We start from the raw sequence: 143,885 nt of genomic DNA, 5'->3' as shown, positions 1-143,885 counted from the left end.
TTCTATCACTGTATCCTAATGTTTCCATATATACCTGTAGCACTGATACTTCTATCACTGTAATCTATAGTTTCCATATATACCTGTAGCACTGACACTTCTATCACTGTATCCTAATGTTTCTATATATACCTGTAGCACTGACACTTCTATCACTGTGATCTATTGTTTCCATATATACCTGTAGCACTGATACTTCTATCACTGTAATCTAATGTTTCCATATATACCTGTAGCACTGATACTTCTATCACTGTATCCTATTGTTTCCATATATACCTGTAGCACTGATACTTCTATCACTGTAATCTATTGTTTCTATATATACCTGTAGCACTGATACTTCTATCACTGTAATCTAATGTTTCCATATATACCTGTAGCACTGATACTTCTATCACTGTATTCTAATGTTTCCATATATACCTGTAGCACTGATACTTCTATCACTGTATCCTATTGTTTCCATATATACCTGTAGCACTGACACTTCTATCACTGTATCCTATTGTTTCCATATATACCTGTAGCACTGATACTTCTATCACTGTAATCTAATGTTTCCATATATACCTGTAGCACTGATACTTCTATCACTGTATCCTATTGTTTCCATATATACCTGTAGCACTGACACTTCTATCACTGTATCCTATTGTTTCCATATATACCTGTAGCACTGATACTTCTATCACTGTATCCTATTGTTTCCATATATACCTGTAGCACTGATACTTCTATCACTGTATCCTATTGTTTCCATATATACCTGTAGCACTGATACTTCTATCACTGTAATCTAATGTTTCCATATATACCTGTAGCACTGATACTTCTATCACTGTATCCTATTGTTTCCATATATACCTGTAGCACTGATACTTCTATCACTGTGATCTATTGTTTCCATATATACCTGTAGCACTGATACTTCTATCACTGTTAATCTATTGTTTCTATATATACCTGTAGCACTGATACTTCTATCACTGTAATCTAATGTTTCCATATATACCTGTAGCACTGATACTTCTATCACTGTATCCTATTGTTTCCATATATACCTGTAGCACTGATACTTCTATCACTGTATCCTATTGTTTCCATATATACCTGTAGCACTGACACTTCTATCACTGTATCCTATTGTTTCCATATATACCTGTAGCACTGATACTTCTATCACTGTAATCTAATGTTTCCATATATACCTGTAGCACTGATACTTCTATCACTGTATCCTATTGTTTCCATATATACCTGTAGCACTGACACTTCTATCACTGTATCCTATTGTTTCCATATATACCTGTAGCACTGATACTTCTATCACTGTATCCTATTGTTTCCATATATACCTGTAGCACTGATACTTCTATCACTGTATCCTATTGTTTCCATATATACCTGTAGCACTGATACTTCTATCACTGTAATCTAATGTTTCCATATATACCTGTAGCACTGATACTTCTATCACTGTATCCTATTGTTTCCATATATACCTGTAGCACTGATACTTCTATCACTGTGATCTATTGTTTCCATATATACCTGTAGCACTGATACTTCTATCACTGTAATCTATTGTTTCCATATATACCTGTAGCACTGATACTTCTATCACTGTAATCTATTGTTTCCATATATACCTGTAGCACTGATACTTCTATCACTGTAATCTATTGTTTCCATATATACCTGTAGCACTGATACTTCTATCACTGTAATCTATTGTTTCCATATATACCTGTAGCACTGATACTTCTATCACTGTAATCTATTGTTTCCATATATACCTGTAGCACTGATACTTCTATCACTGTAATCTATTGTTTCCATATATACCTGTAGCACTGATACTTCTATCACTGTAATCTAATGTTTCCATATATACCTGTAGCACTGATACTTCTATCACTGTATTCTAATGTTTCCATATATACCTGTAGCACTGATACTTCTATCACTGTATCCTATTGTTTCCATATATACCTGTAGCACTGACACTTCTATCACTGTATCCTATTGTTTCCATATATACCTGTAGCACTGATACTTCTATCACTGTAATCTAATGTTTCCATATATACCTGTAGCACTGATACTTCTATCACTGTATCCTATTGTTTCCATATATACCTGTAGCACTGATACTTCTATTACTGTGATCTATTGTTTCCATATATACCTGTAGCACTGATACTTCTATCACTGTGATCTAATGTTTCCATATATACCTGTAGCACTGATACTTCTATCACTGTAATCTAATGTTTCCATATATACCTGTAGCACTGATACTTCTATCACTGTAATCTAATGTTTCCATATATACCTGTAGCACTGATACTTCTATCACTGTAATCTATTGTTTCCATATATACCTGTAGCACTGATACTTCTATCACTGTATCCTATTGTTTCCATATATACCTGTAGCACTGATACTTCTATCACTGTAATCTAATGTTTCCATATATACCTGTAGCACTGATACTTCTATCACTGTATCCTATTGTTTCCATATATACCTGTAGCACTGATACTTCTATCACTGTATTCTAATGTTTCCATATATACCTGTAGCACTGATACTTCTATCACTGTAATCTATAGTTTCCATATATACCTGTAGCACTGATACTTCTATCACTGTGATCTATTGTTTCCATATATACCTGTAGCACTGATACTTCTATCACTGTAATCTATTGTTTCTATATATACCTGTAGCACTGATACTTCTATCACTGTAATCTATTGTTTCCATATATACCTGTAGCACTGATACTTCTATCACTGTGATCTATTGTTTCCATATATACCTGTAGCACTGATACTTCTATCACTGTGATCTATTGTTTCCATATATACCTGTAGCACTGATACTTCTATCACTGTAATCTATTGTTTCTATATATACCTGTAGCACTGATACTTCTATCACTGTAATCTATTGTTTCCATATATACCTGTAGCACTGATACTTCTATCACTGTGATCTATTGTTTCCATATATACCTGTAGCACTGATACTTCTATCACTGTGATCTATTGTTTCCATATATACCTGTAGCACTGATACTTCTATCACTGTAATCTAATGTTTCCATATATACCTGTAGCACTGATACTTCTATCACTGTGATCTAATGTTTCCATATATACCTGTAGCACTGATACTTCTATCACTGTAATCTAATGTTTCCATATATACCTGTAGCACTGACACTTCTATCACTGTATCCTATTGTTTCCATATATACCTGTAGCACTGATACTTCTATCACTGTAATCTATTGTTTCCATATATACCTGTAGCACTGATACTTCTATCACTGTATCTATTGTTTCCATATATACCTGTAGCACTGATACTTCTATCACTGTAATCTATTGTTTCCATATATACCTGTAGCACTGACACTTCTATCACTGTAATCTATTGTTTCCATATATACCTGTAGCACTGATACTTCTATCACTGTAATCTAATGTTTCCATATATACCTGTAGCACTGATACTTCTATCACTGTGATCTATTGTTTCCATATATACCTGTAGCACTGATACTTCTATCACTGTAATCTATTGTTTCCATATATACCTGTAGCACTGATACTACTATCACTGTGATCTATTGTTTCCATATATACCTGTAGCACTGATACTTCTATCACTGTAATCTATTGTTTCCATATATACCTGTAGCACTGATACTTCTATCACTGTAATCTATTGTTTCCATATATACCTGTAGCACTGATACTTCTATCACTGTAATCTAATGTTTCCATATATACCTGTAGCACTGATACTTCTATCACTGTAATCTATTGTTTCCATATATACCTGTAGCACTGACACTTCTATCACTGTGATCTATTGTTTCCATATATACCTGTAGCACTGATACTTCTATCACTGTGATCTATTGTTTCCATATATACCTGTAGCACTGATACTTCTATCACTGTAATCTATTGTTTCCATATATACCTGTAGCACTGATACTTCTATCACTGTAATCTATTGTTTCCATATATACCTGTAGCACTGATACTTCTATCACTGTAATCTATTGTTTCCATATATACCTGTAGCACTGACACTTCTATCACTGTGATCTATTGTTTCCATATATACCTGTAGCACTGATACTTCTATCACTGTGATCTATTGTTTCCATATATACCTGTAGCACTGATACTTCTATCACTGTAATCTAATGTTTCCATATATACCTGTAGCACTGATACTTCTATCACTGTGATCTATTGTTTCCATATATACCTGTAGCACTGATACTTCTATCACTGTAATCTATTGTTTCCATATATACCTGTAGCACTGACACTTCTATCACTGTGATCTATTGTTTCCATATATACCTGTAGCACTGATACTTCTATCACTGTGATCTATTGTTTCCATATATACCTGTAGCACTGATACTTCTATCACTGTATCTAATGTTTCCATATATACCTGTAGCACTGATACTTCTATCACTGTGATCTATTGTTTCCATATATACCTGTAGCACTGACACTTCTATCACTGTAATCTATTGTTTCCATATATACCTGTAGCACTGATACTTCTATCACTGTGATCTATTGTTTCCATATATACCTGTAGCACTGATACTTCTATCACTGTGATCTATTGTTTCCATATATACCTGTAGCACTGATACTTCTATCACTGTAATCTATTGTTTCCATATATACCTGTAGCACTGATACTTCTATCACTGTATTCTATTGTTTCCATATATACCTGTAGCACTGATACTTCTATCACTGTGATCTATTGTTTCCATATATACCTGTAGCACTGATACTTCTATCACTGTAATCTATTGTTTCTATATATACCTGTAGCACTGATACTTCTATCACTGTAATCTATTGTTTCCATATATACCTGTAGCACTGATACTTCTATCACTGTGATCTATTGTTTCCATATATACCTGTAGCACTGATACTTCTATCACTGTGATCTATTGTTTCCATATATACCTGTAGCACTGATACTTCTATCACTGTAATCTAATGTTTCCATATATACCTGTAGCACTGATACTTCTATCACTGTGATCTAATGTTTCCATATATACTGTAGCACTGATACTTCTATCACTGTAATCTAATGTTTCCATATATACCTGTAGCACTGACACTTCTATCACTGTATCCTATTGTTTCCATATATACCTGTAGCACTGATACTTCTATCACTGTAATCTATTGTTTCCATATATACCTGTAGCACTGATACTTCTATCACTGTAATCTATTGTTTCCATATATACCTGTAGCACTGATACTTCTATCACTGTAATCTATTGTTTCCATATATACCTGTAGCACTGACACTTCTATCACTGTAATCTATTGTTTCCATATATACCTGTAGCACTGATACTTCTATCACTGTAATCTAATGTTTCCATATATACCTGTAGCACTGATACTTCTATCACTGTGATCTATTGTTTCCATATATACCTGTAGCACTGATACTTCTATCACTGTAATCTATTGTTTCCATATATACCTGTAGCACTGATACTTCTATCACTGTGATCTATTGTTTCCATATATACCTGTAGCACTGATACTTCTATCACTGTAATCTATTGTTTCCATATATACCTGTAGCACTGATACTTCTATCACTGTAATCTATTGTTTCCATATATACCTGTAGCACTGATACTTCTATCACTGTAATCTAATGTTTCCATATATACCTGTAGCACTGATACTTCTATCACTGTAATCTATTGTTTCCATATATACCTGTAGCACTGACACTTCTATCACTGTGATCTATTGTTTCCATATATACCTGTAGCACTGATACTTCTATCACTGTGATCTATTGTTTCCATATATACCTGTAGCACTGATACTTCTATCACTGTAATCTATTGTTTCCATATATACCTGTAGCACTGATACTTCTATCACTGTAATCTATTGTTTCCATATATACCTGTAGCACTGATACTTCTATCACTGTAATCTATTGTTTCCATATATACCTGTAGCACTGACACTTCTATCACTGTGATCTATTGTTTCCATATATACCTGTAGCACTGATACTTCTATCACTGTGATCTATTGTTTCCATATATACCTGTAGCACTGATACTTCTATCACTGTAATCTAATGTTTCCATATATACCTGTAGCACTGATACTTCTATCACTGTGATCTATTGTTTCCATATATACCTGTAGCACTGATACTTCTATCACTGTAATCTATTGTTTCCATATATACCTGTAGCACTGACACTTCTATCACTGTGATCTATTGTTTCCATATATACCTGTAGCACTGATACTTCTATCACTGTGATCTATTGTTTCCATATATACCTGTAGCACTGATACTTCTATCACTGTAATCTAATGTTTCCATATATACCTGTAGCACTGATACTTCTATCACTGTGATCTATTGTTTCCATATATACCTGTAGCACTGACACTTCTATCACTGTAATCTATTGTTTCCATATATACCTGTAGCACTGATACTTCTATCACTGTGATCTATTGTTTCCATATATACCTGTAGCACTGATACTTCTATCACTGTGATCTATTGTTTCCATATATACCTGTAGCACTGATACTTCTATCACTGTAATCTATTGTTTCCATATATACCTGTAGCACTGATACTTCTATCACTGTATTCTATTGTTTCCATATATACCTGTAGCACTGATACTTCTATCACTGTGATCTATTGTTTCCATATATACCTGTAGCACTGATACTTCTATCACTGTATTCTATTGTTTCCATATATACCTGTAGCACTGATACTTCTATCACTCTAATCTATTGTTTCCATATATACCTGTAGCACTGATACTTCTATCACTGTATTCTATTGTTTCCATATATACCTGTAGCACTGACACTTCTATCACTGTAATCTATTGTTTCCATATATACCTGTAGCACTGATACTTCTATCACTGTAATCTATTGTTTCCATATATACCTGTAGCACTGATACTTCTATCACTGTAATCTAATGTTTCCATATATACCTGTAGCACTGATACTTCTATCACTGTGATCTATTGTTTCCATATATACCTGTAGCACTGATACTTCTATCACTGTAATCTATTGTTTCCATATATACCTGTAGCACTGATACTTCTATCACTGTATCCTATTGTTTCCATATATACCTGTAGCACTGATACTTCTATCACTGTGATCTATTGTTTCCATATATACCTGTAGCACTGATACTTCTATCACTGTATCCTATTGTTTCCATATATACCTGTAGCACTGATACTTCTATCCCTGTATTCTAATGTTTCCATATATACCTGTAGCACTGATACTTCTATCACTGTGATCTATTGTTTCCATATATACCTGTAGCACTGATACTTCTATCACTGTATCCTATTGTTTCCATATATACCTGTAGCACTGATACTTCTATCACTGTGATCTATTGTTTCCATATATACCTGTAGCACTGATACTTCTATCACTGTGATCTATTGTTTCCATATATACCTGTAGCACTGACACTTCTATCACTGTGATCTATTGTTTCCATATATACCTGTAGCACTGATACTTCTATCACTGTGATCTATTGTTTCCATATATACCTGTAGCACTGACACTTCTATCACTGTGATCTATTGTTTCCATATATACCTGTAGCACTGACACTTCTATCACTGTGATCTATTGTTTCCATATATACCTGTAGCACTGACACTTCTATCACTGTGATCTATTGTTTCCATATATACCTGTAGCACTGATACTTCTATCACTGTGATCTATTGTTTCCATATATACCTGTAGCACTGATACTTCTATCACTGTAATCTAATGTTTCCATATATACCTGTAGCACTGATACTTCTATCACTGTGATCTATTGTTTCCATATATACCTGTAGCACTGACACTTCTATCACTGTGATCTATTGTTTCCATATATACCTGTAGCACTGATACTTCTATCACTGTACTAATGTTTCCATATATACCTGTAGCACTGATACTTCTATCACTGTAATCTAATGTTTCCATATATACCTGTAGCACTGACACTTCTATCACTGTGATCTATTGTTTCCATATATACCTGTAGCACTGATACTTCTATCACTGTAATCTATTGTTTCCATATATACCTGTAGCACTGATACTTCTATCACTGTGATCTATTGTTTCCATATATACCTGTAGCACTGATACTTCTATCACTGTAATCTATTGTTTCCATATATACCTGTAGCACTGATACTTCTATCACTGTGATCTATTGTTTCCATATATACCTGTAGCACTGACACTTCTATCACTGTAATCTATTGTTTCCATATATACCTGTAGCACTGATACTTCTATCACTGTGATCTATTGTTTCCATATATACCTGTAGCACTGATACTTCTATCACTGTGATCTATTGTTTCCATATATACCTGTAGCACTGATACTTCTATCACTGTAATCTATAGTTTCCATATATTCCTGTAGCACTGACACTTCTATCACTGTATCCTATTGTTACAGTATCAGCCATAGAGCACAGGTAGCCGAAGAGTAAGGGGTTAAATGCTCACTGGGAACATCCATGTTTATAACATAGAATTGGTAGCCTTTAAAATTTGAAAAAACTTCATGTTATTAAAACCTTCATAAATTGCAATACACAATTTGTAGTTTAGTACATTTGGTGTAAGTGTGTGAAGGGCGACGTAGGTAGAACTATTAGGCCCTTAAAACAGCGCATGTGGAACATGTTAGGTTCAGTAAAAGGAAGGGTTTGAAACACCCGGTTTCCACGTACTTTGCAGAATGTGCACAGGTGTCATTCATTTCACATTCACGGCGACTGAACACGCGGGGGCTCCGAGACGGGGGGGGGGGGGGGGATAGACTGAACACACTGGGGCTCCGAGATGGGGGGGGGGGACAGACTGAACACGCTGGGGCTCCGAGACGGGGGGGGGGGGGACAGACTGAACACGCTGGGGCTCCGAGACGGGGGGGGGGGGGGACAGACTGAACACGCTGGGGCTCCGATTTTTGATTTTTGGAATCATTTTTGAGGGATATGAACTCAGTGTAGTAGCCATCACCTGCAGTTATATTGTTTATAACGGTCACCATTCCTCCATAAATGTGAATCATATTTTTCCCAATTTAATTTTATTATTTTCTTAATATAATAATATATGTTAGAATTAAAATATATATTTTACATATATTGTGTTTGTTAATGTTGAAGATATTTATAATTTATTTTTGATTAGGGTGGTTAAATTCTATGTTTATTTATGGTGTTTTTCTGTTTTTCTGTTTTTACTATATTGGGAGGATTGAGATTCAGCAATATTGTGGTTTTAATCTTTTCAATTCACTTTAAATAAGTGGTTTTTAATTATTTACGGTTTATTAGTGACAGTGCTAGTATACAGGCATACCCCGCTTTAAGTACACTCACTTTAAGTACACTCACTTTAAGTACACTCACTTTAAGTACACTCGCGAGTAAGGACATATCGCCCAATAGGCAAACGGCAGCTCGCGCATGCGCCTGTCAGCACGTTCTGAACAGCAATACCGGCTCCCTACCTGTACCGAAGCTGTGCGCAAGCGGGGAGACTATAGAGCCTGTTACACATGTGTTATTTACATCAGTTATGCACGTATATATGAGGATTGCAGTACAGTACATGCATCGATAAGTGGGAAAAGGTAGTGCTTCACTTTAAGTATTTTCGCTTTACATACATGCTCCGGTCCCATTGCGTACGTTAATGCGGGGTATGCCTGTATATATGCGTACGTTAATGCGGGGTATGCCTGTATATATGCGTACGTTAATGCGGGGTATGCCTGTATATGCTTTGTATTTACATTGCTGTTTTGCGATCCTTTTTCACATTTCTGATACGTGTATATGTTATCTCTTGCGCAGGTCACTTATTCTGTATGTGTGAGTTCCTGACTTCTCCATGTAGTTTCGTTCTATTTATCATTCTAGCGACTTCTGGGTGAACTCTTCCCAGTGGTTTTCATTGCGAGAATGGCTATGAGGCCTAGCATTGATGTGTTAGCCTGTACATCACCAGAGACACAAGTCTTGGCCTCCCTTGGCGGCATATTCCTTAAGATGTAGCTGAGTATGGGGCGTTGTTACGGAGTGGCCGTGTAAAGGGGCGTGATGACTCTCATTGGAGGAGAGCGCCGATATGTCATGGATGAAGCTAGGAACTGTGGGTATTTAGGTTAGTCGATCGGTTTGCAGATTATACTCTTTGATAAAGCGTGGGTGACCACGCGAAACGCGTAAGAGGACTTTTTTGCTGCTTCTATATGTGCCAATAAATTTTTGTACTTAGTTTTTACTGCAATCTTTGGTCATAGTTCTTTCCAAGGCAGCTGCACCGCCACCTACGATTTCCTGTATAGGGCACAGGTATGTGTGTATCAGCCATAGAGCACAGGTATGTGTGTATCAGCCATAGGGCACAGGTATGTGTGTATCAGCCATAGAGCACAGGTATGTGTGTATCAGCCATAGGGCACAGGTATGTGTGTATCAGCCATAGGGCACAGGTATGTGTGTATCAGCCATAGAGCACAGGTATGTGTGTATCAGCCATAGAGCACAGGTATGTGTGTATCAGCCATAGAGCACAGGCATGTGTGTATCAGCCATAGAGCACAGGTATGTGTGTATCAGCCATAGGGCACAGGTATGTGTGTATCAGCCATAGGGCACAGGCATGTGTGTATCAGCCATAGGGCACAGGTATGTGTGTATCAGCCATAGGGCACAGGTATGTGTGTATCAGCCATAGGGCACAGGTATGTGTGTATCAGCCATAGGGCACAGGTATGTGTGTATCAGCCATAGGGCACAGGCATGTGTGTATCAGCCATAGAGCACAGGTATGTGTGTATCAGCCATAGGGCACAGGTATGTGTGTATCAGCCATAGGGCACAGGTATGTGTGTATCCGCCATAGAGCACAGGCATGTGTGTATCAGCCATAGGGCACAGGTATGTGTGTATCAGCCATAGGGCACAGGCATGTGTGTATCAGCCAGAGAGCACAGGTATGTGTGTATCAGCCATAGGGCACAGGTATGTGTGTATCAGCCATAGGGCACAGGTATGTGTGTATCAGCCATAGGGCACAGGTATGTGTGTATCAGCCATAGGGCACAGGTATGTGTGTATCAGCCATAGGGCACAGGCATGTGTGTATCAGCCATAGAGCACAGGTATGTGTGTATCAGCCATAGGGCACAGGTATGTGTGTATCAGCCATAGGGCACAGGTATGTGTGTATCCGCCATAGAGCACAGGCATGTGTGTATCAGCCATAGGGCACAGGTATGTGTGTATCAGCCATAGGGCACAGGCATGTGTGTATCAGCCAGAGAGCACAGGTATGTGTGTATCAGCCATAGGGCACAGGTATGTGTGTATCAGCCATAGGGCACAGGTATGTGTGTATCCGCCATAGAGCACAGGCATGTGTGTATCAGCCATAGGGCACAGGTATGTGTGTATCAGCCATAGGGCACAGGCATGTGTGTATCAGCCATAGAGCACAGGTATGTGTGTATCAGCCATAGGGCACAGGTATGTGTGTATCAGCCATAGGGCACAGGTATGTGTGTATCCGCCATAGAGCACAGGCATGTGTGTATCAGCCATAGGGCACAGGCATGTGTGTATCAGCCATAGGGCACAGGCATGTGTGTATCAGCCATAGAGCACAGGTATGTGTGTATCAGCCATAGGGCACAGGTATGTGTGTATCAGCCATAGGGCACAGGTATGTGTGTATCAGCCATAGAGCACAGGTATGTGTGTATCAGCCATAGGGCACAGGTATGTGTGTATCAGCCATAGGGCACAGGTATGTATGTATCAGTCATAGAGCACAGGTATGTGTGTATCAGCCATGGAGCACAGGTATGTATGTATCAGCCATAGAGCACAGGTATGTATGAATCAGCCATACAGCAGAGGTATGTATGTATGTACCAACCATAGAGCACAGGTATGTGTGTATCAACCATAGGGCACAGTTATGTGTGTATCAGCCATAGGGCACAGGTATGTGTGTATCAGCCATAGGGCACAGGTATGTGTGTATCCGCCATAGGGCACAGGTATGTGTGTATCAGCCATAGAGCACAGGTATGTGTGTATCCGCCATAGAGCACAGGTATGTGTGTATCCGCCATAGGGCACAGGTATGTGTGTATCAGCCATAGGGCACAGGTATGTGTGTATTAGCCATATGGCACAGGTATGTGTGTATCAGCCATAGGGCACAGGCATGTGTGTATCAGCCATAGGGCACAGGCATGTGTGTATCAGCCATAGGGCACAGGTATGTGTGTATCAGCCATAGAGCACAGGTATGTGTGTATCAGCCATAGGGCACAGGTATGTGTGTATCAGCCATATGGCACAGGTATGTGTGTATCAGCCATAGGGCACAGGCATGTGTGTATCAGCCATAGGGCACAGGCATGTGTGTATCAGCCATAGGGCACAGGTATGTGTGTATCAGCCATAGAGCACAGGTATGTGTGTATCAGCCATAGGGCACAGGTATGTGTGTATCAGCCATAGGGCACAGGTATGTGTGTATCAGCCATAGGGCACAGGTATGTGTGTATCAGCCATAGGGCACAGGTATGTGTGTATCAGCCATAGGGCACAGGCATGTGTGTATCAGCCATAGGGCACAGGTATGTGTGTATCAGCCATAGGGCACAGGTATGTGTGTATCAGCCATAGAGCACAGGTATGTGTGTATCAGCCATAGAGCACAGGCATGTGTGTATCAGCCATAGGGCACAGGCATGTGTGTATCAGCCATAGGGCACAGGTATGTGTGTATCAGCCATATGGCACAGGTATGTGTGTATCAGCCATAGGGCACAGGCATGTGTGTAACAGCCATAGGGCACAGGTATGTGTGTATCAGCCATAGGGCACAGGTATGTGTGTATCAGCCATAGGGCACAGGTATGTGTGTATCAGCCATAGAGCACAGGTATGTGTGTATCAGCCATAGAGCACAGGTATGTATGTATCAGCCATAGGGCACAGGTATGTGTGTATCAGCCATAGGGCACAGGTATGTGTGTATCAGCCATAGAGCACAGGTATGTATGTATCAGCCATAGGGCACAGGCATGTGTGTATCAGCCATAGAGCACAGGTATGTGTGTATCAGCCATAGGGCACAGGTATGTGTGTATCAGCCACAGGGCACAGGTATGTGTGTATCAGCCATAGGGCACAGGTATGTGTGTATCAGCCACAGAGCACAGGTATGTATGTATCAGCCACAGAGCACAGGTATGTGTGTATCAGCCATAGAGCACAGGTATGTGTGTATCAGCCATAGAGCACAGGCATGTGTGTATCAGCCATAAGGCACAGGTATGTGTGTATCAGCCATAGGGCACAGGCATGTGTGTATCAGCCATAGGGCACAGGTATGTATGTATCAGCCATAGGGCACAGGCATGTGTGTATCAGCCATAGGGCACAGGTATGTGTGTATCAGCCATAGGGCACAGGTATGTGTGTATCCGCCATAGGGCACAGGTATGTGTGTATCAGCCATAGAGCACAGGTATGTATGTATCAGCCACAGAGCACAGGTATGTATGTATCAGCCATAGGGCACAGGTATGTATGTATCAGCCATAGAGCACAGGTATGTATGTATCAGCCATAGAGCACAGGTATGTATGTATCAGCCATAGGGCACAGATATGTGTGTATCAGCCATAGAGCACAGGTATGTGTGTATCAGCCATAGGGCACAGGTATGTGTGTATCAGCCATAGAGCACAGGTATGTGTGTATCAGCCATAGGGCACAGGTATGTGTGTATCAGCCATAGAGCACAGGTACACAATGTATTTAGACAGGGGAGCAGTCAGTTGATGACTGATCAGGTGTCTTAGCAGCCCGCGATTCAGATAGCTTTACAGGCAGCCAGTGAAAACCGGTCCTGTTATGGTACCCCTGCGTGACTGGACAGAGAGACCGTCTGCTCGTGACTGACTCAGTCTCTCTGATCACGTCCCCACTCAGAATCGACACCATACAGAGCCGCAGTGAAGGTACGTCCCCCCCAAAAAAAGGCGCCCAGTAAAGTGAAAGTAAAAACAATATTTACTGTCTATAATGCCCAAGGTCCACGCAGTGGGCGTTCGCCGACACACAGATCAGCTGTTTGATGCAGAGCTAAAAAACGATAAGTGTGCCTACATACGCAGAGGGGCAGTGAGCATGAAGGCAATGCTGTCACTCCCTGATGACATCTGTACGTCAATTCCGACGTACGTTTCGCTTTATCACGGCTGTCATGCTCACTTCCTGCTCACTTCCTGCTCACTTCCTGCTCACTTCCTGCTCACTACATGCTCACTTCCTGCTCACTGCCCCTCTGCGTATGTAGGCGCACTTAGCGTTTTTTTAGCTCTGCATCAAACAGCTGATCTGTGTATCGGCGAACGCCCACTGCGTGGACTTGAAAAACAAACATTATATAAAAAGATCACAACATTATTCTAGTAATGATTTTACATGTCCCCTCATCATATCTACATTTAATAGACAATCACAGTCCATTGGTGACATCTTCCTTACACATTGGAAGATACTCACATCGGATAAGGATATTGCCCCAATTACACAGGGAGGCCCTAGGTTTGTATATAGAAAGCCAAAACCTTGGCATCCCATCTTTCACCAGGTTTATTTAATTCAATCCCTCGGGATTCCCAAGTGAGGGGTATTCCCAAGTGAGGGGTATTCCAAAGGCTTTTGTAATTGTGGAAGGTGCTCCATATGTAAATATGCTGAAACTAGTACAACTATTTCCATTAATAATAATAATAAACATTGTCGTATTGGTAGCTTCATTAACTGCTATACCAGCTACGTTATTTACCACTTACAAAGTCATATATTGGCCATACTGTTAGATCGCTTAGGCTTAGGATACAGGAACACGTGAGATGAATTAGAAAGAAGGATTTAGCACACCCAGTATCACGTTATTTCTCTCTGTGCCCAGTCGGGAGTATTGCCAATCTCACATTCCATGGACAGAACATGTGCCAGCTCACCGCAGGGCGGGCGGCAGACAGAATACATTAAACATGAGAGAGATGTATTGGATTTATACCATGAACACGTTACAGCCCACGGGTATAAACATCGAATGGGAGCTTAAACACTTTTTGACCAATTAAACTGTTCATGATATATATATTGTGACAAACAGCTTACTCCGGGGCTCCGCTGCTTGTCCGGGACGGTTAGAACACGGTCTTTTGGGGTAGGTTAAATGAGGAGGCGTCACGTACTGTTCCTTTAAACAGGCTGTGCCTGGTTTATTCAGTCCCAGGCACTGAGACTGCCACAGTGCATACAACAAAACACATCAAAACAAAAGCTGCTCACCTGAGCGATAACTTAACTTAGATTTCCCTAACTCAGGGTGGAAGTGGCTTTTCCACTTTCCAACAACAAAACAAGGTACTTTTGCAGAGTTAGCCAAATGAATAGAACAATTGAACCTGTGTGGGGAAGGGGCTTCTCCCCACTTTGTTCAGCAGCCTTCCAGGCTCTGGAGAAGAGACAAGAGCAAACAGGAAATCAGTCTTACATACCTGATTTCTAATTAGCATGACAGGTGACAGAAATCCCTCAGTTCCAGCGCTTGCCCAAAACTGTGGGATGGAGTGCATGTATTATAAGGCTGCACTCCCAGGCCAGACAGGATAGAAACTGTTCAGTATCCTGGGAGCCCTATATATGGAATTTATTACCATCCCCTGGTTTCTGTCACATATCCTCCCCCCCAGCTCAGACCCTGAGGGATGAGCGACCATGGATATTAGGGAGTGCATCCTTGACAACCCGTCAGCATTGCCATGTTTGTGCCCTGACCTGTGTTCCACAGAAAATTTAAAGGGTTGTAGGCTTAGGAACCACCTGGTCACTCTAGCATTCTTTTCCCTGTTTTGACACATCCAGGTAAGGGGTGCATGATCTGTGACCAACCGGAATTTTCTCCCCAACAGGTAGTATTTGAGCGTCTCTACAGCCCACTTTATTGCGAGACACTCTTTCTCTACTATGGAGTAATTTTTCTCCTGGGGATTTAGTTTCCTACTTAAATAAAGGATGGGGTGTTCCTCACCTTGAGACTCCTGGGAGAGTACCGCCCCCAGCCCTACCTCAGATGCGTCGGTTTGGACTACGAACTCTTTGGAGAAGTCAGGTGTGACCAACACTGGTTGGGCACAGAGAGCCTCTTTCAGGCTTCTAAAGGCCTGTTCGGTTTCGGGGGACCACTTTACCATAAGTGGTCCTCTTGCTTTTGTGAGGTCGGTTAGTGGGGTTGCCTTAGTCGCAAAATTGGGAATAAACCTTCTATAGTACCCAATTAACCCCAAAAAGGTCCTTACTTGTTTTTTTGTAACTGGCCTTGGCCAACCTTGTATCGCCTCCACTTTGAGTGTTTGGGGTTTGAGTAAACCTCTGCCAATAGAATACCCCAGATACTTGGCCTCCTCCAGACCAATGGTGCATTTAGCGGGGTTAGCAGTTAGTCCAGCAGACCGAACTGCGTCGAGCACAGCTTGGACCTTTGGAAGGTGGGATTGCCAATCTTCACTATGGATTACCACATCATCCAGGTAGGCAGCAGCATACCGAGCATGTGGTTTTAAAATTTTATCCATCATTCTTTGGAATGTGGCGGGAGCTCCATGTAAGCCAAAAGGCAGCACCCTATACTGAAAGAGGCCGTCTGGGGTTGAGAAGGCTGTCTTTTCTTTTGCCCTTTCTGTGAGGGGAACCTGCCAGTACCCTTTTGTTAGGTCTAGGGTTGTGAGATATCGGGCTTTACCCAGTCTCTCTACAAGTTCATCTACCCTGGGCATAGGGTAAGTATCAAATTTTGACACCGCGTTTAGTTTCCGGTAGTCATTACAAAACCTTGTTGTACCATCTGGCTTTGGGACTAAGACTATAGGGCTGTTCCACCCACTTTGGGATTCCTCAATTACGCCTAGTTTTAGCATTTTTTTAACCTCTAAACTTATAGCCTCTCTTTTGGCCTCTGGGATTCGGTACGGTTTAAGGTTAACTCGGACCCCCGGTTCAGAGACTAGGTCATGTTCAATTACGCTAGTTCTACCTGGCTGTGTAGAGAAGATTTCTTTGTTTCTGCTCACTAAATTCTGAACCTCTTGTTTCTGATGAACGGACAGGGTTTCAGCTATGCTAACCTCTGGGTCAGTTTCTTGACTCTCTGACGGACCTGGGGTTACTAGGGTTGACAAGACTTCTCTATCTTTCCAGGGCTTGAGTAGGTTTATATGGTAAATTTGCTCAGGTTTCCTCCTACCTGGCTGTCTTACCTTATAATTTACTTCTCCCACTCTTTCCAAGACCTCATATGGCCCATGCCATTTAGCAAGGAATTTACTTTCCACGGTGGGAACCAGAACTAGTACCCTATCACCTGGAAAAAAAATTCTGACCCTAGCACCCTTATTATACGTATTCCTCTGTGCTTCTTGAGCTTTCTCCATGTGTTCCCTCACTATGGGTAGGACTGCAGCAATGCGGTCCTGCATCTGGGCAACATGCTCTATTACACTTCTGTAAGGGGTAACCTCGTGTTCCCAAGTCTCTTTGGCTATATCCAGTAAGCCCCTTGGGTGTCGGCCATACAATAGTTCAAACGGGGAGAAGCCTGTGGATGATTGGGGAACTTCCCTAATGGCAAATAACAGGTACGGTAACAAACAATCCCAGTTTTTCCCATCTTTATCGACCGCCCGCCGTAACATGCTCTTTAAGGTTTTATTGAACCTTTCCACTAAACCATCTGTTTGTGGATGATAGACTGAGGTTCTGAGGTGCTTGATTTTTAGGAGTTTACATAACTCTTTTGTTACTTGGGACATAAACGGTGTTCCCTGGTCAGATAGAATCTCTTTAGGAATTCCAACCCGGGAAAACAGAACTACTAACTCTTTTGCTATGTTTTTGGCAGAGGTGCTACGTAGGGGAACTGCCTCCGGATATCGGGTGGCATAATCTAATATTACCAATATATGCTGATGTCCCCTAGCAGACTTTATTAGGGGTCCTACTAGATCCATAGCAATCCGGTCAAATGGTACCTCTATTATGGGAAGGGGTACCAATGGGCTGCGGTACGCCTTGAACGGGGCGGTGATCTGACATGCTGGGCATGAGGAACAATAATTCGTAATTTCTGCCAGAACCCCAGGCCAATAGAAGCTTCGGAGAACCTTTTCTTTTGTCTTTTCCACCCCTAGGTGTCCCCCCAATGGATGACTATGTGCGAGGTGTAACACTACATTACGGAATGTCCGTGGTACCAACAATTGTTTAGTTGTAACTGATTTTCTTTTATCAACCCGATATACTAGGTCGTTCTCTACCTCGAAGTAGGGGTAAGCAAGCGACCTATCTGGTTGGCCAAGAGTACTATTCAGGTCCCGTATATTTCCCCTTGCTACCTCTAATGTGGGGTCCTCCCACTGGGCCTTCTTAAAACTCCCAGGACTGACCTCTAGGTCAGCGAGGGTCTTATCCGGTTCTGGGGTGGTAAGTGTCTGATCAACATCCTGATTTGGGGTATTCCCTACCAAAGTAGTGATGGGGAAGGGAATTTTACAGCACTCCTCCTTTTCCCCCTTCTTATTTGGGCCCTCGTCAACCTCCATTTCTGAAAACGGGAAAGGATTTATTTCTTCTAATACTTCGTTATGGTCCGCTATTGAACTCTGGGCGCTATTCTGAGCGGGGGACCACATTTTTAGAAAATGGGGAAAGTCGGTCCCTATTAACACATCATGTGCCAGTTTGGGTACAATACCCACCTTGAAATCTAAAGAACCAAACTCTGTTTCAAAAAAAACATCAACAGTGGAATATTCATGATTATCCCCATGTATACAACAAATTGCCATTCTTTGTGAACTGTTTCCCTGTTTCTTCTTAATGGGCAAGAGGTATTCGGACACTAGTGTGACCATGCTCCCAGAGTCCAGAAGTGCCCGAACCCTCCTACCATTAACCTTTACAGATGCCCACAGATGGTTATTCAAGGGGTCCTCTGGGCTAGGGCGCATACATTGGGACAACAGCGAATAAGGTTCCACGCTGTTGCATTGCATGGGCTCATCATTTAGTGGGCAGATTTTTGCTGTGTGGCCCCTCTCATGACAATTTACACATTTAGGTACATAGTCTGTGTCCCACTTAGAGCCTTTTCCCGGCTCCCCATGTTGGCTATTGCCCTTAGTGTGCGAACCACTGTTGCTGGTGCTGCGTGAAGGTGGTCGCCGCTCTTCAGCTCCCCTTAACCCCGGTACCCTTTTACCGTCTCTGGAAGAGTCCTGGAACCTCGGGTAGTGGGGTTGCTCCACGACTGTGGGTTGCGGGTGCTCTCCTGCTGCATTGTACCTTTCTACGAGGGTCACAAGCTCATCCGCATTGTGGGGGTCACTCCGACTGACCCAATGGCGTAAGGCAGAGGGAAGTTTCCTCAAGAACTGGTCCATGACCAACCGTTCCACGATGTGGCTTGCTGAGTTGATCTCGGGTTGTAGCCACTTCCGGGCGAGGTGGATGAGGTCATACATCTGGCTTCGGGTGGCTTTATCCATCGTGAAGGACCATGCGTGAAACCTTTGGGCGCGAACAGCCGTGGTTACGCCGAGGCGGGCGAGGATCTCGAACTTCAATTTTGCATAGACGTTAGCTTCGGCTGGCTCTAGATCAAAGTAAGCCTTCTGGGGTTCGCCGCTTAGGAAGGGTGCGATTAGACCAGCCCACTCAGCTTCTGGCCATCCCTCTCTCTGTGCCGTGCGTTCAAACGTGAGAAGATAGGCTTCCACATCATCCGAGGGTCCCATCTTCTGAAGGTAGTGGCTTGCCCTGGTCATTTTCGGAACTGGGGCTGCCGCTGCCAGTGGAAGGTTACTGATAGTCCCCCTCAGGATCTCGAGTTCCTGCTGTAAGCCCTGAGCGAACCGCTGTTGCTCCTCTCTCAGCAAGCGGTTTGTCTCTTGCTGGTTTGCATTCGCCTGTTGCAGGGCTTCATTCGCGTCTTTCTGGACAGCGACATTACGTACCAGCGCACTCACCACGTCTTCCATCTTGTTTGGAGAGAGAGAAAAAAAACTTTTTTTTTTTTTTTTTTTTTTTTTTAAAGTTCTTTAACCCCCAGACCTTTTAGTGTTCTGCCCGCATTCTCCACCATATGTGACAAACAGCTTACTCCGGGGCTCCGCTGCTTGTCCGGGACGGTTAGAACACGGTCTTTTGGGGTAGGTTAAATGAGGAGGCGTCACGTACTGTTCCTTTAAACAGGCTGTGCCTGGTTTATTCAGTCCCAGGCACTGAGACTGCCACAGTGCATACAACAGAAACACATCAAAACAAAAGCTGCTCACCTGAGCGATAACTTAACTTAGATTTCCCTAACTCAGGGTGGAAGTGGCTTTTCCACTTTCCAACAACAAAACAAGGTACTTTTGCAGAGTTAGCCAAATGAATAGAACAATTGAACCTGTGTGGGGAAGGGGCTTCTCCCCACTGTGTTCAGCAGCCTTCCAGGCTCTGGAGAAGAGACAAGAGCAAACAGGAAATCAGTCTTACATACCTGATTTCTAATTAGCATGACAGGTGACAGAAATCCCTCAGTTCCAGCGCTTGCCCAAAACTGTGGGATGGAGTGCATGTATTATAAGGCTGCACTCCCAGGCCAGACAGGATAGAAACTGTTCAGTATCCTGGGAGCCCTATATATGGAATTTATTACCATCCCCTGGTTTCTGTCACAATATATATATATATATATATATATATATATATATATATATATATATATATATCATGAACAGTTTAATTGGTCAAAAAGTGTATAGTATATATATATATATATATATATATATATATATATATATATATATATATATATATATATATATATATATATATATATATATATATATATATATATATATATATATATATATATATATATATATATATATATATTATATATATGTATATATATAGTATATATATGTATATATATATAATACTGAGTTAAGTTATGGTGAGTAAAAAAAGTGACAAAAACTATTTGCATATATATATATATGAAAGAGAAAAAGAGAAAAAAAACAGGCGCACACCTAGTGCTATTAAAGTAAAACAATCAGTTTATGGAACATTAAAAAACAGACAAATGCCCACTCACAAGTCAAACGGTAAAATAAAGCAGTTATGAGATTGGCTCTCATATGCCAGTAGTAGCGTCCGGATCAGCAATGGAGTCCTGTCCTACACACACGTGGCGCAGTCTCCTTCACCGGAAGTGACGTCCTCCCGGTCGTGTGCCCCGCAAAAGGAAATCCCTCCGGGAACCAAAGCCTTCGCCTGCTTACTTCTGGCTGCTGCACCACCAGGAATAGTGAAGATACGTCCGCTCTTCCTGTCTGGCTCGTAACAACTGTATTCAGTGGGAAAGTGCCTCCTCCGTCTTAGCCACGCCCTACGCGTTTCGTCATCAAGGATGACTTCATCAGGGGTACTCCCTCATACCATTATTATTATGGTTAATATATATATTCTTTAATATTATTGTTATATCTTTTGATTCATTCATCTGTCCGTTGGTGTTTACATTTTACTATTATGTACTCATTATTATATGATAGACTTTGTATTTTTATGAATTTTGGAACATAATGTGTGTTCTTCTTTGCTTTGCCACAGAGGTACTGTTTTTTTCTTATTGAGGGATATGGTTATTTCTTTAATTAACCATCTCCAGTGTTTTAACAATATTCCTTTTTTCCCTTTTTTTATTATATATGATCTTCTCACATTACTGTTTTGTGTTTCTTTGTAGCCGTTAGTGCTATCTGTTAGGTGGTGCCCGGGCTATCTGTTAGGTGGTGCCTGGGCTATCTCTGTTAGGTGGTGCTCGGGCTATCTCTGTTAGATGGTGCCTGGGCTATCTCTGTTAGGTGGTGCCTGGGCTATCTCTGTTAGGTGGTGCCCGGGCTATCTCTGTTAGGTGGTGCCCGGGCTATCTCTGTTAGGTGGTGCCTGGGCTATCTCTGTTAGGTGGTGCCCGGGCTATCTCTGTTAGGTGGTGCCCGGGCTATCTCTGTTAGGTGGTGCCCGGGCTATCTCTGTTAGGTGGTGCCTGGGCTATCTCTGTTAGGTGGTGCCTGGGCTATCTCTGTTAGGTGGTGCCTGGGCTATCTCTGTTAGGCGGTGCCCGGGCTATCTCTGTTAGGTGGTGCCCGGGCTATCTCTGTTAGGTGGTGCCTAGGCTATCTCTGTTAGGTGGTGCCCGGGCTATCTCTGTTAGGTGGTGCCTGGGCTATCTCTGTTAGGTGGTGCCTGGGCTATCTCTGTTAGGCGGTGCCCGGGCTATCTCTGTTAGGTGGTGTCTGGGCTTTCTGTTAGGTGGTGCCTGGGCTATCTATGTTAGGTGGTGCCTGGGCTATCTCTGTTAGGTGGTGCTCGGGCTATCTCTGTTGGGTGGTGCCTGGGCTATCTCTGTTAGGCGGTGCCTGGGCTATCTCTGTTAGGTGGTGCCTGGGCTATCTCTGTTAGGTGGTGCCTGGGCTATCTCTGTTAGGTGGTGCCTGGGCTATCTCTGTTAGGCGGTGCCTGGGCTATCTCTGTTAGGTGGTGCCCAGGCTATCTCTGTTAGGTGGTGCCTGGGCTATCTCTGTTAGGTGGTGCCTAGGCTATCTCTGTTAGGCGGTGCCTGGGCTATCTCTGTTAGGTGGTGCCTGGGCTATCTCTGTTAGGTGGTGCCTGGGCTATCTCTGTTAGGTGGTGCCTGGGCTATCTCTGTTAGGTGGTGCTCGGGCTATCTCTGTTAGGTGGTGCCTGGGCTATCTCTGTTAGGTGGTTCCTGGGCTATCTCTGTTAGGTGGTGCCTGGGCTATCTCTGTTAGGCGGTGCCTGGGCTATCTCTGTTAGGTGGTGCCTGGGCTATCTCTGTTAGGTGGTGCCTGGGCTATCTCTGTTAGGTGGTGCCTGGGCTATCTCTGTTAGGTGGTGCCTGGGCTATCTCTGTTAGGTGGTGCCTGGGCTATCTCTGTTAGGTGGTGCCTGGGCTATCTCTGTTAGGCGGTGCCCGGGCTATCTCTGTTAGGTGGTGCCTGGGCTATCTCTGTTAGGTGGTGCCTGGGCTATCTCTGTTAGGTGGTGCCTGGGCTATCTCTGTTAGGTGGTGCCCGGGCTATCTCTGTTATGCGGTGCCTAGGTTATCTCTGTTAGGTGGTGCCTGGGCTATCTCTGTTAGGTGGTGCCTGGGCTATCTCTGTTAGGTGGTGCCTGGGCTATCTCTGTTAGGTGGTGCCTGGGCTATCTCTGTTAGGTGGTGCCCGGGCTATCTCTGTTAGGTGGTGCCTGGGCTATCTCTGTTAGGTGGTGCCCGGGCTATCTCTGTTAGGTGGTGCCTAGGATATCTCTGTTAGGTGGTGCTCGGGCTATCTCTGTTAGGTGGTGCCTGGGCTATCTCTGTTAGGTGGTGCCTGGGCTATCTCTGTTAGGTGGTGCCTGGGCTATCTCTGTTAGGTGGTGCCTGGGCTATCTCTGTTAGGTGGTGCCTGGGCTATCTCTGTTAGGTGGTGCCCGGGCTATCTCTGTTAGGTGGTGCCTGGGCTATCTCTGTTAGGTGATGCCTGGGCTATCTCTGTTAGGTGGTGCCTGGGCTATCTCTGTTAGGTGGTGCCTGGGCTATCTCTGTTAGGTGGTGCCCGGGCTATCTCTGTTAGGTGGTGCCTGGGCTATCTCTGTTAGGTGATGCCTGGGCTATCTCTGTTAGGTGGTGCCTGGGCTATCTCTGTTAGGTGGTGCCTGGGCTATCTCTGTTAGGTGGTGCCTGGGCTATCTCTGTTAGGTGGTGCCTGGGCTATCTCTGTTAGGTGGTGCCTGGGCTATCTCTGTTAGGTGGTGCCTGGGCTATCTCTGTTAGGTGGTGCCCGGGCTATCTCTGTTAGGTGGTGCCTGGGCTATCTCTGTTAGGTGGTGCCCGGGCTATCTCTGTTAGGTGGTGCCTAGGATATCTCTGTTAGGTGGTGCTCGGGCTATCTCTGTTAGGTGGTGCCTGGGCTATCTCTGTTAGGTGGTGCCTGGGCTATCTCTGTTAGGTGGTGCCTGGGCTATCTCTGTTAGGTGGTGCCTGGGCTATCTCTGTTAGGTGGTGCCTGGGCTATCTCTGTTAGGTGGTGCCTGGGCTATCTCTGTTAGGTGGTGCCTGGGCTATCTCTGTTAGGTGGTGCCCGGGCTATCTCTGTTAGGTGGTGCCTGGGCTATCTCTGTTAGGTGATGCCTGGGCTATCTCTGTTAGGTGGTGCCTGGGCTTTCTGTTAGGTGGTGCCTGGGCTATCTCTGTTAGGTGGTGCCTGGGCTATCTCTGTTAGGTGGTGCCCGGGCTATCTCTGTTAGGTGGTGCCTGGGCTATCTCTGTTAGGTGGTGCCTGGGCTATCTCTGTTAGGTGGTGCCTGGGCTATCTCTGTTAGGTGGTGCCTGGGCTATCTATGTTAGGAGGTGCCTGGGCTATCTCTGTTAGGTGGTGCCTGGGCTATCTCTGTTAGGTGGTGCCTGGGCTATCTCTGTTAGGTGGTGCCTGGGCTATCTCTGTTAGGTGGTGCCTGGGCTATCTCTGTTAGGTGGTGCCTGGGCTTTCTGTTAGGTGGTGCCTGGGCTATCTCTGTTAGGTGGTGCCTGGGCTATCTCTGTTAGGTGGTGCCTGGGCTATCTCTGTTAGGTGGTGCTCGGGCTATCTCTGTTAGGTGGTGCTCGGGCTATCTCTGTTAGGTGGTGCCCGGGCTATCTCTGTTAGGTGGTGCCCGGGCTATCTCTGTTAGGTGGTGCCTGGGCTATCTCTGTTAGGTGGTGCCCGGGCTATCTCTGTTAGGTGGTGCCCGGGCTATCTCTGTTAGGTGGTGCCCGGGCTATCTCTGTTAGGTGGTGCCTGGGCTATCTCTGTTAGGTGGTGCCTAGGCTATCTCTGTTAGGTGGTGCCCGGGCTATCTCTGTTAGGTGGTGCCTGGGCTATCTCTGTTAGGTGGTGCCTGGGCTATCTCTGTTAGGTGGTGCCCGGGCTATCTCTGTTAGGTGCTGCCCGGGCTATCTCTGTTAGGTGGTGCCTGGGCTATCTCTGTTAGGTGGTGCCCGGGCTATCTCTGTTAGGTGGTGCCTGGGCTATCTCTGTTAGGTGGTGCCTGGGCTTTCTGTTAGGTGGTGCCTGGGCTATCTCTGTTAGGTGGTGCCTGGGCTATCTCTGTTAGGTGGTGCTCGGGCTATCTCTGTTAGGTGGTGCTCGGGCTATCTCTGTTAGGTGGTGCCTAGGCTTTCTGTTAGGTGGTGCCTGGGCTATCTCTGTTAGGTGGTGCCTGGGCTATCTCTGTTAGGTGGTGCCCGGGCTATCTCTGTTAGGTGGTGCCTGGGCTATCTCTGTTAGGTGGTGCCTGGGCTATCTCTGTTAGGTGGTGCCCAGGCTATCTCTGTTAGGTGGTGCTATCTCTGTTAGGTGGTGCCTGGGCTTTCTGTTAGGTGGTGCTCGGGCTATCTCTGTTAGATGGTGCCTGGGCTATCTCTGTTAGGTGGTGCCTAGGCTATCTGTTAGGTGGTGCTCGGGCTATCTCTGTTAGGTGGTGCCTGGGCTATCCCTGTTAGGTGGTGCCTGGACTATCTCTGTTAGGTGGTGCCTGGGCTATCTCTGTTAGGTGGTGCCTAGGCTTTCTGTTAGGTGGTGCCTGGGCTTTCTGTTAGGTGGTGCCTGGGCTATCTCTGTTAGGTGGTGCCTGGGCTATCTCTGTTAGGTGGTGCCCGGGCTATCTCTGTTAGGTGGTGCCTGGGCTATCTGTTAGGTGGTGCTCGGGCTATCTCTGTTAGGTGGTGCCTGGGCTATCTCTGTTAGGTGGTGCCTGGGCTATCTCTGTTAGGTGGTGCCTGGGCTATCTGTTAGGTGGTGCTCGGGCTATCTCTGTTAGGTGGTGCCTGGGCTATCTCTGTTAGGTGGTGCCTGGGCTATCTCTGTTAGGTGGTGCCTGGGCTATCTCTGTTAGGTGGTGCCTGGGATATCTCTGTTAGGTGGTGCCTGGGATATCTCTGTTAGGTGGTGCCTGGTCTATCTGTTAGGTGGTGCTCGGGCTAACTCTGTAAGGTGGTGCCTGGGCTATCTCTGTTAGGTGGTGCCTAGGCTTTCTGTTAGGTGGTGCCTGGGCTATCTCTGTTAGGTGGTGCCTGGGCTATCTCTGTTAGGTGGTGCCCGGGCTATCTCTGTTAGGTGGTGCCTGGGCTATCTCTGTTAGGTGGTGCCTGGGCTATCTCTGTTAGGTGGTGCCCAGGCTATCTCTGTTAGGTGGTGCTATCTCTGTTAGGTGGTGCCTGGGCTTTCTGTTAGGTGGTGCTCGGGCTATCTCTGTTAGATGGTGCCTGGGCTATCTCTGTTAGGTGGTGCCTAGGCTTTCTGTTAGGTGGTGCCTGGGCTATCTCTGTTAGGTGGTGCCTGGGCTATCTCTGTTAGGTGGTGCCTAGGCTATCTCTGTTAGGTGGTGCCTGGGCTATCTCTGTTAGGTGGTGCCTAGGCTTTCTGTTAGGTGGTGCCCGGGATATCTCTGTTAGGTGGTGCCCGGGCTATCTCTGTTAGGTGGTGCCTGGGATATCTCTGTTAGGTGGTGCCTGGGCTATCTGTTAGGTGGTGCCTGGGCTATCTCTGTTAGGTGGTGCTCGGGCTATCTCTGTTAGGTGGTGCCTGGGCTATCTCTGTTAGGTGGTGCCTGGGCTATCTCTGTTAGGTGGTGCCTGGGCTATCTCTGTTAGGTGGTGCCTGGGCTATCTCTGTTAGGTGGTGCCTAGGCTATCTCTGTTAGGTGGTGCCCGGGCTATCTCTGTTAGGTGGTGCCTGGGCTATCTCTGTTAGGTGGTGCCTGGGCTATCTCTGTTAGGTGGTGCCTGGGCTATCTCTGTTAGGTGGTGCCTGGGCTATCTCTGTTAGGTGGTTCCTGGGCTATCTCTGTTAGGTGGTGCCTGGGCTATCTCTGTTAGGTGGTGCCTGGGCTATCTCTGTTAGGTGGTGCCTGGGCTATCTCTGTTAGGTGGTGCCTGGGATATCTCTGTTAGGTGGTGCCTGGGCTATCTCTGTTAGGTGGTGCCTGGGCTATCTCTGTTAGGTGGTGCCTGGGCTATCTCTGTTAGGTGGTGCCTGGGCTATCTCTGTTAGGTGGTGCCTGGGCTATCTCTGTTAGGTGGTGCCTGGGCTATCTCTGTTAGGTGGTGCTCGGGCTATCTCTGTTAGGTGGTGCTCGGGCTATCTCTGTTAGGTGGTGTCTGGGCTATCTCTGTTAGGTGGTGCCTGGGCTATCTCTGTTAGGTGGTGCCTGGGCTATCTCTGTTAGGTGGTGCTCGGGCTATCTCTGTTAGGTGGTGCCTGGGCTATCTCTGTTAGGTGGTGCCTGGGCTATCTCTGTTAGGTGGTGCCTGGGCTATCTCTGTTAGGTGGTGCCTGGGCTATCTCTGTTAGGTGGTGCCTGGGATATCTCTGTTAGGTGGTGCCTGGGCTATCTCTGTTAGGTGGTGCCTGGGCTATCTCTGTTAGGTGGTGCCTGGGCTATCTCTGTTAGGTGGTGCCTGGGCTATCTCTGTTAGGTGGTGCCTGGGCTATCTCTGTTAGGTGGTGTCTAGGCTATCTCTGTTAGGTGGTGCCTAGGCTATCTCTGTTAGGTGGTGCCTGGGCTATCTCTGTTAGGTGGTGCCTGGGCTTTCTGTTAGGTGGTGCCTGGGCTATCTCTGTTAGGTGGTGCTCGGGCTATCTCTGTTAGGTGGTGCCTGGGCTATCTCTGTTAGGTGGTGCCTGGGCTATCTCTGTTAGGTGGTGCCTGGGCTATCTCTGTTAGGTGGTGCCTGGGCTATCTCTGTTAGGTGGTGCATGGGCTATCTCTGTTAGGTGGTGCCTGGGCTATCTCTGTTAGGTGGTGCTCGGGCTATCTCTGTTAGGTGGTGCCTGGGCTATCTCTGTTAGGTGGTGCTCGGGCTATCTCTGTTAGGTGGTGCCTGGGCTATCTCTGTTAGGTGGTGCCTGGGCTATCTCTGTTAGGTGGTGCTCGGGCTATCTCTGTTAGGTGGTGCCTGGGCTATCTCTGTTAGGTGGTGCCTGGGCTATCTCTGTTAGGTGGTGCTCGGGCTATCTCTGTTAGGTGGTGCCTGGGCTATCTCTGTTAGGTGGTGCCTGGGCTATCTGTTAGGTGGTGCCCGGGCTATCTCTGTTAGGTGGTGCCCGGGCTTTCTCTGTTAGGTGGTGCCCGGGCTTTCTCTGTTAGGTGGTGCCTGGGCTATCTCTGTTAGGTGGTGCTCGGGCTATCTCTGTTAGGTGGTGCTCGGGCTATCTCTGTTAGGTGGTGCCTGGGCTATCTCTGTTAGGTGGTGCCTGGGCTATCTCTGTTAGGTGGTGCCTGGGCTATCTCTGTTAGGTGGTGCTCGGGCTATCTCTGTTAGGTGGTGCTCGGGCTATCTCTGTTAGGTGGTGCTCGGGCTATCTCTGTTAGGTGGTGCCTGGGCTATCTCTGTTAGGTGGTGCCTGGGCTATCTCTGTTAGGTGGTGCCTGGGCTATCTCTGTTAGGCGGTGCCTGGGCTATCTCTGTTAGGTGGTGCCTGGGCTATCTCTGTTAGGTGGTGCTCGGGCTATCTCTGTTAGGTGGTGCTCGGGCTATCTCTGTTAGGTGGTGCCTGGGCTATCTCTGTTAGGTGGTGCCTGGGCTATCTCTGTTAGGTGGTGCCTGGGCTATCTCTGTTAGGCGGTGCCTGGGCTATCTCTGTTAGGTGGTGCCTGGGCTATCTCTGTTAGGTGGTGCTCGGGCTATCTCTGTTAGGTGGTGCCTGGGCTATCTCTGTTAGGTGGTGCCTGGGCTATCTCTGTTAGGTGGTGCCTGGGCTATCTCTGTTAGGTGGTGCCTGGGCTATCTGTTAGGTGGTGCCCAGGCTATCTCTGTTAGGTGGTGTCTGGGCTATCTCTGTTAGGTGGTGCCTGGGCTATCTCTGTTAGGTGGTGCCTGGGCTATCTCTGTTAGGTGGTGCTCGGGCTATCTCTGTTAGGTGGTGCCTGGGCTATCTCTGTTAGGTGGTGCCTGGGATATCTCTGTTAGGTGGTGCCTGGGCTATCTCTGTTAGGCGGTTCCTGGGCTATCTCTGTTAGGTGGTGCCCGGGCTATCTCTGTTAGGTGGTGCCTGGGCTATCTCTGTTAGGCGGTTCCTGGGATATCTCTGTTAGGTGGTGCCTGGGCTATCTCTGTTAGGTGGTGCCTGGGCTATCTCTGTTAGGTGGTGCCTGGGCTATCTCTGTTAGGTGGTGCCTGGGCTATCTCTGTTAGGTGGTGCCTGGGCTATCTCTGTTAGGTGGTGCCTGGGCTATCTCTGTTAGGTGGTGCCCGGGCTATCTCTGTTAGGTGGTGCCTAGGCTATCTCTGTTAGGCGGTGCCTGGGATATCTCTGTTAGGTGGTGCCCGGGCTATCTCTGTTAGGTGGTGCCCGGGCTATCTCTGTTAGGTGGTGCCTGGGCTATCTCTGTTAGGTGGTGCCTGGGCTATCTCTGTTAGGCGGTTCCTGGGCTATCTCTGTTAGGTGGTGCCTAGGCTTTCTGTTAGGTGGTGCCTGGGCTTTCTGTTAGGTGGTGCCTGGGCTATCTCTGTTAGGTGGTGCCTGGGCTATCTCTGTTAGGTGGTGCCTGGGCTATCTCTGTTAGGTGGTGCCTAGGCTATCTCTGTTAGGTGGTGCCTGGGCTATCTCTGTTAGGTGGTGCCTGGGCTTTCTGTTAGGTGGTGCTCGGGCTATCTCTGTTAGGTGGTGCCTGGGCTATCTCTGTTAGGTGGTGCCTGAGCTATCTCTGTTAGGTGGTGCCCGGGCTATCTCTGTTAGGTGGTGCCTAGGCTATCTCTGTTAGGTGGTGCCTGGGCTATCTCTGTTAGGTGGTGCCCGGGCTATCTCTGTTAGGTGGTGCCTGGGCTATCTCTGTTAGGTGGTGCCCGGGCTATCTCTGTTAGGTGGTGCCTGGGCTATCTCTGTTAGGTGGTGCCTGGGCTATCTCTGTTAGGAGGTGCCTGGGCTATCTCTGTTAGGCGGTGCCTGGGCTATCTCTGTTAGGCGGTGCCTGGGATATCTCTGTTAGGTGGTGCTCGGGCTATCTCTGTTAGGTGGTGCCTGTGTTATCTCTGTTAGGTGGTGCCTGGGCTATCTCTGTTAGGTGGTGCCTGTGCTATCTCTGTTAGGTGGTGCCTGGGCTATCTCTGTTAGGTGGTGCCTGGGATATCTCTGTTAGGTGGTGCCTGGGCTATCTCTGTTAGGTGGTGCCTGGGCTATCTCTGTTAGGTGGTGCCTGGGCTATCTCTGTTAGGTGGTGCCTGAGCTATCTCTGTTAGGTGGTGCCTGGGCTATCTCTGTTAGGTGGTGCCTGAGCTATCTCTGTTAGGTGGTGCCTGGGCTATCTCTGTTAGGTGGTGCCTGGGCTATCTCTGTTAGGTGGTGCTCGGGCTATCTCTGTTAGGTGGTGCCTAGGCTATCTCTGTTAGGTGGTGCCTGGGCTATCTCTGTTAGGTGGTGCCTGGGCTTTCTGTTAGGTGGTGCTCGGGCTATCTCTGTTAGGTGGTGCCTGGGATATCTCTGTTAGGTGGTGCCTGGGATATCTCTGTTAGGTGGTGCCTGAGCTATCTCTGTTAGGTGGTGCCCGGGCTATCTCTGTTAGGTGGTGCCTGGGCTATCTCTGTTAGGTGGTGCTCGGGCTATCTCTGTTAGGTGGTGCCTGGGCTATCTCTGTTAGGTGGTGCCTGGGCTATCTCTGTTAGGTGGTGCCTGGGCTATCTCTGTTAGGTGGTGCCTGGGCTATCTCTGTTAGGCGGTGCCTGGGCTATCTCTGTTAGGTGGTGCCTGGGCTATCTCTGTTAGGTGGTGCCCGGGCTATCTCTGTTAGGCGGTGCCTGGGCTATCTCTGTTAGGTGGTGCCTGGGCTATCTCTGTTAGGTGGTGCCTGGGCTATCTCTGTTAGGTGGTGCCTGAGCTATCTCTGTTAGGTGGTGCCTGGGCTATCTCTGTTAGGTGGTGCTCGGGCTATCTCTGTTAGGTGGTGCCTGGGCTATCTCTGTTAGGTGGTGCCTGGGCTATCTCTGTTAGGCGGTGCCTGGGCTATCTCTGTTAGGTGGTGCCCGGGCTATCTCTGTTAGGTGGTGCCTGGGATATCTCTGTTAGGTGGTGCCCGGGCTATCTCTGTTAGGTGGTGCCTGGGCTATCTCTGTTAGGTGGTGCTCGGGCTATCTCTGTTAGGTGGTGCCTGGGCTATCTCTGTTAGGTGGTGCCTGGGCTATCTCTGTTAGGTGGTGCCCGGGCTATCTCTGTTAGGTGGTGCCTGGGATATCTCTGTTAGGTGGTGCCCGGGCTATCTCTGTTAGGTGGTGCCTGGGCTATCTCTGTTAGGTGGTGCCCGGGCTATCTCTGTTAGGTGGTGCCTGGGCTATCTCTGTTAGGTGGTGCCTGGGCTATCTCTGTTAGGTGGTGCCTGAGCTATCTCTGTTAGGTGGTGCCTAGGCTATCTCTGTTAGGTGGTGCCCGGGCTATCTCTGTTAGGTGGTGCCTAGGCTATCTCTGTTAGGTGGTGCCCGGGCTATCTCTGTTAGGTGGTGCCTAGGCTATCTCTGTTAGGTGGTGCCTGGGCTATCTCTGTTAGGTGGTGCCTGGGCTATCTCTGTTAGGTGGTGCCTGGGCTATCTCTGTTAGGTGGTGCCTGGGCTATCTCTGTTAGGTGGTGCCTGGGCTATCTCTGTTAGGTGGTGCCTGGGCTATCTCTGTTAGGTGGTGCCCGGGCTATCTCTGTTAGGTGGTGCCTGTGTTATCTCTGTTAGGTGGTGCCTGGGCTATCTCTGTTAGGTGGTGCCTGGGCTATCTCTGTTAGGTGGTGCCTGGGCTATCTCTGTTAGGTGGTGCCTGGGCTATCTCTGTTAGGTGGTGCCTGGGCTATCTCTGTTAGATGGTGCCTGGGCTATCTCTGTTAGGTGGTGCCTGGGCTATCTCTGTTAGGTGGTGCCTAGGCTTTCTGTTAGGTGGTGCCTGGGCTATCTCTGTTAGGTGGTGCCTGGGCTATCTCTGTTAGGTGGTGCCTAGGCTATCTCTGTTAGGTGGTGCCCGGGCTATCTCTGTTAGGTGGTGCCTGGGCTATCTCTGTTAGGTGGTGCCTGGGCTATCTCTGTTAGGTGGTGCCTGGGCTATCTCTGTTAGGTGGTGCCTAGGCTATCTCTGTTAGGTGGTGCCTGTGCTATCTCTGTTAGGTGGTGCCTGGGATATCTCTGTTAGGTGGTGCCTGGGCTATCTCTGTTAGGTGGTGCCTGGGCTATCTCTGTTAGGTGGTGCCTGGGCTATCTCTGTTAGGTGGTGCCCGGGCTATCTCTGTTAGGTGGTGCCTGGGCTATCTCTGTTAGGTGGTGCCTGGGCTATCTCTGTTAGGTGGTGCCCGGGCTATCTCTGTTAGGTGGTGCCCGGGCTATCTCTGTTAGGTGGTGCCCGGGCCTTCTCTGTTAGGTGGTGCCCGGGCTATCTCTGTTAGGTGGTGCCCGGGCTATCTCTGTTAGGTGGTGCCCGGGCTATCTCTGTTAGGTGGTGCCCGGGCTATCTCTGTTAGGTGGTGCTCGGGCTATCTCTGTTAGGTGGTGCCTGGGCTATCTCTGTTAGGTGGTGCCTGGGCTATCTCTGTTAGGTAGTGCCTGGGCTATCTCTGTTAGGTGGTGCCTAGGCTATCTCTGTTAGGTGGTGCCTGGGCTATCTCTGTTAGGTGGTGCCTGGGCTATCTCTGTTAGGTGGTGCCTGGGCTATCTCTGTTAGGTGGTGCCCGGGCTATCTCTGTTAGGTGGTGCCCGGGCTATCTCTGTTAGGTGGTGCCTGGGCTATCTCTGTTAGGTGGTGCCCGGGCTATCTCTGTTAGGTGGTGCCCGGGCTATCTCTGTTAGGTGGTGCCTGGGCTATCTCTGTTAGGTGATGCCTGGGCTATCTCTGTTAGGTGGTGCCTGGGCTTTCTGTTAGGTGGTGCCCGGGCTATCTCTGTTAGGTGGTGCCCGGGCTATCTCTGTTAGGTGGTGCCTGTGCTATCTCTGTTAGGTGGTGCCTGGGCTATCTCTGTTAGGTGGTGCCTGGGCTATCTCTGTTAGGTGGTGCCTGGGCTATCTCTGTTAGGTGGTGCCTGGGCTATCTCTGTTAGGTGGTGCCTAGGCTATCTCTGTTAGGTGGTGCCTGGGCTATCTCTGTTAGGTGGTGCCTGGGCTATCTCTGTTAGGCGGTGCCTGGGCTATCTCTGTTAGGTGGTGCCTGGGCTATCTCTGTTAGGTGGTGCCTGGGCTATCTCTGTTAGGTGGTGCCTGGGCTATCTCTGTTAGGTGGTGCCTGGGCTATCTCTGTTAGGTGGTGCCCGGGCTATCTCTGTTAGATGATGCCTGGGCTATCTCTGTTAGGTGGTGCCTGGGCTATCTCTGTTAGGTGGTGCCTAGGCTTTCTGTTAGGTGGTGCCTGGGCTATCTCTGTTAGGTGGTGCCTGGGCTATCTCTGTTAGGTGGTGCCTAGGCTATCTCTGTTAGGTGGTGCCTGGGCTATCTCTGTTAGGTGGTGCCTAGGCTTTCTGTTAGGTGGTGCCCGGGATATCTCTGTTAGGTGGTGCCCGGGCTATATCTGTTAGGTGGTGCCTGGGCTATCTGTTAGGTGGTGCCTGGGCTATCTGTTAGGTGGTGCTCGGGCTATCTCTGTTAGGTGGTGCCTGGGCTATCTCTGTTAGGTGGTGCCTGGGCTATCTCTGTTAGGTGGTGCCTGGGCTATCTCTGTTAGGTGGTGCCTAGGCTATCTCTGTTAGGTGGTGCCCGGGCTATCTCTGTTAGGTGGTGCCTGGGCTATCTCTGTTAGGTGGTGCTCGGGCTATCTCTGTTAGGTGGTGCTCGGGCTATCTCTGTTAGGTGGTGTCTGGGCTATCTCTGTTAGGTGGTGCCTGGGCTATCTCTGTTAGGTGGTGCCTGGGCTATCTCTGTTAGGTGGTGCTCGGGCTATCTCTGTTAGGTGGTGCCTGGGCTATCTCTGTTAGGTGGTGCCTGGGCTATCTCTGTTAGGTGGTGCCTAGGCTATCTCTGTTAGGTGGTGCCTGGGCTATCTCTGTTAGGTGGTGCCTGGGATATCTCTGTTAGGTGGTGCCTGGGCTATCTGTTAGGTGGTGCCTGGGCTATCTCTGTTAGGTGGTGCCTGGGCTATCTCTGTTAGGTGGTGCCTGGGCTATCTCTGTTAGGTGGTGCTCGGGCTATCTCTGTTAGGTGGTGCCTGGGCTATCTCTGTTAGGTGGTGCCTGGGCTATCTCTGTTAGGTGGTGCCCGGGCTATCTGTTAGGTGGTGCCCGGGCTATCTGTTAGGTGGTGCCTGGGCTATCTGTTAGGTGGTGCTCGGGCTAACTCTGTAAGGTGGTGCCTGGGCTATCTCTGTTAGGTGGTGCCTAGGCTTTCTGTTAGGTGGTGCCTGGGCTATCTCTGTTAGGTGGTGCCTAGGCTTTCTGTTAGGTGGTGCCTGGGCTATCTCTGTTAGGTGGTGCCTGGGCTATCTCTGTTAGGTGGTGCCTAGGCTATCTCTGTTAGGTGGTGCCTGGGCTATCTCTGTTAGGTGGTGCCTAGGCTTTCTGTTAGGTGGTGCCTGGGCTATCTCTGTTAGGTGGTGCCTGGGCTATCTCTGTTAGGTGGTGCCTGGGCTATCTCTGTTAGGTGGTGCCTAGGCTTTCTGTTAGGTGGTGCCCGGGATATCTCTGTTAGGTGGTGCCCGGGCTATCTCTGTTAGGTGGTGCCTGGGCTATCTGTTAGGTGGTGCCTGGGCTATCTGTTAGGTGGTGCTCGGGCTATCTCTGTTAGGTGGTGCCTGGGCTATCTCTGTTAGGTGGTGCCTGGGCTATCTCTGTTAGGTGGTGCCTGGGCTATCTCTGTTAGGTGGTGCCTGGGCTATCTCTGTTAGGTGGTGCCTAGGCAATCTCTGTTAGGTGGTGCCCGGGCTATCTCTGTTAGGTGGTGCCTGGGCTATCTCTGTTAGGTGGTGCTCGGGCTATCTCTGTTAGGTGGTGCTCGGGCTATCTCTGTTAGGTGGTGTCTGGGCTATCTCTGTTAGGTGGTGCCTGGGCTATCTCTGTTAGGTGGTGCCTGGGCTATCTCTGTTAGGTGGTGCTCGGGCTATCTCTGTTAGGTGGTGCCCGGGCTATCTCTGTTAGGTGGTGCCTAGGCTATCTCTGTTAGGTGGTGCCTGGGCTATCTCTGTTAGGTGGTGCCTGGGATATCTCTGTTAGGTGGTTCCTGGGCTATCTCTGTTAGGTGGTGTCTAGGCTATCTCTGTTAGGTGGTGCCTGGGCTATCTCTGTTAGGAGGTGCCTGGGCTATCTCTGTTAGGTGGTGCCTGGGCTATCTCTGTTAGGTGGTGCCTGGGCTATCTCTGTTAGGTGGTGCCTGTGCTATCTCTGTTAGGTGGTGCCTGGGATATCTCTGTTAGGTGGTGCCTGGGATATCTCTGTTAGGTGGTGCCTAGGCTATCTCTGTTAGGTGGTGCCTGGGCTATCTCTGTTAGGTGGTGCCTGGGCTATCTCTGTTAGGTGGTGCCTGGGCTATCTCTGTTAGGTGGTGCCTGGGCTATCTCTGTTAGGTGGTGCCTGGGCTATCTCTGTTAGGTGGTGCCCGGGCTATCTCTGTTAGGTGGTGCCTGGGCTATCTCTGTTAGGTGGTGCCTGGGCTATCTCTGTTAGGTGGTGCCTGGGCTATCTCTGTTAGGTGGTGCCTGGGCTATCTCTGTTAGGTGGTGCTCGGGCTATCTCTGTTAGGTGGTGCCTGGGCTATCTCTGTTAGGTGGTGCCTGGGCTATCTCTGTTAGGTGGTGCTCGGGCTATCTCTGTTAGGTGGTGCCTGGGCTATCTCTGTTAGGTGGTGCCTGGGCTATCTCTGTTAGGTGGTGCCTGGGCTATCTCTGTTAGGTGGTGCCTGGGATATCTCTGTTAGGTGGTGCCTGGGCTATCTCTGTTAGGCGGTGCCTGGGCTATCTCTGTTAGGTTGTGCCTGGGCTATCTCTGTTAGGTGGTGCTCGGGCTATCTCTGTTAGGTGGTGCCTGGGCTATCTCTGTTAGGTGGTGCCTGGGCTATCTCTGTTAGGTGGTGCTCGGGCTATCTCTGTTAGGTGGTGCCTGGGCTATCTCTGTTAGGTGGTGCCTGGGCTATCTCTGTTAGGTGGTGCCCAGGCTATCTCTGTTAGGTGGTGCCTGGGCTATCTGTTAGGTGGTGCTCGGGCTATCTCTGTTAGGTGGTGCCTGGGCTATCTCTGTTAGGTGGTGCCTAGGCTATCTGTTAGGTGGTGCTCGGGCTATCTCTGTTAGGTGGTACCTGGGCTATCCCTGTTAGGTGGTGCCTGGACTATCTCTGTTAGGTGGTGCCTGGGCTATCTCTGTTAGGTGGTGCCCGGGCTATCTCTGTTAGGTGGTGCCTGGGCTATCTCTGTTAGGTGGTGCCTGGGCTATCTCTGTTAGGTGGTGCCTAGGCTATCTCTGTTAGGTGGTGCCCGGGCTATCTCTGTTAGGTGGTGCCTGGGCTATCTCTGTTAGGTGGTGCCTGGGCTATCTCTGTTAGGTGGTGCCTGGGCTATCTGTTAGGTGGTGCTCGGGCTATCTCTGTTAGGTGGTGCCTGGGCTATCTCTGTTAGGTGGTGCCTGGGCTATCTCTGTTAGGTGGTGCCTGGGCTATCTGTTAGGTGGTGCCTGGGCTATCTGTTAGGTGGTGCTCGGGCTAACTCTGTAAGGTGGTGCCTGGGCTATCTCTGTTAGGTGGTGCCTGGGCTATCTCTGTTAGGTGGTGCCTGGGCTATCTCTGTTAGGTGGTGCCTAGGCTTTCTGTTAGGTGGTGCCCGGGCTATCTCTGTTAGGTGGTGCCTGGGCTATCTCTGTTAGGTGGTGCCTAGGCTTTCTGTTAGGTGGTGCCTGGGCTATCTCTGTTAGGTGGTGCTTGGGCTATCTCTGTTAGGTGGTGCCTAGGCTATCTATGTTAGGTGGTGCCTGGGCTATCTCTGTTAGGTGGTGCCTAGGCTTTCTGTTAGGTGGTGCCCGGGATATCTCTGTTAGGTGGTGCCCGGGCTATCTCTGTTAGGTGGTGCCTGGGCTATCTGTTAGGTGGTGCCTGGGCTATCTGTTAGGTGGTGCTCGGGCTATCTCTGTTAGGTGGTGCCTGGGCTATCTCTGTTAGGTGGTGCCTGGGCTATCTCTGTTAGGTGGTGCCTGGGCTATCTCTGTTAGGAGGTGCCTGGGCTATCTCTGTTAGGTGGTGCCTGGGCTATCTCTGTTAGGTGGTGCCTGGGCTATCTGTTAGGTGGTGCCTGGGCTATCTCTGTTAGGTGGTGCCTGGGCTATCTGTTAGGTGGTGCCTGGGCTATCTGTTAGGTGGTGCTCGGGCTATCTCTGTTAGGTGGTGCCTGGGCTATCTCTGTTAGGTGGTGCCTGGGCTATCTCTGTTAGGTGGTGCCTGGGCTATCTCTGTTAGGTGGTGCCTAGGCAATCTCTGTTAGGTGGTGCCCGGGCTATCTCTGTTAGGTGGTGCCTGGGCTATCTCTGTTAGGTGGTGCTCGGGCTATCTCTGTTAGGTGGTGCTCGGGCTATCTCTGTTAGGTGGTGTCTGGGCTATCTCTGTTAGGTGGTGCCTGGGCTATCTCTGTTAGGTGGTGCCTGGGCTATCTCTGTTAGGTGGTGCCTGGGCTATCTCTGTTAGGTGGTGCTCGGGCTATCTCTGTTAGGTGGTGCCTGGGCTATCTCTGTTAGGTGGTGCCTGGGCTATCTCTGTTAGGTGGTGCCTAGGCTATCTCTGTTAGGTGGTGCCTGGGCTATCTCTGTTAGGTGGTGCCTGGGATATCTCTGTTAGGTGGTTCCTGGGCTATCTCTGTTAGGTGGTGTCTAGGCTATCTCTGTTAGGTGGTGCCCGGGCTATCTCTGTTAGGTGGTGCCTAGGCTATCTCTGTTAGGAGGTGCCTGGGCTATCTCTGTTAGGTGGTGCCTGGGCTATCTCTGTTAGGTGGTGCCTGGGCTATCTCTGTTAGGTGGTGCCCGGGCTATCTCTGTTAGGTGGTGCCTGGGCTATCTCTGTTAGGTGGTGCCTGGGCTATCTCTGTTAGGTGGTGCCTGGGCTATCTCTGTTAGGTGGTGCCTGGGCTATCTCTGTTAGGTGGTGCCTGGGCTATCTCTGTTAGGTGGTGCCTGTGCTATCTCTGTTAGGTGGTGCCTGGGATATCTCTGTTAGGTGGTGCCTGGGATATCTCTGTTAGGTGGTGCCTGGGATATCTCTGTTAGGTGGTGCCTGGGCTATCTCTGTTAGGTGGTTCCTGGGCTATCTCTGTTAGGTGGTGCCTGGGCTATCTCTGTTAGGTGGTGCCTGGGCTATCTCTGTTAGGTGGTGCCTGGGCTATCTCTGTTAGGTGGTGCCTGGGATATCTCTGTTAGGTGGTGCCTAGGCTATCTCTGTTAGGTGGTGCCTGGGCTATCTCTGTTAGGTGGTGCCTGGGCTATCTCTGTTAGGTGGTGCCTGGGCTATCTCTGTTAGGTGGTGCCTGGGCTATCTCTGTTAGGTGGTGCCTAGGCTATCTCTGTTAGGTGGTGCCTGTGCTATCTCTGTTAGGTGGTGCCTGGGCTATCTCTGTTAGGTGGTGCCTGGGCTATCTCTGTTAGGTGGTGCCTGGGCTATCTCTGTTAGGTGGTGCTCGGGCTATCTCTGTTAGGTGGTGCCTGGGCTATCTCTGTTAGGTGGTGCCTGGGCTATCTCTGTTAGGTGGTGCCTGGGCTATCTCTGTTAGGTGGTGCCCGGGCTATCTCTGTTAGGTGGTGCCCGGGCTATCTCTGTTAGGTGGTGCCTGGGCTATCTCTGTTAGGTGGTGCCTGGGCTATCTCTGTTAGGTGGTGCCTGGGCTATCTCTGTTAGGTGGTGCCTGGGCTATCTGTTAGGTGGTGCCCGGGCTATCTCTGTTAGGTGGTGCCCGGGCTTTCTCTGTTAGGTGGTGCCCGGGCTTTCTCTGTTAGGTGGTGCCTGGGCTATCTCTGTTAGGTGGTGCTCGGGCTATCTCTGTTAGGTGGTGCCTGGGCTATCTCTGTTAGGTGGTGCCTGGGCTATCTCTGTTAGGTGGTGCCTGGGCTATCTCTGTTAGGTGGTGCCCGGGCTATCTCTGTTAGGTGGTGCCTGGGCTATCTCTGTTAGGTGGTGCCTGGGCTATCTCTGTTAGGTGGTGCCTGGGCTATCTCTGTTAGGTGGTGCCCGGGCTATCTCTGTTAGGTGGTGCCTGGGCTATCTCTGTTAGGTGGTGCCTGGGCTATCTGTTAGGTGGTGCCTGAGCTATCTCTGTTAGGTGGTGCCCGGGCTATCTCTGTTAGGTGGTGCCTGGGCTATCTCTGTTAGGTGGTGCCTGGGCTATCTCTGTTAGGTGGTGCCTGGGCTATCTCTGTTAGGTGGTGCCTGGGCTATCTCTGTTAGGTGGTGCCCGGGCTATCTCTGTTAGGTGGTGCCTGGGCTATCTCTGTTAGGTGGTGCCTGGGCTATCTCTGTTAGGTGGTGCCTGGGCTATCTCTGTTAGGCGGTGCCTGGGCTATCTCTGTTAGGTGGTGCCTGGGCTATCTCTGTTAGGTGGTGCCTGGGCTATCTATGTTAGGTGGTGCCTGGGCTATCTCTGTTAGGTGGTGCCTGGGCTATCTCTGTTAGGCGGTGCCTGGGCTATCTCTGTTAGGTGGTGCCTGGGCTATCTCTGTTAGGTGGTGCTCGGGCTATCTCTGTTAGGTGGTGCCTGGGCTATCTCTGTTAGGTGGTGCCTGGGCTATCTCTGTTAGGTGGTGCTCGGGCTATCTCTGTTAGGTGGTGCCTGGGCTATCTCTGTTAGGTGGTGCCTGGGCTATCTCTTTTAGGTGGTGCCTGAGCTATCTCTGTTAGGTGGTGCCTAGGCTATCTCTGTTAGGTGGTGCCTGGGCTATCTCTGTTAGGTGGTGCCTGGGCTATCTCTGTTAGGCGGTGCCTGGGCTATCTCTGTTAGGTGGTGCCTGGGCTATCTCTGTTAGGTGGTGCCTGGGCTATCTATGTTAGGTGGTGCTCGGGCTATCTCTGTTAGGTGGTGCCTGGGCTATCTCTGTTATGCGGTGCCTGGGCTATCTCTGTTAGGTGGTGCCCGGGCTATCTCTGTTAGGTGGTGCCTGGGCTATCTCTGTTAGGTGGTGCCTGGGCTATCTCTGTTAGGTGGTGCCTGGGCTATCTCTGTTATGCGGTGCCTGGGCTATCTCTGTTAGGTGGTGCCCGGGCTATCTCTGTTAGGAGGTGCCTGGGCTATCTCTGTTAGGCGGTGCCCGGGCTATCTCTGTTAGGTGGTGCCTGGGCTATCTCTGTTAGGTGGTGCCCGGGCTATCTCTGTTAGGTGGTGCCTGGGCTATCTCTGTTAGGTGGTGCCTGGGCTATCTGTTAGGTGGTGCCTGAGCTATCTCTGTTAGGTGGTGCCCGGGCTATCTCTGTTAGGTGGTGCCTGGGCTATCTCTGTTAGGTGGTGCCTGGGCTATCTCTGTTAGGTGGTGCCTGGGCTATCTCTGTTAGGTGGTGCCTGGGCTATCTCTGTTAGGTGGTGCCCGGGCTATCTCTGTTAGGTGGTGCCTGGGCTATCTCTGTTAGGTGGTGCCTGGGCTATCTCTGTTAGGTGGTGCCTGGGCTATCTCTGTTAGGTGGTGCCTGGGCTATCTCTGTTAGGTGGTGCCTGGGCTATCTGTTAGGTGGTGCCCGGGCTATCTCTGTTAGGTGGTGCCCGGGCTATCTCTGTTAGGTGGTGCCTGGGCTATCTCTGTTAGGTGGTGCCTGGGCTATCTCTGTTAGGCGGTGCCTGTGCTATCTCTGTTAGGTGGTGCCTGGGCTATCTCTGTTAGGTGGTGCCTGGGCTATCTCTGTTAGGTGGTGCCTGGGCTATCTCTGTTAGGCGGTGCCTGGGCTATCTCTGTTAGGTGGTGCCTGGGCTATCTCTGTTAGGTGGTGCCTGGGCTATCTATGTTAGGTGGTGCCTGGGCTATCTCTGTTAGGTGGTGCCTGGGCTATCTCTGTTAGGCGGTGCCTGGGCTATCTCTGTTAGGTGGTGCCTGGGCTATCTCTGTTAGGTGGTGCCTGGGCTATCTCTGTTAGGTGGTGCCTGGGCTATCTCTGTTAGGTGGTGCCTGGGCTATCTCTGTTAGGTGGTGCCTGGGCTATCTCTGTTAGGTGGTGCTCGGGCTATCTCTGTTAGGTGGTGCCTGGGCTATCTCTGTTAGGTGGTGCCTGGGCTATCTCTTTTAGGTGGTGCCTGAGCTATCTCTGTTAGGTGGTGCCTAGGCTATCTCTGTTAGGTGGTGCCTGGGCTATCTCTGTTAGGTGGTGCCTGGGCTATCTCTGTTAGGCGGTGCCTGGGCTATCTCTGTTAGGTGGTGCCTGGGCTATCTCTGTTAGGTGGTGCCTGGGCTATCTATGTTAGGTGGTGCTCGGGCTATCTCTGTTAGGTGGTGCCTGGGCTATCTCTGTTATGCGGTGCCTGGGCTATCTCTGTTAGGTGGTGCCTGGGCTATCTCTGTTATGCGGTGCCTGGGCTATCTCTGTTAGGTGCTGCCCGGGCTATCTCTGTTAGGTGGTGCCTGGGCTATCTCTGTTATGCGGTGCCTGGGCTATCTCTGTTAGGTGGTGCCTGGGCTATCTATGTTAGGTGGTGCCTGGGCTATCTCTGTTAGGCGGTGCCTGGGCTATCTCTGTTAGGTGGTGCCTGGGCTATCTCTGTTAGGTGGTGCCTGGGCTATCTCTGTTAGGTGGTGCCTGGGCTATCTCTGTTAGGTGGTGCCTGGGCTATCTCTGTTAGGTGGTGCCTGGGCTATCTCTGTTAGGTGGTGCCTGGGCTATCTCTTTTAGGTGGTGCCTGAGCTATCTCTGTTAGTTGGTGCCTAGGCTATCTCTGTTAGGTGGTGCCTGGGCTATCTCTGTTAGGTGGTGCCTGGGCTATCTCTGTTAGGTGGTGCCTAGGCTATCTCTGTTAGGTGGTGCCCGGGCTATCTCTGTTAGGTGGTGCCCGGGCTATCTCTGTTAGGTGGTGCCTGGGATATCTCTGTTAGGTGGTGCCTGGGCTATCTCTGTTAGGTGGTGCCCGGGCTATCTCTGTTAGGTGGTGCCTGGGCTATCTCTGTTAGGTGGTGCCTGGGCTATCTCTGTTAGGTGGTGCCTGGGCTATCTCTGTTAGGTGGTGCCTGGGCTATCTCTGTTAGGTGGTGCCCGGGCTATCTCTGTTAGGTGGTGCCTGGGCTATCTCTGTTAGGTGGTGCCCGGGCTATCTCTGTTAGGTGGTGCCTAGGCTATCTCTGTTAGGTGGTGCCCGGGCTATCTCTGTTAGGTGGTGCCCGGGCTATCTCTGTTAGGTGGTGCCTGTGTTATCTCTGTTAGGTGGTGCCTGGGCTATCTCTGTTAGGTGGTGCCTGGGCTATCTCTGTTAGGTGGTGCCTGGGCTATCTCTGTTAGGTGGTGCCTGGGCTATCTCTGTTAGGTGGTGCCTAGGCTATCTCTGTTAGGTGGTGCCTGTGTTATCTCTGTTAGGTGGTGCCTGGGCTATCTCTGTTAGGTGGTGCCTGGGCTATCTGTTAGGTGGTGCCTGGGCTATCTCTGTTAGGTGGTGCCTGGGCTATCTCTGTTAGGTGGTGCCTGGGCTATCTCTGTTAGGTGGTGCTCGGGCTATCTCTGTTAGGTGGTGCCTGAGCTATCTCTGTTAGGTGGTGCCTGGGCTAGGTGGTGCCTGGGCTATCTCTGTTAGGTGGTGCCTGGGCTATCTCTGTTAGGTGGTGCCTGGGCTATCTCTGTTAGGTGGTGCCTGGGCTATCTCTGTTAGGTGGTGCCTGGGCTATCTCTGTTAGGTGGTGCCTGGGATATCTCTGTTAGGTGGTGCCTGGGCTATCTCTGTTAGGAGGTGCCTGGGCTATCTCTGTTAGGTGGTGCCTGGGCTATCTCTGTTAGGTGGTGCCTGGGCTATCTCTGTTAGGTGGTGCCTGGGCTATCTCTGTTAGGCGGTGCCTGGGCTATCTCTGTTAGGCGGTGCCTGGGATATCTCTGTTAGGAGGTGCCTGGGCTATCTCTGTTAGGCGGTGCCTGGGATATCTCTGTTAGGCGGTGCCTGGGCTATCTCTGTTAGGTGGTGCTCGGGCTATCTCTGTTAGGTGGTGCCTAGGCTATCTCTGTTAGGTGGTGCCTGGGCTATCTCTGTTAGGTGGTGCCCGGGCTATCTCTGTTAGGTGGTGCCCGGGCTATCTCTGTTAGGTGGTGCCCGGGCTATCTCTGTTAGGTGGTGCCTGGGCTATCTCTGTTAGGTGGTGCTCGGGCTATCTCTGTTAGGTGGTGCCTGGGCTATCTCTGTTAGATGGTGCCTGGGCTATCTCTGTTAGGTGGTGCCTGGGCTATCTCTGTTAGGTGGTGCCTGGGCTATCTCTGTTAGGCGGTGCCTGGGCTATCTCTGTTGGGTGGTGCCTGAGCTATCTCTGTTAGGTGGTGCCTGGGCTATCTCTGTTAGGTGGTGCCTGGGCTATCTCTGTTAGGTGGTGCCTGGGCTATCTCTGTTAGGTGGTGCCCAGGCTATCTCTGTTAGGTGGTGCCCGGGCTATCTCTGTTAGGTGGTGCCTGGGCTATCTCTGTTAGGTGGTGCCTGGGCTATCTCTGTTAGGTGGTGCCTGGGCTATCTCTGTTAGGTGGTGCCTGGGCTATCTCTGTTAGGTGGTGCCTGGGCTATCTCTGTTAGGTGGTGCCTAGGCTATCTCTGTTAGGTGGTGCCTGGGCTATCTCTGTTAGGTGGTGCCTGGGCTATCTCTGTTAGGTGGTGCTCGGGCTATCTCTGTTAGGTGGTGCCTGGGCTATCTCTGTTAGATGGTGCCTGGGCTATCTCTGTTAGGTGGTGCCTGGGCTATCTCTGTTAGGTGGTGCCTGGGCTATCTCTGTTAGGCGGTGCCTGGGCTATCTCTGTTGGGTGGTGCCTGAGCTATCTCTGTTAGGTGGTGCCTGGGCTATCTCTGTTAGGCGGTGCCTGGGCTATCTCTGTTAGGTGGTGCCCGGGCTATCTCTGTTAGGTGGTGCCTGGGCTATCTCTGTTAGGTGGTGCCTGGGCTATCTCTGTTAGGTGGTGCCTAGGCTATCTCTGTTATGTGGTGCCTGGGCTATCTCTGTTAGGTGGTGCCTGGGCTATCTCTGTTAGGTGGTGCCTGGGCTATCTCTGTTAGGTGGTGCCTGGGCTATCTCTGTTAGGCGGTGCCCAGGCTATCTCTGTTAGGTGGTGCCTGGGCTATCTCTGTTAGGTGGTGCCTGAGCTATCTCTGTTAGGTGGTGCCTAGGCTATCTCTGTTAGGTGGTGCCTGGGCTATCTCTGTTAGGTGGTGCCTAGGCTATCTCTGTTACGTGGTGCCTGGGCTATCTCTGTTAGGTGGTTCCTGGGCTATCTCTGTTAGGTGGTGCCTGGGCTATCTCTGTTAGGTGGTGCCCGGGCTATCTCTGTTAGGTGGTGCCCGGGCTATCTCTGTTAGGTGGTGCCCGGGCTATCTCTGTTAGGTGGTGCCTGGGCTATCTCTGTTAGGTGGTGCCTAGGCTATCTCTGTTAGGTGGTGCCCGGGCTATCTCTGTTAGGTGGTGCCTAGGCTATCTCTGTTAGGTGGTGCCCGGGCTATCTCTGTTAGGTGGTGCCTGTGTTATCTCTGTTAGGTGGTGCCTGGGCTATCTCTGTTAGGTGGTGCCTGGGCTATCTCTGTTAGGTGGTGCCTGGGCTATCTCTGTTAGGTGGTGCCTGGGCTATCTCTGTTAGGCGGTGCCCGGGCTATCTCTGTTAGGTGGTGCCCGGGCTATCTGTTAGGCGGTGCCCGGGCTATCTCTGTTAGGTGGTGCCCGGGCTATCTGTTAGGTGGTGCCCGGGCTATCTCTGTTAGGTGGTGCCTGGGCTATCTCTGTTAGGTGGTGCCTGGGCTATCTCTGTTAGGCGGTGCCTGGGCTATCTGTTAGGTGGTGCCTGGGCTATCTCTGTTAGGTGGTGCCTGGGCTATCTCTGTTAGGTGGTGCTCGGGCTATCTCTGTTAGGTGGTGCCTGGGCTTTCTGTTAGGTGGTGCCTGGGCTTTCTGTTAGGCGGTGCCTGGGCTATCTCTGTTAGGCGGTGCCTGTGCTATCTCTGTTAGGTGGTGCCCGGGCTATCTCTGTTAGGTGGTGCCTGGGCTATCTCTGTTAGGTGGTGCCCGGGCTATCTCTGTTAGGTGGTGCCCGGGCTATCTCTGTTAGGTGGTGCCTGAGCTATCTCTGTTAGGTGGTGCCCGGGCTATCTCTGTTAGGTGGTGCCTGGGATATCTCTGTTAGGTGGTGCCCGGGCTATCTCTGTTAGGTGGTGCCTGGGATATCTCTGTTAGGTGGTGCCCGGGCTATCTCTGTTATGTGGTGCCTGGGCTATCTCTGTTAGGTGGTGCCTGGGCTATCTCTGTTAGGTGGTGCCTGGGCTATCTCTGTTAGGTGGTGCCTGGGCTTTCTGTTAGGTGGTGCCTGGGCTTTCTGTTAGGTGGTGCCTGGGCTTTCTGTTAGGTGGTGCCTGGGCTATCTCTGTTAGGTGGTGCCTGGGCTATCTCTGTTAGGTGGTGCCCGGGCTATCTCTGTTAGGTGGTGCCCGGGCTATCTCTGTTAGGTGGTGCCTGGGCTATCTCTGTTAGGTGGTGCCTGGGCTATCTCTGTTAGGTGGTGCCTGGGCTATCTCTGTTAGGTGGTGCCTGGGCTATCTCTGTTAGGTGGTGCCTAGGCTATCTCTGTTAGGTGGTGCCTGGGCTTTCTGTTAGGTGGTGCCTGGGCTATCTCTGTTAGGTGGTGCCTGGGCTTTCTGTTAGGTGGTGCCTGGGCTTTCTGTTAGGTGGTGCCTGGGCTATCTCTGTTAGGTGGTGCCTAGGCTTTCTGTTAGGCGGTGCCTGGGCTATCTCTGTTAGGTGGTGCCCGGGCTATTTCTGTTAGGTGGTGCCCAGGCTATCTCTGTTAGGTGGTGCCTGGGCTATCTCTGTTAGGTGGTGCCTGGGCTATCTCTGTTAGGTGGTGCCTAGGCTTTCTGTTAGGTGGTGCCTGGGCTATCTCTGTTAGGTGGTGCCTGGGCTATCTCTGTTAGGTGGTGCCCAGGCTATCTCTGTTAGGTGGTGCCTGGGCTTTCTGTTAGGTGGTGCCTGGGCTATCTCTGTTAGGTGGTGCCCAGGCTATCTCTGTTAGGTGGTGCCTGGGCTATCTCTGTTAGGTGGTGCCTGGGCTATTTCTGTTAGGTGGTGCCTAGGCTTTCTGTTAGGTGGTGCCTGGGCTTTCTGTTAGGTGGTGCCTAGGCTTTCTATTAGGTGGTGCCTGGGCTATCTCTGTTAGGTGGTGCCCGGGCTATCTCTGTTAGGTGGTGCCTGGGCTATCTCTGTTAGGTGGTGCCTGGGCTATCTCTGTTGGGTGGTGCCTGGGCTATCTCTGTTAGGTGGTGCCCGGGCTATCTCTGTTAGGTGGTGCCTGGGCTATCTCTGTTAGGTGGTGCCTGGGCTATCTCTGTTAGGTGGTGCCCGGGCTATCTCTGTTAGGTGATGCCTGAGCTATCTCTGTTAGGTGGTGCCTGGGCTATCTCTGTTAGGTGGTGCCTGGGATATCTCTGTTAGGTGGTGCCCGGGCTATCTCTGTTAGGTGGTGCCTGGGCTATCTCTGTTAGGTGGTGCCTGGGCTATCTCTGTTGGGTGGTGCCTGGGCTATCTCTGTTAGGTGGTGCCCGGGCTATCTCTGTTAGGTGGTGCCTGGGCTATCTCTGTTAGGTGGTGCCTGGGCTATCTCTGTTAGGTGGTGCCTGGGCTATCTCTGTTAGGTGGTGCCCGGGCTATCTCTGTTAGGTGGTGCCCGGGCTATCTCTGTTAGGAGGTGCCCGGGCTATCTCTGTTAGGTGGTGCCTGGGCTATCTCTGTTAGGTGGTGCCTGGGCTATCTCTGTTAGGTGGTGCCTGGGCTATCTCTGTTAGGTGGTGCCCGGGCTATCTCTGTTAGGTGGTGCCTGGGCTATCTCTGTTAGATGGTGCCTGGGCTATCTCTGTTAGGTTGTGCCTGGGCTATCTCTGTTAGGTGGTGCCTGGGCTATCTCTGTTAGGTGGTGCCTGGGCTATCTCTGTTAGGTGGTGCTCGGGCTATCTCTGTTAGGTGGTGCCTGGGCTATCTCTGTTAGGCGGTGCCTGGGCTATCTCTGTTAGGTGGTGCCTGGGCTATCTCTGTTAGGTGGTGCCTGGGCTATCTCTGTTAGGTGGTGCTCGGGCTATCTCTGTTAGATGGTGCCTGGGCTATCTCTGTTAGGTGGTGCCTGGGCTATCTCTGTTAGGTGGTGCCTGGGCTATCTCTGTTAGGTGGTGCCTGGGCTATCTCTGTTAGGTGGTGCCTGGGCTATCTCTGTTAGGTGGTGCTCGGGCTATCTCTGTTAGGTGGTGCCTAGGCTATCTCTGTTAGGTGGTGCCTAGGCTATCTATATGAGAGATATAACTATTGCTTTTCTCTCTTTTTCAAGCCTGATTATACAACAGATGGTCCGTGGTGACGCACTAACTGTGTAACCAATCAGATGGCAGGCACCCCCACATAGGAATCACTTTGTGCTTATACAAGTTACTCTTTGACAAAGTCCTAGTTACGGGCGAAACGCGTCAGTGTCTTTGTGGCATTTTTTGTATATGTTTAGTGTCCATTAAAAGCTACTTTGTGTAATTTACTGATTGCGCTCTATCCTTACCCATACGGGTGGCTGGGAGCCGCCATGTCTGCTGTTTTTTACATGGATACCCATAGGAGACATCGTACACATACTGCAGATCCATGCCATTTCTCGTCTATTCAATCTATTCAGTCTGTCCCCCCCACGAATGGGGACAGGGATGTGTTCGATACCTGAATATTGATAATGCTAAAATGCTAAATTGATAATGCTCTCTCTGTGCAGGGAGATGCAGCTTCTCTCTGTGCAGGGAGATGCAGCTCTCTCTGTGCAGGGAGATGCAGCTTCTCTCTGTGCAGGGAGATGCAGCTCTCTCTGTGCAGGGAGATGCAGCTCTCTCTGTGCAGGGAGATGCAGCTCTCTCTGTGCAGGGAGATGCAGCTCTCTCTGTGCAGGGAGATGCAGCTCTCTCTGTGCAGGGAGATGCAGCTCGCTCTGTGCAGGGAGATGCAGCTCTCTCTCTGTGCCGGGAGATGCAGCTTCTCTCTGTGCAGGGAGATGCGGTTCTCTCTGTGCAGGGAGATGCAGCTCGCTCTGTGCAGGGAGATGCAGCTCTCTCTCTGTGCAGGGAGATGCAGCTCGCTCTGTGCAGGGAGATACAGCTCGCTCTGTGCAGGGAGAGGTGGCTCGCTCTGTGCAGGGAGATGCAGCTCGCTCTGTGCAGGGAGATGCAGCTCGCTCTGTGCAGGGAGATGCTGCTCTCTCTCTGTGCAGGGAGATGCAGCTCTCTCTGTGCAGGGAGATGCAGCTCTCTCTGTGCAGGGAGATGCAGCTCTCTCTCTGTGCAGGGAGATGCAGCTCTCTCTCTGTGCAGGGAGATGCAGCTCTCTCTCTGTGCAGGGAGAGGTGGCTCGCTCTGTGCAGGGAGATGCAGCTCTCTTTGTGCAGGGAGATGCAGCTCTCTCTCTGTGCAGGGAGATGCGGTTCTCTCTGTGCAGGGAGATGCAGCTCTCTCTCTGTGCAGGGAGATACAGCTCGCTCTGTGCAGGGAGTGGTGGCTCGCTCTGTGCAGGGAGATGCAGCTCGCTCTGTGCAGGGAGATGCAGCTCTCTCTCTGTGCAGGGAGATGCAGCTCTCTCTCTGTGCAGGGAGATGCAGTTCTCTCTCTGTGCAGGGAGATGCAGCTCTCTCTCTGTGCAGGGAGATGCAGCTCTCTCTGTGCAGGGAGATGCAGCTCTCTCTCTGTGCAGGGAGATGTTGCTCTCTCTCTGTGCAGGGAGATGCAGCTCTCTCTCTGTGCAGGGAGATGCAGCTCTCTCTCTGTGCAGGGAGATGCAGCTCTCTGTGCAGGGAGATGCAGCTCTCTCTCTGTGCAGGGAGATGCAGCTCTCTCTCTGTGCAGGGAGATGCAGCTCTCGCTCTGTGCAGGGAGATGCGGCTCGCTCTGTGCAGGGAGATGCAGCTTCTCTCTGTGCAGGGAGATGCAGCTTCTCTCTGTGCAGGGAGATGCAGCTTCTCTCTGTGCAGGGAGATGCGGTTCTCTCTGTGCAGGGAGATGCAGCTCTCTCTGTGCAGGGAGATGCAGCTTCTCTCTGTGCAGGGAGATACAGCTCTCTCTCTGTGCAGGGAGATGCAGCTCTCTCTCTGTGCAGGGAGATGCAGCTCTCTCTCTGTGCAGGGAGATGCCGTTCTCTCTCTGTGCAGGGAGATGCAGCTCTCTCTGTGCAGGGAGATGCAGCTTCTCTCTGTGCAGGGAGATACAGCTCTCTCTCTGTGCAGGGAGATGCAGCTCTCTCTCTGTGCAGGGAGATGCAGCTCTCTCTCTCTGTGCAGGGAGATGCAGCTCTCTCTCTGTGCAGGGAGATGCAGCTCTCTGTGCAGGGAGATGCAGCTCTCTCTCTGTGCAGGGATATGCAGCTCTCTCTCTGTGCAGGGAGATGCAGCTCTCGCTCTGTGCAGGGAGATGCGGCTCGCTCTGTGCAGGGAGATGCAGCTTCTCTCTGTGCAGGGAGATGCAGCTTCTCTCTGTGCAGGGAGATGCAGCTTCTCTCTGTGCAGGGAGATGCGGTTCTCTCTGTGCAGGGAGATGCAGCTCTCTCTGTGCAGGGAGATGCAGCTTCTCTCTGTGCAGGGAGATACAGCTCTCTCTCTGTGCAGGGAGATGCAGCTCTCTCTCTGTGCAGGGAGATGCAGCTCTGTCTCTGTGCAGGGAGATGCCGTTCTCTCTCTGTGCAGGGAGATGCAGCTTCTCTCTGTGCAGGGAGATGCAGCTCTCTCTCTCTCTCTGTGCAGGGAGATGCAGCTCTCTCTGTGCAGGGAGATGCAGCTCGCTCTGTGCAGGGAGATGCAGCTCTCTCTGTGCCGGGAGATGCAGCTCTCTCTGTGCAGGGAGATGCAGCTCTCTCTCTGTGCAGGGAGATGCAGCTCTCTCTCTGTGCAGGGAGATGCAGCTCGCTCTGTGCAGGGAGATGCAGCTCTCTCTCTGTGCAGGGAGATGCAGCTCTCTCTGTGCAGGGAGATGCAGCTCGCTCTCTGTGCAGGGAGATGCAGCTCTCTCTCTGTGCAGGGAGATGCAGCTCTCTCTCTGTGCAGGGAGATGCAGCTCTCTCTCTGTGCAGGGAGATGCAGCTCTCTCTCTGTGCAGGGAGATGCAGCTCTCTCTCTGTGCAGGGAGATGCAGCTCTCTCTGTGCAGGGAGATGCTGCTCTCTCTCTCTGTGCAGGGAGATGCAGCTTCTCTCTGTGCAGGGAGATGCAGCTCTCTCTCTGTGCAGGGAGATGCAGCTCTCTCTCTCTGTGCAGGGAGATGCAGCTCTCTCTCTCTGTGCAGGGAGATGCAGCTCTCTCTGTGCAGGGAGATGCAGCTCTCTCTCTCTGTGCAGGGAGATGCAGCTCTCTCTCTGTGCAGGGAGATGCAGCTCTCTCTGTGCAGGGAGATGCAGCTCTCTCTCTCTGTGCAGGGAGATGCAGCTCTCTCTCTGTGCAGGGAGATACAGCTCGCTCTGTGCAGGGAGATGCAGCTCGCTCTGTGCAGGGAGAGGTGGCTCGCTCTGTGCAGGGAGATGCAGCTCGCTCTGTGCAGGGAGATGCAGTTCTCTCTCTGTGCAGGGAGATGCAGCTTCTCTCTGTGCAGGGAGATGCGGTTCTCTCTGTGCAGGGAGATGCAGCTCTCTGTGTGCAGGGAGATGCAGCTTCTCTCTGTGCAGGGAGATGCCGTTCTCTCTCTGTGCAGGGAGATACAGCTCGCTCTGTGCAGGGAGATACAGCTCGCTCTGTGCAGGGAGATGCAGCTCTCTCTCTCTCTCTGTGCAGGGAGATGCAGCTCTCTCTCTGTGCAGGGAGATGCAGCTCTCTCTCTGTGCAGGGAGATGCAGCTCTCTCTCTCTCTGTGCAGGGAGATGCAGCTCTCTCTCTCTGAGCAGGGAGATGCAGCTCGCTCTGTGCAGGGAGATGCAGCTCGCTCTGTGCAGGGAGATGCAGCTCGCTCTGTGCAGGGAGATGCAGCTCTCTCTCTGTGCAGGGAGATGCAGCTCGCTCTGTGCAGGGAGATGCAGCTCTCTCTCTCTCTGTGCAGGGAGATGCAGCTCGCTCTCTGTGCAGGGAGATGCAGCTCTCTCTCTCTGTGCAGGGAGATGCAGCTCTCTCTGTGCAGGGAGATGCAGCTCTCTCTCTGTGCAGGGAGAGGCGGCTCGCTCTGTGCAGGGAGATGCAGCTCGCTCTGTGCAGGGAGATGCAGCTTCTCTCTGTGCAGGGAGATGCAGCTCTCTCTCTGTGCAGGGAGATGCTGCTCTCTCTCTCTGTGTGCAGGGAGATGCAGCTCTCTCTCTCTGTGCAGGGAGATGCAGCTCGCTCTGTGCAGGGAGATGCAGCTCGCTCTCTGTGCAGGGAGATGCAGCTCGCTCTGTGCAGGAAGATGCAGCTCGCTCTCTGTGCAGGGAGATGCAGTTCTCTTTGTGCAGGGAGATGCGGCTCTCTCTCTGTGCAGGGAGATGCATCTCTTGCTCTCTCTCTGTGCAGGGAGATGCAGGTCTCTCTCTGTGCAGGGAGATGCAGCTCTCTCTCTGTGCAGGGAGATGCAGGTCTCTCTCTGTGCAGGGAGATGCATCTCTCGCTCTCTCTCTGTGCAGGGAGATGCAGGTCTCTCTCTGTGCAGGGAGATGCAGCTCTCTCTCTGTGCAGGGAGATGCATCTCTCGCTCTCTCTCTGTGCAGGGAGATGCAGGTCTCTCTCTGTGCAGGGAGATGCAGCTCTCTCTCTGTGCAGGGAGATGCAGGTCTCTCTCTGTGCAGGGAGATGCTGCTCTCTCTGTGCAGGGAGATGCAGCTCTCTCTCTCTCTCTGTGCAGGGAGATGCAGCTCTCTCTCTGTGCAGGGAGATGCAGCTCTCTCTCTGTGCAGGGAGATGCAGCTCTGTCTCTGTGCAGGGAGATGCCGTTCTCTCTCTGTGCAGGGAGATGCAGCTTCTCTCTGTGCAGGGAGATGCAGCTCTCTCTCTCTCTCTGTGCAGGGAGATGCAGCTCTCTCTGTGCAGGGAGATGCAGCTCGCTCTGTGCAGGGAGATGCAGCTCTCTCTGTGCCGGGAGATGCAGCTCTCTCTGTGCAGGGAGATGCAGCTCTCTCTCTGTGCAGGGAGATGCAGCTCTCTCTCTGTGCAGGGAGATGCAGCTCGCTCTGTGCAGGGAGATGCAGCTCTCTCTCTGTGCAGGGAGATGCAGCTCTCTCTGTGCAGGGAGATGCAGCTCGCTCTCTGTGCAGGGAGATGCAGCTCTCTCTCTGTGCAGGGAGATGCAGCTCTCTCTCTGTGCAGGGAGATGCAGCTCTCTCTCTGTGCAGGGAGATGCAGCTCTCTCTCTGTGCAGGGAGATGCAGCTCTCTCTCTGTGCAGGGAGATGCAGCTCTCTCTGTGCAGGGAGATGCTGCTCTCTCTCTCTGTGCAGGGAGATGCAGCTTCTCTCTGTGCAGGGAGATGCAGCTCTCTCTCTGTGCAGGGAGATGCAGCTCTCTCTCTCTGTGCAGGGAGATGCAGCTCTCTCTCTCTGTGCAGGGAGATGCAGCTCTCTCTGTGCAGGGAGATGCAGCTCTCTCTCTCTGTGCAGGGAGATGCAGCTCTCTCTCTGTGCAGGGAGATGCAGCTCTCTCTGTGCAGGGAGATGCAGCTCTCTCTCTCTGTGCAGGGAGATGCAGCTCTCTCTCTGTGCAGGGAGATACAGCTCGCTCTGTGCAGGGAGATGCAGCTCGCTCTGTGCAGGGAGAGGTGGCTCGCTCTGTGCAGGGAGATGCAGCTCGCTCTGTGCAGGGAGATGCAGTTCTCTCTCTGTGCAGGGAGATGCAGCTTCTCTCTGTGCAGGGAGATGCGGTTCTCTCTGTGCAGGGAGATGCAGCTCTCTGTGTGCAGGGAGATGCAGCTTCTCTCTGTGCAGGGAGATGCCGTTCTCTCTCTGTGCAGGGAGATACAGCTCGCTCTGTGCAGGGAGATACAGCTCGCTCTGTGCAGGGAGATGCAGCTCTCTCTCTCTCTCTGTGCAGGGAGATGCAGCTCTCTCTCTGTGCAGGGAGATGCAGCTCTCTCTCTGTGCAGGGAGATGCAGCTCTCTCTCTCTCTGTGCAGGGAGATGCAGCTCTCTCTCTCTGAGCAGGGAGATGCAGCTCGCTCTGTGCAGGGAGATGCAGCTCGCTCTGTGCAGGGAGATGCAGCTCGCTCTGTGCAGGGAGATGCAGCTCTCTCTCTGTGCAGGGAGATGCAGCTCGCTCTGTGCAGGGAGATGCAGCTCTCTCTCTCTCTGTGCAGGGAGATGCAGCTCGCTCTCTGTGCAGGGAGATGCAGCTCTCTCTCTCTGTGCAGGGAGATGCAGCTCTCTCTGTGCAGGGAGATGCAGCTCTCTCTCTGTGCAGGGAGAGGCGGCTCGCTCTGTGCAGGGAGATGCAGCTCGCTCTGTGCAGGGAGATGCAGCTTCTCTCTGTGCAGGGAGATGCAGCTCTCTCTCTGTGCAGGGAGATGCTGCTCTCTCTCTCTGTGTGCAGGGAGATGCAGCTCTCTCTCTCTGTGCAGGGAGATGCAGCTCGCTCTGTGCAGGGAGATGCAGCTCGCTCTCTGTGCAGGGAGATGCAGCTCGCTCTGTGCAGGAAGATGCAGCTCGCTCTCTGTGCAGGGAGATGCAGTTCTCTTTGTGCAGGGAGATGCGGCTCTCTCTCTGTGCAGGGAGATGCATCTCTTGCTCTCTCTCTGTGCAGGGAGATGCAGGTCTCTCTCTGTGCAGGGAGATGCAGCTCTCTCTCTGTGCAGGGAGATGCAGGTCTCTCTCTGTGCAGGGAGATGCATCTCTCGCTCTCTCTCTGTGCAGGGAGATGCAGGTCTCTCTCTGTGCAGGGAGATGCAGCTCTCTCTCTGTGCAGGGAGATGCATCTCTCGCTCTCTCTCTGTGCAGGGAGATGCAGGTCTCTCTCTGTGCAGGGAGATGCAGCTCTCTCTCTGTGCAGGGAGATGCAGGTCTCTCTCTGTGCAGGGAGATGCTGCTCTCTCTGTGCAGGGAGATGCAGCTCGCTCTGTGCAGGGAGATGCTGCTCTCTCTCTCTCTGTGCAGGGAGATGCAGCTCTCTGTGCAGGGAGATGCAGCTCTCTCTCTCTCTCTGTGCAGGGAGATGCCGTTCTCGCTCTGTGCAGGGAGATGCAGCTCTCTCTGTGTGCAGGGAGATGCAGCTCGCTCTGTGCAGGGAGATACAGCTCGCTCTGTGCAGGGAGATGCAGCTCTCTCTGTGCAGGGAGATGCAGCTCTCTCTCTCTCTGTGCAGGGAGATGCAGCTCTCTCTCTGTGCAGGGAGATGCAGCTCTCTCTCTGTGCAGGGAGATGCAGCTCTCTCTGTGCAGGGAGATGCAGCTCTCTCTCTCTGTGCAGGGAGATGCAGCTCGCTCTCTGTGCAGGGAGATGCAGCTCGCTCTCTGTGCAGGGAGATGCAGCTCGCTCTGTGCAGGGAGATGCAGCTCGCTCTGTGCAGGGAGATGCAGCTCGCTCTCTGTGCAGGGAGATGCAGCTCGCTCTGTGCAGGGAGATGCAGCTCGCTCTGTGCAGGGAGATGCAGCTCGCTCTGTGCAGGGAGATGCAGCTCTCTCTCTGTGCAGGGAGATGCAGCTCGCTTTGTGCAGGGAGATGCAGCTCGCTCTGTGCAGGGAGATGCTGCTCTCTCTGTGCAGGGAGATGCAGCTCTCTCTCTGTGCAGGGAGATGCAGTTCGCTCTGTGCAGGGAGATGCAGCTCGCTCTGTGCAGGGAGATGCTGCTCTCTCTGTGCAGGGAGATGCAGCTCTCTCTCTGTGCAGGGAGATGCAGCTCGCTCTGTGCAGGGAGATGCAGCTCGCTCTGTGCAGGGAGATGCAGCTCGCTCTGTGCAGGGAGATGCAGCTCGCTCTGTGCAGGGAGATGCAGCTCTCTCTGTGCAGGGAGATGCTGCTCTCTCTCTGTGCAGGGAGATGTAGCTCTCTCTGTGCAGGGAGATGCAGCTCTCTCTCTGTGCAGGGAGATGCAGCTCGCTCTGTGCAGGGAGATGCAGCTCGCTCTGTGCAGGGAGATGCAGCTCTCTCTCTGTGCCGGGAGATGCAGCTCTCTCTGTGCAGGGAGATACAGCTCTCTCTGTGCAGGGAGATGCAGCTCTCTCTGTGCAGGGAGATGCAGCTCTCTCTCTCTCTGTGCAGGGAGATGCAGCTCTCTCTCTCTCTGTGCAGGGAGATGCATCTCTCTCTCTCTCTCTCTCTGTGCAGGGAGATGCCGTTCTCGCTCTGTGCAGGGAGATGCAGCTCTCTCTCTGTGCAGGGAGATGCAGCTCTCTCTCTGTGCAGGGAGATGCTGCTCTCTCTCTGTGCAGGGAGATGCTGCTCTCTCTCTGTGCAGGGAGATGCAGCTCTCTCTGTGCAGGGAGATGCAGCTCGCTCTGTGCAGGGAGATGCAGTTCTCTCTCTGTGCAGGGAGATGTAGCTCTCTCTGTGCAGGGAGATGCAGCTCTCTCTGTGCAGGGAGATGCAGCTCTCTCTCTCTGTGCAGGGAGATGCAGCTCGCTCTGTGCAGGGAGATGCAGCTCGCTCTGTGCAGGGAGATGCGGCTCTCTCTCTGTGCAGGGAGATGCAGCTCGCTCTGTGCAGGGAGATGCAGCTTCTCTCTCTGTGCAGGGAGATGCAGCTTCTCTCTCTGTGCAGGGAGATGCAGCTCTCTCTCTGTGCAGGGAGATGCAGCTCTCTCTCTGTGCAGGGAGATGCAACTCTCTCTCTCTGTGCAGGGAGATGCAGCTCGCTCTGTGCAGGGAGATGCAGCTCGCTCTGTGCAGGGAGATGCAGCTCGCTCTGTGCAGGGAGCTGTAGCTCTCTCTGTGCAGGGAGATGCAGCTCTCTCTGTGCAGGGAGATGTAGCTCTCTCTGTGCAGGGAGATGCAGCTCTCTCTCTGTGCAGGGAGATGCAGCTCTCTCTGTGCAGGGAGATGCAGCTCGCTCTGTGCAGGGAGATGCAGCTCGCTCTGTGCAGGGAGATGTAGCTCTCTCTGTGCAGGGAGATGCAGCTCGCTCTGTGCAGGGAGATGCAGCTCGCTCTGTGCAGGGAGATGCAGCTCGCTCTGTGCAGGGAGATGTAGCTCTCTCTGTGCAGGGAGATGCAGCTCTCTCTGTGCAGGGAGATGTAGCTCTCTCTGTGCAGGGAGATGCAGCTCTCTCTCTGTGCAGGGAGATGCAGCTCTCTCTGTGCAGGGAGATGCAGCTCTCTCTGTGCAGGGAGATGCAGCTCGCTCTGTGCAGGGAGATGCAGCTCGCTCTGTGCAGGGAGATGCAGCTCGCTCTGTGCAGGGAGATGCAGCTCGCTCTGTGCAGGGAGATGCAGCTCTCTCTGTGCAGGGAGATGCTGCTCTCTCTCTGTGCAGGGAGATGCAGCTCTCTCTCTCTGTGCAGGGAGATGCAGCTTCTCTCTGTGCAGGGAGATGCAACTCTCTCTCTCTGTGCAGGGAGATGCAGCTCTCTCTCTCTGTGCAGGGAGATGCAGCTCTCTCTCTGTGCAGGGAGATGCAGCTCGCTCTGTGCAGGGAGATGCAGCTCGCTCTGTACAGGAAGATGCAGCTCTCTCTGTGCAGGGAGATGCAGCTCGCTCTGTGCAGGGAGATGCAGCTCTCTCTGTGCAGGGAGATGCTGCTCTCTCTCTGTGCAGGGAGATGCAGCTCTCTCTCTCTCTGTGCAGGGAGATGCAGCTTCTCTCTGTGCAGGGAGATGCAACTCTCTCTCTCTGTGCAGGGAGATGCAGCTCTCTCTCTCTGTGCAGGGAGATGCAGCTCTCTCTCTGTGCAGGGAGATGCAGCTCGCTCTGTGCAGGGAGATGCAGCTCGCTCTGTACAGGAAGATGCAGCTCTCTCTGTGCAGGGAGATGCAGCTCTCTCTGTGCAGGGAGATGCAGCTCTCTCTCTCTCTCTGTGCAGGGAGATGCAGCTCTCTCTCTGTGCAGGGAGATGTAGCTCTCTCTCTGTGCAGGGAGATGTAGCTCTCTCTCTGTGCAGGGAGATGCAGCTCTCTCTCTGTGCAGGGAGATGTAGCTCTCTCTGTGCAGGGAGATGCAGATCTCTCTGTGCAGGGAGATGCAGCTCTCTCTCTGTGCAGGGAGATGCAGCTCGCTCTGTGCAGGGAGATGCAGCTTTCTCTCTGTGCAGGGAGATGCTGCTCTCTCTCTGTGCAGGGAGATGCTGCTCTCTCTCTGTGCAGGGAGATACAGCTCGCTCTGTGCAGGGAGATACAGCTCGCTCTGTGCAGGGAGATGCAGCTCTCTCTCTCTCTCTGTGCAGGGAGATGCAGCTCTCTCTCTGTGCAGGGAGATGCAGCTCTCTCTCTCTGTGCAGGGAGATGCAGCTCTCTCTCTGTGCAGGGAGATGCAGCTCTCTCTCTGTGCAGGGAGATGTAGCTCTCTCTGTGCAGGGAGATGCAGATCTCTCTGTGCAGGGAGATGCAGCTCTCTCTCTGTGCAGGGAGATGCAGCTCGCTCTGTGCAGGGAGATGCAGCTTTCTCTCTGTGCAGGGAGATGCTGCTCTCTCTCTGTGCAGGGAGATGCTGCTCTCTCTCTGTGCAGGGAGATACAGCTCGCTCTGTGCAGGGAGATACAGCTCGCTCTGTGCAGGGAGATGCAGCTCTCTCTCTCTCTCTGTGCAGGGAGATGCAGCTCTCTCTCTGTGCAGGGAGATGCAGCTCTCTCTCTCTGTGCAGGGAGATGCAGCTCTCTCTCTGTGCAGGGAGATGCAGCTCTCTCTCTGTGCAGGGAGATGCAGCTCTCTCTCTCTGTGCAGGGAGATGCAGCTCTCTCTGTGCAGGGAGATGCAGCTCTCTCTCTGTGCAGGGAGATGCGGCTCTCTCTCTCTGTGCAGGGAGATGCTGCTCGCTCTGTGCAGGGAGATGCAGCTCTCTCTCTCTGTGCAGGGAGATGCAGCTCGCTCTGTGCAGGGAGATGCAGCTCTCTCTCTGTGCAGTGAGATGCAGCTCGCTCTGTGCAGGGAGATGCAGCTCGCTCTGTGCAGGGAGATGCAGCTCGCTCTGTGCAGGGAGATGCAGCTCGCTCTGTGCAGGGAGATGCAGCTCTCTCTGTGCCGGGAGATGCAGCTCACTCTGTGCAGGGAGATGCAGCTCGCTCTGTGCAGGGAGATGCAGCTCGCTCTGTGCAGGGAGATGCAGCTCTCTCTGTGCAGGTAGATGCAGCTCGCTCTCTGTGCAGGGAGATGCAGCTCTCTCTCTCTGTGCAGGGAGATGCAGCTCTCTCTCTCTCTCTCTCTGTGCAGGGAGATGCAGCTCTCTCTCTCTGTGCAGGGAGATGCCGTTCTCTCTCTGTGCAGGGAGATGCAGCTCTCTCTGTGCAGGGAGATGCAGCTCTCTCTCTGTGCAGGGAGATGCAGCTCTCTCTCTCTCTGTGCAGGGAGATGCAGCTCTCTCTGTGCAGGGAGATGCAGCTCTCTCTGTGTGCAGGGAGATGCAGCTCTCTCTCTGTGCAGGGAGATGCTGCTCTCTCTCTGTGCAGGGAGATGCAGCTCTCTCTGTGCAGGGAGATGCAGCTCGCTCTGTGCAGGGAGATGCAGCTCGCTCTGTGCAGGGAGATGCAGCTCGCTCTGTGCAGGGAGATGCAGCTCGCTCTGTGCAGGGAGATGCTGCTCTCTCTCTGTGCAGGGAGATGCAGCTCGCTCTGTGCAGGGAGATGTAGCTCTCTCTGTGCAGGGAGATGCAGCTCTCTCTCTCTGTGCAGGGAGATGTAGCTCTCTCTGTGCAGGGAGATGCAGCTCTCTCTGTGCAGGGAGATGCAGCTCTCTCTGTGCAGGGAGATGCAGCTCTCTCTCTCTGTGCAGGGAGATGTAGCTCTCTCTGTGCAGGGAGATGCAGCTCTCTCTCTCTGTGCAGGGAGATGCAGCTCGCTCTGTGCAGGGAGATGCAGCTCTCTCTGTGCAGGGAGATGCAGCTCTCTCTCTGTGCAGGGAGATGCAGCTCTCTCTGTGCAGGGAGATGCAGCTCGCTCTGTGCAGGGAGATGCTGCTCTCTCTCTGTGCAGGGAGATGCAGCTCGCTCTGTGCAGGGAGATGCAGCACTCTCTGTGCAGGGAGATGCGGCTCTCTCTCTGTGCAGGGAGATGCGGCTCTCTCTCTGTGCAGGGAGATGCAGCTCTCTCTCTGTGCAGGGAGATGCAGCTCGCTCTGTGCAGGGAGATGCAGCTCTCTCTGTGCAGGGAGATGCAGCTCTCTCTGTGCAGGGAGATGCGGCTCTCTCTCTGTGCAGGGAGATGCAGCTCTCTCTCTGTGCAGGGAGATGCAGCTCTCTCTCTGTGCAGGGAGATGCAGCTCTCTCTCTGTGCAGGGAGATGCAGCTCTCTCTCTGTGCAGGGAGATGCAGCTCGCTCTGTGCAGGGAGATGCAGCTCGCTCTGTGCAGGGAGATGCAGCTCTCTCTGTGCAGGGAGATGCAGCTCTCTCTGTGCAGGGAGATGCGGCTCTCTCTCTGTGCAGGGAGATGCAGCTCTCTCTCTGTGCAGGGAGATGCAGCTCTCTCTCTGTGCAGGGAGATGCAGCTCTCTCTCTGTGCAGGGAGATGCAGCTCTCTCTCTGTGCAGGGAGATGCAGCTCTCTCTCTGTGCAGGGAGATGCAGCTCTCTCTCTGTGCAGGGAGATGCAGCTCGCTCTGTGCAGGGAGATGCAGCTCTCTCTGTGCAGGGAGATGCAGCTCTCTCTGTGCAGGGAGATGCAGCTCTCTCTCTGTGCAGGGAGATGCTGCTCTCTCTCTGTGCAGGGAGATGCTGCTCTCTCTCTGTGCAGGGAGATGTAGCTCTCTCTGTGCAGGGAGATGCAGCTCTCTCTGTGCAGGGAGATGCAGCTCGCTTTGTGCAGGGAGGTGCAGCTCTCTCTGTCTGTGCAGGGAGATGCTGCTCTCTCTCTGTGCAGGGAGATGCAGCTCGCTCTGTGCAGGGAGATGCAGCTCTCTCTGTGCAGGGAGATGCAGCTCTCTCTCTGTGCAGGGAGATGCAGCTCTCTCTGTGCAGGGAGATGCTGCTCTCTCTCTGTGCAGGGAGATGCTGCTCTCTCTCTGTGCAACGAGATGCAGTTCTCTCTCTGTGCAGGGAGATGCGGCTCTCTCTCTGTGCAGGGAGATGCGGCTCTCTCTCTGTGCAGGGAGATGCAGCTCTCTCTCTGTGCAGGGAGATGCAGCTCGCTCTGTGCAGGGAGATGCAGCTCTCTCTGTGCAGGGAGATGCAGCTCTCTCTGTGCAGGGAGATGCGGCTCTCTCTCTGTGCAGGGAGATGCAGCTCTCTCTCTGTGCAGGGAGATGCAGCTCTCTCTCTGTGCAGGGAGATGCAGCTCTCTCTCTGTGCAGGGAGATGCAGCTCTCTCTCTGTGCAGGGAGATGCAGCTCGCTCTGTGCAGGGAGATGCAGCTCGCTCTGTGCAGGGAGATGCAGCTCTCTCTGTGCAGGGAGATGCAGCTCTCTCTGTGCAGGGAGATGCGGCTCTCTCTCTGTGCAGGGAGATGCAGCTCTCTCTCTGTGCAGGGAGATGCAGCTCTCTCTCTGTGCAGGGAGATGCAGCTCTCTCTCTGTGCAGGGAGATGCAGCTCTCTCTCTGTGCAGGGAGATGCAGCTCTCTCTCTGTGCAGGGAGATGCAGCTCTCTCTCTGTGCAGGGAGATGCAGCTCGCTCTGTGCAGGGAGATGCAGCTCTCTCTGTGCAGGGAGATGCAGCTCTCTCTGTGCAGGGAGATGCAGCTCTCTCTCTGTGCAGGGAGATGCTGCTCTCTCTCTGTGCAGGGAGATGCTGCTCTCTCTCTGTGCAGGGAGATGTAGCTCTCTCTGTGCAGGGAGATGCAGCTCTCTCTGTGCAGGGAGATGCAGCTCGCTTTGTGCAGGGAGGTGCAGCTCTCTCTGTCTGTGCAGGGAGATGCTGCTCTCTCTCTGTGCAGGGAGATGCAGCTCGCTCTGTGCAGGGAGATGCAGCTCTCTCTGTGCAGGGAGATGCAGCTCTCTCTCTGTGCAGGGAGATGCAGCTCTCTCTGTGCAGGGAGATGCTGCTCTCTCTCTGTGCAGGGAGATGCTGCTCTCTCTCTGTGCAACGAGATGCAGTTCTCTCTCTGTGCAGGGAGATGCGGCTCTCTCTCTGTGCAGGGAGATGCGGCTCTCTCTCTGTGCAGGGAGATGCAGCTCTCTCTCTGTGCAGGGAGATGCAGGTCTCTCTCTGTGCAGGGAGATGCAGCTTCTCTCTCTGTGCAGGGAGATGCAGCTTCTCTCTCTGTGCAGGGAGATGCGGCTCTCTCTCTGTGCAGGGAGATGCGGCTCTCTCTCTCTGTGCAGGGAGATGCAGCTCTCTCTCTCTCTCTGTGCAGGGAGATGCAGCTCTCTCTCTCTCTCTGTGCAGGGAGATGCAGCTCTCTCTGTGCAGGGAGATGCGGCTCTCTCTCTGTGCAGGGAGATGCAGCTCTCTCTCTGTGCAGGGAGATGCAGCTCTCTCTCTGTGCAGGGAGATGCAGCTCTCTCTCTGTGCAGGGAGATGCAGCTCTCTCTCTGTGCAGGGAGATGCAGCTCTCTCTCTGTGCAGGGAGATGCAGCTCTCTCTCTCTGTGCAGGGAGATGCAGCTCGCTCTGTGCAGGGAGATGCAGCTCTCTCTGTGCAGGGAGATGCAGCGCTCTCTGTGCAGGGAGATGCAGCTCTCTCTCTGTGCAGGGAGATGCTGCTCTCTCTCTGTGCAGGGAGATGCTGCTCTCTCTCTGTTCAGGGAGATGTAACTCTGTCTGTGCAGGGAGATGCAGCTCTCTCTGTGCAGGGAGATGCAGCTCGCTCTGTGCAGGGAGGTGCAGCTCTCTCTGTCTGTGCAGGGAGATGCTGCTCTCTCTCTGTGCAGGGAGATGCAGCTCGCTCTGTGCAGGGAGATGCAGCTCTCTCTGTGCAGGGAGATGCAGCTCTCTCTCTGTGCAGGGAGATGCAGCTCTCTCTGTGCAGGGAGATGCTGCTCTCTCTCTGTGCAGGGAGATGCTGCTCTCTCTCTGTGCAGCGAGATGCAGTTCTCTCTCTGTGCAGGGAGATGCGGCTCTCTCTCTGTGCAGGGAGATGCGGCTCTCTCTCTGTGCAGGGAGATGCAGCTCTCTCTCTGTGCAGGGAGATGCAGGTCTCTCTCTGTGCAGGGAGATGCAGCTTCTCTCTCTGTGCAGGGAGATGCAGCTTCTCTCTCTGTGCAGGGAGATGCGGCTCTCTCTCTGTGCAGGGAGATGCGGCTCTCTCTCTCTGTGCAGGGAGATGCAGCTCTCTCTCTCTCTCTGTGCAGGGAGATGCGGCTCTCTGTCTCTGTGCAGGGAGATGCGGCTCTCTGTCTGTGCAGGGAGATGCAGGTCTCTCTGTGCAGGGAGATGCAGTTCAGGTGGGGTGGGGTCAGACCGTGAGAGGTGGGGTCAGACTCACTCTGTCACTCTGTCAGTCACTTTGTCACTCTGTCAGTCACTCTGTCACTCTGTCAGTCACTCTGTCACTCTGTCAGTCACTCTGTCACTCTGTCAGTCACTCTGTCACTCTGTCAGTCACTCTGTCAGTCACTCTGTCACTCTGTCACTCTGTCAGTCACTCTGTCACTCTGTCAGTCACTCTGTCACTCTGTCAGTCACTCTGTCAGTCACTCTGTCACTCTGTCAGTCACTCTGTCAGTCACTCTGTCACTCTGTCAGGTTTTTAAAAGCCAGAACACTAAAATGCGTTTTTCTGCTCTCGCCGCGCTCGCAGCTTAGTGCGGGAAGGCTGGAATTCATCCCGCGGGTTCACATCGGGATTCCGATGTATGTGACGCGTGGTGTTCGAATAACGGCCGCTGCATCAGTAACTCACGAGGTGGGGTCAGACCGTGAGGTGGGGTCAGACTGTGAGGTGGGGTCAGACCGTGAGGTGGGGTCAGACCGCGAGGTGGGGTCAGACCGTGAGGTGGGGTCAGACCGTGAGAGGTGGGGTCAGACCGTGAGGTGGGGTCAGACCGTGAGAGGTGGGGTCAGACCGCGAGGTGGGGTCAGACAGCGAGGTGGGGTCAGACCGCGAGGTGGGGTCAGACCGCGAGAGGTGGGGTCAGACCGTGAGAGGTGGGGTCAGACCGCGAGGTGGGGTCAGAACGCGAGGTGGGGTCAAACCGCGTGGTGGGGTCAGACCGCGAGAGGTAAGGTCAGACCGCGAGAGGTGGGGTCAGACCGCGAGGTGGGGTCAGACTGTGAGGTGGGGTCAGACCGCGAGAGGTGGGGTCAGACCGCGAGGTGGGGTCAGACCGCGAGGTGGGGTCAGACCGTGAGAGGTGGGGTCAGACCGTGAGAGGTGGGGTCAGACCGCGAGGTGGGGTCAGACCGCGAGGTGGGGTCAGACCGCGAGGTGGGGTCAGACCGCGAGGTGGGGTCAGACCGCGAGGTGGGGTCAGACCGCGAGGTGGGGTCAGACCGCGAGGTGGGGTCAGACCGCGAGGTTGGGTCAGACCGCGAGGTGGGGTCAGACCGCGAGGTGGGGTCAGACCGCGAGGTGGGGTCAGACCGCGAGGTGGGGTCAGACCGCGAGGTGGGGTCAGACCGCGAGGTGGGGTCAGACCGCGAGGTGGGGTCAGACCGCGAGGTGGGGTCAGACCGCGAGGTGGGGTCAGACCGTGAGGTGGGGTCAGACCGCGAGGTGGGGTCAGACCGCGAGGTGGGGTCAGACCGTTCGATATGGCAGTGATTTTATCGAAGCTGCTAGAATGAGCCGCAGAGACGTGTTCCTGTTTCTGGCCGGCGTGTAAAGGGTTCTGTTTAACACGTAGTAATGTTGGGGAAGTATCCCAGATTGCGGGCACTTAGTGTTCTCATTTAGACATTTTCGTCTGCGCTGAAAACTTAGCTTCTGCAAAACGGCGCCCTAGTTCCAGTTCTGCTCTGGGGTTTGGGTAAGAACCAGAACATGACTCTGGGAACGCACACAGACGCACGAATACTTTGTCTGACATATCCACAAGTTCCTCTAATAGATATTTTTTTACAGAAAATTGATCGTCGGCAGTTTCTTTTCCTCCTTTCTGTAATCTGTAATCCCAGGGATTTTATCCTGGAGAAAGTGAGATCAAAAATGCAAATGAATGGGAATGATACAACTGGCGTCAATAATCAAACCAGATCAATACTACAAACTCGTGAGGTGACCTGCACATTAACTAAGGTGATGAGGCATCCCGACTATCACCAGCTAATGTCCCGCGTCCTGACTATCACCTGCTAATGTCCCACGTCCTGACTATCACCTGCTAATGTCCCGCGTCCCGACAATCACCTGCTAATGTCCCGCGTACTGACTATCACCTGCTAATGTCCCGTGTCCCGACTATCACCTGCTAATGTCCCGCTTCTCGACTATCACCTGCTAATGTTCCGCGTCCCGACTATCACCTGCTAATGTCCCGCGTCCCGACTATCACCTGCTAATGTCCCGTGTCCCGACTATCACCTGCTAATGTCCCGTGTCCCGACTATCACCTGCTAATGTCCCGCGTTCCGACTATCACCAGCTAATGTCCCGGGTCCCGACTATCACCTGCTAATGTCCCGTGTCCTGACTATCACCTGCTAATGTCCCGCGTCCTGACTATCACCTGCTAATGTCCCGCGTCCTGACTATCACCTGCTAATGTTCCGCGTCCTGACTATCACCTGCTAATGTCCCGCGTCCCGACTATCACCAGCTAATGTCCCGCGTCCTGACTATCACCTGCTAATGTTCCGCGTCCTGACTATCACCTGCTAATGTCCCGCGTCCTGACTATCACCTGCTAATGTCCTGCTTCCCGACTATCACCTGCTAATGTCCCGCGTCCTGACTATCACCTGCTAATATCCCGCGTTCCGACTATCACCAGCTAATGTCCCGTGTCCCGACTATCACCTGCTAATGTCCCGCGTTCCGACTATCACCTGCTAATGTCCCGGGTCCTGACTATCACCTGCTAATGTCCCGCGTCCTGACTATCACCTGCTAATGTCCCGCGTCCTGACTATCACCTGCTAATGTCCCGCGTCCCGACTGGTTTGGCCAGGTATGCTAAGTGCGTCAAGTGTGAAGTTAGCGCATGGCCCTTAGCCTGCCGTGACGCCCTTTGCCCGGCTGCAGGAACTATTGGCAACCTTACTATAGGTGGGAGTTTGCTTTCCACAACTAAGATTGGTTGCCCATTGCCCAGATAGGCTTGTGAGGGTATTATAAGCCCATGCAGGCCGTCGGGTGAGTGTTCTTCATATTACATCTGAAAGGATAGCGGGCGGTACAAAAGACGTTTTTCATCGTAACCAAGGATTTGTACCCTGCTCAGGATTTCGTAAGATCTAAGGACTGGCTAACAAATTCTGCAAGGGCAGAATGAAATGATTTCATTTGGCGGAGATACAGGGACCGCAAGCTGCGCCCCTAGCCAAAAGACTGTTTCGCATCTCCCGCTTGTGTATCAACTCTGCTCCTGGGAATTGATACCCGGAGAACTTATTTCGTGGACTTTCATTCTGAAAGTATTTAATTTCGTTTTGCCCTGCTCCCGTAAGTCTTTATTCATGATATTTTTGTAATTCAAGCTGTGTGTGTTCTCATGTAAATAAATCACAATTTATTTTATCTCATGTTTTGCTCAAAGGATCCGGGTATTTTTGTGTTAAAAGCATTGGTCTCCCGTGACATGCGGATCGTTGCAGGTACTTTTGCTAAGGTCGGGATTGGAGAGGTGCGGATCATCGTGGGTAATCCGGGGTCAGGAGCGGAGAGATACGGATCGTCGTTGGGAAGCCGGGTCAGGAGCGGAGAAGTGCGGAATCCAAAGAACAAGCGAGGCAACACAGGACAAGACAGGCAAGGCTCAGACAGGGGGCAGGACTGTAGTGAACACAGCGCACATACACAAGGTTATGCTCAGCCAATGTGCCAGAGGGCAGGATGAGCAGCAAGAACAGACCAATGAGGAGGAAGCATACTCCCTAATATGCATGGCTGTGGTTGGCCGATGGAGACAGTACAGGTGAATCCCTTAAACACAGGAGCAAGGAAGCTTCTGCACGTGCGCAGCGATGACGTCACAGCGCGAGCGAAGCCTGGAGGCGGGACCAGCGGAAACAGCATTAAGTGCTGAGTGCGGTCCGCGCGCGCCCCTAGAAAGAACACTGGCATTCGCTGGTCCGCGAGATGCGCTGCAGGAGGCAGCAGAGGCAGGACGCCCGATCGCAGGTCTGAGTAAGCTAGGAGCGCATCGGAAGGAGCGCAGATGACGGGTCCTAACAATACCCCCCCTTCAGGAGAAACCTCCGGGCGACTCCAGGAAGGCTTGTCAGGGTATCTCTGATGGAAGAGATGGAGGAGTCTGGGTGCATGGAGACGTTGATGAGGAATCCAAGATCTTTCTTCGGGTCCGAAGCCTTTCCAGTGCACCAGGTACTGGGTTGATCCTCTGGAGGACCTGGAATCCAGGATGGATTGTACCTCGTACTCCTCCTTGGCCTTGTACGAGGCAAGGAGGAGGCAAAGACAAGTCGGAAGAATGAGAGTTCAGAGTAACCAGCTTCAGGAGGGAGACGTGAAATAGGGAAGGTATTCTCATAGACGGTGGGAGGTGTAGCTGGCAAGCGACCGGGTTAATTTTCTTCGTAATAGCGAATGGTCCAATAAATCTAGATGCCAGTTTCAGCGTAGAGACCTTGAGTTTGATGTTTTTAGATGACAACCACACCTTGTCTCCTGGTTTAAACTCTTGGATCCTTCTTTGGTGATGATCCGCCGGCACCTTTTGTCTGTTAGTTGCCGTCTTGAGGTTTTCCTGAATCCTTCTCCACAGCTTTCGAAGACCATTAACTGTGTCGTCTGCTGCTGGTACCCCGGAAGGGGACGTGGAGATGGGTAGAAGTAATGGGTGAAATCCATAATTAACGAAGAAGGGTGACTCTGTGGTGGATTCGTTGTGCCAATTATTATGAGCGAACTCGGCCCAGGGAAGGAACTCTGACCAGTTGTCCTGAGTATCAGAAACGAAACACTGGATATTTTGCTCCAGAGACTGATTGGTTCGCTCGGTCTGGCCGATGGTTTGGGGATGACAACCTGAAGAAAAATGTAGAGCTATTCCTAGTTGCTGGCAGAAGGAGCGCCAGAACTTGGATATGAACTGTTACCCGCTATCGGAGACAATGACCAATGGTACCCCGTGGAGGCGAAAGATTTCTTTGATTATTTATTTATAAAATATTTTACCAGAAAGTAATACATTGAGAGTTACCTCTCGTTTTCAAGTATGTCCTGGGAACAGAGTAAAACAAATAATACATGGTTACAAGTACAGTTACATAAATGAACAAGGTATACATTATATACAAGACATTGCATGCACAGTTAAAGAAAATATATATTATGAGCGTATGAAACAGTTACAGACCAGGTTAAAGTGTGAGACAGCCTTAGATTTGAAAGAACTTAAACTGGTGGTGGATATGAGAGTCTCTGGTAGGTTGTTCCAGTTGTGGGGTGCACGGTAGGAGAAGGAGGAACGTCCGGATACTTTGTTGAGCCTTGGGACCATGATGAGGATGTCTGCCAATTTGGGAGAGTTAGGGAGGCCTTTTAATGGAATAAAATGAGACTGCTTAGAAAAGCGATCTACCACATCTAAGATGGTGTTCATCCCTTTAGATACTGGCAGTTCGACTATGAAGTCCGTGGACAAGTGTGTCAATGGACGGTCCAGGATGGGAAGAGGGCGAAGGAGTCCTGGTGGTTTATTCCGTGGAGTCTTATTCCGAGCATGTCGGGCACGCAGCAATGAATTCTTTGATGTCCTTTGGCATACCGGGCAACCAAAAGACCCGCTCCACGAAATCAATGGTCCTTCTAGTACCTGGATGTCCAGAAAGCTTAAAGAGTGACCCCATTCAAGAACCTTCTTCCGATGAGGTGGTGGAGTAAACAATCGACCATCAGGAACTACGAGATCTTCCGGAATGTGAGATTGCTTTTTTTGGAAGAATACAGTAGGTTTCTGCTGATCCTCGGTTTTGTCGTCTACCAGGAACTGGCGGGAGAGAGCATCGGCTTTTGGTATTTTTAGAACCCGGAAGAAAAGAGATAATAAAATTGAATCGTGAAAAGAAAAGCGACCCCCCCCCCGGGCTTGACGAGCCCCTAAGCGTCGAGCACCCTCGATATAGAGCAAATTCTTGTGGTCGGTGAGAATAGTGATGGGGTTCTCCGTACCCCCCAACAGATGTTTCCATTCCTCCAGAGCTAATTTGATTGCTAGGAGTTCTCGGTTACCGACGTCATCATTTTGTTCCGCTGGAGACATTTTTTCGAGAAAAAAAAAAGCACAGGGGTGGAGTGTGGCTTGAGGGTTCTTCCTCTGAGAGAGAATAGCACCGGCTCCGACGTCCGACACATCTACCTCCAAGGTGAACAGTAGCTTGGGATCTGGATGATAAGGATGGGTGCAGAAGGCGGTCTTCAGGTGATCAAAAGCTTGATTAGCTGCCGACGACCATGAGGTGGGATCCGCACCTTTCTTAGTTAGTGCTGTGATGGGGGCTACTGCTGAGGAGAAATTTTGAATAAACCTGCGGTAATAATTCGCAAACCCCCGGAAGCACTGCACTGCTTTGAGGGTACCGGGACGAGGCCAATCCAGAACCGCCTTTACCTTCGCTGGATCCATGGTGAGACCCGTGTTAGAAATTATATATCCCAGGAAGGCTGTGGAAGTTTGATGAAAGTGACACTTTTCCAGCCTGGCGTACAAATGGTTTTCCCTTGGGTGTAGAAGTACCTGTTTAACATGGCTGACATGTTCCTGTGAGGATTTAGAAAAGATCATTATGTTGTCCAGATAAATGACCACAAATTGATTGAGCAGATCTCTGAAAGTCTCGTTAACAAAGTCTTGGAAGACGGCAGGGGCATTACAGAGACCGAAGGGTATGACGAGGTATTCATAGTGGCCGTCACAGGTGTTGAAAGCCATTTTCCTTTCATCGCCTTGGCGAATCCTCACCAAATTGTAGGCCCCACGAAGATCAGATCCAATTTAGTAAAGATGTTCGCTCCTCGGAGGTGGTTGAAGAGTTCAGGAATCAATGGTAAAGGATAGCGTTTTTTTTTTTTATATATATAACTTGTTTTTTATTGGTTTTAACAATATTACAAGAATGCATTGTTTTCCTTATATTTTCCAACATTGAATACATATTCAGAATATAGTTTTATCCAAATTAAAACTAAAACTAAATAATATATGAGAAAGGAAAGTTGAGAGGTGAGGGGGGGGGGGTGTTCACGATCTTTAGAGCATCGGAATCTTCTAGAAGCCTACGCTCTGCCTTTCCTACGAGGTTAAGTGTACATTGCAGTAGGTCCTTGTCGCTTTCCTAGATTTTGGAAGATTGTTTCGTGCCTCCGGCATCAAAGGAGAACGCATCTGTCTCTATCATAGCCAAATTGTGGACCTTTCCACTCCAGGGATACCTGTTTGGGCCAGCCATGGCGTCCAAACTTTTAGGTAGTTTTTGCCAGTATCGTTTAGGAGGCTTGTCAGCTTCTCCATCTGGCACACATGCCAAATTCGGTTCCGAATTTTGGGGATTACTGGAATTTTGTTTTGTTTCCATAATGCTGCGATCTCGCACTTCGTGGCCAGTGCCAAGTGTGCAACCACTTTCAGCACTGATTTGGCTATCCCCGGGACCTTCCTGTTCAGTAGAAATAGCCACGGGTCCAGTGGAATTGTGAGGTTAAGCATCCTCTGTAGCCAATCTCTAATTTGTTCCTATATAGGGATAACCCGAGGGCAAGACCACAGCATGTGCAACAAATCAGTGGTCTCCCCACACTGTTAAGGGCATAATGGGGAGTATCCTGGGATGAATTGTGATAGTCTAAGTGGAGGGTGGTACCACCTCATCAGAACTTTATCTGCATTCTCCCTTAAGGTGGTGCACATTGAGCTTTTGGATTGGCCGTAACCATCTCCGACCATTCATCAACCTCTAGTGACTCCCCTAGGTCTGCTTCCCACATCAGCATATATTTCAGTTTTTGTGTAACTTTGGGGCTAGAACCGATCAATTCCCTATACATCTGCAATGTGAGTCCCCTGGTGTCGGTCTCTACTAGACAGAGCTTTTCGAAAGTGGTCAATGGGGGACGGAGTGTAATTTTGTTATATGTAGAATGCTTTAATCTGGAGGTTTCTATAAAATTCAGCCTGGGGGATATCTTTTTCAGATTTATTTTGTTCAAATGTTTTAATCTTGTTATTACCTCCAGAACCCGAAGTCTATTAATTCCATTAATCTTCCAAGTTGAGAAGTCTGCCCTATCCAGGCCCTGAGCGAAGTTCGTATTTTCCCATAGTGGGGTAATTAGAGTGTCTTTAGTAGTTAAATTACAAGAAAATTTGGTAGACTCCCAAATTGATAGCGAGTTGGTCATTGAGGAGAGCAGCCATGTTCCAGCTTTTTTCACTGATTTTGGGGTCCAAATCAAGTTGTTTAACTCCATTGGGGAGCAACACTCTTTTTCCAAAGCTACCCAATGTTTCAATTCTGGGTCTGTTTGCCATTGGGAAATTTGTGCTGCTTTACAGTAGGATAAGAAACAAGGTACCGCCAGCCCCCCTCTGATTTTTGTTTTAACAAAATGTGTTTCTTTACTCTCGGTTTTTTGCCTCCCCAGATGAATGTGGAGATCACGGATTGAAGGGAGAGTATGTCCTTCAATCTCAGTGGCACTGGCAGAGTCTGAAACAGATATAATAATAATAATCCAAGATATATTGTAGCTGGCCCATTGTCTAATGTCCTCTCTCAGTGTTCTGAACAATTTGGGGAAATTTGCCTTGTATATGGACTTATCATCTTTAGTGATGTTTATTCCTAAATATTTGATTGCTCTCTGTTGCCAATTAAAGTTGAAATTGAGTGTCATCAATTTTTCCACGTCTTTCCATAGATTAATATTTAGCGTGTCCGATTTGGCTTAATTTATTTTAAATCCCGAAATTCCTTTAAATTTCCCTGACAAGTCAAACAGATTTGGGAGCGAGGTTAGGGGGTTTGAGATGGTCATGAAGACATCGTCGGCATAGAGCGCCACCTTACTGTATGTGTTTGGTTGTTCATATTTATTCCTGTGATGTCTGGGCTCAAGCGGATGTGGGCTGCTAGCGGTTCCATACAGAGGGCAAACAAGAGGGGTGAGAGTGGGCAACCCTGTCTTGTTCCGCTCTTGATCTTAAAAAGAGTGGATGGGAAGCCCTGGTGTTGAAAATTGGCGGCTGGGTTTGAGTACAAGGATAGTATCGCTTTTACCAACTTTTCCCCGAAACCAAAGGCTCCAAGCGTGTTCTTAAATATGCCCAGTCAATCCTGTCAAATGCTTTTTCTGCGTCCAGACTTAACACCATAACTTGTTTCTGTTTAGAATTGGCTATTTCTATCAGATCAATGATTTGTCGGGAATTGTCCGCCGCTTGACGATCTTTAATGAAGCCGACTTCATCTGGGTGTATTAGGCTAAGGCCCCGCTCCCTCCGTCAGTGCGCCAGCACTGCAGACAGGCGGGGTGCTGACACACAGACCGCTATATGCGGTCTGTAGGGAGCAGGAGTCGGGGCTGGAGTGGGAGGGAGGGGACGTGGTTTAAGCGGGGGGGGCGTGATTTAAGCAGAGGGACCCGCTACCCCCCCCCCCTCCACGGGCTCGGGCTGTACAGACAGCACTGGGAGAGGGACACTGTATCCGGCTGCAGCAGGAGACACGCTGACACTCATGCACTCACACACACACACACACACAGACAGACACACACATACACACACACACAGGCACACAGACAGGCACAGACAGGCACAGACAGGCACTCACGCTGCTTTCCCTCCACACTCCTCCCTAGCGGCTGACGCGTCACAGCGTGTAGTGAGCTGTGCAGCCAGGGGGGACCGGGACCGGCTCGGGAGGATTCCCCTGCTGGTGGGGAACTCGCGTGTGGCCGCCCGCCGGGTCCCAGGCCTTAGTCTGGGCAGGATGTGACTCAATCTATTGGCGAATAATTTGGCGTATATTTTTACATCCGTGTTTATTAGGGAGATTGGACTATAGCTTTTGCAGTCGAGCGGTTCTTTTCCTGATTTATAGATAAGGGATATGGACGTTGGGAGCATGTGATCCAGGAAAGGACTTCCCCCCCAAACACCGCATTAAACATACGTAGCATATGTGGGGCCAGGATCTTAACAAATTTTTTGTAATATAAGTTAGAAAAACCACCTGGACCTTGTGCTTTGGCTGGTTTCAGGTCCTTAATTACTTGGGTGAGTTCCTCTGACGTGAACTCCGACCCCAGCGATTCTCGCTCCCACCCCTCAGTCTCGGCACGTTAGAGCTTGTTAGGAATTCCCGCATAGCTCTTTTTGCATTTGGATTATGTGCCACTTTCTCTCCATTATGTACATTTTCATAGAAGTTCTTAAACTCTTACACTATTGCTTTCGGATTGGACGTGAGAGCACCCGACTGCAGTCGGGTGGCGTGGATATTGTCATTTGGGACCTTGTTCTTTAATTTGTTTGCTCGCAGAGTATCCGGCCCTCTCAGCGAGTTCTCAGCCCGGGACGTCCGCAGTAGTTTCAGTTCTATTTGTACATCCTTTATTTGTTGCAATATTGCGGCTTTTGTGTGCCGTTTGTGGACTGTCAGCAACTCTTTTAGTTTCCCTTGTAATGACAACATTTTGGGAGTTTCTTTCCCTCTTTCTACGGGCTGCTATATTATTTAAAGCCCCCCTTAAAGTCGCCTTATGTGCTTCCCGTGTGTGGGTGTGTCGCGTGAGTCAACATAACCTTTGTTCAATCTAAAGAATTGGGTAATTCCGTCCCGTCTGGTGAGCGAGTTCAGTTTCCATGTTTCTCATGTTGGATAGTGAGATATCTGACCTGTAAGTCAGCCCTAGCAGCGGTGCTGCCTCCCCCCTGTGCATGTTGGATAGTGAGATATATGACCTGTAAGTCAGCCCTAGCAGCGGTGCTGCCTCCCCCCTGTGCATGTTGGGTAGTGAGATATCTGACCTGTAAGTCAGCCCTAGCAGCGGTGCTGCCTCCCCCCTGTGCATGTTGGATAGTGAGATATATGACCTGTAAGTCAGCCCTAGCAGCGGTGCTGCCTCCCTCCTGTGCATGTTGGATAGTGGGATATCTGACCTGTAAGTCAGCCCTAGCAGCGGTGCTGCCTCCCCCCTGTGCATGTTGGATAGTGGGATATCTGACCTGTAAGTCAGCCCTAGCAGCGGTGCTGCCTCCCTCCTGTGCATGTTGGATAGTGAGATATCTGACCTGTAAGTCAGCCCTAGCAGCGGTGCTGCCTCCCCCCTGTGCATGTTGGATAGTGAGATATATGACCTGTAAGTCAGCCCTAGCAGCGGTGCTGCCTCCCCCCTGTGCATGTTGGATAGTGAGATATCTGACCTGTAAGTCAGCCCTAGCAGCGGTGCTGCCTCCCCCCTGTGCATGTTGGATAGTGGGATATCTAACCTGTAAGTCAGCCCTAGCAGCGGTGCTGCCTCCCCCCTGTGCATGTTGGATAGTGAGATATATGACCTGTAAGTCAGCCCTAGCAGCGGTGCTGCCTCCCCCCTGTGCATGTTGGATAGGGAGATATCTGACCTGTAAGTCAGCCCTAGCAGCGGTGCTGCCTCCCCCCTGTGCATGTTGGATAGTGAGATATCTGAGCTGTAAGTCAGCCCTAGCAGCGGTGCTGCCTCCCCCCTGTGCATGTTGGATAGTGGGATATCTGACCTGTAAGTCAGCCCTAGCAGCGGTGCTGCCTCCCCCCTGTGCATGTTGGATAGTGAGATATCTGAGCTGTAAGTCAGCCCTAGCAGCGGTGCTGCCTCCCCCCTGTGCATGTTGGATAGTGGGATATGTGACCTGTAAGTCAGCCCTAGCAGCGGTGCTGTCTCCCTCCTGTGCATGTTGGATAGTGAGATATCTGACCTGTAAGTCAGCCCTAGCAGCGGTGCTGCCTCCCCCCTGTGCATGTTGGATAGTGGGATATGTGACCTGTAAGTCAGCCCTAGCAGCGGTGCTGCCTCCCCCCTGTGCATGTTGGATAGTGGGATATGTGACCTGTAAGTCAGCCCTAGCAGCGGTGCTGCCTCCTCCTGTGCATGTTGGATAGTGAGATATATGACCTGTAAGTCAGCCCTAGCAGCGGTGCTGCCTCCTCCTGTGCATGTTGGATAGTGGGATATCTGACCTGTAAGTCAGCCCTAGCAGCGGTGCTGCCTCCCTCCTGTGCATGTTGGATAGTGAGATATCTGACCTGTAAGTCAGCCCTAGCAGCGGTGCTGCCTCCCCCCTGTGCATGTTGGATAGTGGGATATCTGACCTGTAAGTCAGCCCTAGCAGCGGTGCTGCCTCCCTCCTGTGCATGTTGGATAGTGAGATATCTGACCTGTAAGTCAGCCCTAGCAGCGGTGCTGCCTCCCCCCTGTGCATGTTGGATAGTGAGATATATGACCTGTAAGTCAGCCCTAGCAGCGGTGCTGCCTCCCCCCTGTGCATGTTGGATAGTGAGATATCTGACCTGTAAGTCAGCCCTAGCAGCGGTGCTGCCTCCCCCCTGTGCATGTTGGATAGTGGGATATCTAACCTGTAAGTCAGCCCTAGCAGCGGTGCTGCCTCCCCCCTGTGCATGTTGGATAGTGAGATATGTGACCTGTAAGTCAGCCCTAGCAGCGGTGCTGCCTCCCCCCTGTGCATGTTGGATAGTGAGATATGTGACCTGTAAGTCAGCCCTAGCAGCGGTGCTGCCTCCCCCCTGTGCATGTTGGATAGTGAGATATATGACCTGTAAGTCAGCCCTAGCAGCGGTGCTGCCTCCCCCCTGTGCATGTTGGATAGTGAGATATCTGAGCTGTAAGTCAGCCCTAGCAGCGGTGCTGCCTCCCCCCTGTGCATGTTGGATAGGGAGATATCTGACCTGTAAGTCAGCCCTAGCAGCGGTGCTGCCTCCCCCCTGTGCATGTTGGATAGTGAGATATCTGAGTTGTAAGTCAGCCCTAGCAGCGGTGCTGCCTCCCCCCTGTGCATGTTGGATAGTGGGATATCTGACCTGTAAGTCAGCCCTAGCAGCGGTGCTGCCTCCCCCCTGTGCATGTTGGATAGTGAGATATCTGACCTGTAAGTCAGCCCTAGCAGCGGTGCTGTCTCCCTCCTGTGCATGTTGGATAGTGAGATATCTGACCTGTAAGTCAGCCCTAGCAGCGGTGCTGCCTCCCCCCTGTGCATGTTGGATAGTGGGATATGTGACCTGTAAGTCAGCCCTAGCAGCGGTGCTGCCTCCCCCCTGTGCATGTTGGATAGTGGGATATGTGACCTGTAAGTCAGCCCTAGCAGCGGTGCTGCCTCCTCCTGTGCATGTTGGATAGTGAGATATATGACCTGTAAGTCAGCCCTAGCAGCGGTGCTGTCTCCCTCCTGTGCATGTTGGATAGTGGGATATCTGACCTGTAAGTCAGCCCTAGCAGCGGTGCTGCCTCCCTCCTGTGCATGTTGGATAGTGAGATATATGACCTGTAAGTCAGCCCTAGCAGCGGTGCTGCCTCCCCCCTGTGCATGTTGGATAGTGAGATATCTGACCTGTAAGTCAGCCCTAGCAGCGGTGCTGTCTCCCCCCTGTGCATGTTGGATAGTGGGATATGTGACCTGTAAGTCAGCCCTAGCAGCGGTGCTGCCTCCCTCCTGTGCATGTTGGATAGTGGGATATCTGACCTGTAAGTCAGCCCTAGCAGCGGTGCTGCCTCCCCCCTGTGCATGTTGGATAGTGAGATATCTGACCTGTAAGTCAGCCCTAGCAGCGGTGCTGTCTCCCCCCTGTGCATGTTGGATAGTGAGATATATGACCTGTAAGTCAGCCCTAGCAGCGGTGCTGCCTCCCCCCTGTGCATGTTGGATAGGGAGATATCTGACCTGTAAGTCAGCCCTAGCAGCGGTGCTGCCTCCCCCCTGTGCATGTTGGATAGTGAGATATATGACCTGTAAGTCAGCCCTAGCAGCGGTGCTGCCTCCCCCCTGTGCATGTTGGATAGGGAGATATCTGACCTGTAAGTCAGCCCTAGCAGCGGTGCTGCCTCCCTCCTGTGCATGTTGGATAGTGGGATATCTGACCTGTAAGTCAGCCCTAGCAGCGGTGCTGCCTCCCCCCTGTGCATGTTGGATAGTGGGATATCTAACCTGTAAGTCAGCCCTAGCAGCGGTGCTGCCTCCCCCCTGTGCATGTTGGATAGGGAGATATGTGACCTGTAAGTCAGCCCTAGCAGCGGTGCTGCCTCCCCCCTGTGCATGTTGGATAGTGAGATATCTGACCTGTAAGTCAGCCCTAGCAGCGGTGCTGCCTCCCCCCTGTGCATGTTGGATAGTGGGATATCTGACCTGTAAGTCAGCCCTAGCAGCGGTGCTGCCTCCCCCCTGTGCATGTTGGATAGTGAGATATATGACCTGTAAGTCAGCCCTAGCAGCGGTGCTGCCTCCCTCCTGTGCATGTTGGATAGTGGGATATCTGACCTGTAAGTCAGCCCTAGCAGCGGTGCTGCCTCCCCCCTCTGCATGTTGGATAGTGAGATATATGACCTGTAAGTCAGCCCTAGCAGCGGTGCTGCCTCCCCCCTGTGCATGATAGATAGTGGGATATCTGACCTGTAAGTCAGCCCTAGCAGCGGTGCTGCCTCCCCCCTGTGCATGTTGGATAGTGGGATATCTGACCTGTAAGTCAGCCCTAGCAGCGGTGCTGCCTCCCTCCTGTGCATGTTGGATAGTGGGATATATGACCTGTAAGTCAGCCCTAGCAGCGGTGCTGCCTCCCTCCTGTGCATGTTGGATAGTGGGATATGTGACCTGTAAGTCAGCCCTAGCAGCGGTGCTGCCTCCCCCCTGTGCATGTTGGATAGTGAGATATATGACCTGTAAGTCAGCCCTAGCAGCGGTGCTGCCTCCCCCCTGTGCATGTTGGATAGTGAAATATCTGAGCTGTAAGTCAGCCCTAGCAGCGGTGCTGCCTCCCCCCTGTGCATGTTGGATAGTGGGATATGTGACCTGTAAGTCAGCCCTAGCAGCGGTGCTGCCTCCCCCCTGTGCATGTTGGATAGTGGGATATGTGACCTGTAAGTCAGCCCTAGCAGCGGTGCTGCCTCCCCCATGTGCATGTTGGATAGTGAGATATCTGACCTGTAAGTCAGCCCTAGCAGCGGTGCTGCCTCCCCCCTCTGCATGTTGGATAGTGAGATATCTGACCTGTAAGTCAGCCCTAGCAGCGGTGCTGTCTCCCCCCTGTGCATGTTGGATAGTGAGATATCTGACCTGTAAGTCAGCCCTAGCAGCGGTGCTGCCTCCTCCTGTGCATGTTGGATAGTGGGATATGTGACCTGTAAGTCAGCCCTAGCAGCGGTGCTGCCTCCCCCCTGTGCATGTTGGATAGTGAGATATCTGACCTGTAAGTCAGCCCTAGCAGCGGTGCTGCCTCCCCCCTGTGCATGTTGGATAGTGAGATATCTGACCTGTAAGTCAGCCCTAGCAGCGGTGCTGCCTCCCCCCTGTGCATGTTGGATAGTGGGATATATGACCTGTAAGTCAGCCCTAGCAGCGGTGCTGCCTCCTCCTGTGCATGTTGGATAGTGGGATATATGACCTGTAAGTCAGCCCTAGCAGCCGTGCTGCCTCCCCCCTGTGCATGTTGGATAGTGGGATATCTGACCTGTAAGTCAGCCCTAGCAGCGGTGCTGCCTCCCCCCTGTGCATGTTGGATAGTGAGATATGTGACCTGTAAGTCAGCCCTAGCAGCGGTGCTGCCTCCCCCCTGTGCATGTTGGATAGTGGGATATCTGACCTGTAAGTCAGCCCTAGCAGCGGTGCTGCCTCCCCCCTGTGCATGTTGGATAGTGGGATATCTGACCTGTAAGTCAGCCCTAGCAGCGGTGCTGCCTCCCCCCTGTGCATGTTGGATAGTGAGATATCTGACCTGTAAGTCAGCCCTAGCAGCGGTGCTGCCTCCCTCCTGTGCATGTTGGATAGTGAGATATCTGACCTGTAAGTCAGCCCTAGCAGCGGTGCTGCCTCCCCCCTGTGCATGTTGGATAGTGGGATATCTGACCTGTAAGTCAGCCCTAGCAGCGGTGCTGCCTCCCCCCTGTGCATGTTGGATAGTGGGATATGTGACCTGTAAGTCAGCCCTAGCAGCGGTGCTGCCTCCCCCCTGTGCATGTTGGATAGTGGGATATCTGACCTGTAAGTCAGCCCTAGCAGCGGTGCTGCCTCCCTCCTGTGCATGTTGGATAGTGGGATATCTAACCTGTAAGTCAGCCCTAGCAGCGGTGCTGCCTCCCCCCTGTGCATGTTGGATAGTGGGATATGTGACCTGTAAGTCAGCCCTAGCAGCGGTGCTGCCTCCCCCCTGTGCATGTTGGATAGTGGGATATGTGACCTGTAAGTCAGCCCTAGCAGCGGTGCTGCCTCCCCCCTGTGCATGTTGGATAGTGGGATATCTGACCTGTAAGTCAGCCCTAGCAGCGGTGCTGCCTCCCCCCTGTGCATGTTGGATAGTGGGATATGTGACCTGTAAGTCAGCCCTAGCAGCGGTGCTGCCTCCCCCCTGTGCATGATGGATAGTGGGATATCTGACCTGTAAGTCAGCCCTAGCAGCGGTGCTGCCTCCCCCCTGTGCATGTTGGATAGTGAGATATATGACCTGTAAGTCAGCCCTAGCAGCGGTGCTGCCTCCCCCCTCTGCATGTTGGATAGTGGGATATCTGACCTGTAAGTCAGCCCTAGCAGCGGTGCTGCCTCCCTCCTGTGCATGTTGGATAGTGGGATATCTGACCTGTAAGTCAGCCCTAGCAGCGGTGCTGCCTCCCCCCTGTGCATGTTGGATAGTGAGATATCTGAGCTGTAAGTCAGCCCTAGCAGCGGTGCTGCCTCCTCCTGTGCATGTTGGATAGTGGGATATATGACCTGTAAGTCAGCCCTAGCAGCGGTGCTGCCTCCCTCCTGTGCATGTTGGATAGTGGGATATCTGACCTGTAAGTCAGCCCTAGCAGCGGTGCTGCCTCCCCCCTGTGCATGTTGGATAGTGAGATATCTGACCTGTAAGTCAGCCCTAGCAGCGGTGCTGCCTCCCCCCTGTGCATGTTGGATAGTGGGATATCTGACCTGTAAGTCAGCCCTAGCAGCGGTGCTGCCTCCCCCCTGTGCATGTTGGATAGTGGGATATCTGACCTGTAAGTCAGCCCTAGCAGCGGTGCTGCCTCCCCCCTGTGCATGTTGGATAGTGAGATATCTGAGCTGTAAGTCAGCCCTAGCAGCGGTGCTGCCTCCCCCCTGTGCATGTTGGATAGTGGGATATGTGACCTGTAAGTCAGCCCTAGCAGCGGTGCTGCCTCCCCCCTCTGCATGTTGGATAGTGAGATATCTGACCTGTAAGTCAGCCCTAGCAGCCGTGCTGCCTCCCCCCTGTGCATGTTGGATAGTGGGATATGTGACCTGTAAGTCAGCCCTAGCAGCGGTGCTGCCTCCCCCCTGTGCATGTTGGATAGTGAGATATCTGAGCTGTAAGTCAGCCCTAGCAGCGGTGCTGCCTCCCCCCTGTGCATGTTGGATAGTGGGATATGTGACCTGTAAGTCAGCCCTAGCAGCCGTGCTGCCTCCCCCCTGTGCATGTTGGATAGTGGGATATGTGACCTGTAAGTCAGCCCTAGCAGCGGTGCTGCCTCCCCCCTGTGCATGTTGGATAGTGAGATATCTGACCTGTAAGTCAGCCCTAGCAGCGGTGCTGCCTCCCCCCTGTGCATGTTGGATAGTGAGATATCTGACCTGTAAGTCAGCCCTAGCAGCGGTGCTGCCTCCCCCCTGTGCATGTTGGATAGTGAGATATATGACCTGTAAGTCAGCCCTAGCAGCGGTGCTGCCTCCCTCCTGTGCATGTTGGATAGTGAGATATATGACCTGTAAGTCAGCCCTAGCAGCGGTGCTGCCTCCCCCCTGTGCATGTTGGATAGTGAGATATCTGACCTGTAAGTCAGCCCTAGCAGCGGTGCTGCCTCCCTCCTGTGCATGTTGGATAGTGGGATATCTGACCTGTAAGTCAGCCCTAGCAGCGGTGCTGCCTCCCCCCTGTGCATGTTGGATAGTGAGATATATGACCTGTAAGTCAGCCCTAGCAGCGGTGCTGCCTCCCCCTTGTGCATGTTGGATAGTGAGATATATGACCTGTAAGTCAGCCCTAGCAGCGGTGCTGCCTCCCCCCTGTGCATGTTGGATAGTGAGATATATGACCTGTAAGTCAGCCCTAGCAGCAGTGCTGCCTCCCCCCTGTGCATGTTGGATAGTGAGATATCTGACCTGTAAGTCAGCCCTAGCAGCGGTGCTGCCTCCCCCCTGTGCATGTTGGATAGTGAGATATCTGACCTGTAAGTCAGCCCTAGCAGCGGTGCTGCCTCCCCCCTGTGCATGTTGGATAGGGAGATATCTGACCTGTAAGTCAGCCCTAGCAGCGGTGCTGCCTCCCCCCTGTGCATGTTGGATAGTGAGATATCTGACCTGTAAGTCAGCCCTAGCAGCGGTGCTGCCTCCCCCCTGTGCATGTTGGATAGTGGGATATCTGACCTGTAAGTCAGCCCTAGCAGCGGTGCTGCCTCCCCCCTGTGCATGTTGGATAGTGAGATATGTGACCTGTAAGTCAGCCCTAGCAGCGGTGCTGCCTCCCCCCTGTGCATGTTGGATAGTGAGATATCTGACCTGTAAGTCAGCCCTAGCAGCGGTGCTGCCTCCCCCCTGTGCATGTTGGATAGTGGGATATCTGACCTGTAAGTCAGCCCTAGCAGCGGTGCTGCCTCCCCCCTGTGCATGTTGGATAGTGGGATATGTGACCTGTAAGTCAGCCCTAGCAGCGGTGCTGCCTCCCCCCTGTGCATGTTGGATAGTGAGATATCTGACCTGTAAGTCAGCCCTAGCAGCGGTGCTGCCTCCCCCCTGTGCATGTTGGATAGTGAGATATCTGACCTGTAAGTCAGCCCTAGCAGCGGTGCTGCCTCCCCCCTGTGCATGTTGGATAGTGAGATATATGACCTGTAAGTCAGCCCTAGCAGCGGTGCTGCCTCCCTCCTGTGCATGTTGGATAGTGAGATATATGACCTGTAAGTCAGCCCTAGCAGCGGTGCTGCCTCCCCCCTGTGCATGTTGGATAGTGAGATATCTGACCTGTAGGTCAGCCCTAGCAGCGGTGCTGCCTCCCCCCTGTGCATGTTGGATAGTGAGATATATGACCTGTAAGTCAGCCCTAGCAGCGGTGCTGCCTCCCCCTTGTGCATGTTGGATAGTGAGATATATGACCTGTAAGTCAGCCCTAGCAGCGGTGCTGCCTCCCCCCTGTGCATGTTGGATAGTGAGATATATGACCTGTAAGTCAGCCCTAGCAGCGGTGCTGCCTCCCCCTTGTGCATGTTGGATAGTGAGATATATGACCTGTAAGTCAGCCCTAGCAGCGGTGCTGCCTCCCCCCTGTGCATGTTGGATAGTGAGATATATGACCTGTAAGTCAGCCCTAGCAGCAGTGCTGCCTCCCCCCTGTGCATGTTGGATAGTGAGATATCTGACCTGTAAGTCAGCCCTAGCAGCGGTGCTGCCTCCCCCCTGTGCATGTTGGATAGTGAGATATCTGACCTGTAAGTCAGCCCTAGCAGCGGTGCTGCCTCCCCCCTGTGCATGTTGGATAGGGAGATATCTGACCTGTAAGTCAGCCCTAGCAGCGGTGCTGCCTCCCCCCTGTGCATGTTGGATAGTGGGATATCTGACCTGTAAGTCAGCCCTAGCAGCGGTGCTGCCTCCCCCCTGTGCATGTTGGATAGTGAGATATGTGACCTGTAAGTCAGCCCTAGCAGCGGTGCTGCCTCCCCCCTGTGCATGTTGGATAGTGAGATATCTGACCTGTAAGTCAGCCCTAGCAGCGGTGCTGCCTCCCCCCTGTGCATGTTGGATAGTGGGATATCTGACCTGTAAGTCAGCCCTAGTAGCGGTGCTGCCTCCCCCCTGTGCATGTTGGATAGTGAGATATCTGACCTGTAAGTCAGCCCTAGCAGCGGTGCTGCCTCCCCCCTGTGCATGTTGGATAGTGGGATATGTGACCTGTAAGTCAGCCCTAGCAGCGGTGCTGCCTCCCCCCTCTGCATGTTGGATAGTGGGATATGTGACCTGTAAGTCAGCCCTAGCAGCGGTGCTGTCTCCCTCCTGTGCATGTTGGATAGTGAGATATCTGACCTGTAAGTCAGCCCTAGCAGCGGTGCTGCCTCCCCCCTGTGCATGTTGGATAGTGGGATATGTGACCTGTAAGTCAGCCCTAGCAGCGGTGCTGCCTCCCCCCTGTGCATGTTGGATAGTGAGATATCTGAGCTGTAAGTCAGCCCTAGCAGCGGTGCTGCCTCCCCCCTGTGCATGTTGGATAGTGGGATATGTGACCTGTAAGTCAGCCCTAGCAGCGGTGCTGCCTCCCCCCTGTGCATGTTGGATAGTGGGATATGTGACCTGTAAGTCAGCCCTAGCAGCGGTGCTGCCTCCCCCCTGTGCATGTTGGATAGTGGGATATCTGACCTGTAAGTCAGCCCTAGCAGCGGTGCTGCCTCCCCCCTGTGCATGTTGGATAGTGAGATATCTGACCTGTAAGTCAGCCCTAGCAGCGGTGCTGCCTCCCTCCTGTGCATGTTGGATAGTGGGATATGTGACCTGTAAGTCAGCCCTAGCAGCGGTGCTGCCTCCTCCTGTGCATGTTGGATAGTGGGATATATGACCTGTAAGTCAGCCCTAGCAGCGGTGCTGCCTCCCCCCTGTGCATGTTGGATAGTGGGATATGTGACCTGTAAGTCAGCCCTAGCAGCGGTGCTGCCTCCCCCCTGTGCATGTTGGATAGTGAGATATCTGACCTGTAAGTCAGCCCTAGCAGCGGTGCTGCCTCCCCCCTGTGCATGTTGGATAGTGGGATATATGACCTGTAAGTCAGCCCTAGCAGCGGTGCTGCCTCCCCCCTGTGCATGTTGGATAGTGAGATATCTGACCTGTAAGTCAGCCCTAGCAGCGGTGCTGCCTCCCCCCTGTGCATGTTGGATAGTGGGATATCTGACCTGTAAGTCAGCCCTAGCAGCGGTGCTGCCTCCCCCCTGTGCATGTTGGATAGTGAGATATCTGACCTGTAAGTCAGCCCTAGCAGCGGTGCTGCCTCCCCCCTGTGCATGTTGGATAGTGGGATATCTGACCTGTAAGTCAGCCCTAGCAGCGGTGCTGCCTCCCCCCTGTGCATGTTGGATAGTGGGATATGTGACCTGTAAGTCAGCCCTAGCAGCGGTGCTGCCTCCCCCCTGTGCATGTTGGATAGTGGGATATCTGACCTGTAAGTCAGCCCTAGCAGCGGTGCTGCCTCCCCCCTGTGCATGTTGGATAGTGGGATATCTGACCTGTAAGTCAGCCCTAGCAGCGGTGCTGCCTCCCTCCTGTGCATGTTGGATAGTGAGATATCTGACCTGTAAGTCAGCCCTAGCAGCGGTGCTGCCTCCCCCCTGTGCATGTTGGATAGTGGGATATCTGACCTGTAAGTCAGCCCTAGCAGCGGTGCTGCCTCCCCCCTGTGCATGTTGGATAGTGGGATATGTGACCTGTAAGTCAGCCCTAGCAGCGGTGCTGCCTCCCCCCTGTGCATGTTGTCTGCTGTGGAGTGAAACATTGAGGACACAGTTTTGTGGATAGCATTTATAAACAAACAATACAATGTGACACTGACAGAGGAACACAGGCAGGGTGAGGACACGTTGGCATGCACCAAGGGGACAATTGCGTCTTTGTCCTAGTAATAGAAAGGCTTTTCTTGTTATGGGCTTGTCAGGTATAAACACAGCTAGTCCTACATCGTCTCGCGATGTCACCGCTCTTTAATGAGCCGTTATAGTAAGGCTGACCCGGGTAAGAATTGTTACATATCTCAAGAATGGGGAACACTTGTACCTTGGAGTACTGCAGCCCCCAGTCTCTGGGGGTCTCGGGCAGCCGCCAGTCTCTGGGGGTCTCGGGCAGCCCCCAGTCTCTGGGGGTCTCGGGCAGCCCCCAGTCTCTGGGGGTCTCGGAGATTGTGCAATATTGCTAATAAAGTTTCATTCTTGGGAATACCCAGGTGTCGGGGCTCGACCTATTTAACAGTGTTCGCCTGTATGATCCTCCGGAGGGAAGAGTGTGAAATGAGTCTTCCAGGTCCAGGGATTCTGAAGGGGGAAACATCGAGATGGGCAACTGGCCTCGGTGACCGTGCAGGTCCGAGTGTACAGCTACACAAGACCAGTCCTTATTGCTGTGCCATCCTTTGCCCCACAAATTCTCCATGCCGCCCGTGGGCACAGGGTCCCTTGTTAGAGCAGATATTGGGCTCCACAGCGCACCATGGTTGTGCTCATGGACACCCTTCCATCTAGAGGAGGTTGGTGGAAGTACCGCATGATGGAATATGGTCTCTGACCCAAAGCTTTGAGCCCGCTGCCTCTGCACAGTCTTTACATCCCTGAGCTCCAAAGATTCCACGTGTGAGGCATCTGCCACATCCTGAAAGCCCTCCCCAGGTGGGAAGCTGGGGTAATAGCTGGGGTAATTCTGAAGGCTGCCCTTTGAGTGCTCTCTTTGTGCACTTAGCTCCCTGTAACATGGCATAGCCTCCTGAGGGGATACGTTCAAGCAGTGACTTTGGTGAACAGAGATTTTGGAACCAGGTGACTTGTGAGTATTACAGCTCCAGATACTGCTGAGAACATCAAATGAAGTCTGGTTTTCTCCAGCCCTGTGCCTGTGCCCTGCCAGTGTGACCTGCCCTGGGAACATCTCTTGCAAAGGGTAGCTCTGGTAGTTGACGGGAGGCTTTCGCTCACTCAGCACCCACTGCTTTGGGCTGATAGTGTGCCTGGCATTATGCTGGTGACCATAGTGTGTACATGTTTGAGAAGTCTGACACTCATCGTGTGCCCTTTTCCATCCCAACCCAGGGCCACAATCAGCAGCAGAGAGATTGTCGGTTTGGTTTTGTCTCATTGCCTGGCGGAAAGCCTCCGTGGTCCTCTCTAACCTGCTCCTGGGGTCCCACACCAGCTCGGGGTGGTCCCTTAGTGATGAATGGTCCTCCCCTGCTGTAAGCCTCGGCCGGTGCTGATGTGAGCGCTGGTGCCGCTGGGGGCACCTAGCCAAGTTATATTCAGGTCCGCAAAGCTTGTTAAAGGGATCGGTGACCTCCCGCTGACCTTGTGGATTCTTGGCCTGTGTGGGAGACAGATCAGAAGGTGACACACCAGTGTATCCCATAACCAAAGCTGTAATACAGATAGGCCTGAACAGTGACCGTTCCCTACACAGGCATATACTTATAAAGCGCCCTTATCTAGGGGGCTCTACATTAGTCAAACCATGGTGGGGTTACATATGGAATATGTCATGTGATGGGCATACAATAATTGTTAACATGTCTTTGTGGTGGGCACATTATATATCATAGTGAAGCAAGTTTACCATTTAACATGGTTAAAGGTGGGTAGAACAGGAGGGAAAAGTTTGCCCTCGAACAGCCAAGTACAGGTTACAGAAGTATAGAGCCAGCAGACCCATTCAGAAACAGACATGGCTCCCTTTTGGGTTTGATCTCGGTCTGCTACCTACTATTTGGTGACTTGCAGTTTAAAGGTGCAGCTCCCCCCCAAAATTACCTATTGTGAAACGGAGTTCAATGTGATGTCTTATAAAGTAGATTGACAACCGTAATATTTTCTCTGGGTGTTTCCAACTGTAACTTGTATTAAACCTCATAAGAGTGGAATCTGGGATCCCAGCAGTCGGATTTATTTTTACCATATTCACAATGAATTAATTGTGTTTCTTCCCTTCTCTCCAGGTGTCAACGATGGTCACCAACATGTTTACAATATTTATGTCTCTCCCACCACCCCCATAAAGTGTTACTTCCCTGATTATTAGTTATTATCTCTCTCTGATTCACCGTCTAAATTGCTCTATATGAATCATCAGGGATCCCCTTGTTTCCTATCCAATGCGTTTCACAGTGAGTCACTGCTTCATCAGGGATCCCCTTGTTTTCTATCCAATGCGTTTCACAGTGAGTCACTGCTTCATCAGGGATCCCCTTGTTTTCTATCCAATGCGTTTCACAGTGAGTCACTGCTTCATCAGGGATCCCCTTGTTTTCTATCCAATGCGTTTCACAGTGAGTGACTGCTTCATCAGGGATCCCCTTGTTTCCTAACGCATTTCACAGTGAGTCACTGCTTCATCAGGGATCCCCTTGTTTCCCAACGCATTTCACAGTGAGTCACTGCTTCATCAGGGATCCCCTTGTTTCCTAACGCATTTCACAGTGAGTCACTGCTTCATCAGGGATCCCTTATGAAGCAGCCTAGCACACTATGAAATGCTCCGGATAGGACACAAAGAAGAGGTTTTCCATGAATGAGATGATCCTGGAAGTGAACTGTAAGTCACCGGTATGAGACAGACACTCAAGCCCCTCATCATTTCTCTCATAGCAACACACACACACACACACACACACCAGTACAAAGGGTACAAATGCAGTGCTGACCTGGGGTAACCTCAGTGTGAGCGCTCAGTACAAGGTGTACAGATGCAGTGCTGACCTGGGGTAACCTCAGTGTGAGCGCTCAGTACAAGGGGTACAGATGCAGTGCTGACCTGGGGTAACCTCAATGTGAGCGCTCAGTACAAGGTGTACTTAGTAGATCAATAGGAAATATAGTGGAAGCCACTGCAGGGGGATTAAAGTTCACACAGTGGCTCCCAAGCCTAAAGTGGTGTGTGTAGGCTCCACATGTATGTGTGTGGCAGAAGCCATAGAGCTGAACTGTGGTCCCTATTCACATTGCTGCAGTGTCACTTGTGTGGCAAACAGAAAAAAGCCCCAACCACAAATTGCATATGAGGCCAAGGTCAGACATGCACTGTCATACAAAAATCAATATTCCAACATGCTAAGTGCAAAAATATAAATATAAATGTTAAAATCACGATGTGGAAGGCTGTTGGTCACTCGTGGACCTAGTATCAAATCAGTGGCTGTTTCCGTGGCCCCGGCACGTGGCCAATATAAACTGCCCTGGCATAAAGCTGTGGCAGAAGCGTCACAAGACCATTGCAATGGATACATAATATGTAGCCTGGGTGTGGCTTCTAATGACATTACTGATAAATGGGGCATTAACCACCTAAAAGGCAAAACATGATAATCTTTAATGCAAAACCTGCTCAATGTCCAAGAGCCTTAGTGTCCAGTCCATAATCCAATCCTTATCCGAAACGGGTATGTCCTGGTGGTTTGCCCATGGAAAATCCCTATGTGCAGAATAGGCGCCCTGTTGGTGAAAAACCTAGTAAACAGAGTGAAATAATGCTACTATAATAAGCAAAGTTACCCATTGCAGCAGGGAAACCAGCGATGTGCGAGTCCTCAGGCCTCAGGAATCCCGGCTCAGGACTCCTCAGTGGGGCTCAGGACTCCTCAGTGGGGCTCAGGACTCCTCAGTGGGGCTCAGGACTCCTCAGTGGGGCTCAGGACTCCTCAGTGGGGCTCAGGACTCCTCAGTGGGGCTCAGGACTCCTCAGTGGGGCTCAGGACTCCTCAGTGGGGCTCAGGACTCCTCAGTGGGGCTCAGGACTCCTCAGTGGGGCTCAGGACTCCTCAGTGGGGCTCAGGACTCCTCAGTGGGGCTCAGGACTCCTCAGTGGGGCTCAGGACTCCTCAGTGGGGCTCAGGACTCCTCAGGATTCCTCAGGACTCGCACATCGCTGGTTTCCCTGCTGCAATGGGTAACTTTGCTTATTATAGTAGCATTATTTCACTCTGTTTACTAGGTTTTTCACCAACAGGGCGCCTATTCTGCATACCAAGGCAAGAGCGCTAGCTGAATCAATTATCATTATATTAATATATATATATTAATATATAATCAAAAAATAAATAGATGATACCGTTCTGTGGCTAACGAAATGCTTTTATTTGTGCGAGCTTTCGAGATACACTGATCTCTTCTTCCGGCGATGTTACAATGAATGAAGCAAGGAATTATTGAAGCTCGGCTAACACGGTACTGATACCTCTACATATTAATATATATATATATATATATATATAAATATATATATATATATATATATATATATATATATATATATATATATATATATATATATATATATATATATATATATATATATATATATATATATATATATATATATATATATATATATAGTTAGAATATCCTCAATATATTAATACTTTATTATATATTTTTTCAATATTGCAATTACTCAGCACCCATTGTATTTTTAATGGGTATAAGGATTTTGCACTCTGTCTCTGATTTGTTTACCTGTTGCTTGGTAACTGCATTCCCAGCATGCATTGCGTCTGCGAGATTGTCACGCATTTTCCCTTAAAATAAAAGTGTTTGCCCTGAGGAAGGTCTTTGGGGTGGAAACGTTGTGCATCTAACTCACTGACTGTGACAAGGCCTTAACCGGTCTAAATAGGAAGCCTGTATATGGCCGAGGAATCCAGCAGGGAGCTGGTTAATTGCAACTAGAGACAATTAACCAGTCTCCACCTGGCTCATCAGACAGGTAGAAAAGCTCCTGCTTAATCTGCAGGGGATCTCTCTAGCACTAAGGAGGTGTGTGCTGCCAGAGAGATCCCAGGGAACCAGCCCCTCTACTCCAGGAGGTGTGTGCTGCCAGAGATCCCAGGGAACCAGCCCCTCTACTCCAGGAGGTGTGTGCTGCCAGAGAGATCCCAGGGAACCAGCCCCTCTACTCCAGGAGGTGTGTGCTGCCAGAGAGATCCCAGGGAACCAGCCCCTCTACTCCAGGAGGTGTGTGCTGCCAGAGAGATCCCAGGGAACCAGCCCCTCTATTCCAGGAGGTGTGTGCTGCCAGAGAGATCCCAGGGAACCAGCCCCTCTACTCCAGGAGGTGTGTGCTGCCAGAGAGATCCCAGGGAACCAGCCCCTCTACTCCAGGAGGTGTGTGCTGCCAGAGAGATCCCAGGGAACCAGCCCCTCTACTCCAGGAGGTGTGTGCTGCCAGAGAGATCCCAGGGAACCAGCCCCTCTATTCCAGGAGGTGTGTGCTGCCAGAGAGATCCCAGGGAACCAGCCCCTCTATTCCAGGAGGTGTGTGCTGCCAGAGAGATCCCAGGGAACCAGCCCCTCTATTCCAGGAGGTGTGTGCTGCCAGAGAGATCCCAGGGAACCAGCCACTCTACTCCAGGAGGTGTGTGCTGCCAGAGAGATCCCAGGGAACCAGCCCCTCTACTCCAGGAGGTGTGTGCTGCCAGAGAGATCCCAGGGAACCAGCCCCTCTATTCCAGGAGGTGTGTGCTGCCAGAGAGATCCCAGGGAACCAGCCCCTCTATTCCAGGAGGTGTGTGCTGCCAGAGAGATCCCAGGGAACCAGCCCCTCTATTCCAGGAGGTGTGTGCTGCCAGAGAGATCCCAGGGAACCAGCCCCTCTACTCCAGGAGGTGTGTGCTGCCAGAGAGAGATCCCAGGGAACCAGCCCCTCTATTCCAGGAGGTGTGTGCTGCCAGAGAGATCCCAGGGAACCAGCCCCTCTATTCTAGGAGGTGTGTGCTGCCAGAGAGATCCCAGGGAACCAGCCCCTCTACTCCAGGAGGTGTGTGCTGCCAGAGAGATCCCAGGGAACCAGCCCCTCTACTCCAGGAGGTGTGTGCTGCCAGAGAGATCCCAGGGAACCAGCCCCTCTATTCCAGGAGGTGTGTGCTGCCAGAGAGATCCCAGGGAACCAGCCCCTCTACTCCAGGAGGTGTGTGCTGCCAGAGAGATCCCAGGGAACCAGCCCCTCTACTCCAGGAGGTGTGTGCTGCCAGAGAGATCCCAGGGAACCAGCCCCTCTATTCCAGGAGGTGTGTGCTGCCAGAGAGATCCCAGGGAACCAGCCCCTCTACTCCAGGAGGTGTGTGCTGCCAGAGAGATCCCAGGGAACCAGCCCCTCTATTCCAGGAGGTGTGTGCTGCCAGAGAGATCCCAGGGAACCAGCCCCTCTACTCCAGGAGGTGTGTGCTGCCAGAGAGATCCCAGGGAACCAGCCCCTCTACTCCAGGAGGTGTGTGCTGCCAGAGAGAGATCCCAGGGAAGCAGCCCCTCTACTCCAGGAGGTGTGTGCTGCCAGAGAGATCCCAGGGAACCAGCCCCTCTACTCCAGGAGGTGTGTGCTGCCAGAGAGATCCCAGGGAACCAGCCCCTCTATTCCAGGAGGTGTGTGCTGCCAGAGAGATCCCAGGGAACCAGCCCCTCTACTCCAGGAGGTGTGTGCTGCCAGAGAGATCCCAGGGAACCAGCCCCTCTATTCCAGGAGGTGTGTGCTGCCAGAGAGATCCCAGGGAACCAGCCCCTCTACTCCAGGAGGTGTGTGCTGCCAGAGAGATCCCAGGGAACCAGCCCCTCTATTCCAGGAGGTGTGTGCTGCCAGAGAGAGATCCCAGGGAACCAGCCCCTCTATTCCAGGAGGTGTGTGCTGCCAGAGAGATCCCAGGGAACCAGCCCCTCTATTCCAGGAGGTGTGTGCTGCCAGAGAGATCCCAGGGAACCAGCCCCTCTACTCCAGGAGGTGTGTGCTGCCAGAGAGATCCCAGGGAACCAGCCCCTCTACTCCAGGAGGTGTGTGCTGCCAGAGAGATCCCAGGGAACCAGCCACTCTACTCCAGGAGGTGTGTGCTGCCAGAGAGATCCCAGGGAACCAGCCCCTCTATTCCAGGAGGTGTGTGCTGCCAGAGAGATCCCAGGGAACCAGCCCCTCTACTCCAGGAGGTGTGTGCTGCCAGAGAGATCCCAGGGAACCAGCCCCTCTATTCCAGGAGGTGTGTGCTGCCAGAGAGATCCCAGGGAACCAGCCCCTCTACTCCAGGAGGTGTGTGCTGCCAGAGAGATCCCAGGGAACCAGCCCCTCTATTCCAGGAGGTGTGTGCTGCCAGATAGATCCCAGGGAACCAGCCCCTCTACTCCAGGAGGTGTGTGCTGCCAGAGAGATCCCAGGGAACCAGCCCCTCTACTCCAGGAGGTGTGTGCTGCCAGAGAGATCCCAGGGAACCAGCCCCTCTACTCCAGGAGGTGTGTGCTGCCAGAGAGATCCCAGGGAACCAGCCCCTCTACTCCAGGAGGTGTGTGCTGCCAGAGAGATCCCAGGGAACCAGCCCCTCTATTCCAGGAGGTGTGTGCTGCCAGAGAGATCCCAGGGAACCAGCCCCTCTACTCCAGGAGGTGTGTGCTGCCAGAGAGATCCCAGGGAACCAGCCCCTCTACTCCAGGAGGTGTGTGCTGCCAGAGAGATCCCAGGGAACCAGCCCCTCTACTCCAGGAGGTGTGTGCTGCCAGAGAGATCCCAGGGAACCAGCCCCTCTATTCCAGGAGGTGTGTGCTGCCAGAGAGATCCCAGGGAACCAGCCCCTCTATTCCAGGAGGTGTGTGCTGCCAGAGAGATCCCAGGGAACCAGCCCCTCTACTCCAGGAGGTGTGTGCTGCCAGAGAGATCCCAGGGAAGCAGCCCCTCTACTCCAGGAGGTGTGTGCTGCCAGAGAGATCCCAGGGAACCAGCCCCTCTACTCCAGGAGGTGTGTGCTGCCAGAGAGATCCCAGGGAACCAGCCCCTCTACTCCAGGAGGTGTGTGCTGCCAGAGAGATCCCAGGGAACCAGCCCCTCTATTCCAGGAGGTGTGTGCTGCCAGAGAGATCCCAGGGAACCAGCCCCTCTACTCCAGGAGGTGTGTGCTGCCAGAGAGATCCCAGGGAACCAGCCCCTCTACTCCAGGAGGTGTGTGCTGCCAGAGAGATCCCAGGGAACCAGCCCCTCTACTCCAGGAGGTGTGTGCTGCCAGAGAGATCCCAGGGAACCAGCCCCTCTACTCCAGGAGGTGTGTGCTGCCAGAGAGATCCCAGGGAACCAGCCCCTCTATTCCAGGAGGTGTGTGCTGCCAGAGAGATCCCAGGGAACCAGCCCCTCTATTCCAGGAGGTGTGTGCTGCCAGAGAGATCCCAGGGAACCAGCCCCTCTACTCCAGGAGGTGTGTGCTGCCAGAGAGATCCCAGGGAAGCAGCCCCTCTACTCCAGGAGGTGTGTGCTGCCAGAGAGATCCCAGGGAACCAGCCCCTCTACTCCAGGAGGTGTGTGCTGCCAGAGAGATCCCAGGGAACCAGCCCCTCTACTCCAGGAGGTGTGTGCTGCCAGAGAGATCCCAGGGAACCAGCCCCTCTATTCCAGGAGGTGTGTGCTGCCAGAGAGATCCCAGGGAACCAGCCCCTCTACTCCAGGAGGTGTGTGCTGCCAGAGAGATCCCAGGGAACCAGCCCCTCTACTCCAGGAGGTGTGTGCTGCCAGAGAGATCCCAGGGAACCAGCCCCTCTACTCCAGGAGGTGTGTGCTGCCAGAGAGATCCCAGGGAACCAGCCCCTCTATTCCAGGAGGTGTGTGCTGCCAGAGAGAGATCCCAGGGAAGCAGCCCCTCTACTCCAGGAGGTGTGTGCTGCCAGAGAGATCCCAGGGAACCAGCCCCTCTACTCCAGGAGGTGTGTGCTGCCAGAGAGATCCCAGGGAACCAGCCCCTCTATTCCAGGAGGTGTGTGCTGCCAGAGAGATCCCAGGGAACCAGCCCCTCTATTCCAGGAGGTGTGTGCTGCCAGAGAGATCCCAGGGAACCAGCCCCTCTATTCCAGGAGGTGTGTGCTGCCAGAGAGATCCCAGGGAACCAGCCCCTCTATTCCAGGAGGTGTGTGCTGCCAGAGAGATCCCAGGGAACCAGCCCCTCTACTCCAGGAGGTGTGTGCTGCCAGAGAGATCCCAGGGAACCAGCCCCTCTATTCCAGGAGGTGTGTGCTGCCAGAGAGATCCCAGGGAACCAGCCCCTCTATTCCAGGAGGTGTGTGCTGCCAGAGAGATCCCAGGGAACCAGCCCCTCTATTCCAGGAGGTGTGTGCTGCCAGAGAGATCCCAGGGAACCAGCCCCTCTATTCCAGGAGGTGTGTGCTGCCAGAGAGATCCCAGGGAACCAGCCCCTCTATTCCAGGAGGTGTGTGCTGCCAGAGAGATCCCAGGGAACCAGCCCCTCTACTCCAGGAGGTGTGTGCTGCCAGAGAGATCCCAGGGAACCAGCCCCTCTATTCCAGGACACAGCAGTCTCTGGATTCCGCTAGAGAGTGCCACCCCACCCACGGACACCAACCCAGACTGAGGGAACGAGCCCCTGATAACAGGTACCTCTTTGGACTTTGGGTCAGAGTCTGGTAAGAGGCCGACCCACCCAGCCCCAAGAGAGGGACGGGGGATGCGAGTCAGCCCTTACAGGGGGATAGGTGGGTAAGGGGCGTATCCTCCCAGCCCTGCAGATAGGGGCTGGGAGAGTGAGTTATCCCTTACACAGGGATAGGTGGGTAAGGGGCGTATCCCCCCAGCCCTGCAGATAGGGACCGGGGAGGTGAGTTACCCCTTACACAGGGATAGGTGGGTAAGGGGCGTATCCCCCCAGCCCTGCAGATAGGGACCGGGGAGGTCAGTTACCCCTTACACAGGGATAGGTGGGTAAGGGGCGTATCCTCCCAGCCCTGCAGATAGGGACTGGGAGAGTGAGTTATCCCTTACATAGGGATATGTGGGTAAGGGGTGTATCCTCCCAGCCCTGCAGATAGGGACTGGGAGAGTGAGTTACCCCTTACACAGGGGTAGGTGGGTAAGAGGCGTATCCTCCCAGCCCTGCAGATAGGGACTGGGAGAGTGAGTTATCCCTTACACAGGGATAGGTGGGTAAGAGGCGTATCCTCCCAGCCCTGCAGATAGGGACTGGGGGAAGCGAGTTATCCCTCAACAAGGGATAGGTGGGTAAGGGGCGTATCCTCCCAGCCCTGCAGATAGGGACGGGGATAGTGAGTTACCCCTTACACAGGGATAGGTGGGTAAGGGGCGTATCCCCCCAGCACTGCAGATAGGGACAGGGGGAGTGAGTTACCCCTTACACAGGGATAGGTGGGTAAGGGGCGTATCCCCCCAGCCCTGCAGATAGGGACTGGGAAGGTGAGTTATCCCTTACACAGGGGTAGGTGGGTAAGAGGCGTATCCCCCCAGCCCTGCAGATAGGGACTAGGAGAGTGAGTTATCCCTTAACAAGGGATAGGTGGGTAAGGGGCGTATCCTCCCAGCCCTGCAGATAGGGACTGGGGGAAGCGAGTTATCCCTCAACAAGGGATAGGTGGGTAAGGGGCGTATCCTCCCAGCCCTGCAGATAGGGATGGGGATAGTGAGTTACCCCTTACACAGGGATAGGTGGGTAAGGGGCGTATCCCCCCAGCACTGCAGATAGGGACAGGGGGAGTGAGTTACCCCTTACACAGGGATAGGTGGGTAAGGGGCGTATCCCCCCAGCCCTGCAGATAGGGACTGGGAAGGTGAGTTATCCCTTACACAGGGGTAGGTGGGTAAGAGGCGTATCCCCCCAGCCCTGCAGATAGGGACTAGGAGAGTGAGTTATCCCTTACACAGGGATAGGTGGGTAAGGGGCGTATCCTCCCAGCCCTGCAGATAGGGACAGGGGGAGTGAGTTACCCCTTACACAGGGATAGATGGGTAAGGGGTGTATCCTCCCATCCCTGCAGATAGGGACTGGGAGAGTGAGTTATCCCTTACACAGGGAAAGGTGGGTAAGGGGCGTATCCTCCCTGCCCTGCAGATAGGGACTGGGAGAGTGAGTTACCCCTTACACAGGGAAAGGTGGGTAAGGGGCGTATCCTCCCTGCCCTGCAGATAGGGACTGGGAGAGCGAGTTACCCCTTACACAGGGATAGGTGGGTAAGAGGCGTATCCTCCCAGCCCCGCAGATAGGGACGGGGGGAGTGAGTTATCCCTTACACATGGATAGGTGGGTAAGGGGTACATTCCCCCAGCCCTGGAGATAGGGACTGGGAGAGTGAGTTACCCCTTACACAGGGATAGGTGGGTAAGAGGCGTATCCTCCCAGCTCCGCAGATAGGGACGGGGGGAGTGAGTTACCCCTTACACAGGGATAGGTGGGTAAGAGGCGTATCCTCCCAGCCCTGCAGATAGGGACTGGGAGAGTGAGTTATCGCTTACACAGGGATGGGTGGGTAAGGGGCGTATCCTCCCAGCCCTGCAGATAGGGACTGGGGGAGTGAGTTATCCCTTACACAGGGATAAGTGGGTAAGGGGCGTATCCTCCCAGCCCTGCAGATAGGGACTGGGAGAGTGAGTTATCCCTTACACAGGGATAGGTGGGTAAGAGGCGTATCCTCCCAGCCCTGCAGATAGGGACCTGGGACGTGAGTTATCCCTTACACAGGGATAGGTGGGTAAGGGGTGTATCCCCCCAGCCCTGCAGATAGGGACGGGGAGAGTGAGTTATCCCTTACACAGGGATAGGTGGGTAAGGGGCGTATCCCCCCAGCCCTGCAGATAGGGACTGGGGGAGTGAGTTACCCCTTACACAGGGATAGGTGGGTAAGGGGTGTATCCCCCCAGCCCTGCAGATAGGGACCGGGGACGTGAGTTATCCCTTACACAGGGATAGGTGGGTAAGAGGCGTATCCTCCCAGCCCTGCAGATAGGGACTGGGAGAGTGAGTTATCCCTTACACAGGGATAGGTGGGTAAGGGGCGTATCCTCCCAGCCCTGCAGATAGGGACTGGGAGAGTGAGTTATCCCTTACACAGGGATAGGTGGGTAAGGGGCGTATCCTCCCAGCCCTGCAGATAGGGACCTGGGACGTGAGTTATCCCTTACACAGGGATAGGTGGGTAAGGGACGTATCCTCCCAGCCCTGCAGATAGGGACGGGGGGAGTGAGTTATCCCTTACACAGGGATAGGTGGGAAAGGGGCGTATCCCCCCAGCCCTGCAGATAGGAACGAGGGATGTGAGTTACCCCTTACACAGGGATAGCTGGGTAAGGGGCGTATCCTCCCAGCCCTGCAGATAGGGAGGGGGAAGTGAGTTACCCCTTACACAGGGATAGGTGGGAAAGGGGCGTATCCTCCCAGCCCTGCAGATAGGGACCGGGGACGTGAGTTACCCCTTACACAGGGATAGGTGGGTAAGAGGCGTATCCTCCCAGCCCTGCAGATAGGGACCGGGGACGTGAGTTACCCCTTACACAGGGATAGGTGGGTAAGGGGCGTATCCTCCCAGCCCTGCAGATAGGGACGGGGGAGTGAGTTACCCCTTACACAGGGATAGGTGGGTAAGGGGCGTATCCTCCCAGCCCTGCAGATAGGGACTGGGAGAGTGAGTTACCCCTTACACAGGGATAGGTGGGTAAGGGGCGTATCCTCCCAGCCCTGCAGATAGGGACTGGGAGAGTGAGTTATCCCTTACACAGGGATAGGTGGGTAAGGGGCGTATCCCCCCAGCCCTGCAGATAGGGACTGGGGAGTGAGTTATCCCTTACACAGGGATAGGTGGGTAAGGGGCGTATCCCCCCAGCCCTGCAGATAGGGACTGGGAGTGTGAGTTATCCCTTACACAGGGATAGGTGGGTAAGGGGCGTATCCTCCCAGCCCTGCAGATAGGGACAGGGAGAGTGAGTTACCCCTTACACAGGGATAGGTGGGTAAGGGACGTATCCTCCCAGCCCTGCAGATAGGGACTGTGAGAGTGAGTTACCCCTTACACAGGGATAGGTGGGTAAGGGGCGTATCCTCCCAGCCCTGCAGATAGGGACGGGGGAGTGAGTTACCCCTTACACAGGGATAGGTGGGTAAGGGGCGTATCCCCCCAGCCCTGCAGATAGGGACAGGGAGAGTGAGTTATCCCTTACACAGGGATAGGTGGGTAAGAGGCGTATCCTCCCAGCCCTGCAGATAGGGACTGGGGGAAGTGAGTTATCCCTTACACAGGGATAGGTGGGTAAGGGGCGTATCCCCCCAGCCCTGCAGATAGGGACAGGGAGAGTGAGTTATCCCTTACACAGGGATAGGTGGGTAAGGGGCGTATCCCCCCAGCCCTGCAGATAGGGACCGGGGACGTGAGTTACCCCTTACACAGGGATAGGTGGGTAAGAGGCGTATCCTCCCAGCTCCGCAGATAGGGACTGGGGGAGTGAGTTACCCCTTACACAGGGATAGGTGGGTAAGGGGCGTATCCTCCCAGCCCTGCAGATAGGGACTGGGAGAGTGAGTTACCCCTTACACAGGGATAGGTGGGTAAGGGGCGTATCCTCCCAGCCCTGCAGATAGGGACAGGGAGAGTGAGTTACCCCTTACACAGGGATAGGTGGGTAAGGGGCGTATCCTCCCAGCCCTGCAGATAGGGACCTGGGACGTGAGTTACCCCTTACACAGGGATAGGTGGGTAAGGGGTGTATCCTCCCAGCCCTGCAGATAGGGGCTGGGAGAGTGAGTTATCCCTTACACAGGGATAGGTGGGTAAGGGGCGTATCCTCCCAGCCCTGCAGATAGGGACCTGGGACGTGAGTTATCTCTTACACAGGGGTAGGTGGGTAAGGGGCGTATCCTCCCAGACCTGCAGATAGGGACTGGGGGAATGAGTTACCCCTTACACAGGGATAGGTGGGTAAGAGGCGTATCCTCCCAGCCCTGCAGATAGGGACCGGGGACGTGAGTTATCCCTTACACAGGGATAGGTGGGTAAGGGGCGTATCCCCCCAGCCCTGCAGATAGGGACGGGGAGAGTGAGTTACCCCTTACACAGGGATAGGTGGGTAAGAGGCGTATCCTCCCAGCCCTGCAGATAGGGACGGGGAGAGTGAGTTATCCCTTACACAGGGATAGGTGGGTAAGGGGCGTATCCCCCCAGCCCTGCAGATAGGGACGGGGAGAGTGAGTTATCCCTTACACAGGGATAGGTGGGTAAGGGGCGTATCCTCCCAGCCCTGCAGATAGGGACTGGGGGAGTGAGTTACCCCTTACACAGGGATAGGTGGGTAAGGGGTGTATCCCCCCAGCCCTGCAGATAGGGACCGGGGACGTGAGTTATCCCTTACAAGGGGACAGGCCGTTCTGCTAATTTGTATCCTGCCTTAAAGATGTGTTGTTTGAAGATACGGGCTAAATAAAAGCCAATGTTTGTTTCCCCCAAATCTGTGTCCCCCTGGTTATACCTCTGCACTCGTCTCCTACAGTGACCAGTAACCATTTCCTTCCCTCACGTGTGCCCCGTGCTGGTTACGAGAGGACCCTGGACGGGGCGGTGCTTAGGGAGCTTTCCCCCCGAGCCAAGAATGTAACTGACAGCTGGAGGTGCACAGGTCGCTTACAGGAGGCCCGCTCAGGTGTTACTGTACTACAGCTGGAGGTGCACAGGGTGCTTACAGGAGGCCCGCTCAGGTGTTACTGTACTACAGCTGGAGGTGCACAGGGCGCTTACAGGAGGCCCGCTCAGGTGTTACTGTACTACAGCTGGAGGTGCACAGGGTGCTTACAGGAGGCCCGCTCAGGTGTTACTGTACTACAGCTGGAGGTGCACAGGGTGCTTACAGGAGGCCCGCTCAGGTGTTACTATACTACAGCTGGAGGTGCACAGGTCGCTTACAGGAGGCCCGCTCAGGTGTTACTATACTACAGCTGGAGGTGCACAGGTCGCTTACAGGAGGCCCGCTCAGGTGTTACTATACTACAGCTGGAGGTGCACAGGGTGCTTACAGGAGGCCCGCTCAGGTGTTACTATACTACAGCTGGAGGTGCACAGGTCGCTTACAGGAGGCCCGCTCAGGTGTTACTATACTACAGCTGGAGGTGCACAGGGTGCTTACAGGAGGCCCGCTCAGGTGTTACTATACTACAGCTGGAGGTGCACAGGGTGCTTACAGGAGGCCCGCTCAGGTGTTACTGTACTACAGCTGGAGGTGCACAGGGTGCTTACAGGAGGCCCGCTCAGGTGTTACTGTACTACAGCTGAAGGTGCACAGGGTGCTTACAGGAGGCCCGCTCAGGTGTTACTGTACTACAGCTGGAGGTGCACAGGGTGCTTACAGGAGGCCCGCTCAGGTGTTACTGTACTACAGCTGGAGGTGCACAGGTCGCTTACAGGAGGCCCGCTCAGGTGTTACTATACTACAGCTGGAGGTGCACAGGGTGCTTACAGGAGGCCCGCTCAGGTGTTACTATACTACAGCTGGAGGTGCACAGGGTGCTTACAGGAGGCCCGCTCAGGTGTTACTGTACTACAGCTGGAGGTGCACAGGGCGCTTACAGGAGGCCCGCTCAGGTGTTACTGTACTACAGCTGGAGGTGCACAGGGTGCTTACAGGAGGCCCGCTCAGGTGTTACTATACTACAGCTGGAGGTGCACAGGGTGCTTACAGGAGGCAGCTCAGGTGTTACTGTACTACAGCTGGAGGTGCACAGGGTGCTTACAGGAGGCCCGCTCAGGTGTTACTATACTACAGCTGGAGGTGCACAGGGTGCTTACAGGAGGCCCGCTCAGGTGTTACTGTACTACAGCTGGAGGTGCACAGGGCGCTTACAGGAGGCCCGCTCAGGTGTTACTGTACTACAGCTGGAGGTGCACAGGGCGCTTACAGGAGGCCCGCTCAGGTGTTACTATACTACAGCTGGAGGTGCACAGGGCGCTTACAGGAGGCCCGCTCAGGTGTTACTGTACTACAGCTGGAGGTGCACAGGGTGCTTACAGGAGGCCCGCTCAGGTGTTACTATACTACAGCTGGAGGTGCACAGGGTGCTTACAGGAGGCCGCTCAGGTGTTACTATACTACAGCTGGAGGTGCACAGGGTGCTTACAGGAGGCCCGCTCAGGTGTTACTATACTACAGCTGGAGGTGCACAGGGTGCTTACAGGAGGCCCGCCCAGGTGTTACTATACTACAGCTGGAGGTGCACAGGGTGCTTACAGGAGGCCCGCTCAGGTGTTACTGTACTACAGCTGGAGGTGCACAGGGTGCTTACAGGAGGCCCGCTCAGGTGTTACTGTACTACAGCTGGAGGTGCACAGGGTGCTTACAGGAGGCCGCTCAGGTGTTACTGTACTACAGCTGGAGGTGCACAGGGCGCTTACAGGAGGCCCGCTCAGGTGTTACTATACTACAGCTGGAGGTGCACAGGGCGCTTACAGGAGGCCCGCTCAGGTGTTACTGTACTACAGCTGGAGGTGCACAGGGCGCTTACAGGAGGCCCGCTCAGGTGTTACTATACTACAGCTGGAGGTGCACAGGGTGCTTACAGGAGGCCCGCTCAGGTGTTACTATACTACAGCTGGAGGTGCACAGGTCGCTTACAGGAGGCCCGCTCAGGTGTTACTATACTACAGCTGGAGGTGCACAGGGCGCTTACAGGAGGCCGCTCAGGTGTTACTGTACTACAGCTGGAGGTGCACAGGGCGCTTACAGGAGGCCCGCTCAGGTGTTACTATACTACAGCTGGAGGTGCACAGGGTGCTTACAGGAGGCCGCTCAGGTGTTACTATACTACAGCTGGAGGTGCACAGGGTGCTTACAGGAGTCCCGCTCAGGTGTTACTATACTACAGCTGGAGGTGCACAGGGTGCTTACAGGAGGCCCGCTCAGGTGTTACTATACTACAGCTGGAGGTGCACAGGGCGCTTACAGGAGGCCCGCTCAGGTGTTACTGTACTACAGCTGGTTTCTGGCCTCTACTTTGGAGGAGGAAGAAGTGCAGGAAACTCACACTCTTGATGCCCGTGTGGACGGGACGGGCTTCGGGGCTGGACAGGAACTGAAGTGGAAATCGTTGCTTCAGGTTTCTCTCTCTCTCTGACCTATGCCCAGTTTTCCTGCTGCCTGTTCCCTCAATGTTCGAGTGTCGCTGGTCCATATCCTCACAGGCGTCAGCACCAACTGCAATAACAGGAAACACGAATCCCATGAAATACGCGGGCTCCGTATCTGTAATAATCAGAGAGACAGCGCCAGGACCAGGAAACCTGGACCCCCGGGACTTTGCATGCGGACTAAGGGGGTGCGCACCTGGGGGTTATTTCTCATTTTTATTAAACACATTCATTTTATGAGTCATTAAAATGTATCTGACAAGCAAGTCACAGCACTTGCATTTCTTAATGACAAACTGTAGAGGGCAGCACTTCCAAATGAAAACACAGGCATATCTCCAACACCGTGAACCCCATGAACCCCAGAGCCGAGACCTTGCCTGTATACTACGGGGACACTGGCGGTTTCTCGGCGCGAGGCCGCCGATTGGGTGGTCTCGGCGCGAGGCCGCTGATTGGGCTTTGCAGGGAAGTATGTGATTAGTCGGCGCTATGCTGGAGGCCTTCTGGAAATTCCATAGTGGGAGAGCATAGGCCGAAGAGAGGTGAGGGGGAAAGGGAGGAGAGAGAAGTGAGGGTGTGAGAGAGGGAGGGGGGAGAGGCAAGGGTGTGAGAGAGGGAGGGGCAAGGGTGTGAGAGAGGTGAGGGTGGAAGGTGAGGAGAGGGAAGTGAGGGTGTGAGAGTGTGGGGGACGGGAGGGTGAGGGAAGTGAGAGTGTGAGAGGGAGAGGTGAGGGTGAGAGGTGTAAAGGGTATGGGGGACAGATGAGGGTGTGAGAGAGGGAGGGAGGAGAGGGTGTGAGAGAGGAGAGGGAGGAGAGGGAGGGAGGAGAGGGTGTGTGGAGAGAGGGAGGGAAGTGAGGGTGTGTGGAGAGAGGGAGGGAAGTGAGGGTGTGTGGAGAGAGGGAGGGAAGTGAGGGTGTGTGGAGAGAGGGAGGGAAGTGAGGGTGTGTGGAGAGAGGGAGGGAAGTGAGGGTGTGTGGAGAGAGGGAGGGAAGTGAGGGTGTGTGGAGAGAGGGAGGTAAGTGAGGGTGTGTGGAGAGAGGGAGGTAAGTGAGGGTGTGTGGAGAGAGGGAGGGAAGTGAGGGTGTGAGAGAGGGAGGGAAGTGAGGGTGTGAGAGAGGGAGGGAGGAGAGGGTGTGAGAGAGGGAGGGAAGTGAGGGTGTGAGAGAGGGAGGGAGGAGAGGGTGTGAGAGAGGGAGGGAAGTGAGGGTGTGAGAGAGGGAGGGAAGTGAGGGTGTGAGAGAGGGAGGGAAGTGAGGGTGTGAGAGAGGGAGGGAAGTGAGGGTGTGAGAGAGGGAGGGAAGTGAGGGTGTGAGAGAGGGAGGGAAGTGAGGGTGTGAGAGAGGGAGGGAAGTGAGGGTGTGAGAGAGGGAGGGAAGTGAGGGTGTGAGAGAGGGAGAGGTGAGGGTGAGAGGCGAGGGGGAGAGAGAGGGATGTGAGAGTGTGAGAGGTGTACGGGGTATGGGGGACAGGTGAGGGTGTGAGCGGGATGGGGGAGAGGTGAGGGTGTGAGAGGGATGGGGGAGAGGTGAGGGTGTGAGAGGGATGGGGGAGAGGTGAGGGTGTGAGAGGGTGAGGGTGAGCGACGCTGTGCGCGCATTGTGGCCGGCCCCATGGAGGGACGTCTCTTGTTGGCGCCGCGCACGCGCATTGCTGATGTCTTTCCTCCTTGGCATTGTGTTAACACACCCCTGAATGCTCCAGACCAGCAAACTGCTAAAACTTTGGCTTTTATAGAGGTGGTCACACACGCTGAGGATCAATTAATCAAGGGCATTGATTAGCAGCACCTGCCTGCTACTTAGCATCTTAATTCCTATGGAAGCAGTAAGGGGGTACTTAGTTTTTCACACATAGGGCCTCATGCAGAGAGCATCGTTATTTCAAAACTCGCCATTTTTTGTTCAATTTCCTTCAGAAAACGGCATAAAATGGCGAGTTGCGAAAAACGCGCCATTTTTTTATTTCTATGTTTAAAACTCGCCTCGCGGCTGGCGAGAACCTCCATCGCGCCATTTTTAAAACTCTCCGAATGCAGAGAGGTGCGAACGGCAAGTAGCGGCTGTTCGCGCCAAAAAAAGGCGCGATTCTCGCATTTTTGCCGCGCCACGAAAATATGGCAAGATGGCGCTCGCCGCCTATAGTAAAGGGGAAAAAAAAGGCGCGAATTTGTTTTTACACGTTTCTGAAGCGCGCATCTCGCCAATTTAAACTCGCCACACGCATCCATGTTAAACATAGCAGAATTCGCACTTTTCTGCATATGGAGAATAAAACTCTCCAAAAAACCTACTTTTTATGAAATTCGCCATTTTTAAAATTCTATGCTCTCTGCATGAGGCCCTTAGCTTCTCCATTTTGGCTTTATTTTTGTTAAATAAATCATGACGCGGTGTATTATGTACACACACACACACACACACACACACACACACACACACACACACACACACACACACACACACACACACACACACACACACACACACACACACACACACACACACACACACACACTGTAATATGTCGTGTGCGCACGCGCACACACACACACACACACACACACACACACACACACACACACACACACACACACACACACACACAGTAATATGTCGTGTGCGCACACACACACACACTGTAATATGTCGTGTGCGCACACACACGCACACACACACACACACACACACACACACGGTGTAATATGTCATGTGTTGTTCATCTGTTGTATTTACCTAATTTAAGACCTGCTAAGGAACAGATGATTGTTATTATTCCCTGATATGTAAAACCATAGAACTCACAGAGGGTGTACTTACTTTTTCACACAAGTGTATGTATACACACACACACACACACACACACACACACACACACACACACAATATAACAATGTGTGCCACAAACATAGATTCAGGCACCAGTAGAGGCGATGTGTGGCCCGCAGAGCTTACAATCGGGTGCTACGCGAGGTTAGTGACCGTTACAGGTAAGCAGCTGTGTATTTGTAGAGACTGGAATCGCAGACAGCACATGACACGAGTGCCTGCGTGCATGGTAACCCTGCCTTGTGGGTGCTTTACCTTTGCTGCTGTAGTCCAGCTTCCTCCTCACAGATAATGCCGACAGGTTGGGGATCGTGCCGTGCTGAAGCAGCACATTTGCGGTGATGGCCTGTTGTGTCTCGCTCAGCAGGCTCCGGCCTGGGAACGGAGGCTGGGAGCGGAGCATGTGCAGGATTGCCAGTGCTGCCTCCGGGACGGGCGCTGTGTGCCGCTGGGGAGGGGAGATGTCAGCCCCGCTGGCCGGCAATGTGCTGGACGGCTGGCTGCTGGAAGGCCCTTTCTGGTCAGCCTGTGTTATGTTTGGGGCAGGCTCTTCTCCCTGACCCTGCGGTTCTGTCCCAGGTGTGGGGGTGACGTCCCCTGGCCCCGTGCTGCCCCCCTGGGATTGGGACTTGCTGCGGGGGTCCTGCGCCTGCGCCCCCGTGCTCAGGAGCCTCCCGATGTCGGCAGACTTCACCTCCCTGTTGAAGATCCCTAGGTGCTGAGTCAGGCGGCTCTGGGTTATGATGACCGGGTTGGAGTTGCACGCTCCCCTCAGTGCAGAGGGGGGAATCGCTCTCGCACAGCTCGGGGGAGGACACTTTGGGGGGAAGGACCCGTGGGACCCCTGCCCCAGGACGCGCTTGGCCTGCGGATTGCTGAACCTGGCGTGGTTACGCTCCTTCTTGCTTTTCTTCCTCTTCATTTTGAGAGCTCTCTCGGTGCCGCTCGGGCCCACACGGATGTCGCATGAACCACCCCGGACAGTCATGGCTTTCGGTTCTGACCCGGCGGAGCTGGGAGTTGGGCCCTGGGGATTCAGGCAGGGCAGGTAGCTGCTGCCTTGACTCATTATAATGGTTTCCCCATCACCTATAATACGGACACTGCGTTCCTGTGACTAGGAAGGAGGGCAACGGGTTACCCATCACAACCAAAAGAAGCCGCGTCTCCGGAATGTTCTGGCAGCGATACACAGCAGCCCACGGAAAGCTCCGGACACATTACATTGGAAAGTGCAGTGCTAGGGAAGCTCCGGTCCGTTCTACAAGAGAAAACACAATATGTCAATCATTTCAATCCAGGCCTCCCTACATACCAATAAACCGCGCTCTCTCAATCCCCTACATACCAATAAACCGCGCTCTCTCAATCCCCTACATACCAATAAACCGCGATATCTCAGTACCATACATACCAATAAACCGCGATATCTCAGTCCCATACATACCGATAAACCGCGCTCTCTCAATCCCCTACATACTGATAAACCACGCACTCTCAATGCCCTACATACCAATAAACCGCGCTCTCTCAATCCCATACATACCAATAAACCGCGCTCTCTCAATCCCATACATACCAATAAACCGCGATCTCAGTCCCATACATACCGATAAACCGCGATATCTCAGTACCATACATACCGATAAACCGCGATATCTCAGTCCCATACATACCGATAAACCGCGATATCTCAGTCCCATACATACCGATAAACCGCGATATCTCAGTACCATACATACCGATAAACCGCGATATCTCAATCCCATACATACCGATAAACCGCGCTCTCTCAATCCCCTACATACCGATAAACCGCCATCTCAATCCCATACATACCGATAAACCGCGATATCTCAGTCCCGTACATACCGATAAACCGTGCTCTCTCAATCCCATACATACCGATAAACCGCGATATCTCACTCCCATACATACCGATAAACCGCGCTCTCTCAATCCCATACATACCGATAAACCGCGCTCTCTCAATCCCCTACATACCGATAAACCGCCATCTCAATCCCCTACATACCGATAAACCGCGATATCTCAGTCCCCTACATACCGATAAACCGCGCACTCTCAATCCCATACATACCGATAAACCGCGCTCTCTCAATCCCGTACATACCGATAAACCGCGATATCTCAATCCCATACATACCGATAAACCGCAATATCTCAGTCCCATACATACCGATAAACCGCGATATCTCAATCCCATACATACCGATAAACCGCGCTCTCTCAATCCCATACATACCGATAAACCGCGATATCTCAATCCCGTACATATCGATAAACCGCTCTCTCTCAATCCCATATATACCGATAAACCGCGATATCTCACTCCCATACATACCGATAAACCACGATATCTCAATCCCATACATACCGATAAACCGCCATCTCAATCCCCTACATACCGATAAACCGCGATATCTCAGTCCCCTACATACCGATAAACCGCGCACTCTCAATCCCATACATACCGATAAACCGCGCTCTCTCAATCCCGTACATACCGATAAACCGCGATATCTCAATCCCATACATACTGATAAACCGCGATATCTCAATCCCATACATACCGATAAACCGCGCTCTCTCAATCCCATACATACCGATAAACCGCGCTCTCTCAATCCCGTACATACCGATAAACCGCGCTCTCTCAATCCCGTACATACCGATAAACCGCGATATCTCAGTCCCATACATACCGATAAACCGCGATATCTCAATCCCGTACATACTGATAAACCGCGATATCTCAATCCCATACATACCGATAAACCGCGCTCTCTCAATCCCGTACATACCGATAAACCGCGATATCTGTGTCCCATACATACCGATAAACCGCGATATCTCAGTCCCATACATACCGATAAACCGCGACATCTCAATCCCATACATACCGATAAACCGCCATATCTAAATCCCCTACATACCGATAAACCGCGATATCTGTGTCCCATACATACCGATAAACCGCGACATCTCAATCCCATACATACCGATAAACCGCGATATCTCAATCCCATACATACCGATAAACCGCGATATCTCAATCCCATACATACCGATAAACCGCGACATCTCAATTCCCTACATACCGATAAACCGCCATATCTCAATCCCCTACATACCGATAAACCGCGATATCTCAGTCCCATACATACCGATAAACCGCGATATCTCAATCCCATACATACCGATAAACCGCCATATCTCAGTCCCATACATACCGATAAACCGCGCTCTCTCAATCCCATACATACCGATAAACCGCGATATCTCAATCCCATACATACCGATAAACCGCGCTCTCTCAATCCCATACATACCGATAAACCGCGATATCTGTGTCCCATACATACCGATAAACCGCGATATCTCAAACCCATACATACCGATAAACCGCGACATCTCAATCCCATACATACCAATAAACCGCCATATCTCAATCCCATACATACCGATAAACCGCGCTCTCTCAGTCCCATACATACCGATAAACCGGCATATCTCAATCCCATACATACCGATAAACCGCTTTATCTCAATCCCATACATACCGATAAACCGCGCTCTCTCAGTACCATACATACCGATAAACCGCGCTCTCTCAATCCCATACATACCGATAAACCGCGATCTCAATCCCATACATACCGATAAACCGCGCTCTCTCAATCCCGTACATACCGATAAACCGCGACATCTCAATCCCATACATACCGATAAACCGCGCTCTCTCAATCCCATACATACCGATAAACCGCGCTCTCTCAATCCCATACATACCGATAAACCGCGACATCTCAATCCCATACATACCGATAAACCGCGACATCTCAATCCCATACATACCAATAAACCGCCATATCTCAATCCCATACATACCGATAAACCGCGCTCTCTCAATCCCCTACATACCGATAAACCGCGCTCTCAGTCCCATACATACCGATAAACCGCGCTCTCTCAATCCCATACATACCGATAAACCGCGATATCTCAATCCGATACATACCGATAAACCGCCATATCTCAATCCCATACATACCGATAAACCGCGCTCTCTCAATCCCATACACACCGATAAACCGCGATATCTCAATCCCATACATACCGATAAACCGCGATATCTCAATCCCCTACATACCGATAAACCGCGATATCTCAATCCCATACATACCGATAAACCGCGACATCTCAATCCCCTACATACCGATAAACCGCCATATCTCAATCCCATACATACCGATAAACCGCGATATCTCAATCCCATACATACCGATAAACCGCGCTCTCTCAATCCCATACATACCGATAAACCGCCATATCTCAATCCCATACATACCGATAAACCGCGCTCTCTCAATCCCATACATACCGATAAACCGCCATATCTCAATCCCATACATACCGATAAACCGCGCTCTCTCAATCCCATACATACCGATAAACCGCGCTCTCTCAATCCCATACATACCGATAAACCGCCATATCTCAATCCCATACATACCGATAAACCGCCATATCTCAATCCCATACATACCGATAAACCGCGATATCTATATCCCATACATACCGATAAACCGCGACATCTCAATCCCATACATACCAATAAACCGCCATATCTCAATCCCATACATACCGATAAACCGCGCTCTCAGTCCCATACATACCGATAAACCGCGCTCTCTCAATCCCATACATACCGATAAACCGCGATATCTCAATCCCATACATACCGATAAACCGCGATATCTCAATCCCCTACATAACGATAAACCGCGATATCTCAATCCCATACATACCGATAAACCGCGACATCTCAATCCCCTACATACCGATAAACCGCCATATCTCAATCCCATACATACCGATAAACCGCCATATCTCAATCCCATACATACCGATAAACCGCGCTCTCTCAATCCCATACATACCGATAAACCGCCTTATCTCAATCCCATACATACCGATAAACCGCGCTCTCTCAATCCCATACATACCGATAAACCGCCATATCTCAATCCCATACATACCGATAAACCGCCATATCTCAATCCCATACATACCGATAAACCGCCATATCTCAATCCCATACATAACGATAAACCGCGATATCTCAATCCCATACATACCGATAAACCGCGATATCTCACTCCCATACATACCGATAAACCGCGATATCTCAATCCCATACATACCGATAAACCACCATATCTCAATCCCATACATACCGATAAACCGCCATATCTCAGTCCCATACATACCGATAAACCGCCATATCTCAGTCCCATACATACCGATAAACCGCCATATCTCAATCCCATACATACCGATAAACCGCGATATCTCAATCCCATACATACCGATAAACCGCCATATCTCAATCCCATACATACCGATAAACCGCGATATCTCAATCCCATACATACCGATAAACCGCGATATCTCAATCCCATACATACCGATAAACCGCGATATCTCAATCCCATACATACCGATAAACCGCCATATCTCAATCCCCTACATACCGATAAACCGCCATATCTCAATCCCATACATACCGATAAACCGCCATATCTCAATCCCATACATACCGATAAACCGCCATATCACAATCCCATACATACCGATAAACCGCGACATCTCAATCCCATACATACCGATAAACCGCAATATCTCAGTCCCATACATACCGATAAACCGCGCTCTCTCAATCCCATACATACCGATAAACCGCCTTATCTCAATCCCATACATACCGATAAACCGCGCTCTCTCAATCCCATACATACCGATAAACCGCCATATCTCAATCCCATACATACCGATAAACCGCCATATCTCAATCCCATACATACCGATAAACCGCGATATCTCAATCCCATACATACCGATAAACCGCGACATCTCAATCCCATACATACCGATAAACCGCGATATCTCAATCCCCTACATACCGATAAACCGCGCTCTCTGAATCCCATACATACCGATAAACCGCGATATCTCAATCCCCTACATACCGATACACCGCGATATCTCAGTCCCATACATACCGATAAACCGCTATATCACAATCCCCTACATACCGATAAACCGCGATATCTCAATCCCATACATACCGATAAACCGCGATATCTCAATCCCATACATACCGATAAACCGCGATATCTCAATCCCATACATACCGATAAACCGCCATATCTCAATCCCATACATACCGATAAACCGCGCTCTCTCAATCCCATACATACCGATAAACCGCACTCTCTCAATCCCATACATACCGATAAACCGCCATATCTCAATCCCCCACATACCGATAAACCGCACTCTCTCAATCCCATACATACCGATAAACCGACATATTTCAATCCCATACAAACCGATAAACCGCCATATCTCAATCCCATACATACCGATAAACCGCGATATCTCAATCCCCTACATACCGATAAACCGCGATCTCAATCCCATACATACCGATAAACCGCGATATCTCAATCCCATACATACTGATAAACCGCCATATCTCAATCCCCTACATACCGATAAACCGCACTCTCTCAATCCCCTACATACCGATAAACCGCGATATCTCAATCCCATACATACCGATAAACCGCCATATCTCAGTTCCATACATACCGATAAACCGCGCTTTCAGTCCCATACATACCGATAAACCGCCATATTTCAATCCCATACATACCGATAAACCGCCATATCTCAATCCCATACATACCGATAAACCGCGCTCTCTCAATCCCATACATACCGATAAACCACGATATCTAAATCCCATACATACCGATAAACCGCGCTCTCTCAATCCCATACATACCGATAAACCACGCTCTCTCAATCCCATACATACCGATAAACCGCGCTCTCAGTCCCATACATACCGATAAACCGCGATATCTCAGTCCCATACATACCGATAAACCGCGCTCTCTCAATCCCATACATACCGATAAACCGCGCTCTCTCAATCCCATACATACCGATAAACCGCGCTCTCAGTCCCATACATACCGATAAACCGCGATATCTCAGTCCCATACATACCGATAAACCGCCATATCTCAGTCCCATACATACCGATAAACCGCCATATCACAATCCCATACATACCGATAAACCGCGATATCTCAGTCCCATACATACCGATAAACCGAGATATCTCAATCCCATACATACCGATAAACCGCGATATCTCAATCCCATACATACCGATAAACCGCGACATCTCAATCCCATACATACCGATAAACCGCCATATCACAATCCCATACATACCGATAAACCGCGATATCTCAATCCCATACATACCGATAAACCGCGATATCTCAATCCCATACATACCGATAAACCGCGCTCTCTCAATCCCGTACATACCGATAAACCGCGATATCTCAGTCCCATACATACCGATAAACCGCGATATCTCAATCCCATACATACCGATAAACCACGATATCTCAATCCCATACATACCGATAAACCGCGCTCTCTCAATCCCATACATACCGATAAACCGCCATATCTCACTCCCCTACATACCGATAAACCGCGATATCTCAATCCCATACATACCGATAAACCGCCATATCTCACTCCCCTACATACCGATAAACCGCCATATCACAATCCCATACATACCGATAAACCGCGACATCTCAATCCCATACATACCGATAAACCGCAATATCTCAGTCCCATACATACCGATAAACCGCGCTCTCTCAATCCCATACATACCGATAAACCGCAATATCTCAGTCCCATACATACCGATAACCCGCGATATCTCAATCCCATACATACCGATAAACCGCGACATCTCAATCCCATACATACCGATAAACCGCGATATCTCAATCCCCTACATACCGATAAACCGCGCTCTCTGAATCCCATACATACCGATAAACCGCGATATCTCAATCCCCTACATACCGATACACCGCGATATCTCAGTCCCATACATACCGATAAACCGCTATATCACAATCCCCTACATACCGATAAACCGCGATATCTCAATCCCATACATACCGATAAACCGCGATATCTCAATCCCATACATACCGATAAACCGCGATATCTCAATCCCATACATACCGATAAACCGCCATATCTCAATCCCATACATACCGATAAACCGCGCTCTCTCAATCCCATACATACCGATAAACCGCACTCTCTCAATCCCATACATACCGATAAACCGCCATATCTCAATCCCCCACATACCGATAAACCGCACTCTCTCAATCCCATACATACCGATAAACCGACATATTTCAATCCCATACAAACCGATAAACCGCCATATCTCAATCCCATACATACCGATAAACCGCGATATCTCAATCCCCTACATACCGATAAACCGCGATCTCAATCCCATACATACCGATAAACCGCGATATCTCAATCCCATACATACTGATAAACCGCCATATCTCAATCCCCTACATACCGATAAACCGCACTCTCTCAATCCCCTACATACCGATAAACCGCGATATCTCAATCCCATACATACCGATAAACCGCCATATCTCAGTTCCATACATACCGATAAACCGCGCTTTCAGTCCCATACATACCGATAAACCGCCATATTTCAATCCCATACATACCGATAAACCGCCATATCTCAATCCCATACATACCGATAAACCGCGCTCTCTCAATCCCATACATACCGATAAACCGCGATATCTAAATCCCATACATACCGATAAACCGCGCTCTCTCAATCCCATACATACCGATAAACCACGCTCTCTCAATCCCATACATACCGATAAACCGCGCTCTCAGTCCCATACATACCGATAAACCGCGATATCTCAGTCCCATACATACCGATAAACCGCGCTCTCTCAATCCCATACATACCGATAAACCGCGCTCTCTCAATCCCATACATACCGATAAACCGCGCTCTCAGTCCCATACATACCGATAAACCGCGATATCTCAGTCCCATACATACCGATAAACCGCCATATCTCAGTCCCATACATACCGATAAACCGCCATATCACAATCCCATACATACCGATAAACCGCGATATCTCAGTCCCATACATACCGATAAACCGAGATATCTCAATCCCATACATACCGATAAACCGCGATATCTCAATCCCATACATACCGATAAACCGCGACATCTCAATCCCATACATACCGATAAACCGCCATATCACAATCCCATACATACCGATAAACCGCGATATCTCAATCCCATACATACCGATAAACCGCGATATCTCAATCCCATACATACCGATAAACCGCGCTCTCTCAATCCCGTACATACCGATAAACCGCGATATCTCAGTCCCATACATACCGATAAACCGCGATATCTCAATCCCATACATACCGATAAACCACGATATCTCAATCCCATACATACCGATAAACCGCGCTCTCTCAATCCCATACATACCGATAAACCGCCATATCTCACTCCCCTACATACCGATAAACCGCGATATCTCAATCCCATACATACCGATAAACCGCCATATCTCACTCCCCTACATACCGATAAACCGCCATATCTCACTCCCCTACATACCGATAAACGGCGATATCTCAATCCCATACATACCGATAAACCGCGATATCTCAATCCCATACATACGATAAACCGCGCTCTCTCAATCCCATACATACCGATAAACCGCGATATCTCACTCCCATACATACCGATAAACCGCGACATCTCAATCCCATACATACCGATAAACCGCGCTCTCTCAATCCCATACATACCGATAAACCGCGATATCTCACTCCCATACATACCGATAAACCGCGATATCTGTGTCCCATACATACCGATAAACCGTGATATCTCAATCCCATACATACCGATAAACCGCGCTCTCTCAGTCCCATACATACCGATAAACCGCGATATCTCACTCCCATACATACCGATAAACCGCGACATCTCAATCCCATACATACCGATAAACCGCGATATCTCAATCCCATACATACCGATAAACCGCGCTCTCTCAATCCCATACATACCAATAAACCGCGATATCTCACTCCCATACATACCGATAAACCGCGACATCTCAATCCCATACATACCGATAAACCGCGATCTCAATCCCATACATACCGATAAACCGCACTCTCTCAATCCCATACATACCGATAAACCGCCATATCTCAATCCCCCACATACCGATAAACCGCACTCTCTCAATCCCATACATACCGATAAACCGACATATTTCAATCCCATACAAACCGATAAACCGCCATATCTCAATCCCATACATACCGATAAACCGCGATATCTCAATCCCCTACATACCGATAAACCGCGATCTCAATCCCATACATACCGATAAACCGCGATATCTCAATCCCATACATACTGATAAACCGCCATATCTCAATCCCCTACATACCGATAAACCGCACTCTCTCAATCCCCTACATACCGATAAACCGCGATATCTCAATCCCATACATACCGATAAACCGCCATATCTCAGTTCCATACATACCGATAAACCGCGCTCTCAATCCCATACATACCGATAAACCGCCATATTTCAATCCCATACATACCGATAAACCGCCATATCTCAATCCCATACATACCGATAAACCGCGCTCTCTCAATCCCATACATACCGATAAACCGCGATATCTAAATCCCATACATACCGATAAACCGCGCTCTCTCAATCCCATACATACCGATAAACCACGCTCTCTCAATCCCATACATACCGATAAACCGCGCTCTCAGTCCCATACATACCGATAAACCGCGATATCTCAGTCCCATACATACCGATAAACCGCGCTCTCTCAATCCCATACATACCGATAAACCGCGCTCTCTCAATCCCATACATACCGATAAACCGCGCTCTCAGTCCCATACATACCGATAAACCGCGATATCTCAGTCCCATACATACCGATAAACCGCCATATCTCAGTCCCATACATACCGATAAACCGCCATATCACAATCCCATACATACCGATAAACCGCGATATCTCAGTCCCATACATACCGATAAACCGAGATATCTCAATCCCATACATACCGATAAACCGCGATATCTCAATCCCATACATACCGATAAACCGCCATATCTCACTCCCCTACATACCGATAAACCGCCATATCTCACTCCCCTACATACCGATAAACGGCGATATCTCAATCCCATACATACCGATAAACCGCGATATCTCAATCCCATACATACGATAAACCGCGCTCTCTCAATCCCATACATACCGATAAACCGCGATATCTCACTCCCATACATACCGATAAACCGCGACATCTCAATCCCATACATACCGATAAACCGCGCTCTCTCAATCCCATACATACCGATAAACCGCGATATCTCACTCCCATACATACCGATAAACCGCGATATCTGTGTCCCATACATACCGATAAACCGCGATATCTCAATCCCATACATACCGATAAACCGCGCTCTCTCAGTCCCATACATACCGATAAACCGCGATATCTCACTCCCATACATACCGATAAACCGCGACATCTCAATCCCATACATACCGATAAACCGCGATATCTCAATCCCATACATACCGATAAACCGCGCTCTCTCAATCCCATACATACCGATAAACCGCGATATCTCACTCCCATACATACCGATAAACCGCGACATCTCAATCCCATACATACCGATAAACCGCGATCTCAATCCCATACATACCGATAAACCGCACTCTCTCAATCCCATACATACCGATAAACCGCCATATCTCAATCCCCCACATACCGATAAACCGCACTCTCTCAATCCCATACATACCGATAAACCGACATATTTCAATCCCATACAAACCGATAAACCGCCATATCTCAATCCCATACATACCGATAAACCGCGATATCTCAATCCCCTACATACCGATAAACCGCGATCTCAATCCCATACATACCGATAAACCGCGATATCTCAATCCCATACATACTGATAAACCGCCATATCTCAATCCCCTACATACCGATAAACCGCACTCTCTCAATCCCCTACATACCGATAAACCGCGATATCTCAATCCCATACATACCGATAAACCGCCATATCTCAGTTCCATACATACCGATAAACCGCGCTCTCAATCCCATACATACCGATAAACCGCCATATTTCAATCCCATACATACCGATAAACCGCCATATCTCAATCCCATACATACCGATAAACCGCGCTCTCTCAATCCCATACATACCGATAAACCGCGATATCTAAATCCCATACATACCGATAAACCGCGCTCTCTCAATCCCATACATACCGATAAACCACGCTCTCTCAATCCCATACATACCGATAAACCGCGCTCTCAGTCCCATACATACCGATAAACCGCGATATCTCAGTCCCATACATACCGATAAACCGCGCTCTCTCAATCCCATACATACCGATAAACCGCGCTCTCTCAATCCCATACATACCGATAAACCGCGCTCTCAGTCCCATACATACCGATAAACCGCGATATCTCAGTCCCATACATACCGATAAACCGCCATATCTCAGTCCCATACATACCGATAAACCGCCATATCACAATCCCATACATACCGATAAACCGCGATATCTCAGTCCCATACATACCGATAAACCGAGATATCTCAATCCCATACATACCGATAAACCGCGATATCTCAATCCCATACATACCGATAAACCGCGACATCTCAATCCCATACATACCGATAAACCGCCATATCACAATCCCATACATACCGATAAACCGCGATATCTCAATCCCATACATACCGATAAACCGCGATATCTCAATCCCATACATACCGATAAACCGCGCTCTCTCAATCCCGTACATACCGATAAACCGCGATATCTCAGTCCCATACATACCGATAAACCGCGATATCTCAATCCCATACATACCGATAAACCACGATTTCTCAATCCCATACATACCGATAAACCGCGCTCTCTCAATCCCATACATACCGATAAACCGCCATATCTCACTCCCCTACATACCGATAAACCGCGATATCTCAATCCCATACATACCGATAAACCGCCATATCTCACTCCCCTACATACCGATAAACCGCCATATCTCACTCCCCTACATACCGATAAACGGCGATATCTCAATCCCATACATACCGATAAACCGCGATATCTCAATCCCATACATACGATAAACCGCGCTCTCTCAATCCCATACATACCGATAAACCGCGATATCTCACTCCCATACATACCGATAAACCGCGACATCTCAATCCCATACATACCGATAAACCGCGCTCTCTCAATCCCATACATACCGATAAACCGCGATATCTCACTCCCATACATACCGATAAACCGCGATATCTGTGTCCCATACATACCGATAAACCGCGATATCTCAATCCCATACATACCGATAAACCGCGCTCTCTCAGTCCCATACATACCGATAAACCGCGATATCTCACTCCCATACATACCGATAAACCGCGACATCTCAATCCCATACATACCGATAAACCGCGATATCTCAATCCCATACATACCGATAAACCGCGCTCTCTCAATCCCATACATACCGATAAACCGCGATATCTCACTCCCATACATACCGATAAACCGCGACATCTCAATCCCATACATACCGATAAACCGCGATCTCAATCCCATACATACCGATAAACTGCGATATCTCAATCCCATACATACCGATAAACCGCCATATCTCAATCCCATACATACCGATAAACCGCGCTCTCTCAGTCCCATACATACCGATAAACCGCGATATCTCAATCCCCTACATACCGATAAACCGCCATATCTCAGTTCCATACATACCGATAAACCGCGCTCTCTCAGTCCCATACATACCGATAAACCGCCATATCTCAAACCCATACATACCGATAAACCGCCATATCTCAATCCCATACATACCGATAAACCGCGCTCTCTCAATCCCATACATACCGATAAACCGCCATATCTCAATCCCATATATACCGATAAACCGCGACATCTCAATCCCATACATACCGATAAACCGCGACATCTCAGTCCCATACATACCGATAAACCGCGATATCTCAGTCCCACACATACCGATAAACCGCGACATCTCATTCCCATACATACCGATAAACCGCCATATCTCAATCCCATACATACCGATAAACCGCGACATCTCAATCCCATACATACCGATAAACCGGCATATCTCAATCCCATACATACCGATAAACCGCCATATCTCAATCCCATACATACCGATAAACCGCGCTCTCTCAGTCCCATACATACCGATAAACCGCGATATCTCACTCCCATACATACCGATAAACCGCGATATCTCACTCCCATACATACCGATAAACCGCGACATCTCAATCCCATACATACCGATAAACCGCCATATCTAAATCCCATATATACCGATAAACCGCGACATCTCAATCCCATACATACCGATAAACCGCGACATCTCAATCCCATACATACCGATAAACCGCCATATCTAAATCCCATATATACCGATAAACCGCGACATCTCAATCCCATACATACCGATAAACCGCGATATTTTAAGGCTACAATTCTAAGCTACGCGTAAAACTGCCGAGTGAATCAAAATGATGATAGGGTCATGAAATGTATTATAATTTATCCATAAAGGGCCGACATATCCCACAGCACCGGTGTGAGAGCAATTATACTATAAAAATATTACACATTACTGTAATATTAATTGACATTAATAGCCTTTGTGATACCGCATCGCTTGGGCTGAAGTTTGCCTGTTTTGGTGAAAACTCAGGTCTGTCTTTTTTTGACAAAATGTGTGTAACATTCGGGCAGAGTATGGAACAAAACAAACTGGCACCGCCCCCCCCCCCACAAACTGCCCCCCCCCGCATACTGGCACCGCCCCCGTATACTGGCACCACCCCCCCCACAAACTGCCCCCCCCGCATACTGCCCCCCCCCCCACAAACTGGCACCACCCCCCCCCCTGTATACTGGCACCGCCCCCCCAAACTGGCACCACCCCCCCCTTCATACTAGCACCGCCCCCCCCTGCATACTAGCACCGCCCACCCCCTGCAAACTTGCACCGCCCCCCACCCTGCAAACTAGCACCGCCCCCCCCTGCAAACTGGCACCGCCCCCCCCCCTGCACACTGGCACCGCCCCCCCCCCTGCATACTGGCACCGCCACCCCCCCCTGCATACTGGCACCGCCACCCCCCCTGCATACTGGCACCGCCACCCCCCCTGCATACTGGCACCGCCCCCCCCTGCATACTGGCACCCGCCCCCCCCTGCAAACTGGCACCGCCACCCCCCCTGCAAACTAGCACCGCCCCCCCCCCCTGCATACTGGCACCCCCCCCCTGCAAACTAGCACCGCCCACCCCCTGCAAATTGGCACCGCCCCCTCCCCCTGCAAATTGGCACCGCCCCCCCCCCCTGCAAACTGGTACCCGCCCCCCCCTGCAAACTGGTACCGCCCCCCCCCCCTGCAAACTGGTACCGCCCCCCCCCCCTGCAAACTGGTACCGCCCCCCCCTGCAAACTGGTACCCGCCCCCCCCCTGCAAACTGGCACCGCCCCCCCCCCTGCAAACTGGCACCGCCCCCCCCCTGCAAACTGGCACCGCGCCCCCCGCAAACTGGCACCGCCCCCCCTGCAAACTGGCACCGCCGCCCCCTGCATACTGGCACCGCGCCCCCCCCCCTGCATACTGGCACCGCCCTCCCCCTGCAAACTGGCACACCCCCCCTGCAAACTGGCACCCCCCCCCCCTGCAAACTGGCACCACGCCCCCCTGCAAACTGGCACCCGCCCCCCCCTGCAAACTGGCCCCCCCCTTCCCCCCCTGCAAATTGGTACCGCCCCCCCCCCTGCAAACTGGCACCCCCCCTGCAAATTGGTACCGGCCCCCCCCCTGCAAATTGGCACCGCCCCCCTGCAAATTGGTACCGCCCCCCCCTGCAAACTGGCACCCCCCCCTGCATACTGGCACCGCCCCCCCTGCAAATTGGTACCGCCCCCCCCCCCCTGCATACTGGCACCGCCCCCCCCTGCATACTGGCACCGCCCCCCCCCTGCATACTGGCACCGCGCACCGCCCCCCCCCCCTGCAAACTGGCACCGCGCCCCCCCCTGCATACTGGCACCGCGCCCCCCCCCTGCATACTGGCACCGCCCCCCCCCTGCAAACTGGCACCGCCCCCCCCCTGCAAACTGGCACCGCCATCCCCCTGCAAACTGGCACCGCCCCCCTCCTGCATACTGGCACCGCCCCCCTCCTGCATACTGGCACCGCCCCCCCCCCTGCATACTGGCACCGCCCCCCTCCTGCATACTGGCACCGCCCCCCTCCTGCATACTGGCACCGCCCCCCTCCTGCATATTGGCACCGCCCCCCCCCCCTGCATACTGGCACCGCCCCCTCCTGCATACTGGCACCGCCCCCTCCTGCATACTGGCACCGCCCCCCTCCTGCATACTGGCACCGCCCCCCCCTGCATACTGGCACCGCCCCCCCCTGCATACTGGCACCGCCCCCCCCCTGCATACTGGCACCGCCCCCCCCCTGCATACTGGCACCGCCCCCCCCTGCATACTGGCCACCGCCCCCCTCCTGCATACTGGCACCGCCCCCCTCCTGCATACTGGCACCGCCCCCCTCTGCATACTGGCACCGCCCCCCCTCTGCATACTGGCACCGCCCCCCCCTCTGCATACTGGCACCGCCCCCCCCTCTGCATACTGGCACCGCCCCCCCCCTCTGCATACTGGCACCGCCCCCCCCCCCCTGCATACTGGCACCGCCCCCCCCCCCCTGCATACTGGCACCCGCCCCCCCCCCCCCTGCATACTGGCACCGCCCCCCCCCCCTGCATACTGGCACCGCCCCCCCCCCCCTGCATACTGGCACCGCCCCCCCCCTGCATACTGGCACCGCCGCCCCCCCTGCATACTGCACCGCCCCCCCCCTGCATACTGGCACCGCCCCCCCCCTGCATACTGGCACCGCCCCCCCCCTGCATACTGGCACCGCCCCCCCCCTGCATACTGGCACCGCCCCCCCCTGCATACTGCACCGCCCCCCCTGCATACTGGCACCGCCCCCCCCTGCATACTGGCACCGCCCCCCCCCTGCAAACTGGCACCGCCCCCCCCCTGCAAACTGGCACCGCCCCCCCCCTGCAAACTGGTACCGCCCCCCCCCCCTGCAAACTGGTACCGCCCCCCCCCTGCAAACTGGTACCGCCCCCCCCCCGGTACCGCCCCCCCCCCCTGCAAACTGGTACCCGCCCCCCCCCCTGCAAACTGGCACCGCCCCCCCCTCTGCAAACTGGCACCGCCCCCCCCTGCAAACTGGCACCGCGCCCCCCGCAAACTGGCACCGCCCCCCCTGCAAACTGGCACCGCCGCCCCCTGCATACTGCACCGCGCCCCCCCCCTGCATACTGGCACCGCCCTCCCCCTGCAAACTGGCACCCCCCCCCTGCAAACTGGCACCCCCCCCCTGCAAACTGGCACCGCCCCCCCCCTGCAAACTGGCACCACGCCCCCCTGCAAACTGGCACCACGCCCCCCCTGCAAACTGGCCCCCCCCTTCCCCCCCTGCAAATTGGTACCGCCCCCCCCTGCAAACTGGCACCCCCCCTGCAAATTGGCACCGCCCCCCCCCCTGCAAATTGGCACCGCCCCCCCCCCTGCAAATTGGTACCGCCCCCCCTGCAAACTGGCACCCCCCCCTGCATACTGGCACCGCCCCCCTGCAAATTGGTACCGCCCCCCCCCCCTGCATACTGGCACCGCCCCCCCTGCATACTGGCACCGCCCCCCCCTGCATACTGGCACCGCGCACCGCCCCCCCCCCCCCTGCAAACTGGCACCCGCGCCCCCCCCCCCTGCATACTGGCACCGCGCCCCCCCCCCTGCATACTGGCACCGCCCCCCCCTGCAAACTGGCACCGCCATCCCCCCTGCAAACTGGCACCGCCCCCCTCCTGCATACTGGCACCGCCCCCCCCCCTGCATACTGGCACCGCCCCCTCCTGCATACTGCACCGCCCCCCTCCTGCATACTGGCACCGCCCCCCCCCTGCATACTGGCACCGCCCCCCCCCCCTGCATACTGCACCGCCCCCCCCCCCTGCATACTGGCACCGCCCCCCCCCCCTGCATACTGGCACCGCCCCCCCCCCTGCATACTGGCACCGCCCCCCCCCCTGCATACTGGCACCGCCCCCCCCCTGCATACTGGCACCGCCCCCCCCCTGCATACTGGCACCGCCCCCCCCCTGCATACTGGCACCGCCCCCCCCCCCCCCTGCATACTGGCACCGCCCCCCCCCCCCTGCATACTGGCACCGCCCCCCCCCCCCTGCATACTGGCACCGCCCCCCCCCCCTGCATACTGGCACCGCCCCCCCCCCCTGCATACTGGCACCGCCCCCCCCCCTGCATACTGGCACCGCCCCCCCCCCTGCATACTGGCACCGCCCCCCCCCCTGCATACTGGCACCGCCCCCCCCCCTGCATACTGGCACCGCCCCCCCCCCCCTGCATACTGCACCGCCCCCCCCCCCTGCATACTGGCACCGCCGCCCCCCCCCCTGCATACTGGCACCGCCGCCCCCCCCCCTGCATACTGGCACCCGCCCCCCCTGCATACTGGCACCGCCCCCCCCCTGCATACTGGCACCGCCCCCCCCCCCCTGCATACTGGCACCGCCCCCCCCCCCTGCATACTGGCACCGCCCCCCCCCCCTGCATACTGCACCGCCCCCCCCCCTGCATACTGGCACCGCCCCCCCCCCCTGCATACTGGCACCGCCGCCCCCCCTGCATACTGGCACCGCCCCCCCCCTGCATACTGGCACCGCCCCCCCCTGCATACTGGCACCGCCCCCCCCTGCATACTGGCAACGCCCCCCCTGCATACTGGCACCGCCCCCTCCTGCATATGTGAGGGTGAGTGAGGGGGTGAGTGTGAGTGAGGGGGGGTGAGTGAGGGGGTGAGTGAGGGGGGGGGTGAGTGAGGGGGGTGAGTGAGGGGGGGGAGTGAGGGGGGGGTGAGGGGGCACATACCGGTAGTTATCTCCTTTCTGTAACGGTCTCTGGTCCGGTGATGACGTCACCGCGGCACTTGCGGGAAGGCGCGCTGCGGTCACGTGACTCCTGGGTGAGGGGTAAGTACACCCCGCGGCGGCCCGCACTCGTTATATATTTATAGCTATGTACCCCCCCCCCCCCCCCCCCCCGCCGCACTTGGGTCCGTCCTTCTATGTGCGCTGCGAGGGCGGACTCGCTCAACATCACTACAACAGGGGCGCATTGTGCTCCCCCGCGCGCTGGGGCAGGTGGTACGGTCCTCCTGGTCACAGTGCGGCCTTTGGGCGCGTCCATTCTCAGATCGGGGGGGCCAGGGGCAGAGGCTGTACTTACCGGACGGATCCATCGGACATCAGGTGCAGGGGGATATGCAGTGCGCGCGCGGAGAACCTGTCAGTGCGCGGGCTTCAGATCCCCCCACGTGTGTGCAGCTGATGGTACGGCCCGGGAAGAAGGATCCAGCGCTGGAGATAGAGGTGTGTGTTATACAGAGGTGTGTGTGTGTGTTATACAGAGGTGTGTGTGTGTGTTATACAGAGGTGTGTGTGTTATACACAGGTGTGTGTGTGTGTTATACAGAGGAGTGTGTGTGTTATACACAGGTGTGTGTGTGTGTGTGTGTGTGTGTGTTATACAGAGGTGTATGTGTGTGTTATACAGAGGTGTATGTGTGTGTTATACAGAGGTGTGTGTGTTATACAGAGGTGTGTGTGTTATACAGAGGTGTGTGTGTTATACAGAGGTGTGTGTGTGTTATACAGAGGTGTGTGTGTGTTATACAGAGGTGTGTGTGTGTTATACAGAGTTGTGTGTGTGTTATACAGAGGTGTATGTGTTATACAGAGGTGTGTGTGTTATACAGAGGTGTGTGTGTTATACAGAAGTGTGTGTGTTATACAGAAGTGTGTGTGTTATACAGAGGTGTGTGTGTTATACAGAGGTGTGTGTGTTATACAGAGGTGTGTGTGTTATACAGAGTTGTGTGTGTGTTATACAGAGTTGTGTGTGTGTTATACAGAGGTGTGTGTTATACAGAGGTGTGTGTTATACAGAGGTGTGTGTTATACAGAGGTGTGTGTTATACAGAGGTGTGTGTTATACAGAGGTGTGTGTGTGTGTTATACAGAGGTGTGTGTGTGTGTGTTATATAGAGGTGTGTGTTATACAGAGGTGAGTGTGTTAGGCTGAGCTCAGACAGGAGGCGATGCGAGGTGCGCGCGTCTGTCGCAAATTTGGGTTGTGCGGTGGGTTTCCCGCGACGTCGCTCCGAAACAAATCAATTGACTCCTTCGTGAACGCTTATAGTAAGCGCGACAGCCACCAAAAAGTCGCCACATGTGACTGTCTCTAAACCAATCAGAGCGCGGTCCGCCCCCTTTCGTGACGTCACTGGCGACAGTCACTAAAAAACAAATGTATAACTTTGGCTGACGGCGACGGGTGACGTCATCAGTCGCGTCGCCAGCACTATAAACGCGGCCTTAATAACATGTTAATCAGATGCAACGGGGGCAAACGCGCCCCCCCCCCCTCCCACAGGTCAGCCGCTCCGCTTCCCCCCCCCCCACAGGTCAGCCGCTCCGCGCCTCCCCCACAGGTCAGCCGCGCCACACCCCCCCACCAGGTCAGCTGCGCCCCCCGCAGGTCAGCCGTGCCCCTCCCCCCCCCCCCAGGTCAGCCGCGCCCCCCGCAGGTCAGCTGTGCCCCTCCCCCCCCAGGTCAGCCGTTCCCTTGCTGCCCTCACCCAATATGGCTGCTCCTGGCCTTTCTAGCCCCGCCCCCCAGGTGTGGTCACATAGTGACGGCATTCTGCCTGGGGGGGGGGGGATGTTGGCTCCGGGCCGGGGACTCGGATAGCTGGCTCGGGGGGGGAGGGGGGCGGCTGGCAGAAGGCGGCAGCAGCAGCAGGGCAAGGAGAATAAGGCCGCGCTTATAGTGCTGGCGACGCGACTGGTGACGTCACGCGGCGCCACCATCGAAAGTTATAATTTGTTTTTTAGCGACTGTCGCCAGTGACGTCACGAAAGGGGGCGGGCCGTGCTCTGTGATTGGTTTAGAAACAGTCACATGTGGCGACTGTCTCTAAAAAACATTTACCCGGGTTCAAAATGTTTGGTTGCTGTCGCGCTTACTATAAGCGCGAGAGGCGGAGTCAGGGGATTTGTTTCGGTGCGACACCGCATGTGCCAGGCACTGTAAGTGCAGCCTAACACACACCACACTGACTGACACACACACCACACTGACTGACACACACACATACACACACACTGACTCACTGACACACTGACTGACTGACACACACACACACACACACACACTGACTGACACACACACACACTGACTGACACACACACACACACACACACACACTGACTGACACACACCACACTGACTGACACACACACCACACTGACTGACACACACACATACACACACACTGACTCACTGACACACACTGACTGACACACACACACACACACACACTGACTGACACACACACACACTGACTGACACACACACACACACACACTGACTGACACACACACACACACACACACACACTGACTGACACACACACACACTGACTGACACACACACACACTGACTGACACACACACACACACACACTGACTGACACACACACACACAGACAGATTTATATATAAATCTGACCTCTTGTGGATGTATTTCCAGGGGTATATTGTATTAATGAGCCCCTGTCTTGTCTTTCTGCTTTTTGATAAGCTTTATACACAGCATCCTTTTTATACTACTACTTTTCACACGTATTGTTTAACGGAGAAGCTCGGCCCTCGCTAATGGAAACCTCCGTACAATTCCTCGCTAGTCGGAGGCACTGGCTGGAAGGAATGTAGTTGATCCACCTCTGGTCATGATTGCTCATAGGATCCAAATAAGCGTTACCGACACCTCTTTAACATGGGTCCTGGTGCAAATCCCATCATCTAGAATGTAAATATCCAGAGAGGTGGCTTCTGTACCCATCGTAACATTCAAACCGAAATGGTTATTCAGTTCACTGACAAATGTCATCAGGGACTCCATGGTACCATTCCAAATGATGATGTCATCGATTACATCACTAGCTGTGGAGGAGCCACATCACCTCCTCCCAGAACCCCATATATAAGTTGGCTAACGATGGCGCAAATCTAGTGCACATAGCAGTGCTACATGTTTGACTGTAATAATTTTCCTGGCACAAGAAGTAATTGTGCTGAAGGATAAAATATATACTGGCGAGTAGAAAATCGCATTGTGAAATGGGTAAACTTTTACTAGTGTTTAAAAAATGCCGCACTGCTTCAACCCCTCCCTTATGAGGAATGCAGGTGTACAATGAAAAAAAAAAAATATGTGTATGTATATGATGTAGAGGTATCAGTACCGTGTTAGCCGAGCTTTAATAATCAAAAATGAATTGACAATACCGTTCTGTGGCTAACTAAATGCTTTTATTTGTGCGAGCTTTCGAGATACACTTTTGAGAATCTGGAGTATAAAATCAGAGGAAGGTTCACCTGTTCCTCCAGCAATGTCGTGTACCTCATCATGTGCATGAAATGCCATGGGCCCCCCCCCCCTCTGTCCGTTTGCCCCCCCCTCTGTCCGTTTGCCCCCCCTCTGTCCGTTTGCCCCCCCCTCTGTCCGTTTGCGCCCCCCCCTCTGTCCGTTTGCCCCCCCCCTCTGTCCGTTTGCCCCCCCTCTGTCCGTTTGCCCCCCCCCCTCTGTCCGTTTGCCCCCCCCCCTCTGTCCGTTTGCCCCCCCCTGTCCGTTTGCCCCCCCCCTCTGTCCGTTTGCCCCCCCTCTGTCCGTTTGCCCCCCCCCTTCTGTCCGTTTGCCCCCCCCCCCCTTCTGTCCGTTTGCCCCCCCCCTTCTGTCCGTTTGCCACCCCCCTTCTGTCCGTTTGCCACCCCCCTTCTGTCCGTTTGCCACCCCCCCTCTGTCCGTTTGCCAACCCCCCTCTGTCCGTTTGCCAACCCCCCTCTGTCCATTTGCCAACCCCCCTCTGTCCGTTTGCCCCCCCCCTCTGTCCGTTTGCCCCCCCTGTCCGTTTGCCTCCCCCCCCTCTGTCCGTTTGCCCCCCCCCTCTGTCTGTTAGCCCCCCCCCCTCTGTCCGTTGGCCCCCCCCTCTGTCCGTTTGCCCCCCCTCTGTCCGTTTGCCCCCCCTCTGTCCGTTTGCCCCCCCCTCTGTCCGTTTGTCCCCCCCTCTGTCCGTTTGCCCCCCCCTCTGTCCGTTTGCCCCCCCTGTCCGTTTGCCCCCCCCCTCTGTCCGTTTGTCCCCCCCCTGTCCGTTTGCCCCCCCCTCTGTCCGTTTGCCTCCCCCCCCCCCCTGCATGAGCGTGCGAGCACAGCGGGAGAGGGGATGTGCTGATCCACATTGAAGAAGGTAAGCGCGCCAAGCGCATAGCGAGCTCAGCGCCAGCGGGGACTCAGCCTTAGGAAGCGGTGTGGGATGGGAGGAGGCAACAGAGGGGATGTTCTGACGTATGGATTACACCTTTTCCTTAAAATAGTCAGCAAAGTCCTGAGGTGAGATGGAGGAAGAAGAGGAGGCAGCTGAGGGTGGTTTGAGTAGAGAGTCAAAGACAGAGCACAGTCGGCGTGGGTTAGACTTGTGCATGTTGATTAGTGCAGAAAAGTAGGCTTGTTTAGCTTGTGAGGGCAGAGATGAAACAGGACAGCATAAATTTGTAGTGAAGGAAGTCTGCGAGAGTGTGAGATTTCCTCCAGAGGCGTTCAGAGGAACGAGTGGAGGAACGCAGCATGCGCGTGTGGGAATTTAACCAGGGTCTAGGGTTAAAAGGGCGAGGGCGGCAGAGAGAAAGCGGGGCATGTAGATCAAGAGAGGAGGACAAGGCAGAGTTGTAGTTCCTGACCAGGTTGTCAGGGTCTGTAGCAGAGCTGAGAGAGGAGAGGGAGGAGCGTAAAGTGGACTCAAAGTCAGGTAAGTGAATAGAGCGCAGGTTTCTGCAGAACCCAGGGGTAGATGGAGGGGGAGAAGCGAGATAGAGAGAATGAGATGAGGTGATGGTCAGAGAGAGGAAATGGAGAAATCGGAGAGAGAGAAGTTTTTAGTGAAAACCAGGTCTAAGTAGTGGCCATCCTTGTGGGTGCTGGCTGCAGTCCACTGTTGAAGGCCAAAAGAAGAGGTTAGAGAAAGAAAGCGGGAAGCCCAAGGGAGAGAGGGGTCATCAATGTGGCAATTGAAGTCCCCAAGGAGAAGAACAGAGGAGTCTGAGGAGAGAAAGAAAGAGAGCCAGGATTCAAAGTGAGAGAGAAAGGCAGAAGGGGGATGAGTAGAGGTAGGTGGGCGATAGATGACCGCCACATGGACAGGGAGAGGAGAGAAGATCTTGACAGTGTGAACCTCAAAGGAGGGAAAAGCAAGAGATGCAGGAATAGGAAGGGTTCGGTAACGGCAGAGAGAGGAGAGCAGGAGCCCCACACCTCCACCCCTGCCATCAGGGCGCGGAGTGTGGGAGAAGGAAAGGCCACCATAAGAGAGGGCAGCTTCCAGAGCAGAGTCAGACTGAGTGAGCCAGGTCTCAGTTATAGCAAATAGGAGCAGAGAGTGAGAGAGGAAGAAGTCATGCACAGAGAGGAACTTGTTAGAGAGGGAGCGAGCGTTCCAAAGGGCACAGGAGAAAGGGAGAGAGGAGGGAGGGTGGCAGGGGATGGGTATGAGGTTGGAGGGGTTGACACCAGAAGGAGTAGAGGTTGCAGTTGGCAGGCGAGGACGAGCGCATGTAGGAATAAGGCAGGGACCAGGATTGGGAGAGATATCCCCAGAAGCGAGGAGGAGAAGCATGGACAGAAAGAGAATATGTGAGGAGGATTTCTAGGGGTGTGTTTTAGTGCAGGGTGTATAACTGTGTGGTGTCAGAGGGCGCAGGTAAGAAAGGAGTTCCTGTGAACAGAGAAGTGGTGAAGTAAGGAGAGATGGCGAAATATGAATAGAGTTAGAGACATCCAGAGGCTGGTGGAAGGAAATGCATAATTTGAAAATAAGTGAGGTCACAGCAAATATAAAAAGTAAAGGCGGCATCACAGCGATAGTAACGTGCGGAGATGTGCAGTCTGGTATAGATGATATCATCCTTTCCAGCGTAGATCAAATGCAGGAATCGGGGCCAGGAGGTGTGTCCACTTTTCACATCTTTTGAACTTCCTGTTAAACTTCAGCACTAACCCCGGCTACTTCCTTTTAAACTTCAGCACAAACCCCGGCTACTTCCTGTTAAACTTCAGCACTAACCCGGGCTACTTCCTGTTAAACTTCAGCACTAACCCCGGCTACTTCCTGTTAAACTTCAGCACTAACCCCGGCTACTTCCTTTTAAACTTCAGCACAAACCCCGGCTACTTCCTTTTAAACTTCAGCACAAACCCCGGCTACTTCCTTTTAAACTTCAGCACAAACCCCGGCTACTTCCTTTTTAAACTTCAGCACTAACCCGGGCTACTTCCTGTTAAACTTCAGCACTAACCCCGGCTACTTCCTTCTAAACTTCAGCACTAACCCCGGCTACTTCCTTTTAAACTTCAGCACTAACCCCGGCTACTTCCTTCTAAACTTCAGCACTAACCCCGGCTACTTCCTTTTAAACTTCAGCACTAACCCCGGCTATTTCCTGTTAAACTTCAGCACAAACCCCGGCTACTTCCTGTTAAACTTCAGCACTAACCCCGGCTACTTCCTTTTAAACTTCAGCACAAACCCCGGCTACTTCCTTTTATACTTCAGCACTAACCCCGGCTACTTCCTTTTATACTTCAGCACTAACCCCGGCTACTTCCTTTTATACTTCAGCACTAACCCCGGCTACTTCCTTTTATACTTCAGCACTAACCCCGGCTACTTCCTTCTAAACTTCAGCACTAACCCCGGCTACTTCCTTTTAAACTTCAGCACAAACCCCGGCTACTTCCTTTTATACTTCAGCACTAACCCCGGCTACTTCCTTTTATACTTCAGCACTAACCCCGGCTACTTCCTTTTATACTTCAGCACTAACCCCGGCTACTTCCTTTTATACTTCAGCACTAACCCCGGCTACTTCCTTTTATACTTCAGCACTAACCCCGGCTACTTCCTTTTATACTTCAGCACTAACCCCGGCTACTTCCTTTTATACTTCAGCACTAACCCCGGCTACTTCCTTTTAAACTTCAGCACTAACACCGGCTACTTCCTTTTAAACTTCAGCACTAACCCGGCTACTTCCTTTTAAACTTCAGCACAAACCCCGGCTACTTCCTTTTAAACTTCAGCACTAACCCCGGCTACTTCCTTTTAAACTTCAGCACAAACCCCGGCTACTTCCTTTTATACTTCAGCACTAACCCCGGCTACTTCCTTTTATACTTCAGCACTAACCCCGGCTACTTCCTTTTAAACTTCAGCACTAACCCGGGCTACTTCCTGTTAAACTTCAGCACTAACCCCGGCTACTTCCTTTTAAACTTCAGCACTAACCCGGCTACTTCCTTTTAAACTTCAGCACTAACCCCGGCTACTTCCTTTTAAACTTCAGCACTAACCCCGGCTACTTCCTTTTAAACTTCAGCACTAACCCGGGCTACTTCCTTTTAAACTTCAGCACTAACCCGGGCTACTTCCTTCTAAACTTCAGCACAAACCCCGGCTACTTCCTTTTATACTTCAGCACTAACCCCGGCTACTTCCTTTTATACTTCAGCACTAACCCCGGCTACTTCCTTTTATACTTCAGCACTAACCCCGGCTACTTCCTTTTATACTTCAGCACTAACCCCGGCTACTTCCTTTTATACTTCAGCACTAACCCCGGCTACTTCCTTTTATACTTCAGCACTAACCCCGGCTACTTCCTTTTATACTTCAGCACTAACCCCGGCTACTTCCTTTTATACTTCAGCACTAACCCCGGCTACTTCCTTTTATACTTCAGCACTAACCCCGGCTACTTCCTTTTATACTTCAGCACTAACCCCGGCTACTTCCTTTTATACTTCAGCACTAACACCGGCTACTTCCTTTTAAACTTCAGCACTAACCCCGGCTACTTCTTTTTAAACTTCAGCACAAACCCCGGCTACTTCCTTTTAAACTTCAGCACTAACCCCGGCTACTTCCTTTTAAACTTCAGCACAAACCCCGGCTACTTCCTTTTATACTTCAGCACTAACCCCGGCTACTTCCTTTTATACTTCAGCACTAACCCCGGCTACTTCCTTTTATACTTCAGCACTAACCCCGGCTACTTCCTTTTAAACTTCAGCACTAACCCGGGCTACTTCCTGTTAAACTTCAGCACTAACCCCGGCTACTTCCTTTTAAACTTCAGCACTAACCCGGCTACTTCCTTTTAAACTTCAGCACTAACCCCGGCTACTTCCTTTTAAACTTCAGCACTAACCCCGGCTACTTCCTTTTAAACTTCAGCACTAACCCGGGCTACTTCCTTTTAAACTTCAGCACTAACCCGGGCTACTTCCTTCTAAACTTCAGCACTAACCCCGGCTACTTCCTTCTAAACTTCAGCACTAACTCCGGCTACTTCCTTTTAAACTTCAGCACTAACCCCGGCTACTTCCTTTTAAATTTCAGCACTAACCCGGGCTACTTCCTTTTAAATTTCAGCACTAACCCGGGCTACTTCCTTTTACACTTCAGCACTAACCCCGGCTACTTCCTTTTACACTTCAGCACTAACCCGGCTACTTCCTTTTACACTTCAGCACTAACCCCGGCTACTTCCTTTTAAACTTCAGCACTAACCCGGCTACTTCCTTTTAAACTTCAGCACTAACCCCGGCTACTTCCTTTTAAACTTCAGCACTAACCCCGGCTACTTCCTTTTAAACTTCAGCACTAACCCGGGCTACTTCCTTTTAAACTTCAGCACTAACCCGGGCTACTTCCTTCTAAACTTCAGCACTAACCCGGGCTACTTCCTTCTAAACTTCAGCACTAACCCCGGCTACTTCCTTCTAAACTTCAGCACTAACTCCGGCTACTTCCTTTTAAACTTCAGCACTAACCCCGGCTACTTCCTTTTAAATTTCAGCACTAACCCCGGCTACTTCCTTTTATACTTCAGCACTAACCCCGGCTACTTCCTTTTAAACTTCAGCACTAACCCCGGCTACTTCCTTTTATACTTCAGCACTAACCCCGGCTACTTCCTTTTAAACTTCAGCACTAACCCGGGCTACTTCCTGTTAAACTTCAGCACTAACCCCGGCTACTTCCTTTTAAACTTCAGCACTAACCCGGCTACTTCCTTTTAAACTTCAGCACTAACCCCGGCTACTTCCTTTTAAACTTCAGCACTAACCCCGGCTACTTCCTTTTAAACTTCAGCACTAACCCCGGCTACTTCCTTTTAAACTTCAGCACTAACCCCGGCTACTTCCTTTTTAAATTTCAGCACTAACCCCGGCTACTTCCTTTTAAACTTCAGCACTAACCCGGGCTACTTCCTTCTAAACTTCAGCACTAACCCGGCTACTTCCTTTTAAACTTCAGCACTAACCCCGGCTACTTCCTTTTAAACTTCAGCACTAACCCCGGCTACTTCCTTCTAAACTTCAGCACTGACCCCGGCTACTTCCTGTTAAACTTCAGCACTAACCCGGCTACTTCCTTTTAAACTTCAGCACTAACCCGGGCTACTTCCTGTTAAACTTCAGCACTAACCCGGCTACTTCCTTTTAAACTTCAGCACTAACCCCGGCTACTTCCTTTTAAACTTCAGCACTAACCCCGGCTACTTCCTTTTATACTTCAGCACTAACCCCGGCTACTTCCTTTTACACTTCAGCACTAACCCCGGCTACTTCCTTTTACACTTCAGCACTAACCCCGGCTACTTCCTTTTAAACTTCAGCACTAACCCGGCTACTTCCTTTTAAACTTCAGCACTAACCCCGGCTACTTCCTTTTAAACTTCAGCACTAACCCCGGCTACTTCCTTTTAAACTTCAGCACTAACCCGGGCTACTTCCTTTTAAACTTCAGCACTAACCCGGGCTACTTCCTTCTAAACTTCAGCACTAACCCCGGCTACTTCCTTTTAAACTTCAGCACTAACCCCGGCTACTTCCTTTTAAATTTCAGCACTAACCCCGGCTACTTCCTTTTATACTTCAGCACTAACCCCGGCTACTTCCTTTTAAACTTCAGCACTAACCCCGGCTACTTCCTTTTAAACTTCAGCACTAACCCCGGCTACTTCCTTTTATACTTCAGCACTAACCCCGGCTACTTCCTTTTAAACTTCAGCACTAACCCGGGCTACTTCCTGTTAAACTTCAGCACTAACCCCGGCTACTTCCTTTTAAACTTCAGCACTAACCCGGCTACTTCCTTTTAAACTTCAGCACTAACCCCGGCTACTTCCTTTTAAACTTCAGCACTAACCCCGGCTACTTCCTTTTAAACTTCAGCACTAACCCCGGCTACTTCCTTTTAAACTTCAGCACTAACTCCGGCTACTTCCTTTTAAACTTCAGCACTAACCCGGGCTACTTCCTTCTAAACTTCAGCACTAACCCGGCTACTTCCTTTTAAACTTCAGCACTAACCCCGGCTACTTCCTTTTAAACTTCAGCACTAACCCCGGCTACTTCCTTCTAAACTTCAGCACTGACCCCGGCTACTTCCTGTTTAACTTCAGCACTGACCCCGGCTACTTCCTGTTAAACTTCAGCACTAACCCGGCTACTTCCTTTTAAACTTCAGCACTAACCCGGGCTACTTCCTGTTAAACTTCAGCACTAACCCGGCTACTTCCTGTTAAACTTCAGCACTAACCCCGGCTACTTCCTTTTAAACTTCAGCACTAACCCCGGCTACTTCCTTTTATACTTCAGCACTAACCCCGGCTACTTCCTTTTACACTTCAGCACTAACCCCGGCTACTTCCTGTTAAACTTCAGCACTAACCCCGGCTACTTCCTGTTAAACTTCAGCACTAACCCAGCTACTTCCTTTTAAACTTCAGCACTAACCCCGGCTACTTCCTTTTAATCTTCAGCACTAACCCTGGCTACTTCCTTTTAATCTTCAGCACTAACCCCGGCTACTTCCTTTTATACTTCAGCACTAACCCGGGCTACTTCCTTTTAAACTTCAGCACTAACCCCGGCTACTTCCTTTTATACTTCAGCACTGACCCCGGCTACTTCCTGTTAAACTTTAACCCTGGCTGCTGTGTGCTTACTTATATACTACTAAAATGTCACCTGACTGGCCAAAGTAACTTAATTAGCACATGTGAGGGACGGTAAAACAGGTGGTTTTTCTGAGCAGGGTGTGAAGCTTCATTGAATTAAGACACTTCAAGGGATGATTTGAAGACAGACGGAGACAATTGAAATCTGGTTTTACATTCATTGTAACATCGCCGGAAGAAGAGATCAGTGTATCTCCAAAGCTCCCAGGAATAAAAGCATTTTGTTAGCCACAGAACGGATATATATATCTCTCAGGTCTGTAAATCTGCCTTTCACCATTATCACCCAGCATACAGGGCTTCCTTGCAGCAAGGGATTCTGGGAAATGACATGCAAATGAGCACACACACACGTACACACGTGAAGTCTGGCTGCTAACGAACCATTCCGTTAATAGACGATTATATCTAGGAAAGTTCGCACTGCAGCGCGCCGTGAAGAGGATTGTGGGTGGGACGTTATTAAGGTAATCAATACATGGTTATCGCTCGTCCTCTGGTCCCTGCCAGATCGTGTGTGTGTGTGTGTGTGTGTGTGTGTGTGTGTGTGTGTGTGTGTGTGTGTGTGTGTGTGTGTGTGTGTGTGTGTGTGTGTGTGATAAGGTAACATGCCGGTGTCTGTGCAGAAGAGCTGACGCTCTAGTGTGCGTTTGCGTCCTGTCCCGCTGTGTGTTTCTAGCACCGTCTCTGTATTTCTTCCCTTCAGGAAATCATGAGTGACAAGGACACGAACCCCGCTGCCGTCCCAACCGCGATGCCAGACGTGCACGGTGACGGGCGCTGGCGCTCACTGGTGAGCACGGTCACCTCCTCCTGTATTTCTCACCACCCGCGGCCCCTCCGTGTCCTGTGCGTTACCCGGCGTGGGATAGTGGGGTCACAGGGCCCCCCTCCTCCTGTACTTCTCACCGCCCGCGGCCCCCCCGTGTCCTGTGCGTTACCCGGCCTGGGATAGTGGGGTCACAGGGCCCCTCCTCCTGTACTTCTCACCGCCCGCGGCCCCCCCGTGTCCTGTGCGTTACCCGGCGTGGGATAGTGGGGTCACAGGGCCCCCCCTCCTGTACTTCTCACCGCCCGCGGCCCCCCCGTGTCCTGTGCGTTACCCGGCGTGGGATAGTGGGGTCACAGGGCCCCCCCTCCTGTACTTCTCACCGCCCGCGGCCCCCCCGTGTCCTGTGTGTTACCCGGCGTGGGATAGTGGGGTCACAGGGCCCCCCCTCCTGTACTTCTCACCGCCCGCGGCCCCCCCGTGTCCTGTGTGTTACCCGGCGTGGGATAGTGGGGTCACAGGCCCCCCTCCTCCTGTACTTCTCACCGCCCGCGGCCCCCCCGTGTCCTGTGTGTTACCCGGCGTGGGATAGTGGGGTCACAGGGCCCCCTCCTCCTGTACTTCTCACCGCCCGCGGCCCCCCCCCCCCCGTGTCCTGTGCGTTACCCGGCGTGGGATAGTGGGGTCACAGGGCCTCCCCCTCCTGTACTTCTCACCGCCCGCGGCCCCCCCCCCCCGTGTCCTGTGCGTTACCCGGCGTGGGATAGTGGGGTCACAGGCCCCCCTCCTCCTGTACTTCTCACCGCCCGCGGCCCCCCCGTGTCCTGTGTGTTACCCGGCGTGGGATAGTGGGGTCACAGGGCCCCCCTCCTGTACTTCTCACCGCCCGCGGCCCCCCCGTGTCCTGTGTGTTACCCGGCGTGGGATAGTGGGGTCACAGGGCCCCCCCTCCTGTACTTCTCACCGCCCGCGGCCCCCCCCGTGTCCTGTGTGTTACCCGGCGTGGGATAGTGGGGTCACAGGCCCCCCTCCTCCTGTACTTCTCACCGCCCGCGGCCCCCCCGTGTCCTGTGCATTACCCGGCGTGGGATAGTGGGGTCACAGGGCCCCCCTCCTCCTGTACTTCTCACCGCCCGCGGTCCCCCCGTGTCCTGTGTGTTACCCGGCGTGGGATAGTGGGGTCACAGGGCCTCCCCCCCCCCCCCCCCTCCTGTACTTCTCACCGCCCGCGGCCCCCCCGTGTCCTGTGTGTTACCCGGCGTGGGATAGTGGGGTCACAGGGCCCCTCCTCCTGTACTTCTCACCGCCCGCGGCCCCCCCGTGTCCTGTGTGTTACCCGGCGTGGGGTAGTGGGGTCACAGGGCCCCCCCTCCTGTACTTCTCACCGCCCGCGGCCCCCCCGTGTCCTGTGTGTTACCCGGCATGGGATAGTGGGGTCACAGGCCCCCCTCCTCCTGTACTTCTCACCGCCCGCAGCCCCCCCGTTTCCTGTGTGTTACCCGGCGTGGGATAGTGGGGTCACAGGGCCCCCCCTCCTGTACTTCTCACCGCCCGCGGCCCCCCCGTGTCCTGTGTGTTACCCGGCGTGGGATAGTGGGGTCACAGGCCCCCCTCCTCCTGTACTTCTCACCGCCCGCGGCCCCCCTGTGTCCTGTGTGTTACCCGGCGTGGGATAGTGGGGTCACAGGGCCACCCTCCTCCTGTACTTCTCACCGCCCGCGGCCCCCCCGTGTCCTGTGTGTTACCCGGCGTGGGATAGTGGGGTCACAGGCCCCCCTCCTCCTGTACTTCTCACCGCCCGCGGCCCCCCCGTGTCCTGTGCGTTACCCGGCGTGGGATAGTGGGGTCACAGGACCCCCCTCCTCCTGTACTTCTCACCGCCCGCGGCCCCCCCGTGTCCTGTGTGTTACCCGGCGTGGGATAGTGGGGTCACAGGGCCCCCCTCCTCCTGTACTTCTCACCGCCCGCGGCCCCCCCGTGTCCTGTGTGTTACCCGGCGTGGGATAGTGGGGTCACAGGGTCCCCCTCCTCCTGTACTTCTCACCGCCCGCGGCCCCCCCGTGTCCTGTGTGTTACCCGGCGTGGGATAGTGGGGTCACAGGGCCCCCCTCCTCCTGTACTTCTCACCGCCCGCGGCCCCCCCGTGTCCTGTGTGTTACCCGGCGTGGGATAGTGGGGTCACAGGCCCCCCTCCTCCTGTACTTCTCACCGCCCGCGGCCCCCCCGTGTCCTGTGCGTTACCCGGCGTGGGATAGTGGGGTCACAGGGCCCCCCTCCTCCTGTACTTCTCACCGCCCGCGGCCCCCCCGTGTCCTGTGTGTTACCCGGCGTGGGATAGTGGGGTCACAGGGCCCCCCTCCTCCTGTACTTCTCACCGCCCGCGGCCCCCCCGTGTCCTGTGTGTTACCCGGCGTGGGATAGTGGGGTCACAGGGTCCCCCTCCTCCTGTACTTCTCACCGCCCGCGGCCCCCCCGTGTCCTGTGTGTTACCCGGCGTGGGATAGTGGGGTCACAGGGCCCCCCTCCTGTACTTCTCACCGCCCGCGGCCCCCCCGTGTCCTGTGTGTTACCCGGCGTGGGATAGTGGGGTCACAGGCCCCCCTCCTCCTGTACTTCTCACCGCCCGCGGCCCCCCCGTGTCCTGTGTGTTACCCGGCGTGGGATAGTGGGGTCACAGGCCCCCCTCCTCCTGTACTTCTCACCGCCCGCGGCCCCCCCGTGTCCTGTGTGTTACCCGGCGTGGGATAGTGGGGTCACAGGGCCCCCCTCCTCCTGTACTTCTCACCGCCCGCGGCCCCCCCGTGTCCTGTGTGTTACCCGGCGTGGGATAGTGGGGTCACAGGCCCCCCCTCCTGTACTTCTCACCGCCCGCGGCCCCCCCCGTGTCCTGTGTGTTACCCGGCGTGGGATAGTGGGGTCACAGGGCCCCCCTCCTCCTGTACTTCTCACCGCCCGCGGCCCCCCCGTGTCCTGTGTGTTACCCGGCGTGGGATAGTGGGGTCACAGGGCCCCCCCTCCTGTACTTCTCACCGCCCGAGGCCCCCCCGTGTCCTGTGTGTTACCCGGCGTGGGATAGTGGGGTCACAGGGCCCCCCTCCTCCTGTACTTCTCACCGCCCGCGGCCCCCCCGTGTCCTGTGTGTTACCCGGCGTGGGATAGTGGGGTCACAGGGCCCCCCCTCCTGTACTTCTCACCGCCCGCGGCCCCCCCGTGTCCTGTGTGTTACCCGGCGTGGGATAGTGGGGTCACAGGGCCCCCCCTCCTGTACTTCTCACCGCCCGCGGCCCCCCCGTGTCCTGTGCGTTACCCGGCGTGGGATAGTGGGGTCACAGGGCCCCCCCTCCTGTACTTCTCACCGCCCGCGGCCCCCCCCGTGTCCTGTGTGTTACCCGGCATGGGATAGTGGGGTCACAGGGCCCCCCCTCCTGTACTTCTCACCGCCCGCGGCCCCCCCGTGTCCTGTGCGTTACCCGGCGTGGGATAGTGGGGTCACAGGGCTCCCCTCCTCCTGTACTTCTCACCGCCCGCGGCCCCCCCGTGTCCTGTGCGTTACCCGGCGTGGGATAGTGGGGTCACAGGGTCCCCCCTCCTGTACTTCTCACCGCCCGCGGCCCCCCCGTGTCCTGTGTGTTACCCGGCGTGGGATAGTGGGGTCACAGGGCCCCCCCTCCTGTACTTCTCACCGCCCGCGGCTCCCCCGTGTCCTGTGTGTTACCCGGCGTGGGATAGTGGGGTCACAGGGCCCCCCCCCTCCTGTACTTCTCACCGCCCGCGGCCCCCCCGTGTCCTGTGTGTTACCCGGCGTGGGATAGTGGGGTCACAGGGCCCCCCCTCCTGTACTTCTCACCGCCCGCGGCCCCCCGTGTCCTGTGTGTTACCCGGCGTGGGATAGTGGGGTCACAGGGCCCCCCCTCCTGTACTTCTCACCGCCCGCGGCCCCCCCGTGTCCTGTGTGTTACCCGGCGTGGGATAGTGGGGTCACAGGGCCCCCCCTCCTGTACTTCTCACCGCCCGCGGCCCCCCCGTGTCCTGTGTGTTACCCGGCGTGGGATAGTGGGGTCACAGCGCCCCCCTCCTCCTGTACTTCTCACCGCCCGCGGCCCCCCCGTGTCCTGTGTGTTACCCGGCGTGGGATAGTGGGGTCACAGGGCCCCCCTCCTCCTGTACTTCTCACCGCCCGCGGCCCCCCCCGTGTCCTGTGTGTTACCCGGCGTGGGATAGTGGGGTCACAGGGCCCCCCTCCTCCTGTACTTCTCACCGCCCGCGGCCCCCCCGTGTCCTGTGTGTTACCCGGCGTGGGATAGTGGGGTGACAGGCCCCCCTCCTCCTGTACTTCTCACCGCCCGCGGCCCCCCGTGTCCTGTGTGTTACCCGGCGTGGGATAGTGGGGTCACAGGCCCCCCTCCTCCTGTACTTCTCACCGCCCGCGGCCCCCCCGTGTCCTGTGTGTTACCCGGTGTGGGATAGTGGGGTCACAGGGCCCCCCCTCCTGTACTTCTCACCGCCCGCGGCCCCCTGTGTCCTGTGTGTTACCCGGCGTGGGATAGTGGGGTCACAGGGCCCCCTCCTCCTGTACTTCTCACCGCCCGCGGCCCCCCCGTGTCCTGTGTGTTACCCGGCGTGGGATAGTGGGGTCACAGGGCTCCCCTCCTCCTGTACTTCTCACCGCCCGCGGCCCCCCCGTGTCCTGTGTGTTACCCGGCGTGGGATAGTGGGGTCACAGGGCCTCCTCCTGTACTTCTCACCGCCCGCGGCCCCCCCGTGTCCTGTGCGTTACCCGGCGTGGGATAGTGGGGTCACAGGGCCCCCTCCTCCTGTATCACTGCGGGGGTTACTGAGCCTGTGTGTGTGTGTGTGTGTGTGTGTGTGTGTGTGTGTGTGTGTGTGTGTGTGTGTGTGTGTGTGTGTGTGTGTGTGTGTGTGTGTGTGTGTGTGTGTGACACTGCTGTGTGTGTATTTCTCAGCACAATCACTTTGTGTGTGACAGTAAGGATAAGGAGCCTGAGGTTGTGTTCATCGGGGATTCTAACGTCCAATTTCTGCACCAGCTCGAGGTGAGACAAGTAAGGGGCGGGGCATATCGGTGGGGGCGGGGTATATAGGGAAGTGGGGTATATAGATGGATAGGGGGGGCATATCGGTGGGGGCGGGGTATATAGGGAAGTGGGGTATATAGATGGATGGGGGGGCATATCGGTGGGGGTGGGGTATATAGATGGATAGGGGGGGCATATCGATGGGGGCGGGGTATATAGGGAAGTGGGGTATATAGATGGATAGGTGGGGTATATAGACGTGTGGACTATATTGGCAGGTGGGTATATAGGCGGGTGGGTGTGGATGGTATATAGGCGGGTGGGGTATATAGACTTGTTGGTGCAGGGATATATAGGGAAACAGTTGTAATGCAGAATAAACATTTAATAATAAAACATAACTGAAATAAATCAAATGTGTTTGCAGAAACCAGTATCACAAATGGGCAAGTGAGGGGTGGGGGGGGGGGATGGGGGAAGGAAAAGGGGAAAAAAACATGAAACACACAGAATATACACAAAAAACGGAGAACGGCAAGTATGCTAGGGGGGCAACGTTTCGAGGGACTACCTCTTCATCTGGCCCATTCCCCCTGGTCCAAAAGGTCCCAGAGGTACTTCACTCCACATGAGCACAAGGAGCAGACCACAGGGTTTGATTACTGTCTGCATTTGCTATTGCCATTAACCTTTCATTGACTGTTGTGGACTCCTGGTGCTTCTTTGCAAGCTGCTTTCTTGCAGGCTGTGTTCAGCCGTTACTGTACCATTGCCCACGGTTTCTTGTGGTACTTGAACTACTGGCATTGACTGTAGTGGATTCTTGCTGCCCTGCTATTAGCTCTTTAGCTGTATTTAGCCTACACTGTATGTTTACAGAAAAAAGACGGTGTGAAACAGCGCTATAAATATTAATAAAAACACTTAATTAGTGAACAACACTGGCAGCCAGGTAAAAACTGACAGTACGGTCAGTCAGAGAGCATAGAAAAAAAGGGATAAACTGGCGCCACCAATAATAAAGTGAAAACCAAACCAAAATGGTGTAACGTCCAAATGGAGTCCTAGTAAGGCTTGTAATGAAGGATTCTCACATCAACGAAGTAATATGTGGAAAAAGAACAAAACAAATGATGGTGCAGTAAGTCAATCACCGAGACTAAAAGACAAAGCCAGACTAACAACACAAGACAAACAAGACAGACAAACGAAAATACACTAGCACGGCTTAATAATAAAGACAAAGCTAATTTATTACTGGGTGTGGAGGGTGACAGTAACACGCATCCGGAGGGGTAAAATTAAAAACCCTACTCACAAGATGCTAGATATTAACAGGCAACAGGCTGGAAACATGCTGCTGGGCTTCCAAGATGGCGACCGGAGCACTCTCGCTGGCGTCCTCACGTGACAGAGGTGGAAGGTGGGTCACACGAATGACGGGACTTCCGGGCGCATGTGACGTCACGCCCACTGGAGTCCCACCGCAAACGTTCCTCCTTCACTGTTCCTCCGCAGGTACACCACGCGCATGCGTACGAAACGCGTCGGGAAGTTTTGAGTGTTTTTAGAGCCTTGTCCTGGCTTGTGGAGAAGTTTGCAGTTTGCAGTTCAGCAGTGGAGCCGTGGTGTTATCGTGGTGTTATCGTGGTGTTATCGTGGTGTACCTGCGGAGGAACAGTGAAGGAGGAACGTTTGCGGTGGGACTCCAGTGGGCGTGACGTCACATCCGCCCGGAAGTCCCGTCATTCGTGTGACCCACCTTCCACCTCTGTCACGTGAGGACGCCAGTGAGAGTGCTCCGGTCGCCATCTTGGAAGCCCAGCAGCATGTTTCCAGCCTGTTGCCTGTTAATATCTAGCATCTTGTGAGTAGGGTTTTTAATTTTACCCCTCCGGATGCGTGTTACTGTCACACTCCACAACCAGTAATAAATTAGCTTTGTCTTTATTATTAAGCCGTGCTAGTGTATCTTCGTTTGTCTGTCTTGTTTGTCTTGTGTTGTTAGTCTGGCTTTGTCTTTTAGTCTCAGTGATTGACTTACTGCACCATCATTTGTTTTGTTCTTTTTCCACATATTACTTCGTTGATGTGAGAATCCTTCATTACCAGCCTTACTAGGACTCCATTTGGACTTTACACCATTTTGGTTTGGTTTTCACTTTATTATTTGTGGCGCCAGTTTATCCCTTTTTTTCTATACACTGTATGTTTGCTATCTATTTTCAGGGGTGTCTGATTTGACCAGTTATAGGGGAAGGGAGGCTTAGGGAAGTACCTCTGGGACCTTTTGGACCAGGGGGAATGGGCCAGATGAAGAGGTAGTCCCTCGAAACGTCGCCCCCCTAGCATACTTGCAGTTCTCCGTTTTTTGTGTATATTCCTTGTGTTTCATGTTTTTTTCCCCTTTTCCTTTCTCCCCCCCCCCCACCCCTCACTTTGTGACTTGCCCATTTGTGACACTGGTTTCTGCAAACACATTTGATTTATTTCTGGTTTGTTTTATTATTAAATGTTTATTCTGCATTACAACTGTTTTCATCATTTAGCTATTAGACAGTGAGTGCTGGTACTTACGTAGATTTGTTAGTACTATACAGGGGAATAAGGGTCCCCTTTGGTTCCGTGCACCCTGCAATTGCATTAATTTAACATCATCAGAGTGCTGTCTATCGTCCCCCTTTTACCCAGGGATATATAGGAGGTCCAAGTATATAGACTGGTTGGTGCGGGTGGTATATAGGTGGGTGAGGTATATAGACTTGTTGGTGCAGGGATATATAGGAGGTCCAAGTATATAGACTGGTTGGTGCGGGTGGTATATAGGTGGGTGAGGTATATAGACGATGTATGTTTGCACAATGATGTCTCTCCCCCCTCAGGTCTGGAGGGAGCTCTTCTCTCCGCTGCATGCGCTGAATTTTGGTGGGGGGGGCGATGGGACGCAGCACGTTCTGTGGAGATTGGAGAACGGGGAAATGGAACATATCAAACCCAAGGTGAGGGGCGCGGTCGCACGGGGGGAGGAGGGGCGTGGTCGCACGGGAGGAGGAGGGGCGCAGTGGCACGGGGGGAGGAGGGGCACGGTCGCACGGGGGAAGGAGGGGCGCGGTCGCACGGGGGAGGGGCGCGGTCGCACGGGGGGAGGAGGGGCGCGGTCGCACGGGGGGAGGAGGGGCACGGGGGAGGAGGGGCTACTGGGTGTGGGCTGTGGGACGGGTAGCTGTGTTGGTGCTGGGAGTCTGTGTGTGTTGCAGGGGGTGGCTGTGTGCGTGTGTGCGTGAGTGTGTGTGCGCGTGTGTGTTGTAGGGGGTGGCTGTGTGTGTGTGTGTTGTAGGGGGTGGCTGTGTGTGTGTGTGTTGTAGGGGGTGGCTGTGTGTGTGTGTGTGTGTGTTGTAGGGGGTGGCTGTGTGTGTGTGTGTGTTGTAGGGGGTGGCTGTGTGTGTGTGTGTTGTAGGGGGTGGCTGTGTGTGTGTGTGTTGTAGGGCGTG

At 52.5% G+C, this 143,885-nt stretch overlaps 2 protein-coding genes across 2 annotated transcripts; one reads left to right on the top strand and one right to left on the bottom strand.

Moving 5' to 3' along the window:
* Window positions 1-84,195: 84,195 nt before the first annotated feature.
* LOC142486343 (uncharacterized) lies at window positions 84,196-123,485 on the bottom strand. Its single transcript, XM_075584969.1, has 4 exons — window positions 123,320-123,485; window positions 104,375-105,380; window positions 101,187-101,356; window positions 84,196-85,747 (listed from the first exon to the last, which is right to left on the bottom strand). The coding sequence occupies exons 2-4, from the start codon at window positions 105,186-105,188 to the stop codon at window positions 84,593-84,595; spliced, it is 2,139 nt and encodes a 712-aa protein (XP_075441084.1). The 5' UTR covers window positions 105,189-105,380; window positions 123,320-123,485; the 3' UTR covers window positions 84,196-84,592.
* A 250-nt stretch (window positions 123,486-123,735) lies between these two features.
* On the top strand, window positions 123,736-143,393 carry LOC142486344 (platelet-activating factor acetylhydrolase IB subunit alpha1-like; the record flags this gene model as incomplete). The annotated part of the gene is made up of 4 exons (XM_075584970.1): window positions 123,736-123,819; window positions 135,296-135,382; window positions 140,323-140,412; window positions 143,277-143,393. Coding segments are annotated over exons 1-4 (336 nt in total), but the record flags the coding sequence as incomplete, so codon positions are not given.
* Window positions 143,394-143,885: the final 492 nt, after the last annotated feature.

Source organism: Ascaphus truei, unplaced genomic scaffold (assembly GCF_040206685.1).
Source record: "Ascaphus truei isolate aAscTru1 unplaced genomic scaffold, aAscTru1.hap1 HAP1_SCAFFOLD_827, whole genome shotgun sequence".
NCBI lineage: Eukaryota > Metazoa > Chordata > Amphibia > Anura > Ascaphidae > Ascaphus > Ascaphus truei.
Note: the sequence above shows the minus strand (reverse complement) of the source record. Positions and strands in the feature narration are given on the sequence as shown.

What these genes read in the sequence shown, in the direction of transcription:
- LOC142486343 (XM_075584969.1), bottom strand. Translation starts at nt 105,188, where the DNA reads ATGAGTCAAGGCAGCAGCTACCTGCCCTGCCTGAATCCCCAGGGCCCA. An exon ending in GCTGGACTACAGCAGCAAAG is followed by an intron (nt 101,357 to 104,374) that starts GTAAAGCACCCA and finishes CTGTTATTGCAG; the next exon opens with TTGGTGCTGACGCCTGTGAG. An exon ending in TCCACACGGGCATCAAGAGT is followed by an intron (nt 85,748 to 101,186) that starts GTGAGTTTCCTG and finishes TCTCCCACACAG; the next exon opens with GCCAAGAATCCACAAGGTCA.